The sequence below is a fragment of the Xiphophorus hellerii genome, chromosome 12 (genome assembly GCF_003331165.1).
Source record: "Xiphophorus hellerii strain 12219 chromosome 12, Xiphophorus_hellerii-4.1, whole genome shotgun sequence".
Lineage (NCBI taxonomy): Eukaryota > Metazoa > Chordata > Actinopteri > Cyprinodontiformes > Poeciliidae > Xiphophorus > Xiphophorus hellerii.
Window position 1 is genome coordinate 31,576,104 of NC_045683.1, and position 144,179 is coordinate 31,720,282.

A 144,179-nucleotide genomic window follows, 5' to 3' on the forward strand; every position below is an offset into this window, starting at 1 on the left:
GCATTTAACAGCACATTTGCATACGTGTTTTTTAATGTTCAGGTGCCTGCTGCAACATTAGTGCACATGTATCATATTTCCAAAAACCATGAACAAAGATGTTCCAGTTGCCTTAAAAGCATAAGACTTCCAAAACAACTCCACGTTCCTGTCTGATCATACGATGTCTTACTGAATTGAACATTGTGTTCAATTCAAAATTAAGCAAATGATAAGTAATAACTGGATTATTCATATCTGAGATGTGAGTTTCTCCTTGTAAAAAAGCCCATTTTAATGATTTCAAACTGTTTGCTATTAAACACATCAAACCAACAGAATGGATCAGACTGTGTTATGAAGTACTTTTGTGATATTTTGAAGTATGCCATGTTTAAACAAATAACAGATATAACACGTGTAAATTAAAAGTCAGCCTTTTCATTGAGTGCCCGGTTATGTTTAAATGACGCAGAGAGTTGGGCTCAGCAACAAAATACTCCTCTGAAAACCTTCTGGTACGACGATTTGGAAAATGTGAGTAAAGCAGCTGGAGAACTGGCAGCACTATTGTTTTTGTTTTAAAAAAGGCAAAATGTCCAAGTCCATGAAAGTAAAATGTTAACATCCAAAGGTTAAAAACTAGCACACATTTACTCTTAAACCATCAGATTCCCTTTTCCCCAACGATGTAAAACAATAACCTGGCCAAATTCTTCAAATTCAACAGGTGGGCTTTTTAAACTCAGGTTGTGCTTTACATCTGCTCAAAACAAATGTGAGGGAACAAAACCACAAACCAGCGACCGCGTCGTTTATCCTGAAAACACAGAAATATATCTTTAAACACCCGCTCACAATACAGGACCATTTTCTGTTCATCTTTTCTGATGTTTTAACGCTTTGCGACGTTGCAGGAGACGCTGTTACAAATTCCACCATTGTCTAGTGAATGTAACAGAAACTGACAGGCAGGAATCACTTTGTTTAGCAGTGATTGTTTTACGCATCTAAAACATCTGTCCACTTTGAAAACAGAAGTAAAAAGTTGCTGCTTTCAGCAAGCTGTTCTTGACGTCAGCCAGTGTTTGCTGAGAGACGCACTGGCCACATGTGATGGATGACGCAAAATGAAAAAAAATACAACAACAACAAAAAAAAAAAAAAAAAAAAAAAAAAAGGGAAGAAGTGTAATCAGGTTCATGGAGTTCCAGTAGTTGCTAGCTGTGATCATGGTGCTGTCGGTCTGGAGCAGAGAATGAAAGGAAGCAGAGATGCAAATCCTCAGGGTTCTGCTCCTGTCTTTGAACTACGATGGTCGCTGCTTTCAGATGTGCTTTCAGAGGAGCTGAGCAAAAGGGCAAATCTCCATAATTAAAATGTGGTTACAATATAGATCATGATCAGAAGAATGGAAACAAGTGACTGAAAAGGCCTACCTCAGTACTAGAGAAGTAAAGATGCTGCTCCAACAGGGATTTCTTTTTTCATCTAACCTTTAATTACACAGTTGTAAAGTTGTTACAGTTACACAGAAAACAACAGCACAAGTGCTTATTAAGGATTCTTCTGGTTTCTTTCCTTCAGGTAGAAGCTGCACTGTTTTGCTCCCCAGGGCCTACATCCTCCCAGTTTGGGAAACACTTTAGGAAGGAATGAGCCGGACAGTTTCCCAGGAAAGAAAGAAGCCTAGTCACCTCGAAGAGCTGCTTTCGGTAGACAACGCTTCTTTAAATGTAAAGAAAAGAAGCGAAAGCTCTAGAAACAGGTTCTCGACTCTGATACTTGTCTGTTTGGACAGAATCCTCTCCAGCAGGAAGTGACCTTCTGTAAACTCCTCCAACACATAAACATAGAAACTGATGTTCTTACACTGCAAATGCAAACATTGAAAATAGTAGACTTAAATCAGTTTTCATCAAATTTCTATCGACACTCACTTTTAGTAAGTTACATGGAATTTGTGGTTAAAAAGTCTCTCCAACTCACTCTATTTGAGCTGGATTAATTCAGAAAAAGTCAGTTTTTGATAATTGTATTTTGATTCAATACTTCATGCATCCAAGTACATATACTTTACTTGGGTGTTTTTTTTCATTTCTGGAGCAAGTATTACATATTTATATAGTATGCATTTCAAATATTTGATGTAATTAGTAATTCTGTGAAGTGGGAGAGGGGGCTGCTTGGTGGAGCAGAGTTAAAGTGCAACCCACATGGAGGCCTTAGTCCTCAACGTGGCTGTCACAGGTTCGAATCCCGGCCTGATGATTGCTGCATGTCTTCCTCCTCTGTCGTTATCCACGTTCTTGTATGACCGCTCTCAAATAAAGGCCACTAGAGCCAAAAAAGCCATACTAACAAAAGATGGACGCATGGCACCGAGTTGGACCTCTACTTCCTGCAGGACTGCCTTAACTCTTTGTGGTGCAGCTGCCAGAAAGACGCCTGAGATTTTGGTTCCTGCTGACACTAGCACTACACAGTAATAGGAGATCTGGTGTCTGCTGCCCTATCATGTTAATCCCACATTGTACCACGGCCCAGGTGCTCTGACAGGTGGAGACTGGAGGCCAGTGGAGTGCAGTGAACTCATTTCCATCTTTATTAAACCTGGATAAGATGATTTGAGACATGGTACCGTTTCCTGCACGTTTCACCTTAAAATTATTTTTATCCTAGCCCTTGTCTCTATGTTATTATTACTCTTTGATTTCTGCAGTGTTGCTAATGTTTGTCGTTTATTGTAATCCTTCCATGTGTTCTTCCCTCCCCTCATTCAGGGAATTCATTCTTAGTAAGTCACCTGGTTAAATAAAGGTTAAATAAAACACCAGCTGAAAGTTGTGGTTGAAATCAAGACTTGACATCTGTTTCCAACCTGTTGCTGTTCAATTATAATAAGCGTTGGAGAAGTGAAAGCTCCACTTCTTGTTCTCCACTCCGTGCAGAGCGTGGTCAGCTGCAGTCCTCTTGATTCAAGGTGCCACATGTTCCCAGTTGGCACTCTGCATCCCACCATCTCAAAACCGGCAACCCCATTCTCATCAGACACCAACAAAGCGTTTTTATTTTCTCCTCCTAATGTCTGCTTACTGGAAATTTCCCGTTTTTCGGCTCATCGTTTGCTGTGAACCACAAATGTTTGTGTATTAATTCCCAGAAGATCAGCAGTTTCTCAGACCAGCCTTTCTGGCAGCAACAACTATTCCACATTCAGGCTTGCAAATTAAAATCTTTCTTCCTCATTCTCATTTTCAGTCAGCATGTCATCCCCAGCAGCACATCTCCGTGGGTAAATTGACGTGCCGACATGCGACTGGCTGATTGGATATTTTGTTTGCAAATAAGCAAAATCACATATTTATATACTAATGTGCGGAGTGAATGTAAATGAGGGATTTAAACTGGAATATTAGGAGAAACACAAGTGAAACAGTTAAACTCATTTTTATTTGAGAGTTGAGCTCTGAGTTTCAGGTCTTATTTACACAGTTTGGATTGTTGCAGTTCTGATTTCTGGGCGCTCTCAGTCCTCCGACCGTCTATGTGGCAAAGTAGGAAATAAAAACAATAGAAAAAGCTGACAGCAACATCACGCCCAGAGAGGGTCAGCGCTTGTTGAGTGACAGTGCACACACAGTATCCTACCTGTACAATAATCGTGCTACTATTCACATTCATCTGTACATTAAGAATTGTATTTACAGTGATCACATTAGGGAGAGAGAGCCGGTACCTGAGGAGTTACTTCCATGATTAGCTTTTTACTCGTTCACCAGAATAAAAAGAAGCGCATCCGGCCAGTGCTGGCCCAAATAACAGCAGGTCCCTCAGATTCCCGACCGGGATCCGGCGGTGACCGCACTGGTTTCACAGCTCACTGCTCCCGCTGATGCAACACGGCTGGAAGTGGTCAGAGGAAGCAGCAGGCTCCATAACAACAGGATCAACACTGGAGTTGTGTTTACGTTTCAAACATTAAATGGCCTTGTCATTTAAGTCACACCACACACCCTCCACATAACTGCGAGCCATTTTTATGAAGGTTTTTCTTTTTTTTTTCAAACCTTTGCTGAGGTAGGCAGCAAAGAGCAGATAAGATTAGAATTTTATGGCATTTTACGCAAGCCCAAGATGTGTCACTACCCCAGCAGTCGCGCAACAAGGGGACTTTATAAAAAAAAAAAGGTGACTGCTGTTTCTTTAAGAGAAACACACCTCTTGCACGCGTTCAAGTGAGCCGACACACTTTAACAAAACACAGGAAGCTATAAAACAAAAAGGTGAGGTCACTTCACTCGGACTTTCTCCAAAAGCGCACAAACTGTACATGGAAACATGTTGGGCGAGTAAAAAACACCGTTCAACAGCACACCGGATAAAAAACACCATTGAGGAACACGTTGGAAATGTGCAGCAATTTCTCCCAAGAATGAAACGTCAACAAATAAATAAGAACAGAATAAAAATAATTCATTAAATAACAATCGTTGTCTCAGTTTAGGATAGTCTAAAAAGTAATCTGAGTTGAACTTAAACTGCCCAGAGTCCATTAAAAAACAAAATAAAATATATATATCTATGAAATGCTAGGCTCCCATAAGTCCTCTCATTGGGTTCAGGAACATCAACTAACAGGTGTATGCTTTGCACCTGTCACAATATTCCAATTTACAGAACAACAGTGACCCCTGCAGGCTCTTGATTGCAATAAATCATATTCTTTTTGGAAGCTTTTTCACTGTTCATCCATTTCACAATCAAAATATATCAAATAGTGCTTTCTCTCTCAGGTGGGAACTTTGTATCCATTTCTCTGATCTCGAACATCGTCTTTGTCCTTTTCTGTCAGTTTGCAAAGAGGTGCCATTTCTCCAGAGGAGCGGGTCAGACGTTAGGGAGCTTTCGATTTGGTTTGTTCCAGCAGCTTCATGTCATCTGTAAATCTAGGAGTCTGATTTGGGGCTGAATGGCGGCGTTAAGCCTTGTAGTTGTTTGCCTGTGTGGTGAGCGCCAGCTGACCGTTGGGTGCCACCTCTGTGGCCTCGTCCTCCAGCAGGCCGGACACGTCGGCGTTGGGGATGCTGTCATGGTAGCTGCTGAAGCTGATGTTGTCCTCCTTCAGCTCGATGGTCCAGAAGGGGGCGTTGAGCTTGCGGTTCTGGTACTCCCGGTAGGTGTACACGCCTCCCACGAAGCCCAGCAGCAGCACCACCACCAGGATGATGACGGCCAGGATGATGACTTTGAACTGCGTCCATGAGACCTCCTTCAGGGCTGCTGTGGTGTTGTCAGTGGGACTGCTCAGGCTGGTCAGCAGGGCCTGTGTGGTGGTGGTGGTGGTGCTGCTGCCCAAGGCGGCGCCGCCGTTGTCGTTGGATCTGTGGACTGGGTTGCCTTTGGTTGCTGTGGAGGTCAAAGTGGTGCTGGTGAAAGGTGACGTTGGGGAAGACCCGCCGGACGTGGGGGTCTTGGTCGTGACCTCTGCTGGTGCTGGTATCACCCGTGCTTCTGAAGAGAGAAAAACATTTTAAACTTCAGCGAATCTTAATTCAAAGTGAGGTGGCCAAGAAACCCACGATCCAGAACAAAGGCCGGGATTCCCCCCCGGAAAACTTGCTAAACCAAGAACACTGTCCAAACAGAACATTTCGAGAGAAAGGTGGTGCGTCGGTTCTGCACAGGTGCACAACAGGGAGCTGCAAGAGCGTGTGAAGATGAACGTGATTGGTCGGTGCGCTCCCCCTCCCCCCAGCCTTGTTCCTAGTTTAATGCTTTAACTATAAACCCATCTTTGGTATCATTGTTTCTGGTGTATAAAAACCCCTTGAAATAACAAGGAACACTTAGCTTGGTAGGTGGGGGGCAAGTAAAGCTCAGTGACCACTTGGGAAAAACCTGAAAGAGTGCTGGGTCTTTTTTGTTGTTAATAAATCTGAAGATTCCCTTGACATTGTGTTTTTGTTGTTACCTCTTTCAGCCGTTAAGTGTTCTTTTTTCCTATTCTATAACCTCCCAACCTTTAATGTGTGGGATGAAAATCTCTTTTCAATCCCTCAGGTGTTTGGGTTTTTTAAAAAAAAATACAAATACAATACATTAAATTGTCCAAGCAAGTTTTGTCAAACACCCCAAGGTCAAGGCTAAAATATTGAATGGCCCTTCTCTGTGGCAGCAGCCCTAATTTGGAGTAACCTTCCCCTGGATCTTTGTTCTATTACTGATCCGGGTATTTTTAAGTCTAAACTTAAGACTTTTAATACTATGTAGGATTGTGTGTGGATATTGTATTGTTTTTTGTCATGTCATATTTTTAATATAAAGTGCTTTGGTCTTCCTGGCTGGTTGTTGTTAAGAGCTAAATAAACAAATCAATCAATCTTTAAGTTGAAGTCTTAAAGATCACGCTATTGACAGAAGCGATGCTGCTGCTGCTGCTGATGATGAACGCTGAGAGACTATTTTTCTCCAGAATGCCTGGGTATCCTCTGTGGGATGCCTGGGGCTTTCACATATTTTCTAAAATACTGATAATTTTATTCATTAGTTGCAAAAGAGAATCCTGTGGAGGAACTTGAATCCAATCCTGCTTGTCCAACAACAGTGTGGTTCTGACTTATGAAAGGATTTTAACATCCAGTCCTAGAAGCTATACTGCAAAGTTGCAGCTACATGAACCACAGAACTTGTGGTATTATCTTTGTTGCCAAATGAGGCTAAAGGAAAGATGCTTGGAGAAAACAAAAAAGTCCAGGCCAAAGAACCTGGGCACCTTATAGATCATTGAGTTGAGCTTGAGCTCACGATGAGACCATTCATCAGACACAAAGACAATGTCATCAACAAGACAATGATCCCAAACAAAGTAACAAATCTACAATAAATGAGATAGTCGAGTTGTTACAATGAGTCAGTCAAACTCCAGACTTCCATCTGACTCACATACTTAAAGGAGCTGTGCAGAAACACAGTGAACGGTGATGTAACAAAGAGCGTGCCTAACTTCATTCAAATAGCACCAGAGTGATTTTCTCTGAAGTTGGCTCTATGTGATGCTGAGTCAATGGTTGAATTTTTTTTTTCCACTCACAACTTTTTAACATTGATTTTGTGTTTGCTCATTAAAAGTAATAGTGTTAAATCTTGATTTTGTACACTTGAGATTAGGTTAAAAAAAATTAGAAGACTGTAACAAAAGCATGTCCTGAGGTTCTGGCCTTACTTGGACGGGTGCAGTTGTGTGCTCTAGCGTCCCCTACGAACCCAGAGGCGCACTCATGGCACCGGGACCCGGAGGTGTTGTTGATGCATCTCAGGCAGCTGCCGGTTTTAGGGTCGCAGAGCTGGGCGGGGCCCAGAGGGTCCGCGTTGCCGCTGCAGTTGCACGGTGCACAGGCCCCGGACGTGTTGTAGAAGCCAGGGCTGCACTGGTCACAGTGCGGGCCGCTGTAGTGGGAAAGGCACCGCTCACACACGGCAGAGCCGCTGGAATCTGAACAAGGAAAGAGAGGTTACCACGTCAGCTGCTGATCACTGCTTGAACCAGGAAGGCTTTCACTGATGATGCTCAAGAGTCCCAAAATAAAAGGGATGGCTGTTGATTAATTAACAGAGAAAATTCTAAGCAATACTTCATGAATTCATACAGATTCCTAAATGTGTATGAACATTAAAAAAAGAAGATGTAGAAAAATACAGCAATAAGACACAATTGTGGTACTAAACCTCAACCTGAAAAACCCTTAGATCAATGCAGTGTTTCAATGAACTCTTAAAATGTGCCTTTTGCCACTAGGGGGCCCAAGATGACTAGATGTGAATGTGGAAGCCATGTTGTGTCTTAGCTGGTTGTTTTCTCTCAGGTATGATCATGGAAACATGGACTGCTGCTGAGTCTCCTGAGGTCAGGTCACACCCTGCCTCTTCATTTTAATATTCTCCACTAGGCAGGCTGACTGACCCAAACTTTAATAGATAGACATGTGGCAAATTAAAGGGGAAAAAAATGTTTGTTTCACAAAACTATGAGAGTAACAAAATAAATACAATCTGAAATATAAATTTATTAAAAATGAGAAGATTAAAAGACCTAGAGAAGTGGTATGTCTGAAATCATCCTCCATCATTATCCATAAAAACATCAACACACCCAATGAGGGAAGGCTTTTTGGAATCACACACACACACACACAAACACACGAGGAGCAGTTCTGGAAGCCTCCACATAAAACAGATTCATTTGTCATTAGTTTGTGTTATTATGATTTAAAATCAAAATGGCCCCTGCTGTGTTATGAGGCAGAACTCTGTAACAAAGCATAATGGGCAGATTTGATGTAAATTCTGATTTTATTAGGAACTGATCTCCTTTCAACACAAGAACCATCACTGCTTATTGGAACCAAGTGTTCTTTGTTTCCAAGAGTCGGCTTTCTCTCTCTGTAACATGACACTACCGCCCCTTCTAGCATGTCGGCCTGGAGATGCAGTATTAACGGCGCTCCCTGAGGGGGAACCTTTTCACCAAACATCGTCTTACTGACAATCAACAAGTGTCCAACAGGCCTGCCTGGACCTCTGAAGGTGGTCTTGGTGGTCCTGCGGAACAAAGGGAACAGGCAGCAGGGAAACATCAATTCATCACCCAGTTAGTCAAACGTGGGATCTAAGCCATGATTGGAACAGGTGCTGTCTGGATTCAGCCTTCACAAGTAAACACAACCAAAGTGGAGATGTTTACATCCATTCATCTTCAGCATGAAGCTCACAATAAGTCTGGCTTTTTCTGTGGTGGGCTGTGAATACAGCGAACACCTTCAACGAGTTTTAAAAGCAAGAATCAGGTGCGGCAGTAGGAATTTGTTGTGGATTTTCTCTAAACCCCACTGGTTTAAAGTGACACATACAAGCTCAATTATGTGAATAGAACTTCAGCTGTTTTGTTTCTAAGAAGCTTAAAATTGGTAGATGACCAAAAGTAAAAGCACTCGGGATGTGAATGAATCCCCGGGCGAGATGGGATTTGGATTTCCTCTAGCATGTTTGTCCAAGAGTTCCCCCCCCAAGAGGCAACGCTGTACCTCCAGACTGTGGCATTGGGGATGTAGGGATTTAATCTTTCTCCTTTTATAACAAACAGCCACATGCACCTTCTAAATACAGCTTTCAGTCTTGTTCTAGAAGATATTTTGTAAAGAGCAGTGGGGACAATTAGAGGTAGCTAACAAACTTACTTGAGCTCAACTGGCTCGTAGCTTCAGTGATTAACTCAAAACTTACACCGATTCCATTATAGGTCTTTCAGCTACAGATCATGTACAGAGTACGTAAAGGGCACTTATGAGGACTTAACCTGGCTATTGCTTTCCTATTCCACTCATTCAAATCTCACTCCACAGACAGCCTGAGATTTCTCCCATTCACATGGATTTCTCAGGTAGAATTCTTCCAGCCCAGTCAGCAAACAGAAGGAGAAGTTGTGAACAATGATGTTGATTTTCTGTGCTGTTTTAGAACTGTAGCCTGCCTGTAGTTTTAACAGCAGCAGCAGAGGAAGTGAACGTCTGTGTTGGTCAAGCTTCCCAAAATGAAATTAACATTAACAATCGCCGCATTCAGATCTGCTCTTCTCTCTTTGCAGTGGAGGCATTTTCCAGTAAGCTTCTTACAGTCTAACAGCCACATTATGTATATCATGGGCAAATATTAGTGACTGGGTAAAATTTAAAACTTCAACAGAGTCCATGACTGCAGGAAACAATCGTTTCTCAGTAGCCGGAGCCCAGGCCCTCTGGATGAAGTAAAGTTTAAAATAAGGGGGTCGTTTTTACCAGGCTAATGAGGACTGGGCTGTCTTATACATTTTTACATTTAACCTGTAAATACTGACTAATTATCATACAAACAGGGTATCCATAACAACATATTAAGGCTTCGTTTAAACTGATTCGCATTTTTGTTGCGATTCAGTCGCTTGTTTACTCGTCTCCAGTGATCAGAGTCTCAAACACCGACACTTTTTGAAACCAGGTCTCACACTGAAATCTTTTAGAAACACCCTCCACAGATGTGAAAGCACACATTCACAAAGCGCAAGTGTAGGGTTTATTCTACACTCATACGCTGTTTGGGAATGAAAGGGCAGATGACAAAAACAATGGTATATAGCCTGTTCAGTTTAACGCAACTAAACATACTGAAGTGTTAGGTGAACACTTGGTTCATCAGATTCGGGTTACTATTTTCTAAATGAGGTGGAAGCTAGTTAGGCAGAAATTAAGGCTCAAAAGCAAAAGAACGTTTTGATTACATGCTAAAATTACAGCACCATCTAGGGACCCAGCATGACAACTACAGCAGATTCAACGTGTCTTTGCGGTCTCATCTAAAATGTGGAACTTTTCCCTAATCAGCATCTAAAAAAAATGGCTGTTTCCAGACAGCAGTCTCACCTAAGAATGAGATTCCAGGTCCTAGTTAGGTTACTGCGGAACTGCAGTGTGCGATTAGCTACTGGTAGTACAGAAACATACATGATAAATATCATAATGTCCCAGAGGAACCCTGACTGCACTTTGTCAGTGTACAACTTAGAAGCATTGCACAGGAACCATGTGAGTAAAGGCTTGTATCAAGCTTGGCTAGCTGAAACTGGCTTCCAGTCAACTATTGGACTATTACAACGAAGTCCAACAGCCAACTCCTCTCACCTAAAATATAAAAACCAGTGAGAGTGGAGCTCAACCCTAGGAAAGTACCTCAGATACCAACTGTGAAAAGCAGACTGATCCTCTGCAACAGTGTGGATCCATGATGGAACCAGTCTGCAGTGGAGCTACACACAGAGCTATCTGCGTTGCCCTGGCCTAGTTGTAGGTCTGTCTAGAGTAGTCATGTGACTGCGCTGTATTCCAACAGTGAGCAGTCTGCTCCTCATGATAAGCTTGATTTAACCTCTGCTGGGGGTTCAAAGGCATCAGCCTGTAGGGTTGGGTTACATAAGAGAAAAGAGCTGCTGTGCACAGCACCGCATGGGGCCGCCAGGCCTGACCTGCTCCCTTATCCACCGTCCTCTGCTTTATACGACACACGAACTAAAGGTCTGATAAAGCCTGAGATGCTCTGTTTATGTAAGAGTTCCTCTCCTGTTTAGGAAAGAGGAGAAGAGAGGAGGACAGATTTCTGCTGATGTTCAGGATGAGCTGTCAGAACTGAGCCAAACTATACCACTAGGTGAAGACACAATCATAAATTGATGATTTAGTATGTGTGACCCACATTCTGTACTGGTGCAGTTCTCCACTTCACCTCTCTGAGTGTCTGCAGGGAACTAGTTTCATCCACCTCAACAGGGTACATTAGCACATCTAGGAAGCTCATCCATGTTTTAACGTGAAGTCAGGATTCTCCATGGTGGCGTCTTTTCATTTGTCACCGATGCCGAGGAAACCACTAATATACGACTGCTTCTCTCTGGTGTCAACCACCTTCCACAGTCACGCAACCTACTAACGGGAACCAGGAAGGACATTTTGATCATCTCTTCCCTCACTCAGTTTCTCCTGCAGTGATGCTGTCTAAACAGAGAGCGATGCTAGCCCATCCCCCCTCAGTCTGTTGCTGCCTGTCTCTGAAACGGCCCAGCTGTGCTCACACTGTCCCTGCTCAGCTCAGCCTGGTTTATGTCCCTTCCACTTCCTCCCACGTTGTGCAGTCTCCACTCGGGCCCCGAGCAGGAACCAACGCCGACCGCCCTGGTGCATCTACAGCGTGGTTGTTGTCATGCGGGGAGCCGCCAATGGGGGGCATCAGTAGCTGCCTATGGGAATGACTAGCTGATGCAAAGCTAAATAAAAACTGAATGGTTCACATGGAGTTTGATGCAGATTGGCTGTGATCTAAGTCACAGAGTAGTGCTGCGATGTTTGAGCCTGATGAAGTGAAACCGTGAAAGGCCAGTGACACACAAAACACAACACATGGCTCCACGCCAAGCTGTAATTAGGGGGTCCTGGCAATGGAGATAATCTCTAGTCTCTATTCACCTGCTTACATCATCTCCCCATTATGCTGTGTTGTGTTTAAAAAGGGAAACACTAGCAGCCTGGAGGTGAGTATATGGGGTCATGTGGGCAATGTTAGAGATTCTACATTCCAGACCCAGGCACTAATCAATGGTGATGTGAACAAACTGCTACCTTTTTTAGATAGCTGAGACTTCTTATCCCCTCTATATCCATAGAAACATCTCATCACACTCCGCTACATCAAATAGTCTTTATAAATGACCACTTTACTATTTTTGGTAATAAACTAACAATATCAAAGGCATCTATTAATTTGTGGAGTCTTGTTAGTCACACAGTAAACAGCAAGAGAAAGGAAACATTGAGTAATCAGAACCATTTCCTTTAAGTGTTAGAGTAGTGATGAATTATTTAGATGTCCATGATTGTACTACAGGTCCCTACATGTTGGGAAGACGTAGTAACCAGCCTGGAGCTCTGGCAGTGCGGTGTATTCCTGCAGGGACACGCACCTTTATTCAGGTGTAAAACAAAGCTGCTGTTACATTTTTTTCCACGAGATTCCCACAATACTGGTATATCTAAAAACACATCTAACCTGGGTCAGAAAGTGGTAAAATGAAACACATTTTGTGCATTATCAAAACTTTGAGGTATGTGTTGCTTTAAATAAGCAAAAGTTTTGAATAGTGAATGTATATAGGGATGAAGCGTGTTAAATCCCATTGTTCTACTGCTGCAGGACAAGCTACATTACACATGCCACCATTTCACCAGAAACAAACACTAGGGTTTCTTTCGTCTATATTTAATGAACTGGAAATGTAAATTAAATGCTCAGTACTAGTTGTGGGATCTGATCATAATTTTTATTGAGTTAATTGTAGGGTCTGTAATTAATTAATCAAATATTAATCCAAAACTATCTACAAAATCAGCTATGTTTTCAACTAAAAAAAAATTACCCTTTTTGCTGCTAAATTATTGAATAAATATGAGTTCAACAACAAAGATATTAAACTTTTTAGTTGTTCTTCCGGTTCTTCAACCATCAGGTTTATGCAAAGTTTTGTTCTAGCCACTCGGTTTTCCAGTGTTTCAGGAACTCCTGATCATTCACGGAAATCCTTTAGAAATGTGGCCTGTTCATGCTGACATTAGCGTTGGTGATGTCTGTGCTGCTGCTGCTACATGTTTAGCATTGAGATGCTATTTTAAGCTTGAATAGCTTCGTTGATAGGCTAACTCCTTCTAGCGCAACAAAACAATAGTTTTTTCCAGTGTTCAATCAGATTGTTTCAGAAGCAGAAAAGATGCCCCAGTGGGGCAAGAGAAGCAGCTTTGTTGTCCATCACTGCTTGTGCATCATATTTACAGGCGTACCGTATCAGAAACACGGACAAAGGCTCCGGCTGGAAAAAATTTTAATCATTTGCATTAACATTTGTAATGCGTTAAAATCTACGTAATTAATTAATCGCAATTAAAGTATTCATGTCTCAGCCCTAATCTGCACACAACCCATGAAATGGTGGTAAATTAAGATTATTTTCTTCAGGGGTGCTGTGGTGGCGCAGGGGCAAAGCAGGACCCACGTATTGAGGCCTTAGTCCTCGTGACGGTGGTCACAGGTTCGATTTGCCGCATGTCTTCCCCCTTTCTCATTACCCTGTTTCCTGTCGAACTACTTTCAAATATAGGCCACTAGAGCCAACGAAACCTTTTTTAAAAAAAAAGATTATTTTCTTCTAAAAAAGCCCCAAAGTCATTTAATACAGCATTCAGTTTGAGAAACAGACGGGTCATCCTTAAGAAGCTGCAACTAACATAAACAGATCTCTATAAGTCATGCACTGTACCATTAATTATCTGCACTGTACTCCTTTGTGTTGAGTGGTGTATAAAGCTGGACTCTGAAACAGCAGCAGCCAACAGAAAACCAACGAGTATGCAGGAACTAAGTTAGACTGAGTCTGCCTAATGCTAACAACCAACCATAGGATTAGAAGGAGAGCGGGGACTGACCGGTGACACAGGTGCCGGTGGAGGTGGAGTTGGAGCAGGGGCACGGTGCACAGACTTCGGTCGGGGCGGCACCAGGACGGCGGAAGAAACCCACCTTGCACTCCTCACAGTTGGACCCCTGGGTGTTCCCCTCACAGTTCAGGCACACTCCTACGGGACACAGCAGACTTTATGTGAATAACTGACATTTTTATGATTTGTGTTATGAAAATCAAATCAGCATGTAATAAAAGTTTTCATACAAATTCCTCAATATTTTCCTGTCAACAACAGGTCTGGTGCTCCTAAAAGCAGAATGCATTTACATGAATGTATCTTCAAGGAAAAACATAAATACATGATTTCACGAAGGCAGTTCATGTTTTGCAACATCAAACTTTGCTGTGGGAAGATATCTGAGCAGGAGGGGTAATGACTGGGTTGGTGGTGGGTGCTGTGGTTGTGTGTGTGTGTGTGTGTGTGTGTGTGTTTTGAAAATGTGCAGAATTATAAACAGCTACATGAAAATATTATAATGCAATATGAATTCAAAGCATGCTAAGTTGTTTTGTGGGTTTTCTTGTCTAAACATGGGCATTTTAAAATATGTTCTTAAAAACATAATGTCAGCAAATGTATCTTATGCTTCTGAGCTTATGTCTCTCAGTTTGGGAATATTCAGCAGCTGCTGCTGATCAAATAGTGACATGATTGGATTCTAGTGTTGAAAACACTCCAGGTCTTCCTTTAATCACTGTTAAGCATTTCAACTAGTCCATCTCAGAGTTTAAGACAAATCCACTGACAGGTTATTTCGGTCAGTGAGCCCTCTGCAGGAAGGTGCATGTACTTTCTCTAAGCTCTTAAATAGATTCCACAGGAACATCTGAAAGATCTAATCTTTTGTTCTTTGGAGCATTTATTTGGGTATCTGAAGTCACCAGTGACTTGGATGGGTGAAACATCACAAACCTACAGGCCAGTACAAGAACCGAGAAGCTGTTCTCCATCCCAGGGTTCTGGAGATCTTTACACGTGCTCTGGGAAGAACCTTTTTCTGTTGTGATGTACAACAATAACAATAAATGCATGACTGAAAAAATATTAGGTGATCCAGAGTTTCTCTAATGCACAAAAGCTATTTACAGTATATATGCTGCAGCGGGAAGGCACAATGAAGACATCTCATAAGGGTTTTGAGTTTCCAGTGAAATATGAGATGTTCTGGCCAGTGCAAACTTTGTTCTTGTTTATGACAAAAATCAAACGTGTATATCAGTTCTTGCAAAACAAGAAAACCCTTACAAAGCCAACAGCTCCTCTCACTTCTAATCATGCTATCTTGAATAGACCTCCCAATAAGGAAGCTGTAATTCAACTGGCTGTGCTTTGCTTCCATAGTATTATGAAAAAAAAATAATACTAAGGATGCCCCAATATGGTTATAGAAATTTTATTGGTCCCAGTCATGGTGCTTTGAAAGGATCAATGGTTATAACAGCAAAATACTTTGCTGATCAATTCTGGTCTGTGGCTTGTCTTTACAAAAATGAACAATGGCTGAGAGAAACATGAAAGAAAAGAACAATGACCTGGACAAAAAATGACAGTCGAACTGTGACCTATTGCATTCTTGAAAGTATTGAAGGAAATATCACTGTTGTGTATTTAACAGTGACTGTGAATTATTATGCCTGCATAGTGACAGATGAAGGTTGCAAACATGATTCCACCTAGATCTGGGCATAGCAATTAGACAAAAATGAAGGAAGTTGATTCGCTGGTAACGGAAAACCTAGGAGACGTTAGTTCATGAACCTTTGTTTATTCTGAGAGTCAGAATTAGTACGATTTATGTGAAAACAGTTGATGATAAACTGAACAATCCTGTTTGCAGCTTTAGCTCTTATGCTAGCTGGACACAAAATCCCTGCAGTCCTTTCCTTAAGTCCAGAGTTTTTGGGGAAACGTTTGCACCATGTTCCTGGATGAACCGCCCTGGGGAAAGTCTGGGTCGGGTTTTAGAGGGACCTGAGCTTTGTTAATCCACAGCGCAGTGACCACTGAGCCCAGGAGAAGGCTGCAGCTCTCCATCTGCCCCTGCATTAGAACGGGAGGACATATGGCTTCTTACACTGCCACCCCCACAACACACACTGTCCCCCTCTGCCTCTTCTCTCCATCAAGCCTCTCATTCTCTATCTCTGCTAGTTTCTTTAAGTATCTGAGCCTGACTACTGTAAGGTGAAAATACTTTCTGATGATGACAGGAGTCTGTTTTGTTCTCGAAGTCTGAAGTATACAGAGTGAAAAGGAGGGGTGAGTTTTCTTCGGATTATAATAATAATAATTTTATTTGTAGTGCTCTTTATATCTCTATTTGAAATCTCAAAGGGCTCATTCATATGCTGATGATTTCAAGCTACAGGATTGTAGCTGCAGCTGCCCTGGGGCAGGCTGACAGGAGTGAGGCTACAATTTTTTGCGCCATCAGCCCTTCTGACCAACGCCAGCAGGCAAGGTGGGTGAGGTGTTTCGCCCAGGGAAACAACCGACAAGTGCGGACCGGGAATCTAACTGGCGATCCACCTATTGCACGGAGAACTCCTACCGCCTCAGTCGCCACATGTCTTCCACAGCAACAGAACCTTCTCTTGGGTTAAGCTAAGGTTGAAGAGATGTTGCAGAATCCCACAGATCTGCTCTGCTGCTTCAGGCCTTCAGGACTCTGACACCATCTGGACCTGCAGTCTGGTTCCGGTTCCGTCTCTCCAACTGCCTCTTCACCTGACTTCTAGATACAGAAAAGTGGGAGGAGGAACCACAGGGGGCAGAGCATCATCTCCTGATTTGATTGAAGTCAAGCTTGAAGAAGCAGAAGAGTCCATGACTGAGGTGGAAGATGGAACATCTGAGGTTTGACAGGAAAGCCGAGGGTCAGAGGAGGGTGGGGTGTCTGTTCGGCCTGACTCGATGTCCTTTCAGCGTGGCTCTCAGAGAGCATTCCAGTCTGGAGCCTCAAAACAACCCTGCAGGGCTTCTTCAGCCTCCTGTGACCACTTTCTCACAGTCCTCTTACTTACAGGTCATGTCTGAACACGGTTTGTACTCCGAGCGGAGAAGATTTTGCTTTAGAGGTGTAAAAATCCTTCATATTAGTATAACACAAATCCAATGTCTTGTTTTGTCTGGTAATGTGCAATTCTAGAATATAGAGTTCTACCCTAACCCTTATCTTAAATAACACTGGTCACTGGATGAGGAGATGAGGATATGTTGTCACACCACTCAGTTTTTCTTACACTTACTGACCATGAGGCTTTGCGGTAAAAGACATAACTGAAAATGACATCTTGGTGAAATGTCTTCTATTTATGCTACCTTGATATTGTTTCATATTTAAATAAACAGGTGTGGACCACTAAACACAGTGGTACATGTCAAAGAGAAATGGACAGCAGTATCTGAGGATCTTTGAGGCTTTGATGGCTCAATAAAAAATCCATTAACCAATAATGTTATCACATAATCTGACTTTGTCATAATTTTTAGACAAAAAAAGAAGAAACTTCAGCCTATTTTACTGACTACATAAAACCCAAAACGATGCACTGAAGTTTGTGGCTCTAATGAGAAGAAATGTGCAACGGTCCAAGGGGTGTGAATACTTTTGCAACACCACAACTCTAATGTATATATCTGTCTTGTCCCCCAGTAGTCCCTCCCAAACTCCATTTAAAGCCAGAAACTGGGAAGTAAATCCTGTAATTACCTTGGAGCTGTGGGTTAGCTGCTGGTGGAAAAAACGTCTGTGGCTTTATCTCGGGTGTTGCTGTTCTTATACTTGTTCTAGCTTTAAACATATTTAGGCCAGGGAATATCCATTTTTATGTTCAAAGGTCCAAATTGGATTTCTGGATAAGGTCAAAGGACAATTAGCGAGGAGCAAATCCCATTTAGTTCATTTGTTTCCATCTTACAAGAAGCAGAAATGACATAACTTAGACATTATCAACTTAGTTACTTTTCATGTCTCACGTCTTTCCTTTACACATATGAATAAACAAAATAAACAAACTGAAGCGCTGAGACCAGACCAGCTGAGGTAAACCTGACAGCTAATCTGAGACAGTTAGAATACACAGCACTGCCTGTCTGCAATCAGCTGCCACAGCAAACTCACTATTTTCATGTATTCCTTTTTTTTTTCTTTCCAAAATGCATTTCATTTTTCAAAACTCTTACATTTTACAAAGTCAAGACATTATTTGAACTTATTGATTTGGTAAAAAGTATGAAATCATTAAGTTTAAATAAACAATTTACAGCATTTTTTTAGTTCAAAAATAGAAAAAAATATAACAGAGCAGCAGGATTAATTAAAAATGTTTGCAACTCAGTTTATCTGAATTGAGCAGAAAAGAAAACAGGTATTTGCTACGCTACTTCAATGTACTAACAACACTACCCTTAAAACATATAGCTCTGTCATTTTTTCTCTTACTGGGGACATATAGCTACAGAAAGTCTTGAGTAAGGAGCATCTTGCTCTGAGGAAGATCTTTGCACAGGGAGGAGTTAGCAGGAAAAGCTGACCTATCAGGCTGACCTTTTAACCTCTCTTTGTTGACATGTCCTGCTGCTATTTCTGCTCTGACATTTCTATTTTTGAAAATTGTACGTTTGTGGTATTAAACCCACATATAAGCACATTCTACAACATTCCATGGCTTACATGTGTAATTCAACACACAGCAGACAGATGTCTGATCTGGATGGGGATCAGACTCCCAACAAAGGCTTTGACAGGCTCTGCTGGTGTACTGATCTAATCAGGTGCTGTTAAAATGTTTGTTCAGATTCCTCAGGTTTAGTTTATTTTTAAAGCAGGTCCTGTAGATCTGCATTGTACAGCTCGGTTTTGTTTGATTGTATATTTGATTCTATCCAGAGGTTCTCACACTGATGAAACACACACTGATGTTTCTACACTGAAACCTAAAAAAAAATAAAAATAGCCGTTCTGCCTCATTCACTAGAAAATACAAGCAATCTGGAGAAGCAAAGTCTTTCCCTCCTAACTCACCAGACTGTGGGTGGCAGTAGTTGGTGTGGTTGTTGCATTGGCAGAGCCGGCAGCCAGTGTTGCTGAAGTGGAAGAAACCTGGGTGGCACTCATCACACTTGGGCCCGTACACTCCCGTCTTACACGTGCAGGTCCCTGAGCTGGAAGGAAGAGCCGCAGAAAAACAAACCCGTCAATAAACATGGACAACAGAACCAAAGCAACAACAGCCATCCTGAAGTTTGGGTGTTAGAGCTGCTGCTTCAGAGTCTGAAACACAGCTGAAGCAGACACACATGCCTTCCCTGCTGACTCCAATCCTAAAACTGGCCCAAAGGTCACGTTGTAGCCACCCTGTTGCTGCTTTAAAGTTGCAGTATGTCACTTTTATAAAAACTATATATTTTTTTACATATTTGTTAAAAATGTCATAATATTGTGACAGCATGAATTGAGACAGAAAATGTGTGGAAAACAATAAATCAAGCTCCTCTACTACTCTCCCAGTGTTAGCTAGAAACAACCAATCAGAGCCAGGAGGAGAGTCTTAGCGCTGTCAATCATGCAGTCCATTTGCATGCCGCTGATGCCCCTCCCCCTTCCTCTCTGCTCCCGCTGCGGCTTCTCTCTGTCAGCAGAGCCTGTCATTAATGCTCAGGCTAGTTAGCCTTTGCACTTATGACAACAGATAAACCGTTTTCCTATAAAAGTAAGTTGTTTCTTGACATTAGCACATTGAGCAATGAGTACATGAGATGATTGACAGCACTAAGCTCCTCCTCCTGGCTCTGATTGGTTGTTTTTGGTTGGGAACGGTGCGATGTTTCAGATAAGCAATAAAAGCTCAGGATGGAGGTGGAGGAGATCCATCAGATTATCTGTCTCAAACTGTCACACCAAATATACAAAAAAACATTTTTTATAAAAGTTACATACTGCAGCTTTAAGTATTTATCAGCTGATCACATGCTGATCAGTGGAGCTCTGTGTAGCAGGGAGCAGCCCTGATTGTTATCAGACAGTCATTTCTACGCAGCTGAGAATTCTTCAGGTCTCAGATTGTGCATGTAATTTTATGCCTATGTGGATCTGTGGCGGAGCAGAGGAAATGATGCTGAGTCAGAAAAGTGCAGATATTTTTAGTGTAACCACTGGGAGCGATGGCTACACTAAACACTGACTCTAATGAGGAGAAAGCAATTACTGAAAGAAAAACACGTTCTCACAGCTGACTACAGCCTGCTGCTGCACATTTAAATTCCTGTTGGGATGTTTCCATTTTACAATACAGGAGGAATTCATCTTTTTTTTTTTTTTACCTTCCTTTCTTTATCAGCAATGCAAATTGAGCTGGTGAGGCCAGGAAACTGAGCAAACAGAGGCGTGGTATTTAAATGATACTTCCCAGATTTGTCAACGGCAGACTGAACGGGAGTTGAAGAGTATGAGGATTTCAGCAGCCGTTGATAAATGACACCCACTGTGTGTTTGTTTTTAGATAGCAGTCAGAGCCACAGAGTCCTGCAGGCAAACAGATCCACGCTGCAGCAGCTATGATGACATGCAGCAGGAACTCTTGAGTCAGATGTGGGTCAGATCCGGTCAAACCACTTATGCCACAGCAGGTTCCTTATTTTGTTCTTCCCAACTGGAAACTTGAAAAAGGCAACTTCAGGGCCTAAAGATAAATGCCATCACCTAGGCAACAGGTGTTCTTTCTTGATGACTTTTCATTCCCAATTATGTCATTTTGACTCTTTAATAGACAAACAAAGGATCCTGGGTTGTTTTAGTTGTTTTGGGGTTGGATTTATTGATTCTAGTTTCATTACTGTTCTGTGTTCCTGTGTCTCTTTCTTTAATTAGATCAGATTTGTTTCTGTTTTAGCTCCTACATTTATTTTTTGTGTCTAGTTATTCTTTGTAACTAATTAATTGTAAGTTTAATTATGTTAGACTTATTTCCTAGTCCTCTCTCTCTCTTCAGTGCATCAGTAGTATTATATAATGTTGTAACTGTGTGAAACTGCCCTCCGACGCCAGGTAAGGTAATTTCCTAGGAAGAATGCAAGACGCTACAAGCCCAGACAATGGACTCAGAAACATAACCAGGGCACAATGACTTCCAAACAACTGGGGTAAATCCAAAGTGACAGGGAGCACTTTCCAGAAGCGTGTGTGTGGGTCTTCACATAAGGAGGCCTTTGTTAAAACAACAACACTTAATGCAAATAAGGAGGCCGGGGGCGGAGCTAAATTCAGCGATGCCGGAGACCAGCAGGTCAGCAGTCCTTGTTTTCCTGGCCACACACACACACACACGCTGGAAAAAACTAAATATTCATTTGCTGAATCATGACCCTAATACAGACTCAGAGCATCGAACTGCAACATGAAGGATAAAAACAGATGCACACATGTACTTTTTATATATTTATTTAACATAAATCAAAATCCTAAATACCAAGCAACATAACTAAGAAATAAAAATCAGAAAGTGGAAGAATACAGACATCACCCAGAACCTCAAAGAGAGCCCAGACACAGGCCCTGTTCCCCAGTTAAATCTGCATGTCTTTGTGAACTGTGAACTTTGTAAACGTCTGCAGCTCCAGACGCTGGACCTATCCTCTAACTTAAATTTACCATAACACACCTTCCATGTTCAGTCAAAATATATACATTTTCATTTTGCTCCATCCAGCCTGAACAGAAAAAGGTAGAGATGAACTGAACCAAGGGATGCTGAGCTGCTCTGAACAGGAAGCAGCCTGTCCTTAACAGAAGCTCCACATCTAATCACCATTCAAAAACACAGTCTTTGGTGTGGATGTTGCTTCTGCACTAAGAAGAGTTCGAGTTAGCTGTTTCCAGAATCAAAAAGTCTTTTAAAAATGAATTCAGAGGACGTTCAAAAGTCATGAAACATGTAGAATTTGGAAATGTTGACAGCCTTTAGAAACAGGTGAACACTTTCTACAGAACATACACATAGACTGATATAGTTGTTAATAATAACCATGACAGTCATGCAAGGCACAAATATAAAATGCTAAAGAAAAGTCAACTCAATGATGCTTTTGTCTTTGTTGCCCATGTTTATCACCTGCTCTCTGACTCACGCAGTGTGACATCGCCTTAGCGCCTAAAATAATAATAATATAAAAAAAACAGATTTTTTGGCAACATTATTCTAAAAGAAAAGTTGAAACTGGATGAAACTGGTATTGGTAGGTTTATGTTTTACTAAAACTGAATGCTGGAAAATTGGCCAAAAATCTTGGATTTGTGCAACACACACTGGTCACTAAGCTAACAGACTCCCACAATGGTAATAGATTACAGCTCACACATAATAAAGACAAAATGTAGGTGAGAGCCAACTGGGAGTCGACTGAGAACCACGTTTGACATTCTTTGTTTGGTCTGAATCAATCTAGATGAGCCTTCACACCTTCAGGAATGTTTTTGCTTTTTCTAGTGGTTAGACACATCAGAAGAAGGAGAATGTATTGATCAGTATAGGGAAACCCAACACATGTCACGTGATACTAATAGCCATCCACTTTCTTAAAGTAAAACCCACAGGGGCAGTTCCTTTTAAACATGTCTATAATCATTAAACAAACAGCAGGATGGAGAGATTCAGAAATTCCAATGCAAGATTTGACCAAAACAGTTAAATTAAAGTAAAAAAAAACCAACAAAAAAACAGATAGTGTTTCTGCATTGTGAACTTCCAGATCACCTGAAGTCTCAGGTCAGAAGGGCAGACAGTAGATGGCTCCAATAACTGCACACAATGCTGACACAAAATGAGTTTCCTGGTTTTAGTGACCACTATGCTGGACAAACCCCTTCTGAAAGATTTCGATGTGGACTCTAAATCAATATGATCCAGCTATGTTTGCTGTAAAGAATACAAGTCCCAAATGAATATGTAGTTATACCTAGAGATCAAATCTGTCCATTTCAGTCCACCCTGGTCCTCCACATGCCCTACTTCCCTCTGTCAGGGATCTGCAGCCACACACAATATAAATAATCCCCTCTGAAGAATAAATGGGAATTAAAATCACAGAACAACATCGTCGAACTTTGAGCCCATAAGCCATTCTAAGCAGAGCTGCGTTCTGTGGACGGAGGCCTACGGAAACGTCCCGTAAACAGAATGTGGAAGTTGGTTTGGTCCAAGGTTTAATAGGATGAATCCAGTTAAATCCTGATTTATACCAGTCCACCCAAACCGACTGGAGAGCTGATGGACATTATCTGCCTTTTAGTGGCTGGACTATAGGAGTTTAATAGATTTTGACTCCTAACCAGGCCAGCTGGTTTTAAGGACTTGTTTATTGCTTTCATTGGTTTCATTGGCACATTGTGATTTTTTATGACAGAATGTGGCAATGGAATTTATGACACTTTCTTATGTACTTTTTTTTTTCCAAAGAAAGAGTCTGGGAGTTGATGCATGGACACCATGAACAAAGTCTGCATGTCCTTCATGCAAAAAAGGAAAAGAGACCCTAATTATGATCACATTCACAAAATAATAAATGTTCAAAACCTTGTCTGGACGATTCTAAAGTCAACTCCTAGAAATATTTTTGTGCTTCATGATATTTTCCTCCTGACTCTGTTCTGTTCTGTTCTAATTTGACATTTTTATAGCTTGTGTTGAAGCCTAAAAGCAACCAGGGTAGCAACAGCTGATCTACAAACTACACCAAGACTGGATGGTCATTTCCTTTCTGTGCCAAGCAAAGAGAATCCGAGTGAGTTTTGGAGGCATTCAATAACACCTAGAAAACATTTTCTGATCATTTGATCAATTCAATTCAGATATAATTGATCCCCCACACACAGTATTGTTCGGGGGGAAAGGTGTGAGCAGCACATACTGTACATGAGGACCCGCCTACTGACTCTGATTGGTTGTTACTGACCGGGAGGCGGGAGCAGTGTATTTTTGCAGATGGCAGTAGAACCACTGGGAGCGGCCAGAGGAGTTTGATCATTTCCACACACTATATTTGTCTTATTTTTTACTGTAAGAACATTGTGACAGTTTTAACTAATAAGTAAAATATGTGTTTTTCTTACAGTTATCTAGTGCAACTTTAAGATGTGATGCAGGAAAAGATCCCAGATGGCCAACAGCATCTGATTTCTGAGTTTATAACCAACAATCCTGAATTATCTCTTTTCAACCTCTTATATCAACAACAACAAATAAGAAAAGGATTAAATGAATAAAGGCCTTTTACAAATTACATCATCATTTCTTTCTAATAAGCCTTCACCTTACAAGCAGAAACCATTTCCATTTGGACTCATTAGGAAGTCAGCCTGCCATCAGCCACATGGCTGCAGAAGAAGACTGGGATGAAGCCAGAGGCCCCCAGAGGGCCCGGCAATCCCCCTGATAATTTGTGCCCTCTTGACCGCCAGAAGGGGGGGAAGAGGGGGCGTTATTATTGTTTTGAGTGATTTCACTGTACCGTGTTGGCGCAGCTGCTGCGTGCAAGATCTGCACATTAAGTAGGTCAGTATTACAGGGGCGACAAAGCTTAACCCCATTCTGCTGCTGCTGCTGCTTCCCTGTTGGCTGCTGCATGTGTGGCTCCAGAACATCCAACATCCTCACTGCAGCATTGGGGGAGCAGGGGGGGGGGGGGGGGGGGTCGAGGGAAACCAACCAGTGCACTACCCTGTGCTGTTTCTGATGAATTCATGGGCCAGCAGCTAGATCCTGAAAGGGCGTGTCGGATGAGCCAGTCTCCCAGCAGACTGTCTTGGCTCAGATCAGCCTCATTCTGAGCCAGGACAGCCTGGACACGCTCAACTACCTACACAAAGAGCCAGTTCTGAGGTCAAAGGTCAAGAACGTTCTACGTCAAGCAGTTAAAAAGGAATCCAGATGCTGTACTTTGTTTAACTTACTGGTACTTTGTTTTACTTTGTTTGTGTTGAGAACACAAACAAAGGTGATTGCCAGGTTAATCACAACCTATCTTGTAAAATCAGGTGGAAAAGAAACTTAAATACTGATACTTATATAGAAAATTGAAAGGTTAAAACTCACTGTGTCCTTAAGAACATTGAAGATGAAGATGAAGCCGTGTCAAATCTGAATAAAACTTAACGCATCAAAAATGATTTATACCTTCCTCAATAATCAGTGGTGATCTATTTAACTATGTTACAGCATCAAACCCTTCTAATAATTACCTACCATCTTTTTGTACATCCCTTCTGGTATTTTGATGATTTATCTTTGGCAATGAGCTGCAAGTCTTTGAGGCTGGAAGGCCTGCTTGCCATCACCCTAATCTTGAGCTCCCTCCACAGATTCTCAGTCAGACGGAGGCTGGTACTCTGGCTGAGCCACTCGAAAATGTTCATATTACTCCCAGTGTTAAGACACATGCTGATCAAATGAAAAAATACTTTAACCCTCAGAATAATTCAGGGCTTGAAGCAGCCATTTTCAGACAAGAAATATATTAGTTTGTTTGCTGTGTCAGTCTGCCTTAGTGATGAGCTTCATTCTAATGGAAATGCCAAAACGTCACCAAAATCTTCTTCAATTATCCAGATTATTATAGTATACAAGATGAAACGAGCAGTAACATCATGATGCAGGTCAGAGTTTTCTATCAGAAGCTACAGAGATGAAAACCATTGAACGAACTGAATGAAACCTAGAGACATGTCTAGGCCTACATGTCAGAGATATACACTAGCTGTGTAACCATTGTCCTTATAATTGCACAATTTGACAATTCGAAAATAAATTTGCTTAATGGAAACACTGCAAATTATAAAAAAAACTAACTTTCTACAAAAACTTTGATGCTAGGATGAGATGGTTTTTTGACCATATCAAAATTGGTTTATTTTGCAATACTGCATTGGAACAACTTTTTTCCTCATGATCAACAACCAGATGTTGCCAGTGGTGCAAACCACGAAGAAGACGACAACAGGAAGTATCTGGAGAATTATGGCGCAGCATGTTTTTTAATGATTATTGCGAAAACAAACTTACTCACGTATGATTTTAATTGCATTTCTTATTTAATGAAAATGTTGCAATTGTGAAATTGACAGAAATAGACAGGATTTTGCACACATTGGTAATGAAAGTGTAGCCACTATCTCTGCTGCTCCCAATCTCCCAGTGTTTACTTTTTGCTTTAATTTACCCTTCAATTTCCTTTTTTTTCTTTTCTTTTAAAACTTCATAATCAATAATGTTTTACATCTGAAGCACATCAAGCCTTGAAGATACCAAATAAGGTTGGAGCTCACCAGTCATCTGCAGTCTGATGTCTACATTAAGTTTGCACAATAACTAGTCAGTTCTGTGTCTTATTTGTAATTTCTAGAAATATACAAAAATACTGACAATTACTTGAAAATGAGGAAGCATCTTCTCTCACTTTGTCATATTAATCATATTAGCTTTTCATTAATATCAGTACAAGTTTCCATTGCTTATAAATGGAGTTTTATCAAATTAGGTGACACAGAAAGTGAAAAAGCCACATAGATAATCAATATTCATTCCAGATTCAGATTTTTCCATCCTCTATGATATGACACAGACAGTGCAGCTGACCTCAATAAACAGCTCAAACAACGCTATGACAGATACACATCGACAAAAACATCTAACCACTGTACGTACATCCCATGATCGGCAGACCTTCTGCAGGCAGAGTGTGAGGGAGAGGGGAACATCTCTCAGGGCCTGCTGGGAAAACTGAACGGCATCATAATAAGAAGTGTCACCAGGCGTCTCCAGAGCTGCTAACCCTGAAGGAATGTCTGGGTTCCAGGGAAGTTCAGACCAGAATTCCAGGGTTGGATGGTCGTGTCTGGAAGGATCTGGCAGCAACAAATGAACACTATTTCCAGTGCAGCCAGTGCAGTGCACCATTCCTGACTCTGACAGATTCCACACACCTGGTGGTCCTCTATTTCTGCCTTATACTATAAAATAAGGCAAACATTTAACATCTTTTGTTCCAGGGGAAACCGGACAGAAGGTCAGAAGCATTTACAATCCTTTGCTTTAAAACATAAGTTTATTAAGACATTGGACCAGATATTATCCAACACATGGAAAAGCCACTGGTAGACAACACAAAGAGTTCTATTCGATTATTGGCTGGTTGTGAAGAGTTCGAGTAACTCTTCATAGAACTCACTAATGAGCAGAATAAACAGTTCATTAGTCAAGACATCACTGTGAGCTCACAAGAGTTATACATGTCAAATCCATCCATCCATCCATCCATCCATCCATCCATCCATCCATCCATCCATCCATCCATCCATCCTCCCTCTAGACCTCTAGCAATAGAGAAAGACTCTTATCCTGGAAAAGACCAAGGGTGTCAAACTCCAGTCAATGATTTGTTGGACACCAGGGTTGGTGTCTTGCAACTTTAAGATGTGCCCTTGGACGAGCACACCAGAATCCAATGGCTGAGTTAGTATGCAGTTAAGTTCTTCAATGACCTGATTGTTTTAGTGGGGAATGTTGAAGACGAGACACATCGAAAAGTTGTAGGATGGCAACCCTCAAGGACCGGAGTTGGACACTTGTGCTCTAAAGGGTCTTTATCTGTCCCAGGGTCTCCGCCCAGTGATAAATGCTACGGGGCTTCAAAGGAAGGGGCCTGTGTAAGACCAGTGGCTCGGCATTGTGGCTGGTCTGAAACTCTAAGACTCTTAACCTTTTCCTATCCATTAACACACCTCGATAAAGGTCATGAAGACAACGATGCTCTTCCATGTGAACCTCGTACTGATTGAAGACAACTCAAAGTTAATTATTTAATTTTATTATTTTTATTTATTATTTTTAAAATAATATTTGAAGGTAAAATTTTATTATTTTACCTTCAAATTAAGGTATGCCACAGAGATATGTTAAGGTATACAAAGTATACCATACCATACAGCATTTCCTTCATTGTTCTAGTTCACACCACATAACCAGCTGAGCAAAGGTCGCAGCAGTATGAGTATCACGCTGATGGAAGGTGAGTTAATCTACAACCCTGAGCCTTAAAGAGGACTCGGCACTTTTTCTGTACAGACTGACGTTTGTTTACCAATTTCATGCAGCTGAACACTAACATTCAGTCGTTTCTTATACCAGCTTGTTGTAATGTTATTGGGATGTTATCTACAATGTATGTAGCAAGAAAGTATTGGTAGCAGAAACCAAGAGTTTCCCTTCCTGAGTTTTACAGAAGAGGCTCTGTGAACTCTGGCATTACAATCAGTCTTGTTACATAATGCTGCCTCCCATAAAGGTTGTGTTTGCTTCTTTAAAGAGAAACACAACAAAATAGTTCAGACTTCAAGCTTGTTGATCTTACTTTGCATCTGGTCTTCTTCTGACCAATCCAGATTCTCCAACTGTAGGTTTATTTTAGAAATGTGTCACCATGTGACATTTTGTTCCATGATTGCTGAAGTTCTGCAGATTTTTCTAAATCTTGATTAACCTAGTCCTGCATGGGCATGTATTTTCCGCTACTCTTTTAAACAGAGGGCCCTCCTAATTCAAGGGATTTTCAATATCATATAACTGTGGCTGTTGCTTTTGAGTTGACCTGGTAGGCAAGATATGAAGTTTGAGACACTGCAAACATGAAAACTGAGTGCTTACAAAACAATACATGTGTTATTTTTAAAACATTCCTCATGAACGCAGTATAGTTAGTAAAATTGGCATTATCCAGACCACAATGAGTAGGCCTGAATGTGGCCTGAATGTGGCACTTTAACACCATAGAAAGACAAAACATTAAAAATGGACATTTCAGAGTTTCCACACAAAGCTCATCTTTGTTTTAAATGAAAACCTTTATGTAGTCAAACAACTTTCTCACATTGCCAGCATTTAAAGAGATAACCCTGCTTCACACTAATCGGATTAATTGTGATGACTCAATTATTTAAATAATCAACTAATTTAGTAATTGATTAATCGCTAGCTGAAGACTACAGACTCAAAATATGGCCATATGCTTGAAGAACAACATATTCAGAGAAGTAATTAACCCAAAACTGTACAAAAATAGGTACATTTTGCATTTAGGATTAAAAAAATCCCTTTATGTCTGTAAATATGTTCTGCTCAGAGCTGCTCAACTAGCATAGTTTTACTTTTACCTGGTTCAAATTCAGTGAACAAAACTCCTATTAAGCACCTTTTGGTATCCAGTTATGAATAGGATTCAATGTTACTGTATTTTATGCAATAAGATGTTTATGTTCTTATTTTAAAAAGATGAATTAAATTATTTCTTCATTTGCATCTTTTAATTTGCTTAGAATAGAATAGAATAGAATAGAACATACTTTATTGTCTCCAGAGGGAAATTTGTTATGGACTCAGAAGGGTTTTTATTGGATTGTAGCAGCTGCCCAAACAAACAATAAATACACGTACAGTACATATAAACGTAAACACAAGAGTTTAAAAACAACAACAAAACACCAAAAAGTATTTCTAATAAAATAAGCTTAACAGGTGAAATGAAAAATTTGCAGAATGTGCCAACTTTTTATTTGATTGATTAATCAAGAGACTAACTAATTACTAGCTGCAGTCCTTTTTCATGCTAACCCTCTGTGAGATACAACATATTTAATCTGACCCCCACCAATCTGATCTTTGCTGAGCGGCTTTGGGCTTTGTGTAACTTCACCAATTGCTGCCATGTTGATCCAAAGATTTAGGTGAGCTGTGCCAATCTGAGGTGCTATCATATATTTTTATTTTATAATAGCTGGTACATAGAAGGACATTCAGATTTTGATGTATTGAAGAACTTTTTATTCATATATTCCTTCCTCTTTCTGCATAGCGCTGCCGATTCTGGAGTCGTTGCTAGTAGGTGTGTATATACATCACCACAAAAATACTGTATGTGAAAACTCCAGATATTTCATTCATAATAGATACGCAAGATTAAGGCGCAGACCGATTCCATCACAGCTCATTACTTAATGGGAAAGATTTGTAAAGAAGCAGGCTGGAGGGTGGGGTGTCTGGGGGGCAGCTGGCTAATCTGTGGAGTTTACAGTGGTAAGCTCTAGGATGGGGTAAAGCAGGCTAGCAGGGTTTATCTGAGTCCAGGCCCAGAACATCAGAGTGAGACCACAAGAACCTCCAGAACATCAGAGTGAGACCACAAGAACCTCCAGAACCACAAGAACCCTCTGATGTCTGAACCTAGGAAACCTACACAGCTTCACCCAGATGTCAAACATCTGCTGCGTTTCCAGACAGGATTCATTACACCTTTTAGAGTTATGTACGTATGGATGTGTATGCAGTGACGTGTTTCTATGAGAATGACAGCACACATCCTCCACACTACAGTGGACACTGACTCAGCCTGCTGGAGGGCAGCAGCAGCAGCAGCAGCAGCAGCGTTTCTTTTCCTAGAAACAGGCAGGAGGCATAGAGATTATTTTAACTACTTTTCTAACCACCGCTCCCCCCAACCCACTCCCTACACACACACACGCACACCCCCCCACACACCCCCCCACACACACACAGCTTTCAGTTCTTGTGACTTGTGGGGAAGCTGTATGTAAAATGTGCAGTCTGTGCACCGGCTCTGATTTCAGACAGTAAGCAGGGTGAGCCATTATTCCTCCTGAATGACGGGTTGGATCAATGCTCAGAACCAGGATCAGGCCGGGTTCTGATGTACACAGCATCTGGAGGAGAACTGAGCTGTGGAACACCGCGACCCGGCCCTCCATGCTGGAGGTCATCAGTCTGGTTCAGGACGTTGTGGTGTATTGTGGAGCAAGCGCTGCGTCAGAAGGTTGAAACTACCTCTCACTTGTCAGATCTCAAACTGTGTTGTCAGAGTTTTTACAACATGTCTGCATATCAATAACTAATCAAACATAAACCATACATGACTTACAATACATGACTTATCTAAACCCATTTAAAATTCCACAACAGCTTCTTTCCTCAGGCTGTCAGAGCCCTGAACACACACACACACACACACACCTCCATAACATGCTTTCCCCTCAGCCCAGTACGTAAACTCATTACTGACTATGGACTTTAAGACTTTTGAAAATGCGGCCTTGAAGTCAAATAATCAAACAACAGAAGTATTAGAAATTGAAGAACTTCCAACAGCAATTATTACATGATGTCACTTCCTCTGTCTCATTCATGATGCGTTTCAAAGTTCTGTTTCCTGCTCAAACCATTTTCTGTGAAATATTGTTGTTGGCGCTTTTACTGTTAGTAGTAAAGTTTTTATTATTGCTACTGCTACTTGTTTTAACTGTCCTCTGAAGTCAGCACGCAATGCCATTTTGTTATGCAACATGCCTCGCAGGAAGTTGATGATCACTGCACTATTATGACGTGGTTGTGGTTGCGATACATGGATCCTGACATTTTTATTTTATTAGATTAAGACTATATGATTTTTGCAATTACAGACACTTTAAAGTTCTTTGAGAATAACATTAATATGGTCATTAAATGTAATTATGTAATTATATGAGCATCTCAAACAAATACACACTCAGGTTGATACCAAAACATACCAAGAGGCCAAAAGGTTTGACATTATTCACATACTGACAAGTTTCATGCATTTAACTGTGTGATAGTAAAGGAATAGTTCATGTTTTTAAGCTGGAGCTCTTTAAAAAATAAAAGAATATTCTAACTTATTGAATATGACTGTATGTGGTTGCTCTGATGGATTTTCACTGTCCTTTATGGCCACACCTGATGAAGATCCTAAAGCTCAGTCAGTCATATGTACAATTACACACAAAACATTTCAGCAAAAAAACCCCAAAAACATCTGAAATGAGCGTCAAGACCTGCTGGCTGAACAAAGCCTCTTAGGATAACTCCTCCACCTGTTTGCTGGTGCAGAGCCTGCATACAGCTGTTGCCCTCCTACTAAAAGCAGTTTTTCCAAATAACTGCAGTATTTAATTTGCACAGTGAATTAACTCTGATTTCCAAATTTAATGCAGGCAGGTTGAGGACATCTGAAGTGCTGGATGTGGCCTGTGGGCCCTTCGATGCCCAGGTCTGAGATAGTTACGCTGGTAACATTATACTCAACGTTTCAACTTATATTATGTGCATCCACTATGGAGAGTTCACCAACTGTTAGCTGGAAAGCTAATGTGTAGTTCCTCAAAATACAGGCCAAAAGAAAGTGATTTACTGCAGGTGTGACTATTTACTCCTTGTAGCCTCAAAAACAAAGAGATAAAGCCAGCTTAGTGATTTCTACTGGATGCTTAGATTCAAGGATAGCAGCTGCTAACCGTAAGAAATGATAACAAAGACTGCGACATAAAACTGACAACGATTTTCAGTCACAATAAAATAAAAATCAGGGTCAAGGTTGTTCCCTTTTTATTAGAACCTTTGTTAGAGTGCTCCTGAAACCCCCACCCCAGCCACCTGCAGAACATAAACCTTTGGGGTTGAATAGTAAACAGTCATATTAGCATTCAGTTGCCTATCAAATGGCTCTCTGGTGGTTGTGTGTGAGTGTGCATGTGTGTGGGTGCGTGTGCGGGAGTGTGTGTGTGTGTGTGTGTGTAATGTTTGGGGGGTAGGGGGGTTTATGGGTTGCAGTTTAATAAGCGCTGATGAGAACAAAACACCCTGGTGCACATGTTCATTTTCAGGTGCTGTGTTCAGGTCTGCTGTGGGCTCACAAGTTTACATACCCCAACCCAATGTCCTACATACAGGCTCTGGGATGGACAGCAACAGTTCACCGACAGGAAGAGTCAAAGTAGACACATTGAAAATGAATAAATGTTTAATTTAGTTTTTTTGTGTGCATGTCTCACTTTTTTTTTAAAAAATGATACAGATATGGCTAATATTTTAGTTCAGTCTGTCATTAGATTGTGGTTAACTGTAGCACAAACACTGCTGAGGTCTTGGCAAAAACAAATGTTGCTAAAGTTAAAGTACGCCTTCGGGTTAAAGGAAAGAAAAGCATCCTGACCTGTCACAGTCCGGGCTTACGGCCCCGAAAGAGTCGCAGGAGCAGGGCAGACAGCCGCTGGTGCCGTTAGTGAAATACTCCTCCTCACACTCCTCACACTGCAGGCCCGTGTAGCCCAGCAGGCAGGAACACTGACCCGTGCTCTGGTTGCATACGTCTGGATCCGAAATTCCTTCAGTGCCGCTGCTGCAGTTACACACCCCCTCTGGTTGGCGAGGAGGGTAGAGATCAGCAATGAAAGAAGAAGGACAAAGTATGTAAATATCCTATTTGATGTAAGACAACAGGCAGAAAGTGGTTTATTATAGAGTGCTGCACCATGAGCTGCAGGTATATGAACAGAAATAAGTTCAGACACCCAAACATGGCCTACGGAGGCTGTTTTTAATAAAACAGTGTCTACAGCACCAGTATGGAGAAGATCTGAAACAATGCAACCCAAACATTTTTTAAAGAAGTGAAACACCACACAGTATTCCAAAACAACAAGGCATTTTTGAAACAGTTTTTATGTCACAGATTCACAGAAGAGTCATTCACTAAAGAATACAATGCAGCATTTAACATGGACCGCTTTACTTTATTCTGCTTACTATCATCAGCACATAAATAAGGTTTTTTTTCATGAACATCAGTCTGATTATGGGACATTTGCATGTTTGGTTTCCCACTCAATCAGTCATAGTCTGTCCGGGTTGAACAACTGTCATATTCGACTTTGCAGAGTGAGCTATTTTGTTTTATTTTGCAATAATAAATCATGTGTATTTGCACTGTTCATCACAGCTCCATTATCTGTCTAATTTTATTCAATAAACATGTTCCCCCTGGCTCAGATTATTAAGTATTATCACGTCTCTTGTGATATGCTGACATCATGGAATTTTAGATTTCAAGTCACTGTATGAGCACAGTCCCTTTTAGCTACTAAGTATGTCCACAGTACAAGTGAATGGGTTGGTTAGAATGTTCATCTTAATGCAAACAGGGCAGAAGTCCCTACTTTGAACCGGATCAAATGCTCTTTATCAGGCCTCTGCAGAACATCGACATGGAAAAACACCCCATGAGTGGGGTGAGTCTACTATTTCATTCAGATCAGACTGAAAAAGGAAAGGAGTGGTCTAAAGCAGAATCTAATTATTTGTGAGGTCAAAAGACACAAGCTGAAATGATTTTTCTTCAATATTTTGAACTGTTAAACCTTGCTATAATAACAGCAAGTCAGTGCCCCGCCCTCTTGGTATAATCTTTTTTGTGAGGCTGGTGTAAACAGTGAATAGGGAAGCAGTTAATCCAGCATGCTTCATAAACCTGTACAGTCCAATGTTGGTGTTAACTACCAGGCTTACATTCCTTTTGAGCAATGCTGCTTAATATTTCCACCTTTAGTGACAATGGAACATTGTTTTGGGGAATATCTGCAGGGAAATTGCACACAGCAATGGACTAAACATGAACATGACGGAAATGTTCTGGAGTTGTTGGCAGCCCCAGTGAGAGAGCAAAGTGCAGTATGACTGAGGAAGGAGCAACAACTCATTATTGTTCACAACCTCATGTGCAAAATTAAAAAGTCAAACTTGTTTTGGCACCTTTTCTGAAGTACAGAATAATCTCTAGTCCCATGTAGAGATACGTGTTAGACCAAACCGAGTTGATCGAACCTGAACATATGATGTCAGGCACGTGAATGATAACCCTTTAGAGTACAGAGAGGTAATCTATTATTTATCTGATGTTAAGTTAGGTGTGGCAACTGAAGGCGCCGCTGTTTGTCTTCATTCTGCGCTGAGCAGACAAAGAAGTCAGACAGTTCAGGTGGAAAAAAAACATCTGAATTTTTATTGGAATGTTGCTCAGGCATCCCATTCTGGATTACACTCTGGTTCCACTGCAGCTTGTGTGTTTATGTAACAAAGGCAGTTGTGCTGCTCTGTAGAGTACAGTCTAACGGTCTGTCGCCTGTGATCACCCCTGAAGAAGCGTGACACGCAAAGAATGTGTCTCATTCCGCACAGCCACTACAGTTCCTGCTCGACCTCCAGCTCCTCCAGGTGGATAACGGGAATCCAGAGGTGCTTCTCCAAAGTTACACAACAGGTTTGATGCAGATCAGACTGGATCTGCATCACGTACGTTGCAGTGAGGCAGAGTTCACCTCCTTCCTGTCCTGTAAGCTGACTGTAACACAGCAACCCCCCCACCCCCCCACCCAGCCCCCACAGATAACACTAACCACTCGCCACAAAACCTTCAGCTACTACAGCGAGCATTTTCCATATTTCATATAGAGCAAATCAAATTTGACAGTAAAGTGGGAATAATACATCTAATGGTACATAGAGCCTTGTCTCCACTGAGAGGTATGTCGTGAGTTGGTGTGGTTTAATAAGCTATTTTGTCTGTTTCCATTCCAACCGACCCGTATGAACCTGGGCCCCCTTCAAGTGTAGGTCCATAGGATGATGGGACAGTACGGCTAGAGTGGAGCTTTTGTTGCCACACAACATAGTCCATTAACTGGGGGAACAGGAAAAATGTCACTGGTTGTGACAAGCACAAGATACACACTTGATCACAGTGTGAATGAGAATGACTGATTTCATTGTAAAGAGTCTTTGAGTGTCCTACTAAATCGATATGCAAGTCTGATGTCATTTCTTTTTCATTTCATTGCACTAGTGCAAAGTTTCCTCCAGAAAACCTGCTAAGCACTAGGGCAGTCCACCAGCAGCCCACCATGTTTTTCTATTAAAAAACTTATAATACCTACACTAGCAGGTATCATAAGTTGTAAACAATAGCAAGTGAGGCCAACAGGCAGGAGGAGGGACAGCATAATTGATGAGCACCTCCTTGTGCCCAGTTCAATGTGTCAGCTATAAACCTAGCTTAATCCAAGGGGCAAGTAGAGACTGGTGTTCCACCAGGCTTATGATACACTGCGGGAAACCTGCTAGCATGTCACGTTACTCGTTGCATTACCATGTTAAGCATTTGTGTTGAACACCGTCTGCCCAGTGGTAGTCCAACTGACAGTGGAAACGCTCTCCTGAACGCGACCGACCACTAAGTATTGTGCTGAGCTGCACCGACCCGTTTTTGGTTAGTTTTTTTATCTCGCTTTTTAATAATTATACTGTTGGTTATGTTTATAATTTTGCATAGTAACAAATAAAGTTCTCAAATAAAAAAATGGCTACCTGAGCTACAATACAAAAATAGGGGAGCAGTCATTAGGCATGAAATTACGTTTGGATAACAACAAGCAGTTTTACTGACTATAGGTCAATCCATACCTGCTCTGAGAACCAGTGAGATATCTTAAGAAATTGTCCGTACAGTAAAGAGAGCTGATTTTATAACTGCAATGAAAATATAGCAGGATATCATCTAGTTATTATGGGTCAATCTTTCAGATCTGCTGACAGTCAACAGGCTCCACCTGGGCTCATGACCACAAACAATGGAAACTTGATGTAATATAAGAGCCTCACAAAGATGTACACCTGAATTAAAATACGCAAAATTTGAGCACATTTACGAATATTTATTTCTAAGGTTCGTCAAAGTACTTATTGACTAGGGCTGCAACTAACAATTATTTTAGTAGTTGATTATTAAAATTGCCACATTCCACAGTTTTTTTGTTTAACCACTTAATACAATATTAGAAATAGATTTAAATATCCAAATAAACAAACAATCAATTCCTTTTTTAAATAAGAAAATCAATATTTTATTGCCTAAAAGGCAGTAATGCAACATTGCTTTACTATGCCATTTGAGGACTTCTGGATAAAATATCTTTACAAACTTAAATGCAACATGTATAAATATATTTTTGTAGACTTTTGGATTAATTACTTCTTTGAGATATTGTCTTTCAGCAAATGGCCTTTTTTGAGTCTGTATACCCCAGTTAGCAATTAATTGATTACTAAATTAGTTGAGGGTGGTTTCATATTCATCACTATTAACCCAATTAATTATTACAATTCCATTAATGACCAAGAGAAATAAACTGAAACTCAATGGACGCGTATCTGGGTTCAAACTACAGATTGTTGTTAGGAATGATATGGAAGTAGACCGGAATAAAATGGCAACATGTGGGTACAAAATGGGGGAATGAATGGGCAAACTGACCCCGAGCATTGGTATTCACGCATTAGCTAAGGTCTCCATCTTTTTAGGCCAAACAGTCGATCAGAACAGAGAATGGTTCACAAAAGCACAGTGGAAGAAAACAGACTGCTATTAAAGCACTAACACCATTACAGAAACACGATATGGCTAAATGTGGCTAAAAGGCCTGTTGTTCGGGGCTGAGGTAACTACTTAGCAAAAAGAAATCTCAGGATTAAAATAATGAGATTTAGACCAGCATAAACAAACAAACAAAAAAAAAACCCACTTCTGTATGCTTAAGAGCCTCTTGTAAATTGGAGAAATCTACCATATAGTAAAAAAAGAAAAAAAATAGGTGGGATTTTCTCTAAGAGTCAATCTGGTTCAAAAGCGTTCAGCATCTGTCTGCTGCTGACAGAACAACACATTCACATGGAGGGTGGGATGTGTGCGGGGTGTGAGAGGGGAGGGGCCCCACTGTCATTGCTCATTCATGGCTTCAGCCTGCCTGGCCATTTTGGTTGGATGGCCTTGTTCTGATGCTGAACATGCCATCAAAACAACAATCCAGACAGGGTGAAGCAGCTGATCGCTGCTGCCTTCCTGCTTTCTCTCCAGACGCATTTGGTTTCTGAAGGGACAGAGAGGATTTACCGAGCAGCAGCATCAGAACCGCCATCCACCCCCTCACGGCTCCCCCTCCTCCTGCAGCCCACTGGAGTGTGTGGATCATCTTCTAATAAAAAGGCCTGCAAATTACATCAAAGGCCAAGCAAGAGCACCTGCATTATGCACCCTGTGAATATGGAATGTGTATCATTTAGCGGGCTTTTGTGATGTGAAAGGGTGCAGTGCAGAAACTGGTGGTCTGCCTATTGTTGCCATCTTTTTATGGTCGCTGTCTGCGTCAAAATGACAGACAGCGCGAGCCTCCAGCAGCCTTAGTCAGTGAACACACTGGCGCCGTGTTTGTTACTGTATGCAACACAAACCCAACTGAATAATAAAAAAAAAACAACAAAAAGAAAAACAGCAACTCATCCCAGATCGCTCACCTTGACTGTTCTCTACTGAGGTAACAGACGCATCAGCGTTATCTGCAGCCCAGGCATCGTTGGTGGTGTGCTGGGAAACCATGGACACCATGGTCTGCAGCATCTTCTCCGGGCTAAAAAGTGATGTCTGAGCATCGGTGGAGCGTTTGCGCGACAAGGTCAGCCGGGAACTCGGCGCTGTTATTTGCTCCTTAATGGGGGAGATTATTCCAGCGTCTGGGGTGGCAGTGGTGCGACTGGTGGTGGTTGTCGGGTCCGTTGTTGGAGGCTGGAAGGTGGTCGCCTTTTCAGAGCCAGGGCTGCCGGGGCTTGTCGGGTGGGATGTGATTCCAGCCGGGGGAGCGGACAGGGTTCTGGTCCCGGGTGAAGCAGCGCGAGGCTCGCCGGTGCGAAAGGCGTCCCAGCCGCCTGAGCCGGGCTTCCTGCTGGAGATAGACGACGCATCGCTGGGACTGATGCGAGGGGCAGATTCCGAAAACCCAATATATCCGTAGAGAATGAGTAGCAGGGCTGGGGATATGTACATCATTGAGGACGTTAAGCTCATACTCGCTCTCAGCTCTCCATGTATAAGCCCCGGTAACGGTCTCCCTCAGACCCGGCCCTGAATAAACGCGTACTCCACCATTGATGTCCCCCGGCGGTGTAACGCTGCTGTTTGTTACCGACAATATTCAGCCTCACTGCAACCTAGCTGCTGACAGGGACTGACGGGTTCGACAGCCAATAGGAGCACTGGGGGACTGTCTCTTAGAGCTGTTTTAGTTGCTGATTGGACAATCCTTTAACATGGTTTTAACGTGTAGAGGATTATCAAACGACCCTACTACACTGTCCAACATCTTCATTTAAATATCCTCATTCATAAATTTATCAGTTTATTTTTCTGTATTTTATAATAATAGGCCCGCTAGTTATTGTACTTTGTCTTATACCCGGAACAGATTATGAAGCGTTTTTACCCTGGAGGTTTATTTGTTTTGTCACAAGCTTGTTCGGGTTTTTACTTCCAACAGGCTATGACAGGGGAATGACATGTTCTGGCTTGTTTTATAAATACTTTTTCCAATAGTCATATTTGACAGTTAATTGATATCCTGTTTGTGGTCGTTTTATATTTCATTTTTTAAAAATCAGTTGGATTATGAAATAACTAGAAACTTCCTGTTAACGGTTTGCTTAAATTAAATACTACAAAGGTGTCTGAGAGATGCTTTCCTCCCAGACACCTTACACCTTACACACACCCTCCTACAAAAGACAGTACAATTAATATAACAATTAATTAAATATATAGCCTAATTAATTTTCACTTTCTTAAACATATATGTATGTACTTATATTTGTATGTACATATATATTAAAACGCACATTTGGTGCGTTTTAATGTTTAAGAAAGTGAAAATTAAGTCTTGTTTCTGATAGGAAATTTTACATACTGTTTATATGGCTTCTGTTTCTATAGCCGGATTATATTGCCTCCTGGTGGTCAAAACATGTAAACAGCTGTTATTGCGTCATGATAATTACTATGGATGGATGGATGGATGGATCAAAATCTTCTATTGAAGAGGTAGGACCTAAATTATTGAAGGGCCGAAGCTGTGACACCCACCCACTAGTCAAACCTACAGATAAGGATCTCATGACCTGGTGTGTCAAAGATAAATTGTAAATCTAATAGTACAAGTAATACACATTAATCATAGTCTATTATCAAAAAATAGCATAACAAAATGTCAACAAAGCAAACTGAGTGTTGGGATGAGTTTTAAACTCAGACTTGAGTTTAATGATTATCAAAGAAGAAAAACAGTAAGGAGTTGACAATTTTCCTGTAAGCTCTGACCAATATATTGTCTAGTGGGATCAGAAAATCACTTCTTGAGATGAACTTCTAAAACATATAACCATTCATAATTCTATGGCTGATTACAGTTATTTTACATTGTATCTAAATCTATTGCTGGCATTGATCTCAGTGTCAGATGAAGTAGCTTTAGTTTTATTTTGCATTTGCACAATTACTGATAAATTCAGTTAATCATGAGTTCAACTACTCATTTATTTCTGTTACAGATTGTTTGGTGATGTTATTTTCTGGTTTCAGGATTTAATTTTTCCTGCAGTTGTCATTGGATGTTTCCCAGGTGAAAAGGGATTAGATGGAGGCTAACATTATCAGCATATCAATATACAATCTCACACACTTGAATTCCTTCCCTTCTGATGCTTTGCCTGTTCCAACAATCTATTTGACTATGTATTTAAGTCTTACTTTTGTTCTACAAAGACGTTTCTTGTCATATGCCCTGTTTTTATTTATTTATTCATATTTTTTCCATAACAAAACCAGTACACATGAAATATACATTTGTGAAAACATAGCAAAAAAAAAAAAACCCACACCTAGTAGACACAATGAATCACAACGGCTTATACAAAAACATGCAGTGAGAAAATAAAGTAAGTAAGTAAGGTTTATTTATAAAGCGCTTTTCACAGACATAAAATCACAAAGTTCTGTACAATAGAAATCAGCCTTAAAACCACACAAAACATAAATAAAAGCCTCGGAAAATAAATATGTTTTTAGTTGCTTTTTAAAAACCTCAACAGTGTCAGTAAAACTGAGCTGAAAGGGTAAACTGTTCCACAACTTTGGGGCCACCGAATGACAGGCCGGGTCCGCTTTAGTTTTTAACCGTGTACGTGGAACAACCAGAAGACAATTAAAAGTTTTGAACGTTCTTCAATTAATGTTTTAATAAGTTTAAGAAGGAGAGTTTTGGTCACGTCTATGTGTAAAGAATATGAAGCTTTACATCATAAGACGTTAAGAATCCTATTTGATATACATTAATTGAGCTTAATATAAATGTGCTGATTCCCAAATAAATAATAATGATATAGTTTTGCACAAATGACATTTGTCTCCATCAAATATGAATTGATCATTTTTAAATCTCTTTGAGATAAAGTCTTCATTTGTCCTGTTTTAATCTCCTTCTTTACATTTAGAGGGAATTTGATATGTGAGGTGTTTCTACTTGAACTTTTACTGACGGATTTAAAAACTCATCTAGGTTCCAATTAGTACAAGTTCAGTTTGATCGCGCAGACGGTAGGTGGCGGTAGAGCGCAACAGAAGAGGTGTGTGGAACACCGCTGGAGCGTCGCAGGAAGCGCGCAAGAGTCAACTCTTCGCGGTACAATGGCGCCGCTAGATTTAGATAAATATGCGGAGATTGCCAAACAGTGTAAATACCTCCCAGAAAATGACCTCAAGGTAAATGTGACGTTTGTGAAACGTGTTTTATACAGACGTGTGTTTAAGAATGGCTAGCAGCGCTGTCTCTCTGTTGTAGTAAACAGGAACAGAGTAAGAAGGGGACGTTAGCTTGTTGTAGCTGATGATGCTAGGCTGCTGTTTTGGACAGGAAGTGAATAGTGTGCAGTCAACAGTTTATCTCACTGAAGAATGTTAAAAAACTGGAGCCAGACAGAGCTGGCCCGTTTGCTTCCTCTATCTCTTTTACATTTCAACCTTTTCTATCTATCACGCTCGAGCGGTAATAATAATCTGATCCGTTAGCCCACCTGCCATGATCATATTTTTAGCAGTACAGAACGTCACATACGATGGAAGCAACAACACTGATCAACAGTGCCGTCCAAAGATATTCATTCCTCTTGAAGTTTTCCACATTATTGCCATTAATTTTAATAAAATAGCTCAGGCTTATTGGAATAGAAGTGTGATGGAAAAATTACATCAATACAAAAATTATTAAGGTCACATCTGCTAGTCATGTTATATGAAGTGCTTATGAACTCTCACCAAAAGAACTATTTGGGTTACATGTAGAAGGTTGGAAGTTGTTTTCTACAGCTGCATCAGAACAAGACTGTCTCGCCCCTTGTTGTTAATTCTTTATCCTTGGTATAAAACTCATGTGTTGTCTCTGCCTGACAGAGCTTTTCCCAGGCTTGTTTCATTACTGATTCTCCTATGAGCTCTCTGTATTGTGCGCAATATATGAATAAACCTGATTGAGTGATTTTACCTGAACAGTGCTTGGAAATAATATTTTTTCCACGACAAAGTGTTGGTAAACATAAATATTCCATCCTGGTGGTGGATGCTCAATTAAAGTCCATTAGCTCCGGACTTTGACTGGGCCATTCTAACACACGGATATCTTCTGATCCATTGTAACTCTGGCTATTTGTTTAAGAGTTTTTGTCCTATATTCAAAGGGAAGTTCCTCCCCACTTAAGCTTTGATCAATTTAGTTTGGGTTGCAGTAGAACCATCACTGCTCTATTAACTTTTATTTTTGTTTTTATGTTGTTCATGTATACTGTTTTTTGTATCTTGCATTTAATGATTGGTGGACACACACACTGTCTGATTTGAAAAAATCCAGAATTTGCATGTTATACTGCACAGGTTCAATATCATTATGTGACCTGTGGTCACACTGTACCCAGTAAGGTTTAACTGAAGCCAGAGCGTGAATTATTCTTGTTACTAACATCTGACAGATGTTGTCACTAACATCTGTAAGTAAGTAAAACTTTATCTATAGAGCACCTTTCAAGATAAGAATCACAAAGTCCTTCAAGAAACAAAATAACACATACATAAAACAAAAAAAAAGACAGATTTAAAAAGATACGATTTTAACTGGCCTTTAAAGAAAGCCACTGAGTCCGCTGATCTGAGAGTCAGAGGAAGGGAGTTCCAAAGACTTGGTACTGCTAAAGAAAAGACTCTGTCTCCTTTAGTTTTTCCATTTTGTATGGAGGACAGTCAGCAGGTCTTGATCATAGATCCTGAAGGCCTTGATGGGGATGTGTGGATGTAAACACTCTGAAATATAAAGTGGTGTCTGTTGATGCAGAGCTCACCAAGTCAAAACCAAAATCTTGAAATCCACCCAATGATCAACCGGGAGCCAATAAAGTTGCTTTAGAAGTGGAATTACATGACAACATTTTGAAGATCCAGTTTGGAGTCTAACAGCAGTATTCATTTCATTCATTCAGTCACATGATTCAGGTGTGTTAAAATGGGGACAGAAGTCAAACATGAAGGATAACGTCCCCTGAGAGTCTGGACACCACTGCCCTTCAGGTGCTTAAGTTGCCTGATTTATTTTAGCCAAAAACAATAAACCTTAACATGGAATTGTGACAAGCAGTTCCTTTTCTCTCTAGAGTGTGTCCATCTGAAGGTGGACATGTTGATCAGCTGCAGGCCCTTCCCTCTTACCGTCTTTCTTTTCCATAGAGGTTATGCGACTATGTGTGTGATCTTCTGCTGGAGGAGTCCAACGTTCAGCCCGTTTCTACACCAGTGACTGTATGTGGAGACATTCACGGACAGGTAAGATACTTTCTGTAAATTCATCAGGATGGGTTTTTGTTTTTGTTCTGCATTGTAAAAAAAACGAATTCTGGTTGTGTTTTGTGCAAATAAAATATAAGGTCCAAACTAATTTCTCCTTTGCTTGTGTCAGTTTTATGACCTGTGTGAGCTGTTCCGAACTGGCGGCCAGGTTCCAGACACCAATTACATCTTCATGGTTTGTTGGTTTCTGTCTGACTGAACGTGAGAGTCGTGGTGTTTGGAGTTTGTGTGACCAGCCTCTGTTGTCTCCAGGGGGATTTTGTTGACCGAGGATATTATAGCTTGGAGACCTTCACCTACCTGTTGGTGCTGAAAGCCAAGTGGCCCGACCGCATCACACTCCTGCGTGGGAACCACGAGAGCAGGCAGATTACGCAAGTCTACGGCTTTTATGGTGAGGCTAGTTTAGTAGAAAATGCCAAGCGCCGGCTGCCCACACCCCTAAACTCTGTTGGAACGTCTCATGTTTCACAGACGAGTGCCAAACCAAATACGGGAATGCAAACGCCTGGCGGTATTGCACTAAAGTATTCGACATGCTAACGGTTGCAGCTGTAAGTATGGAATATGTCATGTTTGTTTTCATGAAAAATGCATTTTGGATAAACCTAAACAGCTTCATCACATCCAGCTGAAAAGGAAGCATGATTGTGTTTGCTGTCCTTGTCTGTCAGCTGATGGACGAGCAGATTCTGTGTGTCCACGGCGGCCTCTCTCCAGACATAAAGACCCTCGATCAAATTCGAACCATCGAGCGAAATCAGGAGATCCCTCATAAAGGAGCTTTTTGTGACCTGGTGTGGTCGGACCCTGAAGATGTAGACACCTGGGCCATCAGCCCCAGAGGAGCCGGCTGGCTCTTTGGTGCTAAAGTTACAAATGAGGTAGGTGGTGGAAAACATTACATGAACTGAATGGGTCAAATGCTTATCAATCTTTAATAAATTATATAGTTAGACAACAAAGACACAACAATAAGAACTGGAAGATAGAAGGCCTATTCAGTCCCATAGTGAGATACAACATAAGACTTGTCCTTATGTTCTTGTCTCAAATCTTAAGAAGATCTCATCAAATCTCTCCCTTTTAAGCTTCAGTATGTGACTTTTACAAAGGAAAGATTTCTTACATACTTGTTAAAACTTTCACAATAATCATGTTTTCACCCATGTTTATTTTATCTGCAAGTATCACAATAGAAATGGTTTATGGATGGAAACAATCAAATTGGAATAACTTCTTCAATTTCGCAAAAAAAGGTTTTGCGCTCACTATAAGTACATTTTCTTTTCTGAAATAGACTTAATGAATTAAATATGAGATAGAAACATTATTCCAGACATTTGTCAGAACAATTTCCAAATGTTCTGATGTAGCCAACATGTTACTGTTATTACAGCCTTGTGTACATCTTTGTCTATCCTGGTTGATTTGCTCTAATCAGTAGATGGAAACACGGCTAATTTGCATTTTCTTTTTTGTGACATTTTTAACATTTTCTCAAAATTTGCATGGCAGTTGGAAAGAAGCGTATGTATGTCTTGACAGTATAACACTCCTCCTCCTCCCAGTATTCATGTTGCCATCTGCAGAAGTAGGCCGCTTCTGTTCAAAAACAACCAAGCAGAGCCAAGAGGAAGGTCTTAGCGCTGTCAATCAAGCTCGGGCATGTGTTGATGGCGGAGAAACAACATACCGTTACAAGAAAAGTGTTTATCCGCCGTCATTGGTGGCCATGTTAACTAGCCTGAGGATTAATGGCAAGCTCCATTGTGGTGAACCACTTGTAGTGTAGCAGAGAGAAAAGGGGAGGGTGTGAGCAGTGCATACATAGGGGGTGACTCACAGTGCTAAGACCCTCCTCCTGGCTCTGATTGATTGTTTCTTACCAAGCTGTTTTTCTACAGGAGTGAAACCACAGGACAGAGGCAGAGGAGCTCTTTTTTTTTTTTTTTTTTTACAAATTTTCTGTGCTATGTTATTGTCATGACATAGCAACATAGCAAAAAACATATTTTTTAAAAGCTAAGATACATATTGTTTATCCATTACCATTGAAGCTAAGGTAGTGGAATTTCTTAATTTAATGGATGGTAATAACCACAGTTCGGAAAACTGAAGAGTTAAAATAGGCTAAAATGTTCTGCAGCGGGGTTACTGAGAGCTGTCTATGCTGCTGTAAAGTGAGTGAAAAAACTCAGTACTGAATCCTTTAGTTATGGAAGACTGAAAAGAAGCCAGCTGCAGTGTTGAAATAGAGAAGAAATATTGTGAAATAATAATTAATAAATGTTGCCTTTACCACATGAACTGTCTTATGTTGTGCTGACAAGATGAAAGCCTTTCAACCCTTATGTGTGTGAATTGTAATCTGTCAAAATGACAGACAGCCTTCGGATTTTTCCATCAGTTTTAAAATATACAGTATATATAGTCCAGGACAGAAACTATTCAGCTAACAATTCCTGCTTTTTTTTATCTCTCTCTCTGTCTCTCTCTCTCGCTGCAGTTTGTTCATATCAACAGCCTGAAGCTCATCTGCAGGGCACATCAACTCGTCCACGAAGGCTACAAGTTCATGTTTGACGAGAAACTGGTCACTGTGTGGTCGGCTCCCAATTACTGCTACCGCTGCGGCAACATCGCATCCATCATGGTCTTCAAAGACGTTAACACAAGGGAGCCAAAGCTGTTCAGAGCAGTGCCTGACTCCGAAAGAGTCATCCCTCCCCGAACAACGACCCCTTACTTCCTGTAGACGCCCTTCAGATGAAGCAGCTTGTTCAGTAGGCAGAGGCGCAGCACTCGTGAACCCATGTAAACGTTGGTGTATTTAAGGGAGCACTTCTTGGTGCCAGCTGTCAGTTTTTATTCCCACTCTGTGATGCATTTGATGCCGTTATTCTGCAGCTTAAGTTACACCTAGAAACCACAGCAAAGGAGGGTCGCTGAGCATCACTGCTGTATTAGAGGAAGGACTCCAATCAACTGACAATGTAAAATCATATTTATAAAGCTTCATTCTTTTACATTAAAAAGAAGCAGATTGCACATGCAGCAATGTATAGATTGTTTTGATGTTATTTTGTTATGGTGATGTATTTAGCTGGATGTATAAAAGCACTGCACACAATTCAAAGCTCTGTATCCTGACACGTCTCACTTCCAGGTTGTCATCATATAACCCCATGAATAAACTGTATACCTGAGAGTTGATATGTAAAATAAAAAATGCTCATCTCCTTTACGTTTTGTTTAAGCTGTGGTAACAGTCTGCAATTTCAAAATGTAAAGTCAGTTCTTTGTGGATATTATTTCTGTCTATATTTAAATAAATCCTATTGAAAAGTATTACACCATAAAATGTTGTTAAAGGGTTCTAAATAACAGATATTATCTCATGATGTCATCCTGAATCGTCCTTCCCATTCAGAATATTACCAAAGGTGTGCATTTATACAGGCCTGGGGTAAAGCTGGCCTTTTTAAGGTCATTTCTCGGCATGTCGGATTTGAACCTGGATTATTACCCCAGAACCATAACTTTTTCTTTTTTTGATTCAGATGTTGACTTTGTGTATAACCAGAGATTTCCCCTTGATATCCAGCTAATAAGCAAAATTCACTTTTCCATCATTTATTAGAAGTCAGCCAGATCCTGAAGGAACAAAGAGGTTCCAGACTGTTACAAGTCCTCTGCCATGCTGTGATTAGCAGCTAGAATGTTAGCTTTAGAGATGCTGCCTTCATTTTATTGTCAGATTTAACAATGCCACACCTGCTTTGGTTTCAGTCCACTGAATATTTTCCTTAGAGTCTTGGAAATTCAAGATTTTTTATATATATATATATAAGTGGTGGACCTTTGTGTTCTATATGGTGAACATGTACTCTCTTCCATGGATGCACAAAATAAAATGGCATATTCTGATCATGCAGATTGGTAATAAACTAGGACTGAGGCGTCAGAGGTACACTGACATGTGCAGGAGAGGAAACGAATCAAATCCATAACTTTTCTGATTACAAGAGAACTATTTTTTCCACTTGCCATGTGTGGATAATGAAACTCTCACTGTGGTTCTCTGCAGTCACAATCCCAAGAAAATGCCTCTGTGGCCATTTTCAAAGTTCTAGATAATATATAGCTATAATTATTATTATGGGATGTGATTCTCTACTACTCCATAGCACTATATAGGATTCCAGAAAGTCGGTGGGGTTTAATCTAGGGGATAGAATATAAGTTCCTGTTATAAGTTGTCGGAGTTGAATATGTATTATTTTGTATTCTCTATGGTCTATACCGTGCTATTATCAAATGCTGCCTTTACCTCGATTGTTCACCATAGCTGTTACTATCTACGTTGCCACGCCTACAAACTCTGCTAGCCAATCAGCAGAGGCCTCGCCATGACGTATTCAGTCAGCTGGTGGTTGGTTGATTACGTGTAGCTAGCTCCCCAGCAGTAGCTAGCTTGTCAGACGAGTCAGTTTCACCGACTTTTTTTTATTACCGTTTTATTTACCTGCTTCTCTTGGAGTTGTTTTTAAGTGTATAACGAAAAGGACAATATGTAAAGCCACCGATAACGTGGAAACGCAACGAGTGGACTTTTAGTCGGAATTACTAAGGTAAGAGAGTGGAGAAGCAGTAAGCTAGCGAGAGCTAACATTTATTCTCATTGTTAAAAACAGCAGAGCTAGTAGGCTGTCAAAACATTATGTGGCAGTTTGCCTGGACGGTCCTAATTGGATAAACCCTCGTAAGACAGCAGTGTGTCAGCTAAATGATGTACGCAGATTTAGTCAGAATAAACAGAAGCTCATCCATGGCAACATATTTAGCTATGCAACTTATAGAAAGCAAGATAAGATTTGATGAACTGACACATATCTTCTAAACTGATCGACTGATGTAAGATCCAACTTTCTGAGCTTTTACAAAGAGTCCCCGCCTTGCTGTCTCCCCAAGATTTAAATGCCTGCTGTAGGAGGATCTATCAAACCGAGGTGTTCAGGTTGCTGTCACCTACCTGAAGTGAACAGTGCACTTCAGGTAGGTGCACAGTGCCTCTGTTGGAAACAATGTATCTCCAGTTGTACGTGGAAAATTACCATAAAGGCATAGAGCAAATTTTATTAATGCCAAACTCAATGACTTCAGGTTTTGCAGTTGGAATACAGGTTCAACAGCCTCTTTTGTTGGTATATACATTATGTTATATGTCCTTTTTATTCTTCTAGATGTAGCAGAATGAAAACACCACAAGCCTGTTTTGAAGTGGGAACAGAAAAGACAGGACGATTTTCTTGAGCCCTCTGAACAGCAGGCATTAACATCCATACACATGGTCACAAATTCTCCAGAAGTTGTAAAGTGCACTCAAAACGAGACGCTAAAGGGAGGAACATGTTTGCCAAGCTGAAGAAGAAGATTGCAGAGGAGGTGGCCACAGCCCCCAGAAGTGGTGTTCGGATCCCCCGCACTATTAGCAAGGAATCTATCACCTCAGTGGGAGCTGACTCTGGGGATGACTTTGTAAGTACTTTGAAGCTTCACATCTTGGTCTGTAGCCCAATCCTGCATCACTTTCTTTTTACCCTTTCCCGACGACCGACTGGAGACTTTTTAAATTTATTATATGATGTGCAAAATAAGGAACAACTAAAATTTAAATTAGGTTCATGTTTTCTCAATAGCTTTTGCAGAAACCTGAACTGTTTGACTCAGATCAGGTGTGCTGAGGCAGGTACATGTTTCAAACGTACAGAGCGGTCCTCCTGAGGACCAGGATTGGGATCCTCTGCTCTAGTCAACACCTCAGATATGTCTGGGATTATCCCAGTTGTTCTGATAGAAACAGTCTCCTTAAACCTAAAAATTATAAACAGAACCATGAAGATGCTTTTGAGTGTCCTGGATTCAGTGGTTTGGTAAAGTTGTGTTTCAGTACAGTTGTGTTCCAGCTCCAACACTGACAGTAACCCAGATTGGATAAAAGTTTTTAAGAGCTCCAGGACTTTGCTCCGGTGGATTTTATACATTTTATACATTATTTAATTTTTTTCTTGATAACGCTCACAAATTGGAGAGTAATGACATAATTCGTTTGTTCTAAAGTACTGCAGCAAGTAATATAACATTGCCAGAAAACTTACTGAAACACAAGAGAAGAAATAACCAGTTAAAATTAACTTAAAGGTTTTAGAGGTCATCAGATTTTCTGCTGAATAATGACCTCTAAATTTTATTTTGGTGTCTCTGCCTAAATGTCAGCCATGTTCAGAGTTCAGGTAGAGTTTATGTATCATATTGTGATGTAATAATGAACACCTTCTTCTGTACTGCAAAGTGTCCCAGGCTGTTCAGATCGGTGCATGCTCAGGAACTCTGGTCTTGTTTTAAATGGTTGCCAGTCAGGCAGGTCCAAGCAGCCGGACTAGGGTGGGACTGACGTCGTGCAGGAACAATGATTTCTCACTGGGTTGGTCTCTCTTGCACATGCCATTTTTAAGCTATTGTTCCTGGCCTTTAAAGTAAACCAGAATAAGTCCTCCATGTTTATTTAAGTGATTTGATAATCTATTTTTTTAAAAATCACAAAACTCTAACAGTTTTTTTAATCTGTTGTTTTAATCTGTGTGTCTTGCGTTTCAGTCTGCTGTTTACTCTATAAAACAAATGGAGGCGTGTTAAACTCTCAGGATGGTGTCATCTCTCACTAGCAAAGGAAAACTGTAGAGGTTGAACTCAGCTAAATAATTCAATGAGCAGCAGTGTCTCGGTTTTACTTTTGGTACAGCCCAGGTAGTCTGTGCAGGTTGTCCTTTTTACACTTTTAGAGCATTAATTTCTGCTAACTGTCTATTGAAAATAGACATATATATATATATATATAAAGGAAAAAAAATATTTATTTGCATCTTTAATGTATTTCTAAGATTGTATAAAAAGGCTTAATAAATGTGCCATTTTTTATCTGATTAATTGTCAGAATAACCAATAGATTAATTTATTTCTAAAATAATCACTATTTGAAACCCTAGTCCAGATGTCTTTCTGATGGATAAAATATTGTAAGAGCAGGAAAATGGTTCGCTTTGAAAACTTTATCTGTCAACTGCTAGATGTTAGGAGGGCTGTAACTAACCACTGCTCACCACTTGGACTGATCATGATATGATTTATTACTGGATCATGTGTTTCTGCCCTTTGAACGTCCAACATCCCAATTTGAATACAGTCGTCTAATACAGAGAAAGTTTCAAAATAAATGATGGTATGTGTTGAGAAAAAAACCCCGTTTTTTCTATGAATTTAAACACTTCAAAAAGTTCAGCAGTACTGAGTGCTTAAATAGGAAAGGAAGAAGTAATGTTTCTATGCCTTCATTTGCTCATCACATGATGCGTTTCTAGTGAAGAATATTTAAGCAATATTAAATTAAAAACATTTTTTTTGGAAAGATGTTTAAACATATGCTGTGGCAAGGTCTCAAGATAAACCTTGTATTTTACCTTTTTTGTTTTATTTGTGACTCATATTGTAGCTATCTTAAAATGTCTGTCTTTTAATGCTTTCTCTGATGAAGGTTCTAATTGCTGTTTGTCTTTATGTAGGCATCTGACGGCAGCAGCTCCAGGGACGACTTGTCAGCCCAGCTTCTTAGAAGAAACGATCAGATCCGAAAGCTGGAGGCCAAGCTGTCAGGTAGGATGTGGGACTGAGCTCAAGCATTTTTCAGTCTGATGCAGTACAGATCAAAGTCATTTAATGTTTGCAGTAAGCAGAAAACTTTGTGCTGATAAACAATAAAACCTGAGGGTCAATGAAAAAAGGAAGCTACTTCATTGATGGAAGCCAAATATTCCCATTTTTGCCAAAGATGCACCAATTAGAATTCCTTAGTTGATTAGTGAACTCTGTTTTTGTAGAGCTGCCTCTACAGATATGAAACAATTTCAGCATTCATTACTAAAGCATGTGTTTTCACTAAGTCTTTGACTTAAGTCAGATTACCAAATAGCTGAAACTGTTCATGGCTGCCAGAGGTTCTGTCCTTCACCTGATTTCACATTAAACGCATCTCTGCCACTGGTCATGGCCAACTTCTTGTCTTCAATCCCGAAGAAGAACATCAGACTCTTTAGTTTGGGCTGATCTGCCTGAAAATCATGTGTGGTCACTGAATCATCCATCATTGACCATCTCTAATTTTGAACCTCAAACCTTGTTGTGTGGCTTATCGATTGACAATCGGGGTCTTTATAAAGCATGGGTAACCATTTAGAGGATTTTAAACATCATGTGTCCTCCATCTTGGATTTCCTAAACACTACCTACATACAACCTCTCAGGAAAGTAGCCAGATGATAACTGCAAGTATAAAATGGCTTTTTACAGCTTTGTTAGGTGACAAATATCTGAACAGTTTGAGCTCAACAAAGTTCATGTTATAATCCCAGATCATAATATTTTATAAACTGTGTGAAAAATGTATCAGTTTTTTATGTTTGAATGCAAACATCCATGATATCTAGAAAAATAATAATCCAAGGTGTACTGCAGTCTGCAGCAGTAATGCACAGAGGTATAAATATACACAACCATGTCCATGTTGGAAGTCTGTAGTGATTTCACTTCTGTGATTCCAGTAGAAAACAAGTTGAAACCTTTCCTCAAGTCTTAATACTCCTATTTTTCACAGCTTAAGTACTAATTGTTTTCTATATGATGTGTTTTTTGTTTTTGATAGAAAGATTAAGTGGTTTTTATGAATCCTGCTCATTGTTTTGCTTTCGGTTCTGTTTTCTGTGAATTTTCCACAGACTTCTCTAATCTGGAGAAATTTGACAATGAAATACTCCCTTAATAAAATGGTAGCCTTAACTAACTGTAGAATATTTTTGTACTAACGGTAAATTTGTGAAGTCTAAATTATTTTATATTTACATTTTAGTTGTGTGTTTCATAACTGAAGGCAGAGCAGCTGATTTTGACTGGAATCTAACGAGCCGCCAGCCGGTGTAAGTTTCAGTTATTTAGTTGAGTTTTTCCAGCTGAGATCAGGTTGGGATCAGTGAACGTGTCTGTGGTTGTTTAATTGTGTGTGTACTCTTTATCCATTGTGAAAAGTTGCTGTTTTTATTTTCTAGCCCTACACTCTCCTTTTCTTCCCTTTAGTTGCTGTAATGATGTTCACCCATAGAAAAGGTTAAAGGTCATACATTCTCATGAAGCCTTTAAACCTGTATGGTTTTCTCAGATGTGAAAATCATTAGAAACTTTACCTTCCATTGTTTCTCAATCATATTTTCCCTTTTGTTTTCTCCCTGTCCTTTTGTTTATATCCTCCCCTGCCTGTCTCTTACCTGGTCTGTGCCTCTGTTTTGTGTGTGTGTGTGTGTGTCTATGTGTGTGTTGTCGATACCCCATCCCAAAACTCTACTTCTCGACACTAGACTACGCTGAGCAGCTACGAATTATGCAGAAGACCAAGGAGAAGCTTGAAATTGCTTTAGAAAAGCATCAGGATTGTACGTACCTCTCCTCCCAAACAGCTTTCTCTCTCTTGCTTATCTTTCCACTTTCCTCAGCATCACCAAGCCCCTCTACACTTCTGTATGGATTAGTTTTAAATCTTTGCTTTGTGGACACTTGGCTGCTGCTTTTTCTTTCAATCTAAAAATCCACCCTCAGTTTTTTCTTGTATTTAACCAGAGATTTTTGTGTCCTTCTTTATTGATGGAATAGTACTTAGCCTTCTGCAGAGGACAGTGAGTGCAGCCACACCTATGACCCACTTGTAAATAGTAGAGGTCAGCATAGCTGGTTTCTGGTCTGTTGACTTTGTTGCCAGTGGTGAAACTTCTCAACAAATTCTTAAATTACTTCCAGCTCATCTTGTTGACCTTTCAAACCTGAGGGCTTCTCAGTTCTAGGTCGTCTTTCAAATAATGTCACCTGCCTCCCTTTTTGGTGTTTAGGGGGTTATTTGCTGTTTAGCTAGTTGCAGCAGCCTCAGAAATATTCCTGCCCTTCATCACCTATTGTCATGTTATAACCACAAAGTGTGTTTGGTTTGTTCCCTAATATCTGCTGTATAAATGAAATGGAAAATTAATATTGTCTTTGTTTTAAAAATGAGTGAATAAAGATTTTTGTTGAGAAGTGAAAGAATTAAAGATGTTAAGATTCTCCTGTGATAATATTATTGTTTTCTTAAAAATGTAGAGTGTTTTAATCCTGTCGGAAACTCTTGGTAACTTCTGACTCTTGAGTGTTAGACCAGCAAAAAAGCCTCTTTATCTTTTTGTAGAACTGCATACAACAGCATCTGGTTAGGTTTAATACCACAGTCCTTCACTCTGACCATCAGGTCAATGTGTGGACACCCCTGTGTGGTGGGGGGTCTTAGGGAATTAGTTTAGGTTTAACCAGGGTGGATTTGTTTACCCTGCACAGATTCTTTAACAATAGCCTTTCTGCCCTTTTTTCTCTGTCGCCATGCATCGCTCCTCTTTGCTTGTTTTTTCTTATTTTTCGTTTTTGCTTCCAGGAAGAACACCTAATCTCCCCTCACAGCTACTAACAAAGCCACTTTTTAATTTATTGGCTGTGTCATTTACATATGAACCTTTGTATGGTTTCTTCCTTTTTTTTCCTGCTGTCACTGTCACTGCACAGCATCCATTAAGAAACTCCAAGAGCAGAATGAGTGTCATCAGAGCAGCAGGGCCAAAATGGCTGAGGGAATGGCTTTAGCTCTGGAAAAAAAGGATCAGGTAAATCCCTCTGTGTCTGTCAAATCTCACAGCAACTGTTAGTTTGTGAGTTTAGCTTGTTTGCTTATTTCTTTCTCCCTTTTCCTGCAGGAATGGATGGAGAAGATGGCTGATGTAGAAAACGCAAGTACCTCAAATTGTTTCTGATGTTTTTTCTGGAGGTTTTGATATAGTTTGGATTCCCTGAAAGTTTTCTTGGCGCTGAAATGTGCAGTGGAATCATGTTGGTGTTGTGGTAACATACATGCATGTTCTTTACCATTTCATCGTAAAGTGGTGTAAAGCTGGGCTGTTTTGTTTGATTTAAAAAAAATTTTTTTGTACTTCGTCTTTTGTGGGTAGCACCATTACATACTGTCAAGCCCAAAATTAGTCACATCGCTGGCAGATTTAGGCTTAAAGTAATCTTTTAATTTTACCGTCTTTCTTTTGACTGGAAGTAACAGTAATATTTTCAAATGGCCCAGCCAGTCCTGATTGAACCTGGAAGAGAATCTCAGAAGGAAGCTAAAACTTAGGATCATGGCAAGAAGTAAATCATCAAAAGGAAAGGAAAGATGCAGAAGTCCAATCAGTATATATATAAGAAGATACAAGATTGCTTTGATGCCAGTATAGGATTTAGTTTTTCATTGAATTGAAATTTTTCACTGAAAAGGATGTAAACAATTTTTGATGCACCTTTTTTTTCAGATAAAGCATAAATAAAATAAAATTTCATATTTAGAACTGGTACTCATTTTAAATGATATTTTAACAGAAGCCTGTCTATCGTCGCTTTACTGTGGTTGGGGACGGTTGGGGTTCAGGTGGGATGTTAAGATCTACCACATTATAGTCATGAATCTGAAACTGGCATAATTGAAAATGATCCACTATCTAATAACAATCACATACTTATTAAAACAAGCAAAAAAACAAAGAGAGAGACGGTAAATATTGCTGGGCCTTATTAAAACAAACCAAACATTGTAAACATAATGATTAAAATGCTCCTCCATCAACAAGTGGCCACGATTAATAATATAACATTTTATTTGCTCTATTAAAAGAACTGAACAGTTGGAATGAAGTTTTTTATCAACCTGCTACCATGCTTGTATTATTGTCTGTTTAGGTAGAATTAATGTTTTTAGATGAAAACCAAAATTGAAAGACATTTCAAAACGTATAATCTCACATATCTATCGCAATCATATTTTCTTGTAGTTTAAGCTTAAAGTATCTTAAATTGCATCTCTTTCATTTTATGTGGAAGTGGAACTGAAATATAATGGCTCTGAATCCTTTAGTACTGCCACCTGCTGGTATGTTTTACCCTTCAGATCAATGTCCTGGAGAATTTGGAGAACCCTAAAGTCTGCTAGCTGTCTGCATGTCCAGTTGTTACGGAAACTAGTTTGTTAGTATAAATCCAAGTCTCATGCATAGATTTACAGGTTATCATGCTGCACATGTTAACAAGATAACGTGGCTCGAACATGTGGACAGGTGGAAATACTCTGAGAATATTTAAGGATATCAAGAGCTGAGTGTCATCCAACCTTATGATTTAATGTTCCATGGCACCACATACTCCCTTTATTTTGACTTTGGTCAGAGTGAAATGCCTACTCTAGTGCTCCCTGTGGTGTGAACAAAAACTGAACAGCTTGATTTTACCCCTGGAGCTCTAGTCAACACCATACATATTCTTGAAAAGTTGAAGAGAGAAACAGAATGGCAACGGCTCGTTTCAGCTGCTGGACTGAGCATTGTTGAACAATCCATTTGGTTTGTTAAAGGGGCGGTGTTATGTAAAATCAACTTTTGTGAGCTTTACATCATGTTATAATGTTATTCCGGCATCAAAAATATACTTGTTTGTGTGATTCTTTCATGTATGTTTGAGAAATCCTGTAGTCTCTGTTGGCAACCAATCAGCTGTGCAAAACGTCTGGCTGGGGCCTGGCTCCACCGTCAAGTATGAAGCTCCTCCTCAGAGCCTCAGCCTCCCCCATGACTCTCCCACTCTGCTCCTTCAGACTAGTCAGCAGGAATTACTATACACCTGGCAGAACTGCGCATCTGCTGAGCTAATAATAGGAGCTACTTCTCAGAGCAATGCTGATCTGAATTGTTGTTAAAGGGTTAATAGAGGAGACATGTGATGACTTCCTGAAGGTGGAGTTTCAAAAAGATCACTCCTTTCTTAAAGAGACAAAGGCCCAATTTCAAAGAGTTAAATTACAAAGTCCAATTTCCTATAGGTCATATTTGATATATAGCATTTTTATAACAATGGAAGGTAACATACTTACTTGATTGAGCTACAAAATGATAAAACACATAATTCTGCTCCTTTAAGAATGCTCTCTGCACTGCTAGTTTGGACCTACACTGCCATCACTGAACACACAGACTGTAGAAGTGCTGTTGGAACCCCACAGGGAGTCTCAGAGAGTGCGCTGCCACCCAATATATCTAGAAAGGCGAATGTGTGGGATCTCTGGTATAAATAGTTATTCTGTATGTTTAGGAAAAAGCTGCCCTGTCAGTTCGGCTTGAGGAGATGATGGAACAAAGCTTAGCACTCTTCCAGAAAAGGGATGACCTGGATGAACTGGAAGGCTTTCAGCAGCAAGAGCTTGCTAAAGTTAAGCACATGGTGCGTACATGTGAAGGTTCTCAACATCTCTTTTTCAAGCACAGTTTGAGATTAAATAGAGAAGTTAGAATAGAGAAGAGCGGACCTACAGCCTTAATTAAAGAGCTACACTGTAACTTAGTGCAGTCTCTTTATATCAGTGCAGGACCCAAAGGAATTGTTTAATATGTTCTCAGCTACACATCTCTCATCCATGTTTACTTTCTTAAAGTGGTATTTTTTTAATCTTTCTGTCTATCAGTTGCTGAGAAAGGAGGAGATGCTGAGCCAACGGGAGCGGGAGCTCCAGCAGAAGGAGGCTGAGGTTCAGTCAGCGAGGCGGGGCCTGTCCGAGGCTCGGGGGAAACTCCAGTCTCTGCAGCAGCAGCATGAGGACAGCAGCAGACTCAACTCAGAGCTGGAAATAGAGCGGTGAGATGTTCAGCTATGAATCCAAGGAATCATTTAGCTTTGTGTTAGAATTAATTTCAATGTCTCTGCATTGATGTTCAGGACTTTTTATAGACGAGCCCTAAAGTCAAGTTTATTTGTATAAACCTGACTTTGGGTTTCAGCAACAAGGCCGTTGAAACTGCTTTACATTATAAAACATCATAGTCATGAATTATGAAACAAGCAATAAATATTACATTTTGTCAAATGTCATCAAAATTATACATAAGATATGTTGATCAATGTTCCACTTAATGGTAATCAGACAACTCTAAACAATAAAGTGGGTTATTGTGTTGTTATGGCCGTACACATAGACTAAAATCCATGTCAGTACCCCAATATGTGAAAACAAAGTTTGCAAATGATGAAGCTGGGTGGTCAAGTAGTGATGGAACATTTTGGCTGCCTGCTTCTTTCTCTGCTCATGGTGAAACTTTGTTTTGATCAGCATGGGAACCATCTGTCCCCCTCTCTGACACCTGTAAGAGAAGTAGCATCTGGCTGAAGATTAAAGAGATCAGATAATAATAAATTGTTACTATGGGTCTGTTCCGTAGATTTGTTTTTAGCATTTTGTTCATTTGTTTTTGTTAAAAATTAAAAGTTTGATTAAAATATTACCAAGTAAGAATGTCTGCTTTCATAACAGAAAATATACATAAACTTAAGCAAGTATATACAGGGAACATTTAATGCGAAAGAATTTATCGTGCATAACATTCCCATTTGTAAGTTATGTTAACATATGGGCCAGCAAATAATAATAAATTAGGAGCCATTTGGAAGCTGAAAGAGCCAGCTCTTCTTTGGGAAAATTCTTGAAGTCTGCCCTATCGGAGCTGTGGATGAGAATGCAGAGGAGGTGTTTAGAGCAGGAAGCTAATGCTATCTTGCTTCTACTCTGTTTTGTTATGACCTGCTAATAATTTAGCTTTGAATGTATGTCAGTTCACTCCTCTTGAATGGATGTTGGGTACCCCAACATTCAGTCCTAGAACCCCTCTTATTCAATATCTATATGCTTCCACTGACTCAGGTTCGAACAGGAAATAAGACTAGATATTGTAACTATGGAGATGATATACAGCTTTACATTATGATGTCACCAGGTGGCTCTGAATCCATCCAAGCACTAAACAGATGCTTTGAACAAATCAATGTATGGAGGTGCCACAACTTTCTCCAGCAGAACTGAAACAAAACTGAAGCTATTATCTTTGGACATAAAAAGGAATGATCTAAAGTCATCTTCAGTTAATACAGCTGGAAACTAGAGATCAGGCCCCAGACCTGGGTGTAGTGATGGACTCTCACCTGGAGAGTCCATCACTCTCCAGGTGATAGAGAGTGGACAACAAAAGCCTTTTCATGGTGTCTGTTTGATGCTTTGATGGGATTTTTAGCTTCTGCTTCAGCTGTAAATTTTCTTCTGTTTCCAAAGAATTTTTTTCAGCGGTTTAACCATGCATTATGAAAGTTTATATATTCACTTTCCAAATGTTTAAAAAGATCAAATCTGTCCTCAACACCTAAATTAAAAAAATTATTTATTTTTAACATCCACTTTATTATTTTTCAAACTCCAAGCCACAATCTGGAACCAAACTGATTGTGAGGACAGGGTTGTCCAGATGCATGGTGGGACGTCTGATCAATCCTGACATCTTGCTCCAGCTGTTAATGACTACATTTCTCCATTGGTGAATGCCGGGTGCATAAGAGATGTGGCCGTTGTGTTTTATCTGGCTTAAAAGACGACACAGGTGTAACTCACCCAGCAGCTCTGTAGGGCAGGTAGTGTCTCAGGAGCCCTTTGAACAGTATTTTCTCTGAAAACCCCTGTTGTGGACTGTGGAACGTCAACCTGTTGTTTGTACTTGTGCAGAGAAGAACTGCTGCTGCTCCGAGAGGAAGCCGACAAGAAGATCTGTGAACTAGAAACACGATGCCAGGAGCTGCAGGCGGTCATCCAGCGGGTTTCAGAAGACTTCCAAACGGTCAGCTCAGAACGCTGCGACTTCTGCACTGAACACGTTCTGATCCGTTCATAATAACATTATCTTTTTATTTCTTTCAGTCCCACAACATGGCGTCATCTCTAGAGAAATCCCTCCATGATTTGCAGGCTGAAAATGAATCCCTGAAATTACAACTACAGAAGGTGAGAACAAAGGTGGCAGAAATAATTCTTAGCCAAAGTCAAGATTTGGCCTTTCATTATAAAACTGTTAAGCTGGACAATAAATTGTGCCAGAAGTTATTGTGGTAAACAACAATATTATTTTGAGACCATTTTCAAGTAACATATTGATAATGGCATAGAAATGCAAGCACACCTTCTCAAAGATCAACGAATTTTAATTTCTAACAAACATTTAACACTGGAACTGGAAGACATTTTAAATATCCAAAACAACCAAAATAAAATAGCAGTCTATAACAGTCTATAAACAAAGTTGTCCTTCAAAAAAAGGTCTTGTTGAGACCAGTGCACCAGACTGAAGTTCTTGTCATCCAGTGTTTGGTAGAAAAAGAGAGAAAAAGAAACAATCATCCAAATGGAAATTATCAAGCTGGTTTTTATTTATCATGCGATTCAGGACTTACATGAACCAGAAGTTCATCAGTATGTATCAGGCTTCAAGTTCATAACTACAGAGTGTGAACTTGTCATGACTATTTGGTCAGGCTGCAGTGACGGAGGAGGAGAAGGCGAGGCTGCTGGTGGAGCTTCAGAGGAAGGCTTCGTCCCTGGAGAGACGGCTGCAGGGGAATCTGAGCCAGGACGAGCATCTGCAGGAGTTCCTTCAGGAGGTGGGCTTCTCCCAACAAGATTCCTCTAGTCCCTTCACAGATTTTCTGTCCAAAGCTTAGAAATAATTCTTCCTCATTGCAGGCATTCACACTTCATAATATACAGTTGAAACCAGATATTTACATACACCAAATGAAAAAAGACACGTACACATTTCTTTCTCACTGTGTGAAGTTATATCTGACCAAACGTCTCTTGTTTTTTAGGTCAGTTAGTTACCCAAATTATTTGCTTGAATTCAAAAGTTTATATACATTTTGAAAGACAAGTTATCACTGGACACTAACCAAATGTATTTAAACTTTTGTATTCCTGGAAAGTTACAAAACGAGTCTCTAAAAAAAATATTGTCGCCATGTTTTCTGGCATTCAGAAAATAGAAATAATCTGAATAATTCTAACCGACTTAAAGCAAGAGAGGTTTGGTCAGATTTAATTTAGACAAAGAGTCTAAATTATAAATATGAGAAGGGAAGTAGAAGAATAATTCTGATTACCTTTGCTGCTGTTTTTGTTCTAGAAAAGTGACCTTGAGCTAAACCTGGAAGAGACGAGAGCAGAACTGTTGGCTGTCAGGACCAACCACTCCGACACCGTCAGCTCTCTGGAGGCACAGGTGAACCAATGCATCTGCTCACTTTACATCTCCATCTAAAAATAAGTACGCCCTCCTTCACTTCTAAGGCTGGATGTAAATGATGCAAGTAGAACACAACAATTTGAATTATGTAATTTATTCAGCAAAAAACAGGAACATGTTTTTTTATCTGTTGGTCCCTCTGGTTGCATCTCAGCTATGACTGAAATAGATGAGGAGGTTCATTGTGTTCTCTTCTCTTTATGAAGAGGCTGAAACAGACAAACACCAAGTCAATGCATTAGGGCTGCAACTAACAGTTATTTTAGAAATCAAGGTTTCTAGCAATTGTTCTGAGGATTAATTAATTAATCTGATAAAAAAAATTGTCACATTCTGCAAATTTTTCATTTAGCCACTTACACCCTTTTAATACAATATTAGAAACACATTCCAAGATACAAATAAGCAATTAAATTCTTTTTGAAATAAAAATAAACATTTTATCACCAAAATACAGTTGCTGTGTCTCTATAGTGAACTCTTGATCATTTGTAACAAGTGATGTATCTGCAGCTAAAATCCTTCTAACACCAACATGTGGAAAAGCTGAGTCCTTTCTGCTTGACTTCACATCAGTACAATGTAGGACTGATCTATTGATTACTTTTTGGATTTGCCAATTAATAATTAGCTAGCAAATATGCTAATTCTTTTGTAATAGAATTTTGGGACATGATTTGAACCAGGTGAAGCCAAAGCTGCCACTTCAGATCTTGAGAACTGGACCTTCTAGACAAATGACTAAAGCAGACTAAACAGAGCTGTTGTGAATGTGTCCTAAATGAACAGAATAAATAAATCTTTAGGTCCATCTTCCTGATTTCTGGGTCTGTCCTCCTGTCTGAACTCAGGTGTCTAAGATGAGTGGCAGTATCAGTGAGCTGCAGACTCTTCTTCGTCACAAAGAGGACTCCTCTAAGGCTTACAGAGAGAGAACAGATGCTCAGGTAAGCTGCTTCACTCATTCACACTTACTGGTAATGGTCACAGGACTTCTCTTACTGATCATTTAGTATTGTTTATAATATATAGTAGGTCTACATTATGATGACTAGGGTTAGTCTGATTATGGTCATGATGGTTTTCTTTTAGGACATGTTTATATTCTCTGAGATTCTTACATTTTCCACAACACACAGAGGACAGCTCAGCTCCAATTCAAGTTTTGCCACTTATATTTGCTTAAAGCTTTTAAATAATTTTAGAATAAATATTTCTTAAAAATATTTTAAAGAAATACTTTTGATAAGCCTCAAAGTCCAGCCAAGCTGCAAATAGGAACGTTAGAACTCGAATAATGTTAATGAGGATGGAGATAAAAACAGCTCTCCTGTGGTAGGCTGCATCTCCTCTAGATTTGTGTGTTGAGCAAGAGTTTTGAAAAGTATCAACCTCATCTGCTGCGTTTAATTACTCACAATGAGTGACATCATGGGGCTGTATATTCCAGGAGATGCTTGTTGGTATGCTCCTCTGTGCTCATGTTCCCAAAAAACATGAAAGAAACACCCTCCCTTACCAGAAATATATTTCTGCTCTTCCTCTTTACCTTTCTGTAATCCTTTCTTACTTTTACTTTTCTCCTCTTTCCTTAATCAGTAGTTTTCCTCTAATATTAATTCTAAATTTCATTTACCACTTAGTATGGATTCTGATCAATACTGAGTGCTGAGTGGCTTCTTATGTTGACAAGTAGTTTAGTTTCCACTGCAGATCTGAAGCCAGATGTCTTGTTGTGCTTTAAAGGAAAGCTTCTGCACGTTGATTGAACAGCATTGCATTTAGTCCAGGGCATGTTTTATCCGCTATATTATTTTAGAAAAAAAACTCAACAGATAAGGAGTTGAACAAAACTCCCTAAATAAATCAGCATGATGAATTTGTATTCCACCTAGGTTCAGGCATCTCTTAACTTTCCTCACCGGCAGCTCAATCATTTATTGCATATTTACTGTAACATGTTCTTGTTTCAGATTGCCAGTCTGGAGCAGCAGGTTGTGCAGAGTACAGAGAAGATGAAGAGTGCAGAGCAGCAGGTCACAGAGAAACAGCAGCATATGGAGAAACTGGTAGACATCACAACACTGCCTTCTCCTCTTTCACTTCAAAGCTTGCAGTTTTCCCTTTGAACTTTTAAGTATTGGGCAAAGGCAGATAGCTATGTGCCCCGGGAGTTTAACATTAAAAATCTTGATGGGCTATTTAATTTTAAGGTAACCTGCTTTACGTTCGGTATGTATAACTTCTGCTGAGGACCTTGTTTTACTAGGAAAGGTGCATTGTCAGTACAGTAACAGAAATGTATTTTTAAAAAGATCAGTATCTTCCAAAAGTGTATTTGAACTCCTTTGCTTTTGGAAATAGTGTCATTATAGGTTTGGTTAAAATGTTCCAGTTTTTTTTAAGTACATTAAGGCCAGTTTTCTTCCAGCAGGGGGAGTGGAGTGCTGAGAAGGCCTTTCTGGAGCAGCAGTTGTGTTTGTTGGAGCAGCAGAGTGTGGAGAGGGCCAGCCGGCTGGAGGAGAACAACTCCTCTCTGCAGACAGACAAACAGTCTCTCCTGGACAGGGTGGTATGGTTCTTCTTCTCTCTTTGTTTACGTGAAAACGGTAGCAGCGTTTCCATTACAAATGTGTAAAACTTTGCCGATATTCTTCCAATACCAAACAAACCACAATTTTGCAGTTGCTGTGCTTCCATTAAAAAGGAACATCACATGTGAATAAGTTTATTCATGTGATAAGTCATTAAAAAACATGCTGCGCCATCATCCTCCAGCTACTTCCTGTCGTCTTCTTTGTGGTTTGCACCAGTGGTAAACAAAAAATATAAAAATAAAAATGTATTTGTTGTGTGTTGTCACACCATGGAGAGCCTGTTTTCTGTCTGGCAGGCTGACCTGGATAAACAGGTTGTTGAGGCCAACACCATGTTAAAGCAGCAAGCAGAAGAGCTGGAGAACTGTAAGGTAAACTGCTTATTTACTTAGTTCAAACTAATAATAATAAAAATGTGTAAAACTTGGAGACAATCAACTGTGGTGCTGACAGCAAACGTGACTTTTACGCTAAGAACTGTTTTGTCACAATGAGTTTGACTTTTTATAGTATTGTGGGTAAAAATATCTAATATTTCCAGAACCATTTATATTTACTCTGAACATGTAGAATTAACTTCCTCAGTTCAATCAGCACTTTTTCAAGTTGATGCAGAGCTTTGATGAAACAGGCAAATCCGTCCACATTCTGTGAAAAATTGAGGCCTGTCTAATGGCAAAGCTTTTGTTGAGTATTTGATTTGAGTTTTTTTTCCACTACGCTGTTCATTTCTAGGGAAGCAGAGTAAATGTGTGTTGTTTGTTTCCTCAGGCGGAGCTGAGCAGCCGGCTGACGGTGAGCACAGAAATCGCCAAATCTCTGGAAGAAACTAGACAGCAGAAGCAGGAGCTGCAGACACAGGTCTGTTTGGGTGTAGAAACTACACAGCAGTATCATGTAAAATCAACTTTTTTAAGCTTTACATCATGTTATGATGTCATTCCCTCTACAAAAACATACCTGCAGTGTTGCTTTGATACTTTCATGTATATTTGAGAAATCCTCTAATATCCTGAACAACCATTCAGTTGTTCAAAACACCTGGGTGGACTCAGTCACGCCTTCGAGGACTCCCCCACTCAGCTCCTTCAGACTAGCCAGCAGCAATTAGCAAACACCTGCTGGAACTGTTCATCATCTGATCTCATTATACAAGTTACTTCTCAGAGTAATGCTGGTAAAAATGTTGATGTCATGATGACTTTCTGAAGTCGGAGTTTCAGAAACAGCAGGAGCTTCTTAAAGAGACAGATTTCAATTTCAAGGCATTAAATATTGAAATATTGATCAGTGTGGAGTGACGGTCATCTGCTTTTGCTTGATGTCAGATTGGTGAGCTGACTGTGGGCCTACAGAACTCTCAACAGGAGTTATCTACCTCTGCTAAGAAACTTCGACTGAGAGATGAGGATGTCCAGACACTTCAGAATGGTACACACACACACACACACACACACACACACCATTAGTCCTTCAAAGCAGATAGCAATCTGTTTTTGGTTTATATGTTTGTGATTTCTGTCACTTTGACGTATCATGTGTGTTGTCATGTGTCGTCTGTGTGTGTGGGGGTGTGTGTGTGTGCTGCAGAGCTGCAGAATCGGCAGGACTCTTTGGCTCAGCTGCAAGAGGAGACGGAGCGGCTGCATGCCCAGCTGCAACAGGCAGAGCTGGACAAAACCTCCCAGCTGACGAGTCTGCAGGGGGCACTGCAGAGCCAGACACAGCAGCTGGACAGCTGCCAGGCGCGGGTCAGCTCACACTAACAAGCTTTCAACATGGAACACAGGCTAGCTGTATGGAGAGTGAAGAGTTCCAAATTACTGTACATAAAAGAAGTTACAAAATAATTATTTAAGTCTCATTCATTTTTTTAAAACTGGAAATATTTTTTTTTATTTAGAATTACTTAATAGGTGTCTCAATTAAATGTATTTATTTCATTTTGAAAACTAGATTTAATATTTTTTTTTTCATATTCCTCTGCCGTAGCACATCATGATTTAATTTAAACTGTCAACTTCCCACGTCAAACCCAGTGGGCTTCAGTAGAGACCCCGACATCTGATTGGCTGCTTCAAGCATCAAATCAAAACAACATTTTCCCTGAAAATTTCAGAAATAACTTGTTATTCAAATAAATTATTTCAAGTTACACCAACTTGACTTGAAGCAGCCAATCAGCCGATCTCTACAAAAGCTGTTCTAATCCCACCCACTGAGTTTAATGGCTGAAGTTAATTGTTTGAATTCAAGTGTGCTTCAACACAGGAGCAAGAAATAATTTAAGTCATGAAAGATTTTTTACAATAAATCTAGTTTTTACAATACAAAAGTCAATGCATTTAATACATTTAATCAAGGCACATATAATGAATTTTATATTTAATCTGTTATGTCTGTATTTCCAGTTTAATAAATTAACGACACATTTAAATAATTTTTGCATGTTATTATAATTTGTCAGTCCTTGCTCTCCATATGCCTTATTAGACATACATAATTATTAGTGGTTGAATCGGATGGTTACGTTGGGGTGGATTAATGATGTGAAGCATGAAATGACAGCGCTGCTTGGCGTGTGTCGTTTAGATCTCGTACCTGGAGGTGGAAGTGGAAACGCTAACAGAGCAGCTTCAGAGTCCGGAGGTGTGTGAGGAGGACCAGAACGGCTGTGTCACCGTGGACGACCTAGATCACATCCACCGGGTCAACAGAGAGCTGGAGCAGCAGCTCAGCGATAAGAACCGGGTCAGACATCTTATCTCCTCTACAGTCTGTTGGATGGCCCACCTTTTAATATGCATTTAAACACACTCTGCTGTCTCCCATCATAAAACACATGTTGTTTTCAGACCATCAAGCAGCTGCAGCAGAGGCTGGCAGAGTTAAAGAGAACTCTACAGAAAGAACTGGTAATACCTGGAGCATCTATCTGAAAGCACATGTGTGCACACTAAAAAAAAAAATAGGTTAAACAGTCTACTGATTAATTCCTGGACTGTTCTAAAATCCCTGTTTCTGTGTTTGCTCAAGAAATTAAAGCCTGAACCCGAAGCTGAAGGGAAGGAGAAGTGTTTGGAAAACCGAGCAGAAAAACAGGAGCGTGTTCATTTGGATCCACTGCTGTCAGCTGCCCCGAGCCCTCCCACTTCCAACACCACCGTGACCAACACCGCTGACCTCAACGACTCACGGGAAATCAACTTTGAGTATCTCAAGCACGTCGTCCTCAAGTTCATGTCCTCGAGGGAGGCGGAGGTGAGTCATCACCACTTGGATTCTTCCAGGTCGATCCGACCAGCACGCACTAAACTACTGGTGTCTCCTCTGTTAGGCATACCAGCTGATCAGAGCTGTGTCTGTGCTGCTCAACTTTACTCGGGAGGAAGAGGACATGCTGAAGCAAACTCTGGAGTACAAGGTTGGGGCTGTTTTTAACTTTCACGTGTTCTAAGGTACACTTTAGTTTTGGGAGTTTTTGGTGACAAATGTAATTGTGGTCTCATATTTTACTGAGTTCCTGCTTAAATTAAGCTGCTCCTGAACAACTGGAAGCATTCCCAGTGCTTTAGCAGGAGGATCGGGGTACTACCGCACTTTTCTATGTTTGAAAGTACACTTAGTCTTGTTACAGCCACAGGCATTGATTAATTTTAGTGGAATTTTATACAACAGTGCATAATTGTGATGTGAATGGAAATGCATGTTTTTCAGGCTCCAACCTGCATTTTATTTTATTTACAAATTATGGACATTTTGTTGTTGTTTCATCACAGGAAATTACAAAAAATGCATGCTGATATTTGTATAGGGATGTAAATATGTATACCTTGGCATCCTCTGAATTAGATAAAGCACTATAAGGGATATTTGCCACTTACCATTTTTCAGGTCCAGTAATAATGAATATAAAGTTATTACCACAGTTTCACACAGAGACCCTAAATGCAAATGTCATCCTTGTGGTGGGTTGTTAATCACACATTGACATCATTGGTAAGGAAGAACCTGCTGAGGTTTCCTTTGTTAGACGAGCTGCATTACACAGTGAAATGTTGCAGAGGACAGTCTTACTACAGTCTGTAGTGCGTCTCATTGAGATTCACCAATAGTGAATTCAATTTAGATTTTAAGAGCAGAACAACTTCCTGTTGTACGAACATTCTGGAGTTTTCTTTCCGCAGGTTAATGATAAAGCCAGCTGTGTCTCCTCTCTGTTCTAGATGTCCTGGTTTGGATCCAAACCTTCTCCTAAAGGAATCATCCGGCCTTCCATCTCAGGCTCTTCCACTCACTGGAGCTGATGAGCATCAAAGTGAACTGCAGTGGTGAAACTGAAGGAAATAAAGGACCAGACTAGCCAGGAAGAGGACCTCTTTGAGTTGTGGCTCCTGTTATTGACCTTTGAACCGCCTCCTACAGCTTCCCCCTGCTCTCTGTTACCAGTTATCTGTGTGTTCCTGGTAAAAAAGGATCTACACAGTATCATCAAGGCACAACCACCTTGCATTTGGTCATTGATTTTTAAAAGGAACTGACAGTCTCGTTAGTATCTGCTGCAGGTATCTCAATTTACCTCTGACATTTGACACAAATTGAATGTTTTCCCCTCTGTGATGCTGTAAGAGACAGGCAGACTGATTGTTCTGTTCGAAAAAGCATTACCATGCTAACGCTGTCCTCACCAGACAGCGTTGGCTTGTTATTCAGTGCTTCTCATGTTTTAAATCCAGAATGCTTTCATCAATGTTAGTCTGTACAAAAGACTAAACTTGCATTGGCTTCAGTTCTAATAAGTAAAATGGACATAATTATTGACACTGGTGTCTCTGGATCCAGACTGTCTTTACTTAAAACAAACATCTCCTCAGACTGAGTTAGTTTTACTTCAAAACGTTCTGTGGATGATTCTAAATTTTGACTGCTGTGTTTTCTAAAATGAGTTTTAATCAAAACATTTTACTGGGTGAAATTGACTTGTACTAGTTTTTTGGTACTTAAAGGCAACATTTTACCGGCCACTGTGTGGTGAGCTAAAAACAGAATGACCTTAATTCAAACTGTTTTAATCGTAGTGTGACTGTCATTAAAAAAAGCTCGCTCGTTATGCTTTTGTTCCAGCTTATCGTGCATCATATACAGTAACAGTGGCCCCAACCGGAGTGCCGGTCAGATGTCTCTCTAACTTCTAAAGCTGGTCTACTGTTTTTAGCCCCAGTGCTAACAATAAAATAAATTAAATAAAATAAGTCTAAGTCTAAAACCTGGATCTGCTCAACAGGAATAACTGGAAAAGAAAAAAAAACAATAGAAGGATACTATGTATATGATCTGTACCTGCCTTTCCTGTAAATGAATTTACATTCCAACATGTCTATTTATGTATAGAGATATGTACATACTGTATGCATTGAGATCTTTCTAAATCAATGGATGTAAATAATTTGATTTGATGAGTTTACAATATTTATCATTAGCATCGTCCAGGACTTGATGTATCTGTGCTGCCGCCTGTCAATCAGTCCACCTGCCTCATGTTTTCCCTCAGTTCTCAGTTTGATGAATGAACTTTCAGACTTTATAATTAGGGGCGCACTTATAAATCGGCCCGCTGATGAACTGGCCCTGATGTCCTTAATATTGGGGGATCAGAGATCAGCTGATAGCAGATCTTCATATGTATGTACTCCAATCATTGACCGAGTCCCCATTAGCCACTGTCTTCTATTTAGAAGCATTTCAGACAAAAAAGACTGCTTTCACCTAAATTTGGAATTGGCAGCTCAGACTTTAAAGATCGGCGATCAGCCAGAAAATTGCAATCGGTGCACCCCTAATTATTACTCTGGAATTTTAAGTTGCTTGTATGGTTTTTCTTTGATATTCTGGGGTGCAGGAAAACAGTTTTGAATGCAGTTTTGTTGTACTGTTTTACTAATGACTGGTAGCCAACTGCAGTCATTTTGTTTGCTTGGGTGGAATGAACCGTCTCCAAGGAAATTAACAGTGGGAGCACTTTGTAATCTTATCAGTTAAGCTGTGTTATGTCTTTCACACTATTCTTCCATCACTACAACTTTGTGTCTAGCTTTTCTATGATTTAATGACTGCCTTGAGCACAGTTGATTGCTTTCCAATGATGATTACAAATAAACCCAGAAAGGTCATGAAACCTGATCTCTGAATCCAAACCCTGCTTATTTATTCAGTGTCATTTTGCCATTTTTTCCTCTTCTATATTTGCACACAGTACATGGAGATGGCAGTATTCAGTACCTGAAAACAAAATATTGATTTCTTTAATTTACAAAGATTTTACCAGATTGCAGTCATTGTAGAAAGAAAGTACACCACAGACTCATGTGGTTAACACAACCTATTCCACACTGTCGTTATTTATTAAAGACAAAGTTAAAATGTGTGAGGGGGGATAATTTAATTTCATGTTCTAGAGAAATTGTGACAAAGAACAACACGAAACTCCTCTAAAAATACACTGCTCAAAAAAATAAAGGGAACACTTAAACAGGTGTTTAACACTTAAAGTGTTCCCTTTATTTTTTTGAGCAGTATATATATTTTAATTTACATTTCCTTGAAAATGTTAAAAATGTTGCTTTGTCATTGCGCGCGTCATGGTGGTTGAGTCCTTGTTGTAAACACTCCGTCCGTCAGGGGCGCTGTTCGAACATTTCGGATAACAGTCTTGATTCGCTTTTTTCCGGAAGCTACTTTTTCTGAGCACGCGGTGTGTCCGGCCTTTCCAACAGGGCAGCGACGACGAGTATGGTGAGGAGTTGACTCTCCGGGATAAATTTTTATTTTTTTTTTACGTTTAGCAGACTGTTTAACCAGAGTTATTCAAGCTGTAGTGGTATATAAGGTTCTTATGTACCTCTCGGTACATGTATTGAAGGTTCGGTTACTAAAGTTTTGGAAGAAATAGTTAATTATGAAGCGCTCCTACCGAGCGGAGCTACTCCACTTAGAAGCTAACAGCTAACTTGAGAAACACGGTGGGACTAGCGATGACTCGTGTAGTGTTTTGTTTATAGAACACTTATTGGTACATTTACTTAAAATTAAACACAGTAGGTTTGCCGATGGAACTAAATTATCTAACGGATAGTTTAACGGTGGAAGCTGTGCCTTAAAGGAGTAGGAGGTCTGGGGCTGGCCTGTGTGTAGAACTAGCAGCGTTCTCTAACACGTATTTTCTCCGTCCGACTTCAGGCCAAGATCAAGGCAAGAGATTTGCGGGGCAAGAAGAAGGAGGAGCTGCTCAAACAGCTGGATGACCTGAAGAACGAGCTGTCCCAGCTCCGGGTGGCCAAAGTGACCGGCGGAGCCGCTTCCAAGCTCTCCAAGATGTGAGTGTGAGCCCGCTGGTGCGGCTTCTGTTGATCGACATCTACACAGACGAACTGCTTCCTCTTCTCCGCAGCTAGTTGTGAGAAATGTGTCCATATAAAGATTTAAATCACTGTTAGGGCAGGAAGATCTTTCTGAAGGTTCATTTTCTAGACTCTTTCGCTCTTAATTTTATGACCAGTGTATGGTGATGCAAACATAATTATAATTCACCAACTTTTAAAGGCAAATGTATCATATGGGTTAAAAATATTCTCTGTATAAATGTGGAGTTTGTAAGAAATTTTCGTTAAGTTTTATTATTTGTGGGACTAAATGTGTCCAGCGTGGTCACAGACCTGCGAAGGGATCCAGAACAAAACAACCAAAGTGGACGATACCATTACTGCAAATTTCTGCTGAACGGCTGAGCTTAGTTCTGGGAACATGATGCTGTTGAGCAGTTTTTCATTCAAAAGGAGTACATCAAGGTGATGTTGGAAACATCATGATTTGACATGACAGTGATCCAAAATGCACAACCAGGTGGACAACAAACTCTTATTGGTTTGAAGTTCAGACTTGTTTCTCATAGAGAGTCTGTGTAGAGTTCAGAGAGGTCTTCCAGCCAAAAGCCCTGCTGCTCCTTACAGAAGCTCAGTGGAGACGTGCAATAAGTCTGTCAGCAGCTAGAAGAAGCATTTGGTTGCTGCAACAGTTAATGAAGTCTTTACCATTACTGATATCTCTACATAATCTTGGGACATGAAGTTTTTGTTCATATTCAAGTAAAAAGATTTATTTCCACAGTAGTGCACCTTGTATAAGATCTCTTGGGTTATGTTTGTCATTTCCTGTCAGAAATGATTAAAAATAAAGATCTAAATCTGGATTAACTGCAGGCACATTAACTTGTCTCTGTGGAAATTATGAACGATTTAAATGTTGTTTTTCTGTATTGGTTCCCATCTGCAGCCCACTGGACCTGAGCTCAGCTAGTTTCCTGTGGGCAGCACTGTGAGGGATAAGTGAAGAGTTTGACTGGAACAAGCTGGAGTGTCTATTGGTGAAATCAGTTAAAGTGACTAAATGAGCTCAGTGGATCCCAGCTGGGACTCTGATGGAGGGTAGAGGTGTGTGCTTCTGTTCCAGGCATTAACCACCTCACACACCAAACCCTCCTGTTCTCTCCCCAGTCTTTGCAGCGCCTCCTGCTGTCCAGTTTGTCAAATGTGGGGCTCTCCTGCAGCTGGCTGAAGAACTTACTGTCTTGAAAGCTGAACTATAGTAGCAAACAGTCATTTAAAATCTTAACTACATATTTGCAATATTTTGCAAATCAGCCCTGCTCTGGTCCACTTCTTGTTCAATCTTAGGATGCCTCTGCATTTCCTGCATCTTTGGGTGAAAGTTGGAAACATTTCACTACTTGTTGAAGTTTCTGCCAGAACTGAAACTGAACTCTGTTTCTCTAGAATTAGAGAAGATTAGTATCTAGAGATGCTCATTGGATGAAAGCAAAACTAGAACTTTTTACAAATTCACTTGCTCATTGAAGCAGTTAACTTAAACATCCTCAAACCCAGATTAAAAATAATTAGCATTCTAATTGCTGAGTTTCAACCAGTGTGATGTTGATTTAAAGAAAATTTTCTGAGCCACACAGTGAGTTGAAGTGTTGTGGGAGTCCTCCAGTTTATTGTGTTGATGTTGGAATCCTGCTTGTGTAGCTGACATTTATAAGCCACGCTGGTCAGAACATGTTCAGAGGAGGAAGCGCCCAGCGGCATGGGGGAGATGGAACCAACTCATTAGGAAGCTGTTTTCATCCAGTCAGGATGTAAATCCCTGAGCTCTTGTGTTCATCAGTGGGTTGATCAGCTGTCTGACTCTGTTGTTTTACAGCCGTGTCGTTCGCAAATCCATCGCCCGAGTCCTGACTGTCATCAACCAGACACAGAAGGAGAACCTGAGGAAGTTCTACAAGGTGAGAGCCACATCCTTAGTCTCTGCTCACTGAATACACACACACACAGCCGTTGGCTTGGGACTTTCAGTTTCTCTAGTCTGAGATGATATTTGTTGAGCTGATGTTTCGCTGACTGTCAACAATTGCTTACCAAAAGACTGAGACTTGAGATTACTGTACCTAAACCCTGGTCACAATGGCTGCTCTGATATCTGGTTATTGTTGCTGCTGCATCAGAACATTTTTAACCATCTAATTCTAAATGACTGTTTTTGGCATGGGAGTGGAGCGTTTGTGGTTGATGTGGGATGCACAGCTTTTTTTTTTTTCTTACACACTTTATTCAAATATTTCTAAACAAGTTTAGTGTCAGATGAACCATTCAGCAGGCGGTATGACCAAATCTCCTGACCCCAACATTGTTGTTTCAGGGCAAGAAGTACAAGCCCCTGGATCTGAGACCCAAGAAGACCAGGGCAATGCGCCGCCAGCTCAACAAGCACGAAGAGAGTCTGCGCACAAAGAAACAGCAGAGGAAAGACCTCCTCTACTCCATGCGCAAATTTGCTGTCAAAGCTTAAAGGCTGTTTGTTATTGATAAAATAAAATCTGTTTAAAAAACTTTTTGTTTTCTTGAATATCTCACTTAAGTGATCTTGCATGCTTCACCCAAAAGTTACTTGCTTATTCAAATGACATTTTTGATTTCATATCACTAAGAAGGTTATTACTATTAAGTAGATAATTTAAACGTTGGAAAAAGTCGACATCCTCAATCAGGAAATTTTTTAATTCCAAATTTTACATTCTGCCAATCTGACATAATCATATTCTATTTATAGGAATGTTAACTAGGCAAAACATTCTATACTGAAAAACACTAAAACCTTTTACAGTGAAGCTGGAAATGCTAATGAATAATCTCTCATTACGGCTTGACTGTAATATGGATAATATGGCCAGCAGGTGGTGCTGAATGCAACTATGAAGACTTGTAGAACACAGGCTGGAAGTTTGAACTATTCAGAGCCAGTGGGTTGAACTGAAGTACAAGAACTGGAACAAGTAACTTTTATAAAAAAAATAAATGTCTAAATCAGTTTTTATTTAAAACCAATAGGTTATGTATGTTTTGTAATGTCACCCATTCATCCCATTTGTTAATTTAGTGTATAAAGCCCCTATATTTTTACCACATTATATATTCTAGATTACTTCTACATTTGAATAGCAAAGTGTTGATGCTTTGTTTGGAGTCATGCTGGTACAACATGTGACAAAGACAGCCATGCTGTTGGAAAGGCGGTGAGCTGAACGCCTAGAATGCCTGTCACCTTTCCACTAATTACTTTCCTACAGTGACGATGCAGTCAGCCTCCTGTGGACGGCCTCGGCAGCATGAAGCCTCCAGCAGGCCTTCTCTCTCTGTCTGTGTGTGTTAGCATGCTTTCTTCTTCTCCTCTACCCCATCTGAACCCTGCTGGTGATCCAGGCTGCTTCAAGGTCAACAGCTGCAAATGCATCATGAAGGACGGCAGTGGAGTGATAAACCTGAGAGGCATGGGAGACACAGACGGTTTCTTGGGGCGTTTGAGGGCCGTCCCAGTGGACAACACTTCCATGGACACGGAGAGCCTGTTTTCCTTCAGTCCCTGCCAGGTCTTCTCCCAGCCAGAGGACCTGAACCTGCCAGGAGGCGCCTGCTCCGGTGTTGCTGCCTGCCTCATCGTCAGGTAGAACAAGACAGGGAAAAAATATAGGGTTTTTTTTCCCTCATTGACATTTAAGTTATATTTATTTGTTTAAACTTTGGTTCTGTTGATTCAAATGACATATTTGGTGTGATTGTGAATTTTATAATGCATTTACATTTTATTTTTTTAAACTTTTATGCATTTTTCAACCAAATAAAGTTCTTTTTGTACCTTTTATTTTGCCACTGGATCTCATCGCTGCATACTTTGTTGACTAAACTAAGACAGAGTTTTCCTTTTGTTTCTCCTGGTGTTGACATCCCTTTAACAACTTAAGTTTTATTGCTTCCCAAACTGTAATTTCACAAAATTTGACAAGTTTTCATAACTTTGCACGGCACATGAAATTACTGCCAAGTTTTTGTCACTCCCAGGTTTGGATGGAAAAAACAAACAAACATCTAGATCATTTTTTAAGACAGAAAGAAGGGAATGGTTAGATTAATAAAAACTGTTATTAAGTTACAAATTCAGAATATTTATGAATACTTCTTGTGAATGTTGATGACTGAAGTTGGAGCAGAAAAGGCTCACAGTTATATTCAATAAATCATATATATGTCCTGAATGGTCTTGTCAGATTAAAATCAGTTTTTGAAAATAACAACCTTTAAACATGTACTAAACATACTTTTCATTAAGCCCACACTTCCAAAAAAAAACATTGGTTTGATGTAATAATCTAATTTTAAATGTCATGTTTTTATTAGCTGTAAGTAGAAAATCAAAAGTAACGGATATAAAGGCTTTTTTGAACATCCGTCTGGGTAGTTAATCTATATATTGTTTCATTTACTGATGAAGTTTAAAATAAATGGGTTTTTTCAATAATATTCTGATTTATTTAATGGGTGTGGAAAGCAGGATGCATCAAAAGTGAATGTGACTCAAGATCCTACATGTCATAAATGTTGAGCTATATTATTTTATTTTTTGAGTCTAATCAGAAAAGCCTAATTTAGCCCTTGGTTCATTGCTTGACGTTTATAATTTTAAAAATCTGAAACTCGTTGATCAAAGCAAATATCTGGATCTTGTGAGTTTGTGGGATTGTTTCCAGCTGTTGCTGGGATATTCACCACTAGGGGGACCCCTAACACACAAAAGAAAGGATATCTGCCCTCATTCAAACAATATTGTGTAGATGTATTTGCTGAAATGACTGCAGCTTAATAAAATTCATATTTTATTCAGTTATATGTTGAACTTACTGTGGTTCATCAGATCTTTGCAGAACTTTGATGGTGCTGTGGGATTCTGATAGGATTGTTGTGTTTAAAGTGTTAAATATTCATTCTTATGTATCAGGTGAAATCAAACACGTTTCAGTTATGTGCTGTTTTTCTTGCTTGGTGAGGTCCCCGGGGGCCAGGGGCCACATCAGCCGCTATGTGAACTATGGGATGCACGAGGGCAATGAGTTCCACTACAACCAGACTCTGAAGACGCTGACCGTGTTTTACTTTGGTGAGCAGAAACACATTTTCCTACGTTGAATTTTTGCTTTCATCATGACATCACAGCAGTCTCTGTGTCCAGTTCACAGGGAACAGCCAATGACTGCAGCCCATTACCACTGCAGTCCCAACCAGTCCATGTCCTCCTTCCGAGTCCAGGGCCTCAGTAGCCAGGGCCCCCTGCACATCTGGGTGGAGAGCCCCTGTGCTTGTCCAAACGCCTGCGCTGTGGGGGACCTGGGTCTGGGCACCATCTTCCTCATCATCCTCTCACTCAGCGCAGCTGCATACTTCATCCTTGGTAGCGTTTTGTCTCCTGAAGGAGCGAGACGATCTTACTTTATGCCATGAAATGTGGGGCTTAGTTCGACTTTAAAACTGGAGCAAGTAACTTTTATGAAAACATAAATGTTTGCATATATGTTGAAACTGACTACGTTGTGACAGTTTGGTATGAGACAGATCATCTGTGAAAAAAATCGAGCTCCTCTGCCTTTTCCCAGTGCCAACTAGAAACAACCAATCAGAGTCAGGAGGCGGGTCTTAGCGCTGTGCTTCCCCCTCATTTCTCTACTAAGCTGCAGCTTCTTCCTGATAGCATAGCCTGTTGTGAAAGCTCAGTTTAGTTTTTCTTTCACGTTAAGTTGTTTCTCCTCCATCAGCACATTGAGCTGTGGGCACATGAGGTTGATTGACAGTCCTAAGCCCCTCCTCATGGCTCTGATTGGTTGTTTTTGGTCGGGAGCGGTGCATTTCTACAGACGGCAACAGTAGCACAGAGAGAAAATCAATCTTTTCACAAATTATCTGCCTCATACTGTCATGACGTGGTGACAGTTTTAACAAATATGTATGTGCCTAATAAATACAACGGTATGTCACACTTTTCTGATTTTTATTTGTAAAAGATTTTGATTATCTCTTTGTACGATTCACAATTATGCTGCATCTTGTCTTGGTCCCAGTAAAATACATCCGTTCGGGGTTTGCATGTCTGCTTTGGGTTTTCTCTGGAGACTCTGGTCCAAACATGTTCAATTGCAGACTGTTTTTATGTGCTTGTTTGCTTCTATGTCTCTGAGTTCACTGTGGACTGGATTCTTGTAAGGACTTTTACTGCTGCTCATCCAGTGACAGCTGGGATCGATTCCAGCTGTCACTGAACAACCTAACAACCTAACTCTCAGCAGAATTAGGTTGTTTAGATGTCTAAATTCCCAGGGAACCAAATACAACCCAAAAACACCATGACGTAGTACTGAGCTCCTCCTCTGTGTCTACAGGCTCCTGCGCTCTCCGACCGTTCCAGAGCAGCAGTGGGATGCAGATCTCTCCAGAGCGCAGCTTGTGGTGCATGATCTGCTACTTCTGCAGCGAGACGCGACCAACACCACGCTCTCAGTCGACTCTGGGCCTGGGCTGAAGAGGATCAGAAGAGTCAGCAGAGTTTAGGTTGTTTTGTAAAAGGCATCTGAGTCGATGATTATCAGTGGTGATGATGTTTGACTTGTGCATTATGCAATAAAACGAGATTTTAAAACGTAACCAAAGCAGAAACTGTTAAAATGCCGGGATTCTGGGATGAGAAAAAACTCGTTGGGGGTTGGGGGGTGGAGGACTACACTCAGCAGGAGCCACCCCTCAACCCCCACACACTTTTTGGTTGCTCTGTTGGTTGTAGTTGTGGGGATTGGTCAGCTGCGTGTGTGTGTGTGTGTGTGTTGTTTCAGTCCCTTTTGGGGTGGGCAGTTGTGGGGGGTTGAGGGTTTGGGTGCACCTGCTAGACTGGTCCTGTATGGGTCTGTGGCCCTGTTTCCAGAACTTGGACTGGTCTTCACTGGGGGAGGAGACAGTGGGTTGGATTTGGGGGGATCTGATTGGACCGCAGGTTTCTGCCCCCATGTCCCGCTGTTGGAGGCATGGCCGCCCTATGAGGGGTTCCGGTGTCTGTCCGATTGGCACTGCCACATTTCTTTTCCTCCTAACAAATTAGTTTGTTTCTCAGTTGAATTGCTTTTTTAAAATATTACACATGAAAAAAACTTTGAAATTATAAATCATTTTATCACAAAATCCTGGTATTTAATAGAGTTGAGCAGATTTTTGAAAACCACCATAACCTGAAAATCTGTATTAAACACTAAAGAGAAAATTATTTCTTTGGCTTGTTTTAATTTGACCTCAGATAATGTAAGAAAACAAAGCTGAGCAGAAAACAAACAACTTTCTGATTGGTTTAATTAGTAGCGGGCTTTGGGCCAGCCTCCTGCTCCCCCGGCGTCTCATTCTTTGGGACTAATTAGTGGTTAGAATATTACCTCCATCTCTTCTCTCTGTGTGGTCCCAACTTGCCTTTGCAGCTGTCTTTTATTATGAAATAAATACAGAACATTATACAGAACTTAAGAAGTCATTTGTGTGGCATTAGTGCATGGCTCGTTCCAAACGTCCTTATCATGTTGGCCTTTTGGTAGAGGAACATTTCTTCTGCTGGGGCTGTTGGGCCTTCTTCACCAGAAGCGTACTGGTTGGAGTCTCGCTGATCAGTGTGGAGGCTGTTTGGAACCAGCAGCAGTGTCGAGTCATGTGGAGGTATTTCGAAGGTGAACCGGCTCAATCTGTTATCTGCCCTGTGCCTTGTTGTTTCTGCTGTGATGTCAGAGGGGCCCACGCCTGGCCTCTGCTGGTATGTGAAGCCTGAACGTTGTTTGGTTTCGACCTCGCATTCTTCAGGTCTGCGAAGACAGGAGCACACGGAACAGTAGCATCTAGCTGCGATGAGGTCAACTCATTAAATGCATCTCAGCTGTTTCCTTCCAGTGCTGACACTGAGCACTGCCTTGTTTAAAGGGGCGGGATCATGTAAAATCAACTTTTTTGAGCTTTAATCATGTCATAATGTTCTTCCCTCAACAAAGACATACCTGGAGTGTTGCCTTGATTCTGTCATGCATGTTTGAGAAATCTGTGAGTCTCCATGACAACCATTCAGCTGTGCAAAACACCTGGGTGGACCTAGCCCCGCCTTCACGGTCACAGCTCCTCCTCAGAGCTGCTGTTTCCAAGCACCCCTCCCTTCATGGCTCCACCACTCAGCTCCTTCAGACTAGCAGCAACTAGCAAACACCTGGTGGAACTGTGCATCTGCTGGGCTCCTTATTGGATGACTTAAAAAAGAAGCTCCTATACATAGCTGAAAAGTTATTTGTAAGTTACTTTCTTCTTATTTAAAGTGCATTAAGATATTTAACTTGGTAAGATTTGTGTTTTTGAAGTGTAAAAGCTTGAGTCTTTTGTGATATGAAGTAAACTCCAAGGCCAACAAGCTTTTGTTTTGGGTCTGATTTATTGGTTTTCTGCATGCTAAATACATGACCTGGTTTTATTTCATAAATCACCTGAAAACTACATTTTTAGGTCATATGAACAGCATGTTTCACCTTCCAGGGACTTTATGTCTAAGTTTTTCTTTTTTTGACTGTGTAGTTTTAGCCTAAGCCCCCATGCATGTCCAGAGTCCCCCACCCCTTATCTCCATCCTTAGCTGTTTCTGCTCAGATATTTCACTGAATTCTTTTGCACAGAACACGGTGTAACTTCATCCTCCTGGACCTTTGTGTTACACGCCGTGATTCCATGGATATACAATAACATATCCCTGTTAGACCCAGTGGGCATGCTTTCCCATGCGCTGCAGTTGTTCTAATTGCTTGGGAAAATAGCTTTTGTCTCTCCACCCTCCAACTGGGATCATTCTGTGCAGGATAGGAGGGTAAAACACATCAAATCTGTCAAAGAAACATTTAATAAAAGTGATGCAGGATGGCTATGTTTGCATGACTTGCAGCAGCGCCTACACATTTCTAACACCATTCATGACCCTCGCCTCACGTCCTCAGCATTCCGCTCATTCTCCTCACAAACTGCTGACGGGAGATACAGATCCAGTCTTGAAACCTGTGCGGAGCCATAATGTTCTAAACTAAACTCGCTTCTTGTCACCACAGGGAATTATGGGTATTTCTGAAGGCAGAATGAATTTAGTCAAATTCATTACCGAGAAGTAATTTAGGATTTGCCAACAATCATTACTAGCCAGAACTGGATGATGGAATGAAAACAAATAATCTGAACAACTGATTACAGCTTATCACCAAAGTTGTAATCACACAAAACTGCTACAAGGGAGAAAAAAAAAATGTCAGCAACGCCAATTTGCGTAATAAGCAAAGAATGCAAAACAAAGAAATGTTCATATCAACTGGAAGTGAAATTTAGTTTGAATCATCACAAACAAGCACAGCTGTTCCCACCCAAAGCCAGAAGAAATCTCAAATGTGCACATTGTCTGGACCCAATTACAGAGACTTGCTGGCACTTGGAAGCTGTTATGTTTGCGTGCATGCTGATTCAAATTCCCTTTCAAGTGGTTAGCAGTGAGAATAAACTGTCACATTTCAGCACCACACAGAAATTTCTGTGGTGGCTCCGTTTCAGATGATCCCTAACTGAGGTTTCTGACCGTTCCTCATGTTGGTCAAAGCAGTCTCAGGTTCTTTAGTCAATACTACGGGTCTCAGAGTAGAGACAAGAGAGGAGTCAGTTATTTGGGCATCTGATTAAATGCTTCCTTTAGGAGATTTTACAGACATGTCAGCCTGGGAGGACAATCTGGGTGTAGTGATGGACTCTGATCTGAACCTTCAGACACATAGAGACAGTACAAAGTCGGCCTTTGATCACCTGAAGAACATTTCCAGGATTAAAGGACTAATGTCCCAGCAAGATCTAGAGAAACTCATCCATGCGTTTATCTTCAGTGGCATTGATTATTGCAACAGTGTTTTCACAGGTCTGCCTAAAAAAAAATCAATCAAACAGCTGCAGCTGATCCAAAACGCTGCTGCTGGCGTTCTCACTAAAACCAGGAAGGTAGAAGCACATCACCCAGTTCTAAAGTCCTTCACTGAGAGAATAGACTTTAAAATACTGCTGACAGTTTATAAATCAGTGAATGACTTAGCACCACAATACAGAAAGCTCTGCTGTTGTATCAACATCCCAGACCTCTCTGGTCTTCTGGCTCTGGGATGCAGACCAGAAATAGAACCAAACATGGAGAAGCAGCATTCAGCTTCTATTCACCACAAACCTGGAACAAACTTTCAGAAAACTGAAAACGGCTGAAACCCTGAGTTCCTTTAAATCCAGAATATGAACACACCTGATCGGAGCTGCTTTTGATTCCTAGTAACTGGATCATTGATCAGAGAATTTGATGTATATTTGCTTGATGATGGCTTTGGACAAAATCTAATGTTTATTGCTTGTTTCATAAGTAGTTACTGTATTATGTTTCGAACTGCCTTGTTGCTGAATGTGCAGAACTAGTAAACTTGACTACGTCTCCCTTCAGATCTGGGGAAGCCTTGGAATGCCAGAGGGAGGAGAAGACGGAGGGAGGGATGAAAGAACGGTGGGTCGGTTGGTTTCACAGAACTCTGCCCTAGAACTTAGCAGAGCTGCACAGGTTTGATTTGAACATGCTTTTTCAATTACTCACTTGCTGTGTGACTGACTGGATCTCTCCAGTTTCTCCCAAGTGCAGCCCCACCTTCATGGGCCTTTTCAACTTTGTTCCCCACACTGCACCAGAGAGTAGAGGAGCTCTGCTTTCCAGCCTTTCTCTGTTGCACCTTCGCAGCAGAGGGCAGCAGAATCCCTGCTCTGTAACACACTTTTTTCATCTTAGGGGAAAAATATTACATTTTCATTGAGATTAATGACTAAATTTAACTTAAAGTAAGGTAACAAACACCTGATTAAACTTTTAAAATTCTATAGCTTTATGTTATTAAAGCTAAAGTTTAATCAGTAATACTTTTATAACAGATTTATGTCCGATCATGATTTCTTGTTAATGTCAAGTTGTCATAACGAAGACATTTTGAATGTCAACTTTGTATTAAAAATGTCATGATTTACTGACATTTTGACAACAGTCATAAATGTTCATGAAGACTTACTCATGTTCATGACAGGTGTTATGTCATGTTTATGACGGTCATGACGGTCTTATTCACAACCCGTCTGATAAAGTGTTACCGACAACTGCTTATGTTGCGTCATTGACTTTACAGCAATCCCTCATACTCATCATGCATGTAGCGACAGTGGAGAGGAAAAACTTCCCTTTAACAGGAACCAGATCTGGGCTCAGTACAAGCGGCCATCTGCCATGACAGACCGGGGGTTTGAGAATAAAGAGCAGGATGCACAAAATAAAGAAACACAGAAGATCCAGGAGTTTATTCTATGTTAAAGGAATAGTATTTTGTATTTTCCAGGGACATAGTTTTAGTTTTATAGTCAAGTAACTGTTAATTTCAGTTGTTATAAAAACACTGTATGTATCAGATATAGCTTAAAAGAACAACTTTGTAATTTAAAGTTGAAATTGGGCCTCTGAAGCTCGGAACCAGCAGCTCAGAGGAGGAGCTGTGTCCTTGAAGGTGGAGCTGTAGGTCCATCCAGGTGTTTTACAAGGCTGAATGGTTGCCATAGAGATTATAGGATTTCTCAAACATGCCTGAAAGAAGCAAGGCAACACTCCAGGTATGTTTTTGATGATGAAATAACATTATGACAAGATTTAAAGATAAAAAAAAAGTCAACTTCACTTAATTCTGTCCTTTGAAAGAAAAACGTCTAGGAGAAAGGAGAGGTTAAATAAAAAGTCTGAATCAAGTCTATCATCTCTTAAGGGAACATGCTGTTCTCTGCTGTTGCACGAATGGAGTTTGCAGTGAAATTAGCCGAATATGGTCCTTTTGAAAACTGAAGAAATAAAATATGACAGCAATCTGTGCCAGTGTTTACCTTGTAGGCTCAGAGATCCGGGGTCTCTGGAGGAAGGAACGGTCTGAGTTCGTCCCAGACGGTTTGAGGCTGAACGCTCCTTCAGACAGACACACTTTCATCTTCTGCACACTTCATTTTGGTCTTCCTCCTGCCCTGTATTACGCATGATCATTTATATGGACATATTAGGAGTAAATCACTCACATATCCAACATGTTTGTGTTGCACAGCTGAGAGGCAGCACATAAACAACTTTATGGGCCTTTATAGACTTTTCAAAGCCTCAGAAAATAACACTGCATTCATATAATGTATTGTCTGTGTTTTGTGGCATGGAATGAATACAGTACACAGAGGAAAAATAAATCAAAGCATCTGCTCAGAATCTGTATTTTATTATATGTATTGCATTTATACTTTAGGAGCTGAGACATTCCAGAAAAATCTGTTTGTGCTTCTAATAAGTGGAACCAGGATGCTACAACTCAATGTGTCAGCCACACGATGTGTCAGCCACATGGGCCGGCCTCAGTATTTTTAGTCCACATAGAGAGAACACATTTTGGGAAATGTTAAGAAATATATCTGTGTCATTACATGCTGTTGTCCCATCCTGACTGTTTCTTTCAGGGCTTTATTACTACAGAATAGAGGGGAAAACACTAGAGAGAGAGAGAGAGAGAGATCTGCTGCAGACTTCATCTTCTTACATGTTATACCTGTTGAACAATGCTGATCCTAAAGTCTGTATTAATGTATTTAGTGATGGTAAGAATGGCCTGTTCCTTTAGTTTGTGTAACACAGACAGTATCTGTTGGAGTTGGTTTCTGAGGTTTAGTCCCAGATTAGTGCAGCGTTAATATCTAGACGCCATTTCTCTTCCTGCTTTAGGTGAATCGTTAATCATTAATCAGGTTCTGTTTGTTAATACACACTGCTTATTTAGTTTTAGCAAAAGATTGTTATAACTTCAATGAGCCTCCCTGCATTCATCTGTCGAGAGTGAAAATGCTGTTTCTCTCTGGCGGTTTGATGGGTTAAATCTGTTTTAACAGGACGTGTCTCTGGGTTTCATCCTTTTACATGTGGCGTTCCACAAAGCTCTAGGTTAGGCCCTTTCCAGTTTAACACTGTATGATCTCTGACTGGTGCAATAAAGAAAAACCTCATCAGCTTTGATCAATATACGGATGATATGCAGTTATATTCATCTTTATTTGTAGATATTAACAATAAGGTGTTTGATTATTTGCCTTTATGATATAAACACACGTTTAATGTTTGCTGAACTGCTAGAAGTTCTTAAATTCTAGGTTGTTGGAAATGGAGACATGAAGAATAATGTCGTTATGAACATAAAGTTCACGAAAAGATAGAAAAGCCGTAAGAAATGTTTCTTGTCAGTCATTCCAGCTCACAATCACTTTTACTACATCAATTATGTTCAGAAAAAGCTCATCTACTGCAATTCTTCATCAAATTGACCAAATTCATCCATTCTGAAACCTGCTGAAGAATAAGAGTTACACATTACTCTAAAATTGAAATTCATCCACTGGTTTATGAACTTCCAATGTTTGTGAACTTCCGTTGTTACGGTTACTGTAAGTATAATTTTATGCCTTTACAGTTCAATTCTATTTTGTCTTTTGTTCCTTTGCTTTCATCTTTTTTTTTTTTGCAAATATATTTCTTGTTTTTTGAAAAGCACATTGAGAGTACTGGTGACAATTACCACTATTACAAGAATGGTAATTCTATTTTTTTAAGCTTAATTAAATTTATTTCTGCCTAGCAGTGGAGATTGTTGCTACTTAGTGATTATAAAATCATTTTTAAATACAAACCAGTAGAAAGAAGCAAACAGACTGACTTAGATTTCATTCCTTTAGCCAACAGATTATTGACTGACTGTGAAATCTGTCATCTCCTCACAGCAGACCACTCAGTTTTAAACCAGTTAGTGAACAAATGAATGTTTAAAGAAAAGCAGAATGTTCAAAGCACTCCATTTGGAGTGCTTTGAACAAGCAGGGTTATCAGCAGCATTTTAACACAAAGCATGTGTGTTCTCATGGTTACAGTTTACTTCCAGAAACTTCCCAGCATTGTTCAGAGTTCTGCTCCAGCTCTCACCTGCTCCCATCCCCCGGCCTGAGCGCTGAGGAACGACACAGTTCCTGTTCTGTAATGTTCCTCTGATTGTGCCTTCACACCCTGCTGCTGATTTTACCAAGGCGCCTGTCACCGTATGTCCTCTCCGCTGCTGTTCAGGGGACGGCGAGTTCATTCTGTGGGTTTGTTAGTGGTTGACGGGGTGCTGGGCAGAGTGGGCCGCCATGGCTTTCTCCCCTCATCGTTACAGGCCTGTGGGTTTTTGTGTAACAATGACATAACAGCAAATATTTTAACGATGCGTTTTCCCTCCCTGATTACCTGTGAACCACTCTGTGAATCACATGTGCTCCGTAGTTTTCTGTGGGAACTGGACTGTTAGAATGTAGCAGCAGCTTTAAATGCCAAATGAGCTGCGGTGAGCTTTGTTAAAGGGTCCAAATGAAACTCAACCAATAGCTGTAAACCATCCTGGACTGGCGAGGCTTTTCTGCTAATAAGGAGAAAGTGTTAATAAAATCAGACAGTTGGAATCAAGTGTAAACAGGATTCTCGTTTTCTGTTCCTTCATGTCCTTCTAACAACTGGGAAGGTGCAAAATGAATAAGAAGCTCAACATTCACTAAATGATTGTCAATGTTTAGGTTCTATCCAGAACCTTCTGTGCTAAAAAGAAAAAAAAAAGTTGAACAAAGCAAACTTTGAGTTGACATGATAATAATGTGTTAATGTAGCACTTGTGAGGAGTAAGTACCTGAGTTTGTTATTCTCTCTGAGGGCTAAAGCCAGATTGGGTTCGGCTGCTTATGAACATGTGTGGCTGGAAACAGCAGCTTTGGGAGGAGGAGGGGTGTTCGATGGATGGATAGATAGATAGACAGACAGACAGACAGACAGACAGACAGACAGACAGACAGACAGACAGAGACAGACAGACAGACAGACAGACAGACAGACAGACAGACAGACAGACAGACAGACAGACAGACAGATAGATAGAGCTAAGCAAAGCTGCTACCACAATTCAATCCTGGACTCTGATAGGCTGGTGTCGACTCTAACAAGCTGTGATTTGATTGTCATAAAAGAATGAAACCATTTAGTAAGAGGTGGATTGAAATTCATCGGCTGTAATTTCTTGAAGAGCAGGTGAGCCTGGAGGGCTTTTAATCAAAAGCAGAACTGAAATCTACAAGGTTTTGGTTTTTCAAGAGGTTAAAGTGTTAGGCGTGTGATGGCCGTCCATGTCTGTATGGAAACTGGAAAGGATCAAAACCAGGATTTATCCCCGATTTCAAGAGGGACACTTCATTCCCACTGATGTTGAGGCCACTGGCCCATAGTCATTGTTATCAACCGCACACACACTCTGACCTATGGGATTTTTCAAGGTGCCAGAGACAGAAGAAAAGCCTGGAAAGAAAACATCTGGAGAAAATACAAACCTAAAACAGAAAGCAGCAGGGATTTTTACCCAGGACTCTCTTACTGCGAACAACATGGTGTCCTTCTGCCAAGAGCTATTATCTCTGATTACATGATTATTATTGTACTGTTAAAACAGGTACTGGCTCAAAGTTGAAGAATGAACCACTGAACCACAGAATGTTCTTGTGGTATCTAAACGTGTAAATAGAACACCAAGCTCTCAGCAACCGGCAGGTTTAAACTCTGTGGTTGTAAATGACATACAATAATACTTTCTGTCTGGAGCTGCTGTGGATATCTGTGTTTTAATGGCTGTTTAGAACTGCAATATAACCTTTATTTTGTACATTTTGTACGTAGTTGTTGAAACTGTCACCTTGTCATCTCTCAGTGTGTTTATCTGCGTCCTGCGCTGGGAGAAGGTAGACGAGCTCTACTGTTTCACATAATATCTGCATTTGCACACTGTCACCACATGGTGACAGTTTCAACAAATAGGTAAAAAACATATTTCTTTTTTTATTTTTTAGTAGAAGTTGCAAACTGTTTTAAAGTCAAACTTCATTCTAAATACATTTAAAAACACCAAAAAGTTCTACAGTCATTAAAAAAAATTCTGCATTGGGACGAAATATAAATTGTTCGAAAATTCTTTAAATTTAGCAATAAATGTACAAAGCTAAATATTTTATACCTCTTCCATTAAACAGAGACAAAGCAAAACTCTTTGACCTGTAATTAAATTTGCTACAAACAATCTAGATTTAACTGGAAACCTCCCTCTACTGTATTCACATGTTTGAACCAGGCCTGATTTACTCTATTTACTGTTGGCTGTATTGAACAGACCACACGGCACAGAGCTATGGCTTGGTCGTATTCATATTCATATAAAAGATGCGCTTTTTTGCGTCTTGTCACGTTACAACCAGAAACAAAAATCCAGTCTGATGTTGCTTGGAAAACAAACCTCCTGCTCACTGAGGCAACGCAGGACAAGCATGGATTTCATCACAATGTCGAGAACCGATTTGTTAATTACGAGGTGCTGATCAGCTGAACGCACCGCAACAACGATGCAAGACGTTTTTAAAACAGAACTTGAATGTTTTGGAGTCTAGATGAGTAATAACATATTGGGAATGTTTAGATCTGGCAAATTAATCCAAAAGATAAGTTCATATAGCCATAAACTGGCAGGATCACATTATGGGAACATGAAAATATTTTGATCCTCCTCCAGAATAAACACCTGATTCTAGTCACAATAAAGCCTTTCATATGTATTTCTTTACAGTGTCTTGCAAAGTCTTTGTCATCCAGCCTTAAATAATTTTTTGACATGTTGTCATATTTCAGCCAAGAACAGTATGATAGAGCAGCACAAAGCAGTGGATGCATGTGAAGCAGAATGATTCATGATTATCTGAACGTTTTCTTCATATGGTTCTGGAAAGCGTCTATGATTGTACTTTATGCTACAAAGCCGCCACAATCATCATGGTTCTTATAAACCCACAGTAACAACTTTGAATGACTGTGGACCCAGCAGCATTTACACCCAAGATCATGAAATGCTGGTCAAAGGTCACATCATCTCCATCCTTCCCTCTTCACTTCATTTCAATTTGCATATCGCCCTGACACACGCCATATCCACTGAAACACCTGGAAAATAAGAACGCTTCAGTCCGGATTCTGTTTATGGGTTTTAGTGCTACAATCCCACAGCATCGGATCAACAGAATGTCCATGTCCTGTGAGAACTGAGGACAAACTCTCCTCAGGGATGTGTCCTCAGCCCCCTACTTTACACCATGATGACCAGCGATTGTTGTGCCAAACGTACAGTACAAATTATTACATCATAAAGTATGTTGATGAAACAGCAGTGGTTGGTCTCATCCAGGACTGTGAGGAGTAGTTAGTACTACACAGAGGAGATGAAACTTTTTGCAGACTGGGGCAACAACAACAACCTGCTTCTGCATGTGGAGATCGTCCCACACATAGCAAACACGCCAACCAGGTCGCTGCACACCGACTCCACTGTCAAATGCACTGAATTGCATTTTGGGATGTCAGAGTAAAGGGGTCTGAATGCAAACAAAAACATGTTGTGCCTTATCTTTTGCACTGACTGACAAATGTGTTTCTAATGTCTGAATATTTGTTCAATTGAATCCGTTTGAAGAGCGGCTGTTGGAGACTTGGGCATTACGCACAAATTACATTAAATTTAAAGCGATTTAAATGAATGGCTTTATTGTGGCTTTTAATAGTTTCGATGAGAAAAAAAAAATGTTTCAAAGAAAAGCTTGTATGCTAGTGATGTCAAAGGTGGTGACCTCCAGGATCAGCTTCAGTAGACCTCGCTGTTTTCTGAGCACTGTTTGTAGGAACCAAACCTCTGGTGGAACGTCACGCCGCACTGTTCACGGCGCCAGCTGTTCCAGGAACATCCATGAAATAACTACAGGGAGAGGAATCCATCCACATGTTCCTGATCCCAGCCTGGACAGTTCAAAGAGGCCGTGCCACAAACCCGGATGAGGAGAGCCACTGGAGCTGGAAGATCATGTGTGTTCACTCAGCTTAACATTTCTCTGTGGATTAAAGGGGCTTTTATTCCCATGTCACACAGATTTAACATAAAAACAGGACAGGTGCAGATAGGAATTCATAGCAGGTTTTTTTCTGCCTCTGACTCCCCTTTCACCCAGACTTGGAACTGAATACTTCAGAGAAAGATTTGTAGCTGGTGCCTGTTTTCATTTATGCACCATCTTTTCTATGAAGTGATGAGGAATACAGAAGCATGTCTGAAAGCACCAGGTCCAGAATCATTGTGATGTGGTTCTTTGTGGAGACCTGACAGAACAGAAATCAGTAAGTCTGATTTGACACCTGATGGTCCAATAGGCTCAGTTTCAATGGGGACCAAAATTGCCACATTTGCTACATTTCCAGTTGCTGTGGTTGGTTTTCACTCTGTATTTGGTAAAAGACCATTTGTCTTTCTAGAGTTAGACACACATGCTTGGGCTGATTGTATTTACCCAGAATGCCTTGCGCCGTAGTGTGCTTCCTGCCTTTAGAGCGTTCGCATTCAAACCAGAGTCCACTTCAACCGAACCGAGACCGAGGTCGGTAGGAGGAACTGAGTTCGCTTTCTTGGTCTGCATTAGAGTTTGACTACACATTCACCCCCCCGACCCCCACGCCCCCAAATAAACCAGACTTTCTGGCCAGCTGGACTGGAGTTCAGATGAAGCAGCTTCCTTTCAGTTGAAGTTTACATCAGTTTACTGCTTTTCTCGTTTCTGACTCACCTTAAAAGGGATTTCAACAGCTGCCTCTGAATGCTGGTGGTAAACTCACTCACTCAGCCACTACAGTGATCCTGAACATAAAAAGAACATTAATTTATTCTGACAGCTGGGGTTATGGTGTTGGGACAGATGCTGGCTGGTTTTAACCAAACATTGCGCCAGAAACTGTGAGCCAGTTTATTAGATTGAGGAAGGAGCTGGATTCTCAGACAGCTGTTCTGAAGGATCTGCTCACACTTTACTGAACTTCCCCCACAGGATGAAATAAGGAACATGATTTTCTCTAGTGCTCTTGTCGGTGTTCATGACTGCAGTCAGAGCAAGTTTATTCCCTTATCACAACTACAGCCTTTTATTTAGTATTGAGATCAACTTGAAGCAAGTACGCAGGACCTGGTACTCTGATGAGGTTCTTTCCAAACTGCATTTTGAACATACAGTAGGTGAAAAACATGAGTAGTAATTGAGGTCATGCTCAGTTTATGATTTTGTTAATGTGTGACATTAGTTACTTTATCCCGTTCCCTGCTAACCCAGTCTGCCGGGTCAAACCTGTAACCATCCCTGAGTTGATAACTCCAATAGCAGGGGTTGTTCTTACTGCATATCTGACCGCAAAATGGATCAAATCTAACTTCCCACATTTAATGCTTTTGTTTCTGTGAAATGATCCAAACTTGACCTAATGTTTTAAAACCAACTTCTTCCTGGATCTCTTGAATTTTGTCCCTTTATGGTAGTTTAGATCAGTCAGGGCTCGGCTCTGTGTGCAGTAATGTGCAGTGAGCTGTTTTGCTGCAGTCTCATGAACTTCTGCACCTTACTTTGTTTCTTTCCTCGACAAAATAAATGACTTATTTAGACTGGAATAAACACAACTTTACATTTGGTCTTGTCTGTTCTGTATGTACTGTAGGCTTATTAAGCCACAGAAATCTGAGCCCGACCCAACCCGACCCAACCCGACCTGACGCGACCCGACCCGACGCGATCATCAAGCTAATAATTCTGGGTGTTTGCTTCAGGCTTGGTCCATATAGATCTGAGCTCTACTTTATAGCAACATTCCAGACAACACACAACTTAGCTCAAATGCTGCCATTTAGAGTCGTCCCACAAGCACAATGAACTGACACTGACACATGGCTGTGTATGTTCACTTTGGTAATGTTGTGTGAATTAAACATTGTGGTTTTATGGTGAATATATTTAGACCGATGTTTTGGTATAGCTTTGGAAGTGACTCAATAAGGATGTTTATGTTTATAAAGGGAGCTTGGAGACATTAATAGAGAGCATGTGTGAGCTTCACACAGGCCTTTGGGGGGGGGGGGTCAGCGCTTCACATGATCTTTCACCACCTCTGCCAAAAACAGAGCGATGTGCTATCAACCAGCTCATGTAGGGCTGAGCATCGAGCAGGGCCGCGGTGACACTTTTATCTGTTGCTCTAAGAGGAGACTAATTACTCCTGTGGGAGAAATCATGTTGCAAAAACAATAAATATTATCTCTCACAGGCCCTGGCTGGCAGCCTCCTCGTCTCATTACAACCTCTCCTCTCTTTATTTGCCTTGTAAATTTCCTCATCACTAAATAATGCATATTAAGCCCTGAAGTCACAACCAAATCCCCTTGTAGTCAATGCCATTCTTGTGAAAGCAGCGTGTCATATTGATAAAATACATTTTCATCTTTGCTTACATGAAGTTGCTTTTCTTTTTTTTTCATTGTTTTTCTCCAAAGAGTTTTTGCGGCGCTAGGGGCTCGTATTTTTTTGTACAGAAGGCTGACAGGAAAGAGGGTGAGGAGAGAAGACATGCAGTAAAGGTCATCGGGACCGGGAGTCGAACCCACGACGTCCGCGTCAAGGACTAAGGCCTCCAAACGTGGGGCGTGCTAACCCCCTGCGCCACCACAGCACGCCCCACTTTTCTGTTGAGCTCGAGAAAGAAATGAAATCTGGTCTGTAGAAAAGCGTCTGTTGGTTTTGGGTGATTTGAAGAATTAAGTTACAGACAGGTCCTTAGTGGTACATTCTGCTGTATCTGTGATGAGTAGTGTTCGGGGGAGAGGAATTGTTTTGTGCTTCCTCTAAATGCTGACCAGTTCAACATCATCAACTTCAGTCCTGCTCAGAAAGCAGAAATATTCACCTGCACTGGCTCCTCCTCTCTGTCCTGTAGCATGTTGAAGAAACAGGACTCTTAAAAAAACAAAAAAACAAAACTGAACAACAATAGTTTGTACTATTTGTCATCACTGTCATAATTTTCCTATCATAATAACAATTTGGGTTTATCATGACAATACATTCCAATTTTGTCATGTTTGGTGTGTTTGGAGCAGGACCAAAATGCAGACAGGAGACATGAGACGTGTTCTAATAAAGAAAAGGAAGGACTAATAAAACCAGGCAACAGGAACATGAAACGGAACCAAGAGTTGCAGAATCGAATGAGTCCGAGAGGAAGATACACAGAGGACAGACTGCAGCTGACAAAGGAACTCGTGAGGCTGGATGAGGTAAAGGACCAGCAGTTGGAAAGAGGAGCAAACAGCAAAAACAAAGAGGGAACTAGAAATAACCAAATCTAACAGAAATGAATCCAACATCTAAAAGAAGAAACTAAGCTAACAAAAGAAAGTTAGAATGAGAAGTTAACTCTAAATGCAAAGGGAATCCCAAACTGAAAGAATAAACAAGCCTGGGGAAATAATAGTCAAAATAAGAAATCTAGCCAAAGAAACAACAAAAGCAGAACTCCACTACTGGAAAAGATATAACAAATTTAAGATGTATTAAAAACCCCAAACCTGGCATAAATATAATAAAGTCAAATAAAACAGACCGTCCTCGAAACTTTTTCAGGTAAGGAGAGGTTATGACTTGCTGAGAAAAAGAGATGGGTTGCAGGGAGAAAACAGGGTTTAGACTATTGCTGTCAATTTATTAAACATTAAATCAGATTAATCACAGTAGTGCTGTGGTCGCTATGTCTGACCTGAAATATAAATATGCACACAGTTCTGGTTCTCGCAGGATCAAGAAAGTTAAAAATGTTCAGCTTGTGTCGTTGTCTGCTGCCGCGGAAAACTTTCACCTTCCTCTGTGGTTCCTGGCTCACTGTGTGTTGAGGCGATAACTCGCTGCTGTGAACTAGGTAACACTCTGCTGGAGAGGCTTTTAGGTCAAATCAGGTCATTCAATTAATCTGCATCATGAGATGTTAACGAGTTAACATTTTCAGATTATTCACCTGTTAACAGCCCAGGTAGACATTTCAGGATTATTCTCACTCACAACCCAAAATATTTTTCTCTGTATTATTTGGCTGCATGTAACTTATTTCTCACACATCACTGTCTGATTTTGCATTTAAAGAAACATTTTTCAGATATTGGAAACATTAGTTTCTACAACATATGAAGGTAGCTAAAGGTTACACTAATCTAAGCATAATTGCTCCGTATTTCTTTAATGTCATTGTTTATGTCATTAGTGTTTGTTTTGTATAAATAGATAATATGGTTACATCAATTCATGTGTTTTTGTATTTATGTGAATTAAAAAGACCATTTACTGACCCCCCCTCTCCCTCCCCCCGCGCTTCTGGTGGGATTTCCTGAGTGAGTCTCTCTCGTCTGTAAGAAAAGGCCAAATCCTAAATGTGGACTCCCCTAAACTTTCCCTTTTCCAAGGGAATCTTTTCCTGGCGAATAGAATCCCAATACGGGCCGATGGCAGAGAGTGTGGAATGTTTCCCTCACACTGCCACACTTGTCCAATTTATCTTCGTGTTGTCTCCTCTGCAGCATAATGCAGGGGGCTTTCCTGCTCTGAATCCTGACGTCAGTGGGCTGTTTGTGGGTGGAGGCCAGCGGAGCTTCAGTGGGTCACTACTTCCACCCTTCCCTTTTGGCTGCACACACCGATGAGACCTTCAACTGCAGATCTGGTTGTGTAACTTTAGTGGGAAGAAGAAGTATTTCACTGTTACACCCTTTCAACTATGACAGGCTTTTGAGAGCCAAGCAGCTCTCCAAAACCATGTTGGAGAGCTGCTTGACCTGGAGCAGTGTGTGTTAGTGTGATCATGATGGTTAAACATAGTGAAACCTACAGGCAGTGGCAGAAACACGTTAAAGATTAATAGAGACAAGATGTAAACAGAAATCATTTTATTATTAAAAATGCCACTGCCATTTTTTTCCCCAAAATGTAAGTATGCTCTGAAGCCACCATTTATGTAACATTAAAAGTTTATTAGCCAGGGTGAGACAATTAACTCCAGTATAATTAATCAGTTTAAGTTACAGCTGTATAGGAAAGACACATATGTTTACATATTCAGCATCTGGAATCAGTTCAAAGTGTTTTGAAGGTGAAAATTTATCAAAGGTTGAGTAAAAACCTATTTTGTGAAAGAGATCTTTCTTCTACTTTATTTTGTCTCAAACTTTGTTGAAAAACTTAATCTTAAATTGTATTGTATTAATCAAAAGCACTAGCAATGCGGAAACATAGTATTAAATCCCCCTCTCTCCTTTTACATGAACCGTTAAATAGCAGCCAAATGCTGCTACTTAAATGCACTGATTAATTATGGTCAGTAAGAAACTAGTCCATTGAAAATAAAAATCTACTTGCTTCACTTGCTCTGCAGCATTCAGACCATCATAACAGCAATTACCTGGCAGAAGAAACTGCTCTACCAATAACCTGAGAAGAGTTATAAGACAACTCTTTCAGAGTCCCTCATTCAACAGTGAGAAAAATTGTCTATGGTGGAAAACAACAGAACTTGTTGCTCCAGGAAGTTTCATCTGAGTTAGCATGCATGTAGAGTTCAGTGTTTGGTTAAAAGGAGGATGAAACAGAACCAACAGCCCTTATGCTACAAACACACTAGGGAGGGTCTGGGCTTGTTCTGCAGCTAGCGAACCACAGACTGTTCTTGCATTTAGAGATAAGCTACATCTGCTTAACCCTGGTCTGGGGCTGGACCGTGTTGTAGCTGTTGCCAGGCAACAGGCAGTGTATATCTGGAAAAGGTCATCAGGTCATCACAGGACCAACACAGAGATGAAGAAGATAACCAACAAACCAACCAACCACCCAGGCTCACATTCTCACCCAGCGTCAGGTTAGAGAGATCGCTAAGCTAACGTTAGCTGCGTTTCCATTGACCATATAATTGTGCAACATGACATTTCAAACATAAATTTGTTTTTCAATAAAAATGATGAGGAGGATGATGGCACAGAATGTTTTATAACGAATTATCATGTGAAGAAACTTATTCATACAGATTTTCTTTTTTAATGAACCCCGCAATTATGAAACTGTGTTTTTCGACTTTTGTTTTTTTTTTTTGAATAAAGGCAGTTTTGAAGTCTTGGCAGAGTGAGAGGCAGCTGGAGGGCCTGCATGAAGAAAGACCAGCATGCAGAAAGTTCATCAGATTTATCACTCAGTCTGGATTTTCTCTCCACATGATCACAAAAACAACAAAGCAACATTTATTTTCATCTCTCATACTCCACTTTTTAAGCATGATACATTCTAAACAGCAAACATGGCAGGGCACTTCCTGTGATGTCAGCTTATGTTTGGCTGATTGTGACTTTCATCGTGATCAACCTGATCATGATTCAAATGTTTCTTGATCAAGCAGAACACATCCAGAAGATGAGAGCTGATGTGAAGGGGTGTGTGTGTGTGTGAGTGTGTGTGAGGCATGCCTGTTAACCACAGCGCTGCCATTCAGCTCCCATTTGGTCGAGTTTTAGTAATATAAATATTAATGGTAACTGGTGGAATTGGTTCCTGATGACATGGAACATTGTTATGTCCAGGCCTGTAGGAACTGAATAATAATGTAATATATTCTAACTTAGGGCTGAATACCAAACGGTCCAGATTCTGGGGAAGCAACAGCAAACTATCGATTCATCTAGAAGGGATGTGTCGAAAACTTGCGCTCCTGTTGACGGACGTTTTGTGAAATTGAGATTATTCAACTTGTCTGTATGTTTCTTAAATTTGTTAGAGATGTTTTTCCCGGTGGAGATTGACAGTCCTCCGGGGAGCAGCGTTCAAGCGAGGATTTCCACATCCTCTTGGCAGTTTGACTGTTTGAGTTTTTCATGAGGATTCTGATGCGCTCTGATGCCAGAACGAAGTGTTTTTGTGCGGTGCCTTTCAAGGGGGAAATGATTTTGCACATGAATCTTGAATCCTGAGAAAATATCCTTTTTGCAGAATCAGAATTTACTTTAGAGTCTTGATTTGTTTCTCATGTTGAGGTCAGCTCTGCGGGGAGAGCCGGGGCCAGACTTCCTGACAATAAGCCAAGTGACATACGGTGATCCCAACAAACGACTTGGTGTTTGTGTGTGAAACTTCACTGGGATCCAGAGTAAACTGCAAAGAAATTTTGCTGGCAACTATCTGTATTTTCAAACACGGAACAAATGATGTAAGGGTGTATGTAGAGATGTCAAACTTCCACCTCTGCTCATCGTTTTATGTTTCTGAGCTGCAGCAGTTTCATTGATGCAGCAGCAGGTAGTAGTTTACAGAACCCACTGTGTACGTCCCACTAACCTGGCCCACTCTGAACCTTCCAGTGTCTGCTGGAGCTGTTCCCATGGTGATGGATGCTGCCAGTGCCAGTCATGGTAATCAAACACAACTGGCCCCACCAGCTCAGCATGAAGGGATGGACCATTTACATTCTGATGAAATGTTAAAGTGGTGATTGTCACACATGTGGAGAGAAACCAGGTGTGCCTGGACTAGACTCATTCTAACAGTAAACAGTCATAAATGTGGAAGGAAGCTGATGAGAAGAGCCTGATTGGCTCCTTTTAGATCATTTCCAGTGAAACAGGATATTTAATTCAAATCACCTGGCTGTTTTTCATCATCTCACTGACTTGTGTTTCGAGTCATTAATATAGAAATTGAGGTTTTTGTGAGGAAGACCAACGTTTAACTTGTCACGGTTAAGCACATGCAGTTTGGTGTTCCTTGTAAATTTCAGCACCAATTAAATGACTGATTTGTCCCTGTTATAGTTAGGTCAGTGATGGCACCACAGCAATGATGAAACAAAGCTTCACCATTAAAGCTTTGTTTCAACAATGTTTCTGGGTTTGTATTGAACCCAGAAACATGGAGCCTTTGTATTAAAAAAGGCTCCAAATGCTCCTTACTGTCAATGTGACCCGAAGTTTATTTTAATGTAGTTCAACTGATGAGATTTTATTGTGGCACACTCAAATATTATTTTAAATTTTGAATGTATTCTTGAATCCAACTTATAATATATTTGAAATGTATTTCAGAAAGATGCAGCCTATTTAAAAAAATACTTAAGTAGATTATTTTTCATCTGGGTATTGATGTCATGACTTATAGTTTTGGTTCAACACTGTTTTTTTTCTGCCATTCTTCCATAAAAGGCCACATTTACTGTTTCTCTCTCAATTTATCCATGAGAAGTTGTGGCTCCTCCAGATTTACCATATAACTTCTACCGTTCGAGGTTGATGGATTGAACAGAGTCTTTTCTGTTCCTCCACTTCCGCCTCCCTGACCCGTCTGATGTGTTCCTTGGTCTTCATCGGACTGGTCCCTCACCAACTGTGTGTAGATGAAACAAACTCTTCTGCTCACTCTGATCACTCAAAGCACTTTTATACGATAGCAGAAACTTCACTCATCCATGCAAACCCAACCATTCCCTTCATTATTGGGAAGGTTTAGTGCCTTGCCCATGGACGTGTCCACATGCGGTCGGGGGAACCTGGAATAGAACTCATGACCTTCTAATTGACAACTCCTCTTCCCACTGAGCCGCAGCTGCACCACAAAGACCTTGAAGGCATTTTTCCGTCACAGTGCAGCTGTCTTCATGGCTGCAACTCAAACACACACAGGTGGACTGTGTTTACTATTTGGCCGACTTATTCTCAGCACCTTAAATGAGGTCCAGTGCAGCCAACCTTATTCATAAATCTTCCATATTGTTCTTTCTGGTGCACGTCTTCTCAAACACTTTCCTTCCACGGGAGAGTAACGGTGGTCCTGCTTGATATGCGGCCATACAGACACAAAGATAAGTTCATTGGTTCCTATTCTCTCTTTTTCCAGAGACGATCAATTATATTTTTGATTCTGACTTCTGCTTTACTCACTGCCATGTGCTTGTTCTGATCTCCTGAGCAGCTTTTCGTGTAAGCTGATGGAGGAGGGCTTTGGAGCCTTCAGGAACTCTGGGATCTTTACACAAAAAAATGACGTCTTTTTTTTCAACCCTAAATGCTTCTTCTCTTACATCAACCCATCAGGTTTTATTTTCTCTGGTTTTCATTGTCCCATATGTGCTTGTAGTGTTTCATATGCATTCTTCACTCATTTGATTAACCACAATATGATTTCAAGCATAAAGCGTATCTTACCATGCAACATTATGCCAGAACAGCATTATGAATGTCATTCTTGAAGGCATGACTCACTATGGCAGTATAAACCTCGTCTCATCGTGCCAACATGGTTATGGTTTGCTGAGCTGTTCCTTCTCAGTGTCCCACCCTCAGCGCTGCCTGGGAATTCCCTGTGTGGGAAAGGCAGCGTGAGGTGTTGGATGTCTGACACATCCCCATGGAGCTGGAGGCTTTAAGGGCTTTAAAGATGTGAGCCTCTTCACATCCACTAGCGAAACTGATCTGCAGACATTGATGCATGTCTCTGTGATTTAGCCAGAAAGGCATGTTGTTAAAGGAAAGTATTTTGTTTTAATATTGGTCATTGTCAGATCTTCAAGTATCAGCAAGTTGGTTGATTAGGAGAAGGTTCAAACAGTAACAGACACGTTCCAGATAAACCTGGGGTCAAACCGGGCGTGGACCTCCATCTCTGGACATGGAGTCCACAGACAGAGCAACACAGTCACACTGCAGTCACCTTGATGCAGACTCCTTGACACTGGGCCGGGACTCAAACCCACCACAGTCTTGCTGCACCCCAGTGCAGGCCCCAGCTGCCAGCAACCGCTGGTTAAAGAAGGATGTAATGAAGAACATGACGGACTACACTGACCATCGTCTTCATCGGATACGATACAGCAGAGTGTTTTCCATCAGAGGCTTCTTCAGATTCACTGTAATACTGACTACTACAGGGCAGAGGAGGACACAACATCTCTGATTGGATACGAGTTATGAAAATATTTAATTTCTTCTGAAATTAATCAAGACTTTTAATCTGAATTGAAGTCGCGCATCACAGAATATATGGGACAACTGATCTGAGTTTGTCTTGGGAATATAAGTAAAATATTTAGTCCATCTAAATGAGAGAGGTCGCAGCTGATGGAATTCTACTGCTGGTCTCCACTGACCTTGACCTTTTAATGACTCACATTTTCTCGTTGCTCCATTAGACTTTTGATGGACTCAATACATTTTTTGTTCCCAAAATAATTAAATAAAAAACAAGACATGTTTCCAGGTGAAAGTACTGCAAGTGTTGTATGCTACAAGGTAAAATGCTAATACTAAAAAAATCAAATGAAGCTGGTAAATAAAATGTCTTCTGTAAGCTACTTTGATCTAGCAATAGATTTAAGCCCTCTTTGATAAGATCCCAAAGCTTTGTTGCCTTAGCAACAAGATTACGTCATGTCCTTATCTTTTTTAGTGATCCAGAAGTTGCTTCCAAACTTTCCTGTTGGCTCAATACAATGTGAGTGTTTTTACTCTGGAGAAATATGTGTCATGTCCCTTTAGTTTGCAGACAGCAGCTGTCTGTGCCGACGCTGAACGATCCCAGCATCACTACAATGCTCACATTCTTTATTAACCTAGATTTTAGCTGTAACCAAGCCAGCATGCCTCATGGCTGGGGGGAAGTAGGAGACTCGCTTTGTAGCTGAATGTCAAGTATGTCTGGATTTTAGAATTAAAAAGAGAAAGAAAAAGGAAAAGTTTGATCAAAGTCAGAGAGTAATGGATTTCTGCTTCTACAAATCTGAATTTGGACTCCTTGTGTATTTAGTCTGAACTAAATACACAAGGAGTCCAGTTGTCCTGTGGTGGAGTGGAGGAGATAGGTCTTTTGTGCACTTCAACACAGTTGAACATGTAGAACTGTTTATATTTATGGTGCAATACAAAAAAAAGCCACCTATGGATTTTTTTCAGTTTCAGTTTTTTTTTTGTTTGTTTGTTTTTTGGCCAAACTGAAAACTTTCATCTAACTTAAGTAAATTCAAAATGCAGTTTTCAAATGTCAATTTCATTTGTGAAAAGAAAAGAAAAAATGATCTGAACCAACTTTAAATCTGTCTTTAAGTGTTTGGAAGAACTGACACAGTCTTTATATGACAGTGTATGAATATTGGTCAAATCTTCTGGATGGGATTGTTTTAATTCTGCCACAGTGGGGGGTTTTAAAGCATGAATGATCTGTTCATGCAAGGTTAAAGTGCAGAACCTCAATTGGTTCTCAATTGGCCTAATCAAAGTCCAGACTTTGATTAGGCCACTCCAAAGCCTTCAGGTTCATCATGCTAAAGTCAGATTCAGCAGTTTACTTGCTGGTCTATTTTGGTTCATTGTATTCATGCTTAACCCAAGAGTTCTTAAGGTCACAAACAAACTAAAACTATTTCCTGACTCAGCAGTCCACAGAATATTTTCCTGACAGTCTTGGAGACCATCAGAATGTTTTTAGGGTAATGTACCAAGGAAGAACCAGCTGAACACCTTCCTGTTCTTTTTTGCCTGGAGTAGTTTCTGCCTTAGAACTTTTTGCCCTTTCTTGCAGCTTCTTCTTTGACCTTTTGGGTAAGTCACTGATGCACTCATGGAGTCATTTTGGTGGGCGACCCACTCCAGGGTCAGCACTGTTCCAAGCTTTCTCCATGTGTGGATCATGTCCCCCAGTGTTGTTCACTGGACACCCCCTTTCCAGACTGGTAGTCTGTCCAGACTGTCAGTGACTCTGTTTCACATCTGTCTTACATTTTCTTTAGACTGGTCCAGGATGATGTGTGTTTGGAGATCTCTTACCCTACTTCATGCTGTCAGACAGGTTCAACTCAAGAAATTTATGAATTCAGAAACTCTGTCAAAACTCTGAGTCCAGCTACAGAAATTGAACTCAGCTTTCAAAATAAAATATGGCTAACAAGAATAAACAGTGGTTTAACAAGCTGATATTTGAATAGGTTTTTTTCTTTTCATTTTACTGAATCAATTATTGTGTTTAGTCTAAATCTATTTGATCAGTTATCAAAAAAATAGGAGAAATCTGTGTAGATTTGACGCTTCATTGTACTCAGATTATTCAAAGACAGATTTGAATGCAGCAAAGTTAAAAAATACAAAACATTGTATTTTTTAACTTTGCTGCCCTTGGGACAGTTTAGGGAACTCCTCAGGGTTTAGCCCACCTCTGACCCGCTGACTGCTGGGATCGGCTCCAGGAGGATTAAACAGGATTTAGTTTTACAGCAAAATAATAAAACATTTAGCAAGAAGCGCTCATGTGTTCTTATTGTTGCTAAAAACAACAACAACAACAACAACAACAACAAAACATGTTTAGCTTGCATAGCAACTTTTAAGTGCAGTGAGATACAAAGCCTCTCAGAAGTATTCAGTCACTGAACTTTCCAAACATTGTTTTTTTTAAAGTTCATTAATCTTGAATTCTGAGTTTTAACTTAATGCTGCAATTTAAACCAAATAATAATTTCACAATATGGAAGAAAAAAACTTCCCTCATCTAGCTAGAGAGCCACATTTCTCTGTTATTTTCACTCACAATATCAAGTTAAAATAACTACTTATTTTACTTTAGAATGAATTAAATTCTTGTTTCAAATTTCATGAACAAAATTTCTGATCTGATAAGGAATTTTATTAAACATCACAATGAATTCTGCTCTGAAACATTTAGTGTGAACAGAACATTATCCTCAAGCTTTGCAAACTGACAGTTGCATTAAAATTAACATTTGCCTTAATAATGCACAAGAGTCAGATCAATGTAACACACTTCCGTCTCGCTCACGTTGCATTACAGGATACAAAAACATGCTGCTAAGCACTCGGAAATAGTTCCCACTTCTGACTTTTTCAGTCTTAATTTTTTTAGTGTTAACTTAAAAATTCTAATTCATTCAATTCTTGGAGATTTGACAAAATTAATATGTTAACACAACTTACTGCTGCTAGTTTATCTTTCACAAACTCACCCATTTAGGTTCAAAATCTAAAACTCCTTAATTTATTTGACTTAAAGAGTAGAAGATGGCTAGCACAACTAAATGCAGCTCAAATGTTTTACAGTTCAGTCCTATTTAGAAACAGCCAATCAGAACCAGGAGGTGTGCCTTAGTGCTGTTAATCATGCGCAACGCAGTGCTGCCCAGCCCTTTTCTCCCTCCCCCCCTTACTCTCTGCTATACTGAGGCTAGCAGGTCCTTTTGTGAACGCTCAGACTAGTTAGCATAGCCACTGATGATGGCACATAAGCGGTTATCTTGTAATGGTAAGTTATTTTTCTGCCATTAGCACATTGAACAGTGAATACATGAGTTTGATTGACAGCGGTAGACCCCCCTCCTGGCTCTGATTGGTCTTTTTTGGTCAGAAGAGGTGCATTTGTTCAACAGGAGCTCTGGGAGGAGGTGGAGGAGACCAATCTTTTCACAGAACAACTTTAACAAATATGTAAAAATCATTTACTTTAATTAAAATGTACATATCGCACCTTTAAAAGGAAACAACCCCCACAACACTGCAGACAGGAAACGGATGGATAGTGGAGGGAACTGAGAAAAACTTGGTTCTGGCCCATAATCAAGTTTTTCTCAGTTCCCTCCACTATCCCAGAACTTCTGGGATACATCCCCCCTCCTGCCCTCAACCCCTCGCTGCACTGGAAGCGATGTCTGGCTCTGGGTGGGGCAGTGTGACTGATGGCTGACTGACTTTAAGGCTGTTCTGGCTCCATTAGTGCCAGTTGGGGCAGCTGTTGGACGGCACTGGCAGGCTGTCGTTTTCATTAAGCCAAATATTGAGTTAACCCCACATAACTTTGTTCATAGCCAAAAATTCAGGATGGATGTGTGTCCTTTTGTCAGGAGTCCCTTGTCAAGGTCTTTAGGAAAAATGAGTCAACTTTTCTACAGTCTAATCTGCAGAGGAGTCCTTACTGGGAAGCAAAGTACGATTAGCTAAGCTAAACAAGATGTGTGATTTAAAAATAACATTTAAAAATCATGTTATGTAAAGATATGGCTTATATTTCAACACTAAGAAAAACAAACTCAACAGAAATGACTTGGACAGTAATCTTCAGTCAGACCATTTAAGCATGTGCACCAGGCTCATGTGTTCTTTCATTCTAAGCAATTTCTTAAATATATTTGTTGCCTTGAAATAATTTTCAAGTTATTCCCACAGTGCTATCACAAATATTTGCCCTCCCTGAAATTTTTTCTCTGTTTTTGCTTGCTTTATGTCTCAGAGTTTCACATCATCAAACCAATTTTAAAATCAAACAAATTGATCCCGAGTTTTAGGCGCGTTCTCTCTAAGGAAACCCAGCGTTGACCTGCAGCGTTCACTTCTCCTACATCGGCAAGCATCGACATAGCGACAGCAGAGAATTACTTGGATTGTGTTGACTTTACAGCAATCCCTCATACCGAGCAGGCATGTAGCAACAGTGGAGGGGGAAAACTCATCTTTAACAGGAAGAAACCTCCAGCAGAATTAGAACCTGGTTCAGTACAAGCGGCCGTCTGCCACGACCGCCTGGAGGTTTGAGAAGCCAGAGCAGAGACATAAAAAAAGAAGAGCTGACGTAGGAGTTCCTTCTGTGTTAGTGAAAAGTAAAAAGTTAATAGCAGGAGAAAAAGAATGCTTATTTGATGGCAGCATCATCTCAGCTGGTGCCCTCCTCCAGGAAGCACCTGGCTCTCTGTGAAAGCATATCAGCCCCTGTTGTTAAATTGTAACTTGTCAGTTTACAATTCCTTCAGTCCAAGGACATTTGGGCTACGCAGCTGGACAATGGTCCAAAGCACTTCTTCAACCGGGTATTTGAAAATAATCTCACTTTTCATTTTTATACGAAGGCAGCATCCTCAAGAACATTGTAAAAACATGGTTGGAAAAAAGTGATGGAATTATTTATATAAAAATGTTCACAGAAATAGTGACATATTTAGTGATTCAGTACTAAGAGCAAATGTGCTTACAGAAGTGCAGCTGCTTCTGTTACCATGTAGTTACCATCAGCTGGATGCCTCTGTAAGGACAGTGTTTACTGTGAGGGGCTTTCACATGAAATATTTGTGCTAGTAGATTATTTTTCACTGGATTGCCAACAATGCGCCCACAAACCAGAGAGGAGAGAGACTGCCCAGTAATTTGACAAATATAAATCAACAGGGTTGATATGGGTTTGTCTGTGAGATGCTGCTGTCAGGTTTTCAAAGATAACATTAAAATCAGGAAATGTCTGGTTACACAGTGTGGCTGACTTAATGAAATTCAAACTGTCAACTATAATAACAGAACACAGTTCATTTCTGCAACATTCAGTGTTTTATGTGTGCAGCATCCATATTGAATTGGAAGAGGCTGTAATGTATTTTTCCAGGCATATAGTGCCATTTTACAGCACAATCAAATAACAATGTTACCTTCAGTTGTTATAAAAAGCTATATCTATATATGAGACAACTTAAAAGAAATTAGACTTTGCATCACAACCTGGTGCTTTGGAATTATCTTTGTCTTTAAGAAGCTCCTGCTCTTTTAAACACTCTGCCTTCAGCACTTCAGCACTTCAGCACTTCAGTACTTCTCCATGTCTTTTGATGCGCTGGATTGAGAAGTAGTTCGTATGATGAGGTAAGTAGGTGTGCAGTTCCACCAGGCTTTTGCTAATTGCTGCTGCTGCTAGTCTGGAGGAGCTATGTGGGGGATGTGTGGGGCTGGGGTGTTCAATGGGGTGGAAACGCAACTGAAGACTGAAGCTCCAAGGCAGAGCTTCGGGTAAGTATGAGGTGCAATCTATGAACAGGCGTTCCTAAAACATGCATAAATGGGTCAAAGCAACACTGCAGGTATTTGTTTGATGAGGGAATAACATTATAACACAGTATAAAGCTGACAAAAGTCAATTTTACATCAAATTTTCCTTGAAGGTTGTTGCTGGTGCTGAAATCTGACTTTCCACCTCGGGACTACAAAAATTATATAAAATGGAGTACACTGAAGTTTTGTTTTACTTGTGCTTTTCTCTAGTTTACACAGTGACTGTGAGAGGACTGGAGGAAACTATTGGCTGTTTTCAGAGGTCAGTGTGTGGGATACGGGGAACACCCTGGACACATTACTAGTCCCTTCCAGGGTCAAACCAGGGACAGGACAAAAACAACCGTTGACATGCACACTCATGCCTGTGGGTAATGCAGAATCTCCAGTTGAGATGACGAGTTACTTGGTGTACAGGAGGAAAGAAACATGAAAAAGCCACACAGAAAGGCCCTGGCCCAGGACCATGCTGTGACATCACTGGACTAATCAGGCTGTGCCGTATTCACCACCAGCAAAGACCCAAAAACACTAAATTCATTCAGCATTTCATTAGTGAGGAGTTGGAGAGTTTGGTGCATTTGTGTTAGTTTTAAAGCACTGTAATATGAAATGCTGCATGATGTAATTCCTGAGAGACTTGCTAATTTGCAATTTTTGACTTAAAACTTTCATATTTTAGATTTTGAATTTGATATGATTGATTGAGATAAGTCACATCTTTTAGATTAGTTTCTAAAATGTAGCTTTAAGCTGCAGTATGTCGCTTTTATTAAAAAAACATGTTATTTACATATTTGTTAAAACTATCGCCATGTTATGGCGATAGTTTTAACAAGCAGTTTGTTATCAGTTTGTGAAAAGATGGCTATCCTCCACCTCCTCTCTAAGCTTCTATTGCTGTCTGAAGAAATGCACCGCTCCCAGTCAAAAACAACCAATCAGATCCAGAAGGAGGGGCTTAGAGCTGTCAATCATTCTCATGTACTCACTTCTCAATGCAATTCACCTTTACAGGAAAACTGTTTATGCGCTGTCATCAGTGGCCATGCTAACTATCTTTAGCATTCACAACAGGTTGGGGAACAACAGTCAGGATGGAGAGACGCAGTATCATAGCAGAGAGGCATGCTGGGAGGAGGGAGCCCTGCACATGGACAAGACTGACAGCGCTAAGCCCCGCCTCCTGGCTCTGATTGGTTGTTTCTTGTTAGCACTGAGAGAAGGCAGTGGCATTTTTTTCACAGATTATTTATCTCATAATATACTGTCACAACATAGTGACAGTTTCAACAAATATGTAATAAATATATGTTTTTATAAAAGTTCCACACTGCAGCTTTAAGCTCACCTCAACATAAATCTGTTGGCAAAGGAAAGCTGGGACTGGATGTCATTTATGGCTGATTGAAGCAGTGAAGAACCCCGACCCGGGTCAGAACCATGTTCTGGCTGTGTAGCATGGTGAACTAATACAGATGCTTAGTTTGCTTTAATGCATGGATGAGTTGAATCATTTCAGATAAGGTCCAGATGCTGTACAGCTTGATTTGATCTTATTATTGACAGATGTATTTCCTGTCCCCATTGTTAACACATGGGGATTTTAACCCAACTTTAATCTATTTGGGAAAAGCCTTGGCAAGCTATTTACCTGCTATCTTTCATCTACAGTCTCCTCCCATCCATATTTGATATGGCTTGGCAATCGTCAAGTCAACCCAAGGCTCATGTGAAAAAATGATTTCATGTCCATAAATAATCTGTGTTGAGTTTTGTTTATGCCCTGCAGTCTGTTGGCTCAGCAACAAGGCAAAAACCTGTGGGTGGTTTTGGAAGATATTTATCTCCACCTCTGCTCCAAAATATTGATGTGAGGTCCTGACACGGCCACTCCGCCTCGCTCCTCTCTGAAAGCCACCATTGTATCCCACACAATGGTCTTCTTCAGGGTCCTCTTTGGACACTTCCCTGGACTTTATGCAGGAAAGCCCCCTCTTAGAGAACAAGCTTCATTATTCAGTGTCTGCAGGTTTCTCTGGACAAGCCCAAACAAAAGCCCTTTTAATTGGAGTTTTATTGGGGATTAAACCTTCAGGCCTTATTTTACACATGAGATTTCACAAAGCTTAAGGGAGAGACAGAAGACTGACCCAGCAGACATTTACATGCACATTTAGAAAAAGATTTGGTGTTCTTGTTCTGCCTAACAGCAACATTTTCCTGGCTGCCACAGGAAATAACCCTTAATTAAAGCCACACTGAAGCTTCAGTTTACAGTTTTCATTGTGTCCTGTGATGTGAGTGAAACGTGTTCTGTCAGGATCAGGAAGACCAAAGCTCTCATAGAGTTAAAGAGCCGCCAGGCAGCCTTCCTTTCATGCCTTCAGATTATAAAATTGAAATTCAAAGCAGTATTTCAATTTCAATGTTTACCAGCAGAGTTGAAACCCACTGTTATCTTAATGGTCTTATTGTCTGAGGGAGAAAACTGGACTGCACTGCGTGTTCGAACAGACCAGCAACCAGAAGTATAGAAGAGACAGAAAGAAACAAAAACAAAAAATCATTTTTCAACACGCAAGCTAGTATTTATTAGAGGTGAGATGGTGTGCATTCCTCTGACATTGTGTGGCCATGTTTGGTTTCCTGTTTTTAGTTTCTTATGCCTGGTATGTTGGGAGCAGTAATTGAAAGAAGGTGACAAATTTCACAAAACATCTCCGACAATTTCACAGGTTTGGAAAATGAGGGACTTATTATCCAAGCTATTGTTCTGCCTTCATAAAGGAAATGGGTATTTGGAAATATTTTTCTAGCGGAAGATGCTAGTTGCCTCATGCTCCACTTTAGAATATTTCATGCTCCATCAGAACATCAGAGTCTCCTTGCAGATCAAACCCAGGTTAAAACAAGCAGTGCTGGTTGCTGCTCTGCCCCGAGCCCTGATGCTGTCTGGTGGTGAACTGATCTTCAGTGCCAACTAAAACTTTGTTTTGCAATAAATAAATATTCATTTAAACAATCCAGACTAGTTGGTCCCTGAGGCTAAAGCTAAATGCTAGTTGGAGAGGGGCCACAACATCTTAACCCTCTATGATATGCAATATGCCTCAAACTATCCTATGCTAACAAGCCATAGCATTTGTGGCAGACTATGTTGAGGTGAACCAGCTGTAGTGTAGCAGAGAGAAAGGAAGAGAATCTGAGCGGCATATACACAAGGATGATTGACACCACTTAGCCCCTCCCCCTGGCTCTGATTGGTTGTTTTTGACCGGGAGCGGTGCATTTCTGCAGATGCCAGTAGTAGCTCAGGGAAGAGGTGTAGATTGATATTTTCACAGATGATCTGTTTCATAACATTCTGTCATTACATAGTAGCAGTTTTAACAAATATGTGACATTTTTTTTTTGTTTGTTTGTTTTTCTTTAGAAAAGTTACGTACTTTTAAGCAGATTCACTCTTAGATGTGACTGAGTGATCCAGGTCCAGGAATGTCCCACGGGGACAAAGGCTTCACATCCCGGCCGCTGGGAGGACATGATGGTGCGTGATGCATACAGTATGTGCTGCTGATGAACAGGAGGCCCTGCTGATGTGAACAGGGTCAAGGCTTTGTGCTGACCCCGGGCTTCTGGGGCCGAAGCGGCACAGGTCATGTGAATTGTCAGCACTCATCAACACAGTCGGTGAGAGTGTGATTGTTCCATCGCCACATCATGCCAACATTTCATGACAGAGTTCATGATTGGCCGCACCGTCAGTGGTGCGCTCATCAGACCTTAGCGGGGCCAAGACTGACATCATTACTGAACTGAACCGGCCCGTTACTGGTATTCAGAACAACACAGAGAAACAAGGCTTTTTTTTTTCTTCTTGGTGTCAAATGAGAAACCACATGTGTTAAAACACCACACCCACAATTCACCTCATGATTAATTTCTGTCTTCTTCCAGAGTTACATGACTTGGAGACTAAGTATTACATTTTGAAATCTATCCAAAATACATACGATAATGGCTGTATTATTATGACTCAGGTCATATTATGACTATGTTATGTATGTTTTGTATACCTGGACTAAGATTAAGCAACATTGTTACTTTTACTTTAAACCAAACGGAACCCCAGAAACCTCTGTTATCCGGAAATCGGAAAGTTTGACTAACTTGTCTTCCTCCCTTTGAAACAAGGAGGGTGAGGCTGTTATCCTGTGGCATTTATTGGTCACGGTGGATTTATGTACAGAGCTCACAACAGGATTTCAGAGTGAACATTTTATTTCATGACACAAGCACATGCTCAACTTGTTTCAACACAATATTATGTTTCTGTTTCTATGTGTAGACTTAAACAAATGACTTTATTGATACTGACATGATTTCAGTAATAAGCTTTTTTAAAAAAACATTGTGGTTATGAATCATTGTTGCAGGAACGCCCCCCCCCCCCAAAAGAAACATTCTAGATTTGTGTAAGCGTTACATCATGGGTGGTAAAACATGTAAATCTGAAACAAAATAACATGGCTACATTGGACTTTTGTTAGAACATGATGAACCCGGTTTGAAGTGCAAACATTCAAATGCTCATTTACAATATATACAGTGGCTATGAAAGGTTATTGGCATGGTAAAAACTGGATCTTTTTATGAAGAAACAATAACAGATTCATTACATCGTCAAATCATATTGTGAACAAATATAAAAGTAAAGTGTAAATTTTGTCATACAGTTTAATCAGCACACTCCTCGACATTTCTCTGGTGAAGAAACAGGATGCATGGATAATAATAAAGCAAATTCCTGAACAAATGTTTGGTCACAGGATGGGAAAACGATGACATGACTGATACTTAGGCCCTGGGAACCTTTCTCAGCAGCCTGTCTGTTAGAACAGGCTGAAGTAATGTCACCAGCTGAGTTAAATGCCAAAAAGAGAAAACATTTTTCAAAAATTATTAAAACAAAAACACTCCAGAATGCATCTGAACAGCCATTGGAAAGTCTGATATCTTAGGTAAATGACAAATACAACCTCTGATGAAAAATATGGAATCAGTACTCCTGGTGGTTGCTTGATGAGTTGTTTTACTGAGCATTATTTTCCTAACGTTCAGAGATAGCTGCTTATTAATTCATAATTTCATTATCTGTTAGCATAACACTTTGGGGTGATCAACTCAGTTCCATTTATGGACTCCAGTTGTTTAAATTGATCCAGTTTCCTGGAGACACTTGAGTCAGTTTTGTTGCCAAAAAAGCTGTTGTGGCCTGAGAGGATGATTGTGTGATGGGTTGAACACATGAAGAAGAAGAAGAAAAGTATTGAAAATTTGTTGAACTGAATCATCAACACAGTGGTGATTTCCACAAATCACTGTCTGCCTACTCCAGACAGAATCCTCTCAGTCTGCGGTGTTTGAAGTGAGTCTGCCGCCGCTCAGTGATTTCGCTAATTCTGCTTGTGCATCTACTACAGCAGCAGTGAGCATGAGCTCTGGGTTAATGGAGAGCTCAGACTCCTGACACGCACATTACTAACATTTCTTATTCCATCAATCCAAAGAAAGCTTAATAATGAAATCAAGATTTGTCAGAATAATAATGCAACTTTACACCAAGCAAAGAGCGTTCAAACTTTTCTTCAGGAAAGGCAGATCAGCTCAGTGACCTGTCCAGACGTAGTCTGGATTTCAAACAAACTGAAAGTATATGGTGGAAACTGAAAAACAAGGTAAATGAAAAGGCTCTGCCTTTTTGGTCATTTCCTCAACACCAAATGATTACATTTCTTTTCAATGCATAATGTGAAAAAATGATACACCAATGAGGCAACTTTGTTTTGTATATACCTGTATATCTTGAGATGTTTGACAAAGATTGAACGTTCAGCTAGAATCAGAATCAGCTTTTTTTCACTAAGTTTGTGCACCCAAACAAAAACTTTGACTTCGGCTCCACTTTGCTCCTGGTGAAGACAGTGAAAGTGACCACAGAATGGTGGTAGCTGATGAACCTGTCGCAATAAGCAATGAATCAATCACTTTTATGAGGCAACATGAAATTGATTGCTTCTGATGATTCTGATGATTAATATTTATTGAAGGGCAATTTTGTTTAGAGACTAAATAATTCAATTTATTAAAGGTTTTGAGTTTTTATTGTGGAGTTTATTTCCTTTTTTATTTATAGATTTTGGTTGTTGTGAGTTTCTTTTGTAAAGAACACAATTTCTTTGAAATTTTGCATTGAGTTCATCCTCAATAATGCAATGGTGAACTTGTATTATTATGCCATTATCATTATATAGTTGAAAATGGTTTCAAAACCATAATGTTATTGTTTATCTCAATAATTTTTGGGGCAATTTATCATCCATAAAAATGTACTAGAGTGACAGGCATACTATCTACTAAATAGACCAGCTTTGGGTCATATCTGTTTTTTTGTTGGTTTTTTGTCTTGTTTTAGGGTTTTTTTGACAACAAAATAGAAAAACTGATCAAATATATTCTAAGAAAGATATTTTCTGCCCCAGGTTGTATTCAGTAGTCAGCTGATTGGTAATATAGCAGGAAAATAATATTGTTTTCAGTTTGCCATTATAATTTATTATCCAAAGCTGTGCAAAAAAAATTTAAGGATTGGAAAATTGTATAACAACATACTTTAGAAGATGACAGGAAAGGCTGTAAAGCCTGACTGAGGCCCAAAAACAGATCTACGTCCAATGATAGGTTCTACATGAGTTCTTACAGATAAATACTGAGAATCCTCTAACTGGTTGCCATCCTGGCAAGCCTGGATACAAATTACCTGTGTTCATTCCTCAATGAAGTTCACCTGATATGTGACCTGATTGCCATTGTCCCATGCATACAGAAGCTTATCCTTTGGGTTGTAGTCTATCTGGGTGGTGAAGGAGTACTCGTTGGTGAATGGCAAACGTGGGATTGCCTCCGTGTTTGTGTGGGTGTCATAAGCATAATTCACCTCAGCTTCTTTCTGGTTGTACACATCGACAGCATACAGGACACCGCAGATGATGAAGCAGTTTCCATAAGAGTTCCGCTTGAGGCCTGTTCGGTAGGTCGTTTCCTTTTTCAGGGACAGGTCTCCGGGATCCAGTTTACTAATCACAATCAACTCTTGCTGGTTGTAGTCATAGTCCAGAGATGGGTAGATTACCCACAGACCACTTTCGTCAACTGCAAAGTCAATATCCGAGTGTCCCCTCCACTTCCAGCGGTTGGTGTCCTCGTAGACGACATCGTGCAGCAGAGTCCACGCTGCCATATATCGCATCCTCAGATCATACTTAATGATGTTCTTAGTGAAGGCCCTGTTGTAGTAGAACGCTCCGTTATAAACTACATGGCCAGTCCCGATCCAGTTATAGGGCAGTTTGTAAAGATTACTCCAACGCCCTAGAACAAATGACAGGACAGGATTAGCTTTTGCTCCTTCATTACGACACTCAAGTCTCATTTGCCAATGAACACATTCTACTTTAACATCGTATCATCACTGATGCAATCTGCCTGCGTGACAACCAATAATGTCAATGTTTATGTTATCCCATGACTGGGATACTGTGATCCAAGAAAAACCAGGCTGTGCTTTGGCCTTCGGAGAGAATATTTCTTTAATCTTTAGTCATCTTCCCAGCCCCAGGCATGCTCCCTCCCTTATCGTAATGCATCTCTTGAGACTGCATGGCCTGGGCTCAGCTATGAACACTTGATCCAAAAGTCTTATCTGCCAACAAAAACACACACTACCACAGTCAAATATCTGCACATGCCCACTTAGATAAAATAAAAAGACTGTCTTCAAACAGGTGGTAAGTATCTTCACAGATACTTTATTGAGCGTCTAACTCTAACCGTTCATTTAGCATCTGCAGCTACATCATGAATTCTGATAGCTTATTGAGAAAAGAGGCCTCTCCCTCTGATTCTGCTTCTGGACATAAAGGGTCTCTACAGGTAAAGGCACTGATGTGTCCCAACAAGTTAACACATTTGTGTTTAATTTAGATAAAAGACAGAAGACAGAGATGTTGATAGAGTTGTTATTTTATCCATGCTAGCTCCCATAAACGGAGCCATCAAATTAAGGGCCACTCTTTATGGCTGTTGCTTGGCTTCCATCACTTTCTGTAGGGAGTTGCATCTGCCAAAAAAAATAAAATCTGACTGTGTGAATTTATTCCCTCTGTTTGACTGAAACTGAACAAATCAGGCCCACTTATGGTGCATCAAAGTTCAAAGACAATTTAACTCCACAATATATTTGAGAAGTGTTGTAACTTGTTAACACCTGAATCAGTAAAAAAAAAGTGCATTTTGCAAAACATAGAGAGGTCTTGATCTCAGCCATGTAAACTGAGAACAATAACATAAAATATAATTTCTACAGGTCTAAAGCAGTCTGCAAAAAACAGACAGTTTGGTCAGTTGTTCATTACTACAAAGGAAATAGCAGCCACACAGACAATACTGGATAAGAGATGCATTATGCTTTACTTACTGTGAGTTGCAAACATGAAGCTTCCCTTGCTAAGCTGATTTTTTTCACAGTACCAGACTGTATGTGCACAGGCTTAGCGTAACAGTGATCCTGTTTGTGTAGGATTTCCCCCCTGAACTAACACACTTTGTACTATAGGTGTCACTTTCTAATCACATCCTATTTCCCATTCTAACCCTCCAATCTCAGGAAGTCCGATGTAGATAAACTGAAGCCTGTGAAGAACAAAAACAATGTGGAGCAGAACCCCCCCACCCCCACTCTTAACCCCACTCTCTCTGGTCCTACCCCTGAGGCCAACCGGCTCTCTTAATCCTCTTCTGCTGGATTTAGTTCAAAAAGAAAGGCCAAAGCACATGTCAAGGAACAGCAGGAAGCGCCGCTACTCACAGAGATACCTAGTCATCCGCACACAGCTGTGAGCTCACCACACCACAGGATGCCTCACATGTAAGTGCATTTAGTAAACCTAATGTCTAAACATATCTAAATCAACAAGTCAAATCCAACATGTGCAGATCTTCTCCACGCTCCCAGAAAGAATGTTACAAGTCTGCAGTTCATTCGGAGATAGGAAGGGTAAACTGTCTCATCTGTGTACTCATCATGTTGCATATTGGTGTCTGTTCATACTTTTATTAAGTCAAACAGGAATTATAGCAAATACTACATGTTTTTCTAAACCAAAGCTTTGGAAAAATACTGTGTGGAAGGTAAAGACAAAAGTGTTTGGAATGTGTTTAGGTCTGGCATTAAAGGGTTTAGGACTTGATGAAAAAGATCTCCATGTCAGCAGTCAAACATGGTGGATGTAATGCGATGTTCTTGGTTCTCTTCCATGTCTTGAAATGGCAAGGCTTGTTGTCACTGATGGACCATAAATTCTACTCTCTACCAGAAGATACTGAAGGAAAACTTACATCCATCCTGAGTTATACAGCGGGACATTGCTCCAAAGCACACCAACAAATCCACCACTGAAAAACTCGTTAAAAAAGATTTTGCAACTTAAATCTAGATAAAACACTTATAAAACAATAAAACAATGATCTTAAGCTGGCCATTCCTTAAAAACCCTTCAGTGTGGTTGCATGACAAAATATGCAAAAACACTGCAAATCTGTTAGGGGTTTTTATCTTCCATGTCACTGTATATTACCAGCGTTACCAGGTTAACATTCATAAAGAGCAGTCATTGGTCTACTCTTTATGCATGTTATGCTTTCCTGCTTGGTCAATAATGCTGTCAATCACAGTCCACTTGCTCAGTCTTTGGGTAAATTGTGCAAAAATAACCATCTTACAAATACATGGCTATTGAAATGAATTGATAGAACATAATGACATCAGCCACTGAAATGCCTTAACTTTAAATATTCCCACAAACTCAAATGTCTGGAATAAAACTAAAACAAAGCTTGAAGTCCAAACACAGGGATGAACTATATCTTGTAGACTATATGCATTTTCTCAAAAACACCAGAATGGTGCGTACCTTGTTTGAAGTTGTCCAGGTTACGGAACTCCACCAGGTTGTTGCCATAGTAGTAATTAGTCACGTAGATCTTGGAGTCCTTAGCCAAAGGATCCTTCATCCAGGCTCCCTCATTGCGCCCATAACTGTGTTGTTTCTCCGGTTGCTCAATGGATGCCAGAGTTCCTTCACAGTTGAGAATCTTCCCTGGAAGTAACAAGCAGAAAATTCAACCTGCATGTCCGGGAGAGAATGATTCGCATTAACATGAGCTTAAATTGATTCCATGCTTCTACATGTCTTGGCAGCTCAAGACTGCACGATCTTCTGCTGCTCAGTTGGGCGGCCTCACTGTCGTGACAGCATGCAGCAAAATACTGATCTTATCACAGCACAGAGTTCAACACATACCTTCTCTGTGGAGGCTGGGCCGACTGTTGTTGTTGGAGTTGTCCAGCACCAGCACAATAGTAGGAGCTGGTCTTTCAGACCGGGGCGTGCTTTGGATAGTGGTAGTAGTGGGCTCTGTGGTGGTGGACGTTGTGGTGGTGGTGGCGGTAGTAGTGGTGGTGGTGGTAATGGTAGCAGTGGGAGCTGTAGTGGGGTCAAAGGTCTCAGCCACAGTTCCCTCAACAGGCTCTAGGATAGTTTCAGTCCCTCCATCCTCAGGCTCATTTTCTGTTAGATGATGGACCGGGTGTGTTTTCACAGAGTGGTCTGAGATGAAAGAGCAGACGATAAGGGGAATCAGAATAAGAGAGACATTACCTGGAGGATGACTGCTGTTAGAACGGATAAACACTGCTTTCTTCTTCTAACCTCATGAGCCATCATTGCATCATTGAGCCATTATGACCAAAGCATCAAGGTCATCGGTCCAACACAGGTTTTTGCTTTATTATCAAAAATATGTAAAACAAAAATGTTAACATTTGGGTGTGTACTTGTAAGCGTATTTATTCCCTCTCAGCACAGCTCGATGGATACGTCAGCCGGCCGACATTTTGTGTTAATATTTGTGTTCACTTCTTGTATTGACATCGGCCAATGCGTGCATTTGCTTGCCAGTTCATTAGAGCAGCAGCTATGCCTTGAGATCACATGACCTCATACATTGCTTCTCCATCCAGGCAGAAAGCAGCTGGTAATGTTGTAAGACTGAGTGCCGACAACAACCAGCATAAGTTTTAACATTTTAATACATATTTATCTATCTAATTTAGCTGCATCTTTGAAAGTCTTTGTCTCACTGTGAGCGGTGGAACAGCGGTGTTAAATGTTCTACGTTGTTTGTTACCCATTGTTAGTATGTTTTCCTTGTTTTGTTAATAAATGTTTCCTTTTTGTTTAAATTGAGGCTTTTAACATTTGTCATCATTGTGTCATTTTTATCATATAAGTGGAGGAAGAAAAAAAAAATCAGCTTCAAGAGTTGGCCAGAAAAAATCGGCCACACATGTTGGGGATCGGTTAGACTGATGTCAAAATCATCAGTATCGACACCATCCTTAAAAAGCCTGTATCAGTCGATTTCTGCCTCTTAATTACCAAGTGTGCAACTGAAAAGTATCTGCTTCTAAGGGCCGCTGCACCACAGAAAGATATTTGATATATGGAGTTTTTTCTAAAGCAAGAAATTGAGGACCGACCTTTTATATATAGTAACCATCTATTAAGTGGTGGATATCTTTCCACTGCACGCATTTGGAAATGTTCATATGCAAAACATAAAATATCTCAAAACAAAACAATGGTCAGTAAGCAATTGGATAAATCCCAGGTCAGAATGGCAAAAGAAAAATAATAAAAAAAGAGACTTGTACTTGGCTTGTTGAGGAGAAGAGCAGGAGTTGTGGAACAGAACAGCCAGATGGGAAACAACTGGAGCATTACACGAAAAATATCAGATTAAAAATACAGCATTATTACTATTTGTCAACATTAAAAAGCAACTCTGGCCAAGCAAAAAGGGCAACAAAATTTGGTTGGAAACAAGAAAACTGTAAGAGTGGAAATACAGTACAAAAAAGCCTTTGACTGTCTAAATGTCGACTGAAGTTTAGGATCAATTTTATTAAAAACTTTGAGGACTGAGAAGTTCTCATGGAAGAACTGTTTAAATGTTTTATCAGTCGACTCCAGTCTCAATTGCAATTTCTCCTGCTAAAAAGTTGACAGTCTGATGGTAGGGCAGCCTTCCACTGGTCCTGAAACTGCTGCATTCCAAGCTGGCTGACAGATGTGTGGGGAAAGTCTTCCTGACACGCATGCTGACACCACATGGACCTGAGGACAGCGAGAAGAAGTTGCTTCTTCTGCAAAGATGTCAAGCAATTAAGCGTTCTTGGTATCAGGAGGTCCTTCGCAGAGGTTTGGATTGTTCCAGAGATTAGCGGCAGCAGGGCCACAGCAGAAATAAACATGTTTTATGGCTCTTGTTAAAGCCGATCAGTTTAAACTGTATGGATGTCTGACGGTCACCAATTCACTTGGATGTGTTGCACAAACTACCAGCCCAGAGAAAGTAAAGTGTCCTTAGCAGCAGACTGCTTTGAGGTTACATAACAGATAACATCATTTCATTGTTGATTGATGGGACAGATATCTGTGCTTAATAAAGCACACACAAGGGACATAAAAAATATGCTGTGTTAGAAAAGATCAAACACTCTTAAATGAAGCTTGATATTATAATGAGGTACTGTAAGCATTTATAATTGAGTCATTTTTTGCACGATTTATACCACATGTGCAACATTCTAGTTGCATGACAATATTGAATTGTAAAAGTACAATGAAGTATTGCATTTATTAAACATGAAGAGCAGTAATGCAGTGATATTGTCTCTGAAACCGCATGTTGTGTTGTTAGAACGCCCACTTCAAAATAGAAAAGAAATACAGATTTTTCATTTTGATCTCTTTTGTTTAAGACAGATTTCGGAGGATTTTCAGGTCAACATGTACAGGGCTTCTAAAAAAATTATTCACCCCTTGAATGTTTTACCCTTTTATTGATTTTACAAATCAATCAGGATCAATAAAATGAGCCATTTTACAAAAAAACCCTTCAATGTCAAAGTGAATACTGATTTCTACAAAATGCCAATTTTCCTTTTTTGCATAAAGTAAGTGATTTTATTTTTAATCATTAAAAATAACTGGCCTAATTCAACACAGGTCCAGCCAGTTGATAATTTCTCAGTGAGTTGAATGGAGATCAGAGTTTAGATTTGTTCTCTGAGCCCGACCTGAACCAGACTCAAAAATCGGGCTGGGTCAAAATGATTTGGGTCGGTATTGATCTGGGTTTTTCTATCCCTTTCTTTCTGTAACATTGCTTCTTTTTGGATTCCATAAAAAGCTACAGCCTGACATGTAGACGACTGTTCTGTGCTGACAGACATTAAAAATGAAGAGAGAATTCCCTAGAACAAGATGATATTTGGCTATAGACACTTCTCAGTTTTTCATGTTTTTATATCCATGAAGGCTTATTGTCATGATTCCAGCCCTTCAGCTCTGCCTTGGCTGTGCTGATTGCTTATTGCCCTCACCTGCACTGAGCTGGTTCCTATTTAAACAGCTGCTCGTCACCAGCTCAGTGCGAGATCGTCTGTTGCCACTGTCACAGCTTTCAAGCATTGTTGTCCCATGTTCCAAAGAGTTTTCTGGTTTCTGATCCTGCCTGTTTTTGACCACAGAGTTTTGCCTAATCCTTCTGCTGTTGAAAGTCCTGTTGCTGAACCCTGCCTGTCTCTGACCCTGCCTCCTGCCTTCTGGATTCTGGATTTTCATTGCCTGAGACCCTCCCGTGCATGACCCTGGACCGTTTCAAGACTCAGCTTCTGGTTGGTGGATTTTGTCCCTGTTGTCTGCTTGTCCCCTGAGCCCCCCCAGATCTCCCCTTGTCCATTTACCCTACCTGCCCCTGGCTGGACTCCTGACCTCTGTGGATCCCCCATCCCTGACTCCACCAGTGAGGCCACACCCTTCCACACCAATTACTTTTGTAATAAAACCTTTGGTGAAACATCCTCTTGTTGTGGCTGCGTTTTGGGTTCTGGCTGATTCTGCTTTTAACATTACACTTATTGTTCGTTTAGAAACGTCCCACTCCATTCATTCCCCCTGGAACTTGTGCGATGAGGCGACAGTCCCTTGTTCTCATCCAGCTGAGCGACCGCCATAATTAAAAAGCAAATAAAAAGTTTAAAATGTTCAACTTTTGTTTCTGTCTGCAGTCACAGAGAACTTTGACCTTTCTCTGTCGTTTGTCGCTCACCGTCTGTCGAGCTGATGAACTACACAACCATCCACAGGAGAGAAGCTTTTGATTAATCTATATGATGTAATATTATCGCTTTAACATTTTCAGATTAACTACATGCATTAACGTGTTAATTTTGACAGCCCTATTACAGTATATATAGGCAGACAGGGACACAGGAAAGGTGACCCTTCTCCTCCTTTTTAAAAAGGTGTCACTCCCTGCCCCCGTATTTGAAATGGGATTTTTGGCCCTAACTATATGTGATGAATGTCTGGATTTGTAACTGCCTTTTCTGGCTGATTTAAGGGTCTCAGCAGAAGCAACAGGTGCAGATGTTTGACAAAAGTGCTTGGGCTCTGTCAGATTCACATACATGGCAGAACATAGCTTCTGACAGCTCTATGCTGTGAAAACGCAGCAGCCCTAATCACCCCTCTACAGACCTGAAGAGGATTCAGGAAACGCTTTCTCTTCAATGTCAGGGTCCTTCTGCCTCACTGAGAGGAGCAGAGCTGAGGCTCATCATGAACATGGCAGCTCTGCATTCAGACTGTCCTCAATGACTTCCATCTCTACCGCTGATGTAGAAAAGCTTTGATTTCCTGCTAATAGAAACCCCAAGGCCAGAGCAGATAAAGAGCTGCACAGGGTCATTTTCTATAATCGTTCCTTTCGCTTCAAATTTTAAAAAATGAGCGAAACAATGAGAGCCTTGTCCTGCAGTTATTTAAAGGCTGTTCTGGGAACACTCCTACTGTCCCAGTAAATACTGACCCTACTTGCCTGTTGCTTTCTGATTCAGAGTCATGAGGGCTCAGAGACTAATGGATCGTTTTCAACACCCACAGTGGATCAGACCCAGACGACCACACTCACTGCAGATTGTTGAACATATTTACCTCACATTGACCTGCTCTTCATGAATGTTGACTGGAGAGTATACAGGTTGTTTAGATCAAAGTTAAAACTCGTACCTCCTCTTTGGTCATCTTGGTTGGTCTTAGAGGCCTTGTAGTATGTGATGCTCCTCACCACACCAGGCTGCTGGCCAACCACCTTTGATTTTGGAGTCGGGTCGGGCTTAATCGGTTTCCCAGGCTTTATGACCTCTTTCTTGGGCTTGACTGGTTTTTCTTTGGGTGCCTTTGGAGGTGTTTTGGCAACAGGGGTCTTTTTGTTTGCTACCTTTCCTGGAGGCTTGACTTTCTCATCATGAGTGTCCTGTGAAGACACGAGAGAGTTGGAAATAGGCTAAAGTGCTTCTTATGGAGTTACATGATTTGTGGTGTATTTTTAAGGTGTGGGATAACTTCTATAAAAATAACATAAAATGTCTTTGTTCATGATGTAGAAAACTATTACAGGTAAAAAAAAAGTGAATATTTGAAAAATTATATTTTTGGTCACGGATTTCAGAAAAGTGAATTCATATAGGTTCTTTACACACAAAGTCAAAAATGAATAAAAATGTCATGATTATGGCTTGCAGAGAATGAAAACCCGACAATCTGTCTTAGAAAATTACAATATTACTCGTTACATTTTGAGCCCTAATTTTAAACATAAATCTCAGACTTTTATTTCTATGCACTCAGTACTTGTTTAGGGCTCTTGTAGCATAAATCACTGCATCTCGCTATTCTGGCTTTTACCAAATTAAATTACGGTAATTAGAAATTTAAACTGACCTAAAAAGCTCACTGTGTGTTTTCAAAGGGACATATCTTGCAAAATCCACTATTTTCTATACGGTACTTTCAGAGTCTTTTACATTCATATTCTCTCCAGGTGCTGGATACCTTTATATTCTTTTTGGACTATATTTTTCAGTCTGTTCATTTCTCTCTATTCGCTATGACGTTTTCTTGGCTATGATGTCATCACATTTGCTGTGGAACTGCTAAACAAGGTCATGACTTCCAGCAAATTGGTTTTGTGAAGCCGCCATTTTTTTCCCCCTCGCAAGTAACTGAAATTGTCTACTTGCAATTTCAGTTATGCCAAAATTGCAAGTAGACAAGTCAAAATGTTTGGTTCTAGTTTGTGTTAATGCACAGCAGTCCTTACATCAGAGCCTCTTCAAACTGTCTGATTAAATGAGATTATTCTCAGGCATGTACCACATCAGTTTTTGGAGCACTGCTTCAGCAGCCTCAGTCCCTTTTCTCTCTTTTGAAACGAGGGAAAACGACATGCTCCAAATAATAATGATTTACATGTGAAAAAGGATTTAAAAGTACGATATATCTACACTGTAAAAAAAAGTATGAAAGAAAAAAAGAGAAAAAATTGCCTGTAAAATACTGGCAACCACAGAATTTTATTGTATAATTATGGATTTCAACGTATTTATACGGTAAAATTTCAGTAACCACAGCTGCCGGTATTTTATGGTGAATTAGAGACTTTTATTTACAGTGCACTTTTAATATCACAGTAAGAGTTTTTTGGTACGGTAAATGTACCAAAAAAAGGAACCATAACTGATTTAATGAGCCATTCGCAGTTTCACTTAGTTGGAACAATCTGGTTCCAACTAATCACAACCTAACTGCATCACAGCCATTTCTAATATATTAGTGCTGATTACTTTTCATTAAACTCACATTTGTATTAAAAATGTTTTTATTGGTGTGATGTAGCATGTAACTTAAATGTCAATTTTTCATTAGCTGCAAGCAAAAAGAACATCATAATTTGCATAAATAAAGGCTTGAAAAGTCTGTGTGAAATTAATCTGGGATATATCACAGATAAATGAACTTTTTCAATATGATTCTAGTTCATTGATTACTACTGCAACTTTGCCGTTTGCTATTGTGAGATAATGTAGTTGTTTTATTTAAAATAAATTATTAAAATTGTGTTTTACAGTCTCTACTCTCTCACTCACACAGTGTGACATCATCTGCACTCCTATAAAAAGAATTGACATAGCTGTCGATTGCAGTTCTTAGAGATCATTTGAAATCAGATTAAATTTACCCTGATCCTTTCAGCGGTGTGTCACACTCTTCTTTGGTGTTTCAGGAAAACCAACTTACCAAGTAGTCCAGATATTAGTTTTTATCAGCTTCCTTGTAAATTAATTCAAGTTTGCAGCACTGCACAAAGTTCACTGTTCCATTTTATGTTGTTAGCTCTAAGTGGTCCTTTCTTCCTGATCTGGAGCTTATGGTCTCTGTTTCTTATTGATCCTCCCAACAACAAACCCAGATGTCTCAGAGCTCTGAGAAGTTGATACTGAGTTTAGAAAAAGCTACCTTCAGCCATGTTTTATGAAAAATAAAGCTCACTGTGACCCGTCAGAACGCACTCACTGGGTTCTGATGACCATCAACGGCTCCTAAACCTTCACTTGTCTCAGGGGAACTACTTCAGTACCAAATCTAGGTTTAGGGTGCAGTACTGCCTCATGTTTGAAAACCACAAAAATGACTTTATCCCAGATTTCTGGAATGTGTCAAAGGACTTAAATGTCAAAAAATTATGTGAATAAACTAAATGTCTGATGACTGAAATGGATTTACAATGCAGTCTGAAGCTTGTGTTTTTACTCTGGTAGGGCCCTTAGATTTCAGTGATGTGGAAAACACGTGTGGAATTTAATAAACAAAATAGACTCCACAATAAAATGTGGAATTTCACAGAATTTGCTGATATCAGTGAGAAGTGATATCAGCAAAATATCACTTCTCTGTTGCTGTTACTTGGTTAGGCCGGGCTCAGCTCTCCCCTCCACACAGACGGAATGACCCGGTCAGCCATGGAAAAAAACTCTTCCCTAAAAAATAAATACATAACTCAAAGCTTAGAGCAAGGTTCCAGGCCAGAAAGTTTTCTGAATACAAGTAAACCTTTCTCTACGTTTTGTCGGCACCCGGTTGACTGGAGGTGCAACGAAATCACAATTATTAAGAAACACAGAAGAGAAGAAACTAACTTCAGCCAGTCACGTCTGCCAACTGTTGAACATTTAAATAAATGAGTGGAAGCGAAAGTTGGAGGTGATTATTTCTCCATCTCCCAAATCCTGATCACTAGGGAAGTGAGCACAAACTTTTACTTTTTAGTTTGCTTTTTTTGTGTGTGTTCAGTTCAATTTTAAAGCATTTTTAAAGAGAGATTTTCTGTCAGCTTCAAAATGAGAGTTTTAGTTTAGCTCATAAAGTTTGAGTTCATAAAAAATGAGGGGAAACACTTCTTGACTCCTTGTAAAGCCAATGTTCAGTCTTTTGTGTTTGTGAAAAAGAAAACAAATTAAATGTGTACCTCTGGTTATTGACTTGTTGTAATGTTTTCATTCACACCATACTTCTGTGCGTTTTGGGGTTAATAAATTTGACTAAAACTGAAAAAATGGAATTCAGAATAATAAAAACAGAATAAGCGGAATGTGGGAGAACGTCTGGCCTGCACTAACAAATGTGTGTCAGAACTGATAATGGACACATTATTGTTTTTGTATTATCACCTAATATTTAGACACATTCAGTCTACTTCCTGTGTTACCAACCTGTGCTTTGCTCTCAGACGCGTCTTTCTGCAGCAGCTGCAGGCTGAGCGAGGAGATCTCCTTCTTGATGCTCATCATGATGTTGGAGTAGTTCTCATATTTTTTAAACTGGTTGGTCAGGCTGGTCATGCTGTCCCGTACATATTCATTCTCTCGCGTAAGGTTTGATTTGATGGTCTGTAAGACAATCGTGAGTGAATGGACATGCAATAACATAATCCTGCACAGTGTGTGAGTGTGTCTAGTTCCCAACCTCTTCGAGGGTGTTCATCTGAGAGACCACCTTGTTGATATAGGAGTGGACCTTCAGTAGATCCATACTGTACAGGGTTCCCTCCAGGAGGTCCACCATAGACTGGAGCTGCACATTCAAACCAGAAAAACAGAAGACCGTCTGTCATTCACCATAAGCTAAACCCAGGACTGGCAGCTCTATGTGCCTGGAAGTCTTCATTTGCTGCCTAAATTCAGATCAATGCATTAAAATAGAGAAAACCTGCAGCAGAAGAGCAAAAGATGTTTTTTTTCTATGTTGATGCTTGTTGACTGTCCATCTGTCTTCATTCAATTTCATGTCTGAAAAAATTCTATCAGTAGCAACAGGAAACAATCACATTCCTTCCAGTTCTGTAAAAATGATCTGCCACCTTCCGCATTTCCTCTCTGTTTGCTCTTTTTTCACTGATCAAAACAAATTGTACTCAGCTTCACTGATAAAACCTTTCAATAGAATCCTTGGACTTTAACGGTGCATATTCATACAGGACTGTAATATTACCATAGATCATTCTATGGATTTCATGTTTTATACCCTGCAGGTTATTCTGGTTTGCTGTGTGAAGAAGACACAGAATATTTTGGTTCAAACAAACTTGAATTAGTTAAAACTAATTAACATACATCAAAATACCCCAGAGCTAAATCTGGATATTTAATATTCGTAATTCATATTGAACATTGACATCATTTTATTGGCTCTATTTTTACTGTTTTTACTTCATGTGCAGAAAGTTTTAGTTTTAGTTTCATAATTGTATCTTTTCCTCAATAGCTTTAGCTTTGTGTTACTAGCATTGCGAGTTTGTTGAATAAAATGTTTTAACTATAAAGTTGAATTTTTCCATTAATAAAACTTTTATATTTGAGAGAAGTTGTTTGTGTTCAGCCCTGTGACAGACTGGCGACCTGTCCAGGGGGACCCTGCCTCTCGCCCAGAACGTTAGCTGGAGATAGACACCATCACCTCCCCACCCCACTAGAGATCAGAAGTGTTAGAAAATGGATGGATGGATGTTTGTGTTCATTTCATAGATGTGTAGCATCCTGCTGTTCAGATAACGCCAGTGCTGGAATTATGCATCTAGGCATAGGTTTTATAATAATCATCCGTTATTATAAAACCTAGCCTCTCATCAGGCGGGTTATAAGTTTACTATTTCGAGAGAAAGTTACCCTGACTCAGTATTTTTTTTAATCTACATTACTTGTTTATTAACAATTTCCTTGAACAATTATTATAATTAATCATAGCCAAACTTGACACCTTTCTAAAATGTTTTAATGTAATTAAAAGCAAAAACAGAAGGAATGGGTAAGAGGGTATCACCACAGTATCTCCAGATTAAATCTTGATACTTTCTCATTTGTAGGATTTTATTTGCATTCAACAAGCATCCTATAGTAATCTCTTTCTTTGCTTTTTCTTAACTTTTCCCAACTCTATCCTTCCTTGTTTTGTCTTCCAGCAAATACTTTCCCCCGACCTTGGCTGGGTAACCTGTTGATAGTGAAACCAAGTGATGCAAGACAACACACTAAACATTCCTCTGTGTGTAGAGACATTATTGCTCTGTGTCCAACAGGTAATTTATGGGCCTTGACTATCTTCCTCTAGATACTAGTTTTTCTTTAAAAGCGCAGATTTTCAACCCTTTATGAAAAACATAAAGCAATAACAATCTCCATCCTCTCAAGCTTTAAAAGTCCAACAACAAAATGTAGAAGAAAAATGATGTCCCATCAGTAGGTTGTTAGATATGCTATTATCCATAGCATTTTAGAACAACTGAAGGTAGCATAGTCACTTGATTGTGCTATAAAAAGTTAATATATGCCTGATTATCAACATACTGCCCCTTTAACGAAGCATTTTGTCCACACATGTGGACCTCCTCTTTCTTTACATCCTTTGTAAACCCAGCAGATCTTCTGAAATACTCAGCTGAGCCCATCTCACACAATCAGTCATCCTTCATTCATGGTCACTTGAATCTCCTTAGTTCAGCATTCTCAGTTTGAACTCTCCAGATACCTAAACTGGTTGATTTGCTCATAAAAAGGACATTCAGAAAAACACAACCTATAAAAGAACATTTTGAAAAATCTAGATGAAACTGAGCCATGTTGACAGATTAACATATTTCTAAATCTCTCAATACAGCACAAAAAATCTGACTAAAGAGTATGATCAGTAATAGGAAGATCAATTTAACACATCTTCATGTGAATAGGCATGTCTTGATAAGAAAATGATAATATGGTTGTCTTGAGACCATTTTCAAGTAATAAACTGATAACGGCATAATAATGCAAGTTTGCTCCCTCAAAGACCAATCAACTTTAATTTTGAAAGGAACACCAAGCACTGGGAAACATTTTAAATACCCCAAATAAAATACGACAACTGAAAACAATCAATGAAAAGAAAAGAAAACAACACAGATTCAAAATAAAATGGATTGGCCTCTGTCAACAAAATCTCCCTTCAAAAAAGATCAACCATCAGAATGGTTGAATGATCACAATCATTTGAATTTATTGTGTGATTAGTTGATTAGCTGCCAATGGGTCAGGCTTAAGAAGAACACAAGAAGCAATTCATTATCAGGTCAACTTGGTGAGTGTGAGAAAAGCAAGTAGAAGTGCATCATGTTCAGGGCTGGACAATGTGACTGAAAAATGTATCATGATATACTATAAGTCTTTCATATTGGTTGATATAGAAAATTATTGATTGATTTTTTGTTTTAAATATCTGAGATACTGAAACCTGAAACTGCTGCTGTGCACATTACTCAATAGGCTGTTGCTAGGCAACCAATAAGTGAGTGAGTTAGTTGATGCTAGTTTAATTGGCTGTGAGAGGTTGAGTGGCTTTATCAGCACCTTTCCTGTGCCTACATCTCCCAGAATGCTGTGCAGTTCTAGATCAGAGTTCAATTAAATTATTGAATATTTTATCAGATGTATAATCTATGGATATTGATCATGTGCCTATCATGTTTATTGTTATTGATTCATTGTCCAGCCTGACTCCGCCGTCCTCACCTTTAATAACTCCGGGGCCTGTTTCTTCAGCTTCTCCATCTTCCACTCGTTCTCACAGGGGTTGAGTGAGGACGGCGGAGCCGTGCAGGAGCACTTACAGTCTGATCCCGAGCTGACCGTCTCTACTGTGTAGAAGTCCTCCACGCGCACGCTGCCGCTGCGCAGCCGCAGGCAGGCGTCCTTACTCAGAGGCCGCATGATGCACTTACAGCGGCAGTCGGAGCCCTCTGATGTCATCCTGACAGGCTCAGTGTCCCCAAAGATCTGAAAGACACAATGTCAAGCAACATTTTATTTTAGGGCTGTACCCATCGCAGTTTTCTGGCTGATCGCCGGTGACCGATCTTTAAAAAGCCTAGCCTGCCAATACCAATTTTTTTGTGTGAAATGTTTCTACATATGGCAATACAGTTGCTGAGTTGGCAACAGTGGGGTGACTATTGTTGATAATATCTGCAAACGTACAGATATGAGCTGGTGGGCCGGTCTGCCAGTCAAATCTCTCTCACTGCAAAGCAGAAGAGGGCAGTGGCTGATGTTTAGATCTTTGCTGACATAGATCGCATCGGTGGAAAAGATCAACTTCACATGTAAGCATCGGCCAATCACTGATCTCTCAAAATTAAGGTAATCTATTTTGAGAGATCAGAAAATCCAAACTATCAATTTGGATTTTATTCATCTTCACCATTTAATCATGGTGTGGAAAAGTCTCTTCACAGCTTAAATAGTTCTGTTTACTGAGGGTACAAATTAAAGTGTTCTGTTCCTTCCTGCAAGGAAGACCTGAGGTGCCTTTTCCAGTCATCTGAAACAGAGGAAGGAAAGTGATTCTGAAAAATAAACTCAGGCTTCCTTTCTTTTGAATGTAAGCTGGTGTGACTCAGACGAAATCCTCTGAGAAATACATAATTCAGTCAGCCGCCTCAACAGCTGGCCTTTGCCTGCCATGGTTGATGGCAGACTCCTTGGTTCACCTAATAAACAGGAGGCAAGGCATGGCCGTCTGAACAGGGCATTCCACACATTTCCTATGTCAGGCACGCCGCCTTACATAAAGTGAAGATCACTCTCACACAAGAATTCAGCCAGACAGATTTATTGTAAAGTCTAAAAAAGTGCTCATGCTGGGTTGGTCATCTGGGATAGTTCTGCTGAAAAATTCTCCAACTGATCTAAAACCATCCTGAATGACTATACAGACCTTCCAGCTTCGACTTTAATGTGTTCTGATCTGAACCTTAAGGGAGTTCGGTGTGGCAACGTGATGCTGAAATCAAGACGAAGTGAAGTCATGTATCCACTGCGTTAAGAAATATTTACTCACTATTTGATGTCTCATCTAGACATGACAGAAAAATGTTGAGTTTCAGTTAATGCCATCTAGCTTCCAACTGATAAACCCAACATCAAAACATTTGTTTTTCTTTTTTTGTCATGAAGTGCGGGTGGTGAGAGTGGTGAGGCAGAATGCAGCGGACCCAGGTAAGATGAATAATGATGATTTAATTAAGAAAATCACAGTCCAAACAACGAGCGGCAGGAACATGGACACACTGACGATGAATAAGACTAAACATTGACGACGACAATGACGAGGACCCGACGAGGAACAAGGAACACAGGTGGAGTTAAATACACGGGAGGGTAATCACAAAACGAGACACACCTGGGAACAATCAAGGGGAGGACAGGACAACGAAGAGACGCAAGGACACAAAAAACTCTAAATGAACACAGAAAACACAGATCCTGACAGTACCCCCCCTCAAGGGCGGCTACCAGACGCCCAAAAAAAAAAACCATAACAAGGGTGGGCGGAGGGGCGCTGGACGGGGGGCCAGAGTCCAGAAAAACAAAAAACTACCCACCATCGTGGGCGGAAACACAAGAAGGGCCAAGAGTCCATAAACAAACAAAAAACTACCCACAGGGTGGGCGGAGGCAAAGGAGGCAGGAACCACGGAGGTGGTCCGGCGGTCGTCCGCGGCGGCGGGAACCACGGAGGCGGTCCGGCGGCCGTCGGCGGCGCTGGAGGCGGGAACCACGGAGGCGGTCCGGCGGCCGTCCGCGGCGCTGGAGGCGGGAACCACGGAGGCGGTCCGGCGGCCGTCCGCGGCGCTGGAGGCGGGAACCACGGAGGCGGTCCGGCGGCCGTCCGCGGCGCTGGAGGCGGGAAACACGGAGGCGGTCCGGCGGCCGTCCGCGGCGCTGGAGGCGGGAACCACGGAGGCCGTCCGGCGGCCTTCCGCGGCGCTGGAGGCGGGAACCACGGAGGCCGTCCGGCGGCCGTCCGCGGCGCTGGAGGTGGCGATGAGTCCCGGGGGCCGCCCACAGACGGCGACGACGAGCCCCCCGAGGCAGGGTCTCTGGTGGAGCACAGGGGGTCTCAGTCTCGGGTGGAACGCAGGGAGTCTCGGTCTCGGGTGGAACGCAGGGAGTCTCGGTCTCGGGTGGAACGCAGGGAGTCTCGGTCTCGGGTGGAACGCAGGAGGTCAGGGTCTCAGGAGGAACGCAGGAGGTCAGGGTCTCAGGAGGAACGCAGGAGGTCAGGGTCTCAGGAGGAACGCAGGAGGTCAGGGTCTCAGGAGGAACGCAGAGGGTCTCGGGAGTCGGGGTCTCGGAGGGAACGTAGAGGGTCTGGGTCTCGGTAGGAACACAGGGAGTCTCTGGAGGAACACAGGGAGTCTGAGTCGGAGCGCTGGGGGTCTGGGTCTCGGAAGGAACACTGGGAGTCTCGGAAGGAACGCCGGCTGGAACGCCGGCTGATTCGGCCTCGGGTGCGCCGGCTGGAACGCCGGCTGATTCGGCCTCGGGTGCGCCGGCTGGAACGCCGGCTGACTCGGCCTCGGGTGCGCCGGAGCGAAGCCTTGGAACCGGCCGCGTGGGCGAGCCGCAGCGAAGCCTTGGAACCGGCCGCGTAGGCGAGCCGCAGCGAAGCCTTGGAACCGGCCGCGGGGGCGAGCCGCAGCGAAGCCTTGGAACCGGCCGCGGGGGCGAGCCGCAGCGAAGCCTTGGAACCGGCCGCGGAGGCGAGCCGCAGCGAAGCCTTGGAACCGGCCGCGGGGGCGAGCCGCAGCGAAGCCTTGGAACCGGCCGCGGGGGCGAGCCGCAGCGAAGCCTTGGAACCGGCCGCGGGGGCGAGCCGCAGCGAAGCCTTGGAACCGGCCGCGGGGGCGAGCCGCAGCGAAGCCTTGGAACCGGCCGCGGGGGCGAGCCGCAGCGAAGCCTTGGAACCGGCCGCGGGGGGTGACAGCTCCGGAAGGCGACGAGGGGCCGGGTCCACCGGCGGCTCACGTCGCTGTCTCCGGGCTGACCGTGGAGGTGGCGGCTCCGGAAAGCGACGAGGGGCCGGGTCTGCCGGCGGCTCACGTCGCTGTCTCCGGGCTGACCGTGGAGGTGGCGGCTCCGGAAAGCGACGAGGGGCCGGGTCTGCCGGCGGCTCACGTCGCTGTCTCCGGGCTGACCGTGGAGGTGGCGGCTCCGGAAAGCGACGAGGGGCCGGGTCTGCCGGCGGCTCACGTCGCTGTCTCCGGGCAGACAGCGGAGGAAGTGGCTCCGGAAGGCGACGAGGGGCCGGCTCCACCGGCGGCTCAGGTCGCTGGCTTCCCGGACGGAGGTATCGACGGGGGCCGTATCCGGGGGGTGCCAACACCAGTCTTGTCCCCCGGAATAGCTCCCGCTGCAGGTCGGCGAGGGCTTCAGCTAGCTCCCTCTCCTCCCTGCCAGATCTCCGCCGCCCTCCGCTCTGCCTTTTTGGAGGGAACCTCGCTCCAGCTGGGTCCATTTCTTTTAGCAGCCTCACCGTTCAGTCTGGTCGGGTCCTTCTGTCATGAAGTGGTGCGGGTGAGGTGGTGAGGCAGAGGCAGCGGACCCAGGTTAGATGAATGATGAATTTAATGAAGAAAACTTAGTCCAAAACAACGAGCAGCAGGCACATGGAAACACTGACGACACAGAAGCTAACATTGACGAGGACCCGACGAGGAACAAGGAACACAGGTGGAGTTAAATACATGGGAGGGTAATGACAGAACGAGACACACCTGGGAACAATCAAGGGGAGGACAGGACAACGAAGAGACGCAAGGACACAAAAAACTCTAAATGAACACAGAAAACACAGATCCTGACATTTTTAATTTTATAAAAATTGTTTTTTTTTATGTTTTAAGTCAGAAATACAATTTTTGACCCAAAAAAATTTGTTATGATTTCATGATAAACCATCCGACTCTAATACAGTAGGAAATGGCATGATGCCGTGATCCTACTGCAGGTGCAACACTAGGATACTGTAAATGTCCTGAATCTCTATTGTGGCTTATTAAGGCTGCAGTTTGTAACTTTTACAAAAAGTATTTTTTTTACATGTTATACAACAATATATTTGTTGAAACTGTCACCATGTTGTGACAGGATCTATTATGAGACAGATAATCTGTGAAAAAGCTACGTTGCTCCATCTTCTCCCACTGCCAGCTAGAAATAACCAATCAGAGCCAGGAGGAGGCACTGTCAATCACAATCTCGTGTGAGTTTTCTTGGAACGGTAAGTTGTTTCTACGCCATCAGCACATTTAACAGCAACAGCGAGTACATGAATTTGATTAACAGCGCTAAGAACCTCCTCCTTGGTTGTTCTTCAGATGACAATAGTAGCTCAGAGAGGAGGTGTAGGAGATCCATTTTTCACAGTTTATCTGTCTCATATTAGCCTGTCACAACATAGTGATAGTTTTATGTAAGAAAAACATTATATTCCTTATAAAAGCTACTTGCAGCCTTAAGTCTGAGATCCAAAAGCGATGTACACAACATTTAGTCATTCACAAGCTGATGGTGGTGACCTAGTGGATTGTAGCCACAGCTGCCCTGGGACATTCTGACAGAAACAAGGCTGCCACCAGGTCTTCTGGTCACCAGCATTCAAGGCGGCTGAAGTGTCCTGAAGTGCCCGAGGACGCAAAGACTGAGACGAACAGAGCAGGGGTTCGAACCATCAACCCACCGGCTACATGTACTCCTACCTCCTGAGCCAGTTCAGCCCACAATAGGGGCATAACATAACATTTGATAGTCTAATTTTGATCTGACTGGAAATGATCCTTCTGGTGTTCATTACTGTGTGACTGAGAAGATTTGGCTGCAGAGTAACGGCTCATGGAACCCCAGCTGGCTGAGACGGTCATCCCACTCGGAGAGATTTATGGTCCCGGATCAACTGCAGGACAGATGTTCACGTGCCATGAACTCACAGATCATTTTTATTAATGAGCTGTGCTCTTTCAACTGTCTTCCTTAAAAAAACACACAACATAAGAAGATATATTGGACATTCCAGTAATTGCATGGTTCAAATTTAAGCCTAATGTGATAACTGCAAACAATTTCTAAATGACTTTTCTTAAGATGCGGGAAAATAGCATTCAGTCATAATTTGACTGGATAGTTTCATCTGCAAATTTATAAAACAAGATAAGCTTGGTTATTTGTCATATTGTTTATCACTTATTGTGATACGTTTCATATCTAAATAAGATTTTGATTTAATGTTGTCATGACAAAGTCCAACTAATGATGGTTTAAAACCCTGTAAGCCGTCCATATTGTTGAGGTTTTTACAATTTTTGTCCACAGGTTGTTCAATAGAGGTGTATCAATAAATACACTTTTACATCTTCATAATTAGAAAATATGATTGAATGCACTTATTGTGTGCATTTTAGTGACACAAATCATGCTCCTTTATGTGGCTGCTGTCCTAGAGAAGCGTACTATAAATGGGAATGTTTTTCCAAGATGAGTGTTTGTGTTTGTGGGGCTGCTATATAATGAAGCCACAGGCATAGAGTTATCTAAAAAAAGTAATAAATAGCATCACTTTTATTATTATCACAATAGTACTACAAAGTTTAATGATAAAACTTTAAGTCCATGTCACCCAACTCTACAAGATTAGTTGTTTTGGAAACTGAAAGGAAACCTTTATTGGAGAATTCAGCTCACACGGCATGTGGGGAGCTTTTGTTAAACTGAGAAAAAAGCAGATTCCATTAGAGCCTCTACAATTATAGTGTTGTCTATTTCTGATAAATGAAGCTGACAAACAGGAAGCGTGTCATAAAGTGTTGATGGCACGGCAATCTTCCCACCATCGTGGAAAGTAAATACAGACTGTTATAGTCGAGGACAAGAAGACATATATTACGGCTAATGAGAGGCAATGAGACTGTCGGATGTGGGAATGTCAGAGCAGTTAAGAACTGATCAGCTGCCAGATTTTCGACCTTTTCCAAGCTTTTAGGGTTTTTTGGGTGGAAAGGCTGCAGGCTTAGTAAAAACAGAGGCATGAGTCATAAAAGAGGTGGAAGAGGTGTGGGGGGTCTCATTAGTGCAGGAATGTGGGCCAACTGATGGGGAAGATGCAGAGGGTGAAGTGTGTGTTCACCCCTCTGTTAGTGCAGACATTCTGGGATGGGGGGGCTGAGCAGATCCTGACCCACGTTGAGCAAAAAGCAGCAGGTTGACAAACACAACAACCACAAGAAAATAAGGTGGATCTGCATGACGCTGTGGCTTCATTCTGCTGGCTGCACTGCTCAGACGCTGTAGTCATTTTCCAGCAAGTTTGACTTTGCAGCCTTTAAATTGGTGTTCTTTCCCAGGAGACAGCAGCAGGTTATCAGAATGAATCAAAATGATCCTTCAGACCAGCTAGTTCCTCATTCTGTCAAGTCACATGTACCAGTAAGCGTATCTAATTATCCCAAATCTCATGCCAAGCTGACCTACCAGCATGAGAATGGGCAACACACTTAAGATTGGCAATAATTAAGAATGCAGAGTATTTAACGCATGCTTTGAGCTTTGACCTCTAAAGTGCAGTCAAGTTTTAGGTCAGAAAGCACACAGCTCAACCTGCACAGTGAGAGGAGCAGAGCAAGCATGCTGCAGAGAGCCATATTAGATCAGCCGCAGAAACTTTTTACAGCTAACACGCCCTGACAAGCTACAAGGTGAAACCCAGAATTGTTCAAAACACACTGCATGACAGGAGTTTCTGTAAGATGCAGCCTGTTCACGTACCCTGTGATGACGTCTCTCGGCCTGCTGAGATCTGTCTGTCCGTCGATAGAGCAGTAATTTGATTGCACAATAATGACAAAGAACAAAGCCAGTTCTAAATCAAATCCAGATGAAACAAATTTAAAGAGTCTTAGAGTGCATAGTAACCACTACTCAACGCTAGCACTTTAGTAAAAGTGTTAATGCTCATGGTCAAAAAAAAAAAAGTCAAACTAAACAACTGGAATTAGCACCAGGCTGTTAAATAGCCAAAGACAAAGTTTATCAAGCTCTTATTGCTTTTGAAAGCAAACATCTACATTCCAGCGGAGTCTGTTTATGTCTCCAGATAGTCTGAAGCAGAACGGCTCTAAAACATAATGACCTCGCTCTGACATGTAGCGGCCTAAAGATTTGTCAAGGTTCAACTTAAAGGGACAGTTCAGAGTTTTTGAGGTGAGCTCCTGTAACAGTGTCTTTGACTCTAGGAGACGGATGTCATAATGCAGTGATGAGTTTGTTGAAAAGTTAAAACAGCTAAAATGAAAAATGTTAATAAGATTAATCAGCTGATTGATACTCAACATGCATAACTTTGGTTATTAACATCCATCCATCCATCCATCTTCTTCCGCTTATCCGAGGTCGGGTCGCGGGGGTAGCAGCTTCAGAAGGGAGGCCCAGACTTCCCTAACAGACAATTCCAAATAACACATCATTTTCGGTTTGACTTGTCTTCAGGAACTAAAATCAGAAGCTTTGTCTGACCAGTTAACTTTCTACCACTCTCAGTGGATTTTACAATATCCCATCTTTCTATTACAGCTAACAGAATGATTACTATGAACACCACAGAATCTCAGATCAATAAAACACCAACCTATCTTCTTGAGTCTCATTGAAGATCTTGGCAAAAACCTTTAAACCAAACTACAGGTCTGTTTTAAACATGAAAATCTTGTGCAATGCAGAGATACATATAAATCAGTCAGCATGACTCCTTCATAAAATCCACACACTGTAATAATCCTAGCATAAGCAAAAAAAGGGACAGTCCCCTAATTAATAGTGTGTGTTTGGTGACCTCAATTATGAGAGGAATGACTGATGCTGCCAATGCCTTTTCCCCAGATGATGTCTTCAAAAGGATGTTTATTAGCTCTGGCACAAAGCTGTGCAGCTCTCTGCTGCTACGGATACACACGCTATAATCCACTCCTAAAGTGGAAATACAATATTTCATTTATACCATCAAATAAACACATCAAGCAACCTAATGAGTAATTTAGTTTCCTCAAAATTGTGTGTGTATGATTCTGTCTGTCCCACTGGTGGTACATCTATAAAGTGCTTTGGGGAAAGCTCCACAGTTACCTCAACCCATGAACTTCAGTTTGTCAGGTGCTTTTTCTCGTCAATAAATTTTATCAGTGGGAGAAGAAGTTGATCATAAAAATTAGCAAAGTTTGCAGATATAACCTTTACCTTATGAACAGCTTGGTCAGAAAAGCATAAAAATAAAATTAAATAAATAAATAAAAATAAACAAAAGAAAAACAAATGCAACAAATTGAAGACAGCTATGGATTTCCAAACTAACCACCTGAAATTTGAATTTTATTAAATAGACACCAGACAAGGTAGGGGATAGTAGTGAAGCAAAAGAAAAATTATACATGTTTACACTGACATGTAGACATCTAGAGACTGAAATGTTGCCCATTTGGTTATTAACAAAAGCAATGGAGGCATGCTGTTTATTTAGACATGCCTTGGTGTTTGTATTATTATTCCTGCAAACTGTGTTTTAATATCATCAGCCTAGTCAATAAAATGAAACAAAAGTTGGTGTCAGTGGACAGACTCTGTTAAACCTGCTATGACTTCGGACCACTAATGACCATTTATGAAGACATGGTTTACACAATACAACTTTTAAATTCATTTTTCTATATTCAGACAAGCTAGAGGTTTTTGTGTTTAGACCGGTCTATTGTAGGAACTCAGCCCTGACCTATTTGTTTGCTCTGGAGGACATTTCTTTGGCCTCCACACCTACACAGTGGTAGTTTGGAGTTATATCTGGCTAGCACATGTAGATTTACATTTCAGACAGAGTAGACTTCCTTTCAACCTGTGCGACACCCTAAAATTAGGAAGATCCCTGCCTAAAGTAATGCAGACAAACTAGCTAACGGATCAGGTCGTCCACAGGGCTCATTACCTATTTTCCATAGCTATGGTACATAAGTAATGAGAGGGTGGATTAGCAAAAATGTTCTTTGCATTATGTTTCAGTGATTTTCAATCATGTAAACCTCCAACACATCTCATAATTTCAGAAAACCGAAATTATGAGACGTGGTGTTTTAGCAGTGTTTGCTAAAACAAACAGTGGTGGTGTTCGCTAAAATAACACACTCATAAGGAAAACCACTTCGGACTCAGTGGAAATGTGCGGCCGTAACAGGTAATCAATCAATCACAGCTGTTCAACGTTAACCTCCGGGGCACTCTCATCATACTGTTGATGTCAGAATGGTTTACAGTGTTTAAGTTTCAAGACACAAACAACATCAACCAAAACCCGAAAGAATGTGCATCACAGACAAATTGTAAGCATGAGGGAACTGAGACACTGTGTGTGTTCACACATGGCTGTTATTATATTTTATGGAGATATACAGTGGCAGCCATCTTAATAACAAATGGGATAGTGGTACATGTTTCCCTGCACTTTGGACTGGGTCAATGCAGCTCTTGGTATTGGCCATGTAAACAGGAGAGGGCGCTGCTGCAAGAACTCAGCTAATAAAGTATAGATTATAGTGTAGAGTAAATGCTAATCTTTCTAAAATTTTCTTGAAGTTATACATTAGCTACATAATTTTAGCAGGTGGGTTCTGTTATCTTTACAAGTTTAGCTTCTGATGAGCTTTTTAACTTATTTCCTTGTAGAATTGTTTTAAATCCATCCATCCATCCAAACTTAATCACCGGTGGGATTGTGGGACCGTGAGGGGTGCTAGTCAAAGTTCGAGAGGTGAGGTCACCCTGGACAGGTCACCAGTCCATCGCATGGCAACACAGAGACAGACAGGACAAACAGTCATGCACGCACACACACACCCACACACACACACACACATAAGCAGAATTTAGAGAGACCAATCAACCTGGCAGTCTTTTTTTTCTGGACTGTGGGAGGAAGCCAGAGTACCCAGAGAGAACACACACATGCACAGGGAGAACATGCAAACTTCACGCAGAGAATCGAACCCAGGATCTTCTTGCTGCAAGTGAAGTGCTACCAACTGCACCACAGTCCGTAGATTTTAACTCAGGAGTGTCAAACTCATTTTCATTTTGGGTCGTATCAAGATCACCAATGTCCTCAAAGGGCCGTTAGTGGCAGATTGTATTGGTAAAACTACCCATTAAACTGTTGAAATATTAATAAATAGTGTTCTCTGAATTTGATGATTACAAACTATAAAGTTAAATAACATTAAAGATCTTTTCTCATGGATGTAATTTGACCAGATACAAATAAAAAGTGCTTTGATTTGATTGATAGAATAATATTTAACAAAACAACTGTTATCACCCGTCCCAACCCCAGTAGGGACAAGAGTGTAAAGAAAATGAATGGATGGATTGATGGATGGACAACTGTTATCTTGAAGGTTATATTTATGTGGCCCTCTATAGCCTACACTGTAAACCCAAATTAGTAGTCATTACTAAAGCTGTGCATGGTAAGCGATTGCCCTGGGATGGTCTAGTTTTTACAAAATCAAAACCAAAAACATCCAGCTCTGTTTCCATAAAATCTTGTGTCCAAAATAATCCATTACTAAAGAACTCAAGGTTTCAAAACTTTAATTGACTCAACCATTACTTATGTTTATCAGTAATTACAACTCATGTTTGTTAGAATTACTCAATGCAAATTATAGTCACAATCAAGTGGTTTTTTTATACAATAGTAACATTTTAAACAGTTGAGTAAAGCTTTAAACATTAATACAAAACAATTAATAGGAGGGTGTTTCTATGAGCCTAAAAATGAGACTCAGCTTCTGGCAGGTCATCAGCTATTCCTCAACAACTTCCCTCTCAGTAACACTTTACGGGCTGGCCGGGTGAAGATCTGACGTTGGGGAGAGAAACATTCATGATTCACGAACAAGATCTCAAAGTCCAATTGGACAAAGGACTCAAGACAATATACAACTTTTGCAAGGGAATGCAAATGAGAAAAAAAATCCCATGAACCCTTGAGGTTCTCCACCAAATCAAATAAGGTGGCTAGAAAAAGAAACAGAACTGAGCAAACTAACAAAGCTGACATCCATAGCTACAGCGCCAGGAGCCATTGTAATGCTACAGAACCAACACGATCAGCAGGCGACCCATGCAGCCAACACAGTCAGAACAAACATGCATTGGGCCAGTCTTCTTCTTTTTCTTTGTGTTGGCAAACTACTTAAAGGTGCATTACTGCCACCTACTGACTCACCAGTCAGGTGTTCACCAACAAGGCCCCTCCAAAACTGGTACAAACGTAGAAATGAGAATTGTCTCAGTTCAGAGCCATTAGTACTTTAAATACTCGTTTTGAGTAGTTTACATTTAACATTTTGTTTAGTTATAGTCCCACCTTTTGTAAAGTAATGAAAAGATTAGTAATAATAGTTTGACCTGAAAACTTAAAAACCCATGGTGGGCTAGATTTGGACCCCAGGCCTCGAGCTTAACACATATACACTGGCAAAAACTGACATGTGTGTGATGTTTCCCACTAATACAGATGTGAAATGATGCTAGAACAGTCTTATGTGAACTTACTTGCTGCATAGTTGTTGGACAGTATATCCTTTGTGAATGGGTCAATGAGAGACCGTATCTTGTCGATTTGTTTTACAAATCTTAGAACTATCTTTCAACCTTATATCAGGCCCATTTTTATTTACAGTTTGCTTTCTTTTGATGAGCAAAAAGCCACAGCTTTCTATCATTTGAGCTTTTGTTCATGTGAACTTCAGGTGTGAACAGAATGTTCAGAATCTTCTACATCTATATGGTGAAGGTCAGCTACAGTTCTGTGCAGAGGGTCTTTATTAGACTAAGTTAAAATCAAGCAAATTTACCTAATGATAATCACGTAGCTACTACATAACTATAACTGCAGGTCCTGTAAAGTGGCTAAACAGTTCATGTTTTCTAAATAATGTGAATTGAAGGTTCTACACAGCTTCCTATTTTTCCATCCATAAAATCGGAGCTACAGTGGAATGATTTACATCAATCGGAGAAGACAATTGTAAAAAATTCAGACTCTATGTGTATAAAGCTGATGGAGATACTTTATCCCAAAGACTTCCATTTACAATTGAATTAAAAGGTGGTTCTACAGAGGACAGACCAAGAGGGCCTGAACACCAATGAACGTCCCACTTTTCAGAAATGTATTTGTGGAAGAAAATTAAAACCATACATTTCCTCCATGTTGTTTTAGCTTTATTTTTTTTTTATACATAAAATCACAACAAAATACATTGAAGCTGTTTGACAATTTATAAAAAAAAATTGTTTAAAGGTTATGAATACGTTTGTAAAGCATGTCTGACATTTTTTCCAAGGTGTTTAGTTTTTTCTACCAAACACCTTGTGTCTAAAATGCACTTGCTCCTATATAATTACAACCTCTAAATGTTTGCTGAGAGATTTTAATGTTTGCTTTACTGGACCCAATTAGATTAGCTCCACAATAACTTTCCAAAATGGTTTATTTTGAATGTTTAAAACTCCTTCCAGGTTGAATTGGATGGTACAGGCATTTCAGGGAGACATAATCCTGGATTATTAGTGGTCTTAAGATTCTCTGCAAATTTTGGCACATACCTCATTAGGACTATGTTTATTATATTGCTTATATTAGCACTGAAGCCAGTGCTGAATTCCCTTTGCAAAGCACAAAGTCCACATCCACTTCCACAGGTCAGGTATACTGAGCATGCTTCCTGTCTCCACCTGTCTGATTTCAGGCTTTAGATCAGACGCAGAGAAGTGAGTGCGTCGCCATGGAGGTTTCCATCCATCCCTGGCTTAGACATTAATGACCAGCGCTCACTCAGAGGCAGTCATGTTTATCCACAACAAAGTGGGAAAATCATTTTATGCTGCAGGGGAAAAGGACAAACAAGCTGATGACAAGCAGTTTAAACCTCAGGATTCAAACTGCTCAGCACTACAGCTGCGACTCCTGCTACTGCCTTTCTGAGGATCAAAGTTTTTGCTGAACTGCATTGAAGCTTAACCTCCATGATTAGTCCTAAAGCAGACATCTGCTGACAGCCACTCCATTCAATATACACTCCATGTTTTCTCCCTTCTGGCTGTGTGTTTTTGGAGCTGAATCAGGTTGAGGGAGAGTGAGGGGTTACTGCAGTCCAGCAGCTGAACAAACACGGCCAGCCTGATATTGCACTAACCCCACTGAGTGCCATCTCTGCTGGCAATGGGCCTGCGCACAGTGGAGGTGCGATTATGTTTATCTGTGTGACACAAAATCTCTCACGGAGGGAGTTTCTCGAAACACAAGAAATTACACAAACAAAAAACATCTGCTGGGCTTAAGCAGAAAATGTACAGGAGATGCTCAGTCACTTTGACACTGAGGTGGAGGCGGTTAAAGAAGCCCGTGTTCAGTTTCTGATTGGAAACATGCAATCAGGCGTGCTGGCTCTAAAATAAAAGCGCCCTCTTACCTTGTTTTGTGAGGACGCGTCCTTACACAACACCAGCAGACAGGCCAACAAGTTGGTGAGTCTCCACATTTTCACAGGGCAACTAAACATGAAGTGCAGAAATCCAGAGCGGAAGTCGCAGCGATCAGTCCCAGGGCTGGAGCGGCGCGTCTATCTGAACTCCATCTCCGCTTCATGCAGGTGACGGGCTTCAGGAGCGCACAGCGCGGATCTCTGCATGCCACTGGGCCGCGATCTGAGGTCTGCCTTCATCCGAGCGCACCATCCATCATCCGGTGTCCTCCACAGATGGGAGGGCTCTGACACACACACACACTCAACGCACACCCGCACACACCCCTACACACGCACTCACACCGTACGCTCAGAGTACGCTCAACAGGCAAAGTTAGGCAGTCAAGACAAAACGGTGTTAATGTGGTTTGAATTAGTTAGGGGTATGTAGGCAATACACACGATGCCGCGCTGTAGCCACAGCTAATTAATTTATTATTGATAAAGTTTTAAAAAATCCTAATGCATTAAGACTCCAGCTAAAAAGATATTTGGCGCCATCGCCTGGCCAGTTCATAGAATAACAAGACCTGTTCAACCAGCAGAAACTTTTATTAAGTTTCTGCTACATGTTAGGAAGGAAAACTGACAGATTATAAAGCTTCACCAACAGATATGCTTTCATTTTGTCATGGTGTCTAGCTAATGAAAACTTCAAACTCTGTTTTTGTTTTCCCCATAAAATGTAAATATTACATTACAATATTACAGTATTATAAATACAGACATGTTTTCTTATGGCCATATTACAGTCTAATCTTGGGAAGCCTGCAGACTTAAGCAGACCGTCACTGACACCGACCATGAAGAAAAAAACATTCACAGTATACCATTAGATATTCATTTTTATAGCAAGAAATATTCACTGTTATTATTACTGCTAATATTATCATAATCATGCTAAACAAAAATCAAGTCCCTACGTCAATTTGATATAGACAAATTTATTTGTCTATATCCAATGCGGTCTAAAGAACTAGTTATTCCAACCAGCACTAGAATGTACAAACAAAGCCCTGAAAGTAAAGGGAGGCACTGTCATAAATCTGAGCAATTAATATGCATCCACCCATCCGTCCGTCCGTCCATCCATTCATCCACCCATCCGTCCATCCATCCTTCCATCCATTTTGCCTATCTCCAGCCATCAATGGACAAGAGGAAGGGTGCAATCATGGCAATATCTATAAATGGAAACATTAAAATAATAAACACTCACATTCAATTAAAATTCTTTTTTTTAAAAACATAACTATGACAAAAATAAATTATTTCTTTCCAAACACTGCAATAAACTGACAAACAATATCCGATCATGCCACACCCTCCCCTTCATCTGTTCTCTGTCAATCAGAGGGGTGGCGCACCAGCAGGTACCACTGGTCAGAATTATTCTATGAATACAAAAATATGTGTTTTCTAAAGTTCAGATGAGCTGAAGTCTACTTAATCACTATGATTCTACACATCATGCTGCACTGGCGCAGTAATTCATGCCTCTCTTTCAATGACGTGACACAAAGATGTTCTTAACAGAAAGTAACTATAACAAACAGCTTTGAACTCTGATAGGAATCTAAACTGGCCATCAGAGAACGAGCAGCATCCAAATGGTACAAATTCATTTATCAGACAAAGACAATGTCAACATAAAAAGAGTCATGTGGGGGCCAAAGAAGTGCAGAACTCCATCCTTTTATCCATTCTTTCTAAGTTGCTGCAGTGGGTCTTGACCATTCCATAGTACAAAATCTGCTCTGAGAGTTTCCACTAATGGATTCTGGTGATACTGCGCTCTGGCTCCGGATTCAACAGTAGCTTTTGATACCACTGATCAACTCAAGGCTGGAGCATGTGGGTGGAAATCTCTAGTGGTTTCAGTCATACCTCACTGAGAAGTTTTAGTGGTCCTCTCTGTTATCTGAGTACAGACTCTGCTGCACTATCCTGGGGTGTACCACAGGGCTCCATTCTTGGATATGCTATTTGGAGTAATTTATAAAAAAAAATACAGAATCTCTTTTTGAGATGATTGCCAGGTCTATTTACTCTTGAAAAACAGGAGACACTTCTAAAACCCTCACTAAATGTCTGGCAAAGTTTTCTGAATTTTCATGAAAATAAGTCAAAGGACATTTGGTTTGGGCTAAATGGCTGTCCATAGGACACCAAATTTTAACCTTTTATCTTTGGCACCCAGTGGGAAAACCCCGATAACAAATCTAGAAGTAAAAATGAACCCTCCCCTGAAAATGAACAGCCAAGTGAACTCAGGTGTGAAGTCTTGTTTTTAGCAGTTGAGGCAGCAAAGCTTAAATTTGTTGTTATCTCACAGGAGAATGGAGACAGTAATCCATGCTTTTATCACGTCTCGGCTTGTTAACTGTAATAGACTTCTTCCTAGTGTTTCCCAGGCTGCTGTTGCTCACTTACATCTGGTTCTGACATGTTTTTGACAGGTACCAGATAGCGAGAGCACATTATGCCAATTCTAGCTGAACTTCATTGATGTCCAGTTGATATTAGGGTTCTATTTAAAATTCTCTTATTTGTTTTTTAATAAATTGGCTCCATTTTTTCCTCACTGAATTATTGCAGCCCTGTGTTCCAACTCACACTCCAAGGTCAGCAGGTCAGATGCTTTTAAAAGTGGCTAAGGTTCACTGTAAATCCAGAAGTTATCCAGAGATGAGCTTTTGCAGTGGTGGCTCTGACACTGTGGAATGGTTTGCCTCTACAAATTAGGCAGGATCCATCATGATTTTAAATCCTTTTTTTTGTATTTCTGTGTTGGTTTTTAAGTTTGTTTATTTTAATTTCTGCTATTTGCAATATTTTACTTTGTTTGCTGTTGAGCACTTTGATCAAGCTCATTATTTTCAGGTTCTTTATAAATAAATTTGCCTGACAGAATTTGAAAAAAAATTGCTCTAAGTCTAAGAATATGAGAGAGAATATGTTTCATGGAGCATGAAGGATGCAAGTAAACTCTAACCACTCTCAAAAGATTTAAAAGTAAATGGAAGCAGCCATCTGCTGCTGTTCAAATGCAATGCATTCAATAATGTAAAAAACAATGTTGGGAGAAAAC

The 144,179-nt window shown here is 40.6% G+C and overlaps 6 protein-coding genes and 1 long non-coding RNA gene across 9 annotated transcripts; 4 read left to right on the forward strand and 3 right to left on the reverse strand.

Annotated features, from left to right (window-relative positions):
- Positions 1-3,413: 3,413 nt before the first annotated feature.
- Positions 3,414-39,020, reverse strand: LOC116729581 (multiple epidermal growth factor-like domains protein 9). Its single transcript, XM_032578225.1, has 6 exons — positions 38,330-39,020; positions 33,141-33,345; positions 19,099-19,238; positions 14,034-14,183; positions 7,205-7,474; positions 3,414-5,493 (listed from the first exon to the last, which is right to left on the reverse strand). The coding sequence occupies exons 1-6, from the start codon at positions 38,874-38,876 to the stop codon at positions 4,961-4,963; spliced, it is 1,845 nt and encodes a 614-aa protein (XP_032434116.1). The 5' UTR covers positions 38,877-39,020; the 3' UTR covers positions 3,414-4,960.
- A 2,449-nt stretch (positions 39,021-41,469) lies between these two features.
- LOC116730281 (serine/threonine-protein phosphatase 6 catalytic subunit) lies at positions 41,470-47,096 on the forward strand. The gene is made up of 7 exons (XM_032579369.1): positions 41,470-41,618; positions 43,626-43,721; positions 43,855-43,920; positions 43,998-44,139; positions 44,220-44,299; positions 44,420-44,629; positions 46,255-47,096. Exons 1-7 carry the CDS (start codon positions 41,544-41,546, stop codon positions 46,501-46,503), a joined length of 918 nt encoding a protein of 305 aa, XP_032435260.1. The 5' UTR covers positions 41,470-41,543; the 3' UTR covers positions 46,504-47,096.
- A 1,087-nt stretch (positions 47,097-48,183) lies between these two features.
- On the forward strand, positions 48,184-69,860 carry golga1 (golgin A1). Of its 3 annotated transcripts, XM_032578300.1 has the most exons (24): positions 48,184-48,379; positions 48,992-49,286; positions 51,368-51,458; positions 53,210-53,284; positions 54,435-54,532; positions 54,623-54,655; positions 57,051-57,179; positions 57,421-57,590; positions 59,500-59,611; positions 59,692-59,775; positions 60,303-60,428; positions 60,950-61,045; positions 61,921-62,016; positions 63,043-63,138; positions 63,501-63,641; positions 63,963-64,037; positions 64,438-64,527; positions 64,995-65,097; positions 65,257-65,417; positions 66,259-66,417; positions 66,522-66,581; positions 66,703-66,927; positions 67,004-67,090; positions 67,893-69,860. In XM_032578300.1, the coding sequence occupies exons 2-24, from the start codon at positions 49,158-49,160 to the stop codon at positions 67,971-67,973; spliced, it is 2,517 nt and encodes an 838-aa protein (XP_032434191.1). In that variant the 5' UTR covers positions 48,184-48,379; positions 48,992-49,157; the 3' UTR covers positions 67,974-69,860. The 3 variants fall into 3 exon arrangements, with proteins under 3 accessions (XP_032434191.1, XP_032434192.1, XP_032434194.1); XM_032578301.1 differs by lacking the exon at positions 53,210-53,284; XM_032578303.1 differs by lacking the exon at positions 57,051-57,179 and having other exon boundaries at positions 48,185-48,379.
- A 495-nt stretch (positions 69,861-70,355) lies between these two features.
- Positions 70,356-73,610, forward strand: rpl35 (ribosomal protein L35). Its single transcript, XM_032578304.1, has 4 exons — positions 70,356-70,458; positions 70,903-71,039; positions 72,925-73,006; positions 73,420-73,610. The coding sequence occupies exons 1-4, from the start codon at positions 70,456-70,458 to the stop codon at positions 73,567-73,569; spliced, it is 372 nt and encodes a 123-aa protein (XP_032434195.1). The 5' UTR covers positions 70,356-70,455; the 3' UTR covers positions 73,570-73,610.
- Positions 73,611-74,045: 435 nt separating this feature from the next.
- On the forward strand, positions 74,046-77,622 carry LOC116729693 (uncharacterized). The gene is made up of 4 exons (XM_032578370.1): positions 74,046-74,721; positions 76,100-76,209; positions 76,282-76,500; positions 77,483-77,622. The coding sequence occupies exons 1-4, from the start codon at positions 74,387-74,389 to the stop codon at positions 77,620-77,622; spliced, it is 804 nt and encodes a 267-aa protein (XP_032434261.1). The 5' UTR covers positions 74,046-74,386.
- Positions 77,623-80,633: 3,011 nt separating this feature from the next.
- Positions 80,634-103,800, reverse strand: LOC116729634 (uncharacterized). Its single transcript, XR_004341183.1, has 4 exons — positions 103,712-103,800; positions 92,746-92,752; positions 87,571-87,577; positions 80,634-80,646 (listed from the first exon to the last, which is right to left on the reverse strand). It is a non-coding gene; the product is annotated as an uncharacterized LOC116729634 (long non-coding RNA).
- Positions 103,801-109,330: 5,530 nt separating this feature from the next.
- LOC116729750 (olfactomedin-like 2A) lies at positions 109,331-141,318 on the reverse strand. The gene is made up of 8 exons (XM_032578481.1): positions 141,035-141,318; positions 127,194-127,457; positions 124,120-124,227; positions 123,867-124,043; positions 120,325-120,571; positions 115,489-115,794; positions 115,099-115,284; positions 109,331-112,498 (listed from the first exon to the last, which is right to left on the reverse strand). Exons 1-8 carry the CDS (start codon positions 141,122-141,124, stop codon positions 111,894-111,896), a joined length of 1,983 nt encoding a protein of 660 aa, XP_032434372.1. The 5' UTR covers positions 141,125-141,318; the 3' UTR covers positions 109,331-111,893.
- Positions 141,319-144,179: the final 2,861 nt, after the last annotated feature.

Bases quoted from the DNA above. Each gene is read 5' to 3' on its own strand.
- LOC116729581 (XM_032578225.1), bottom strand. From the start codon at position 38,876: ATGAGCTTAACGTCCTCAATGATGTACATATCCCCAGCCCTGCTACTC. The intron at 33,346-38,329 runs GTGAGCGATCTG...CTCGCCAACCAG, and splicing joins CTCAGTAGAGAACAGTCAAG to AGGGGGTGTGTAACTGCAGC. The intron at 19,239-33,140 runs GTCAGGATGCTT...TCTTCCTTCCAG, and splicing joins GTAAGCCCGGACTGTGACAG to CTCAGGGACCTGCACGTGTA.
- LOC116730281 (XM_032579369.1), top strand. From the start codon at position 41,544: ATGGCGCCGCTAGATTTAGATAAATATGCGGAGATTGCCAAACAGTGT. The intron at 43,921-43,997 runs GTTTGTTGGTTT...TGTTGTCTCCAG, and splicing joins ACACCAATTACATCTTCATG to GGGGATTTTGTTGACCGAGG. The intron at 44,300-44,419 runs GTAAGTATGGAA...CTTGTCTGTCAG, and splicing joins ACATGCTAACGGTTGCAGCT to CTGATGGACGAGCAGATTCT.
- golga1 (XM_032578300.1), top strand. From the start codon at position 49,158: ATGTTTGCCAAGCTGAAGAAGAAGATTGCAGAGGAGGTGGCCACAGCC. The intron at 57,180-57,420 runs GTGCGTACATGT...TCTGTCTATCAG, and splicing joins TTGCTAAAGTTAAGCACATG to TTGCTGAGAAAGGAGGAGAT. The intron at 65,418-66,258 runs GTCAGCTCACAC...TGTGTCGTTTAG, and splicing joins TGGACAGCTGCCAGGCGCGG to ATCTCGTACCTGGAGGTGGA.
- rpl35 (XM_032578304.1), top strand. The intron at 71,040-72,924 runs GTGAGTGTGAGC...GTTGTTTTACAG, and splicing joins GCTTCCAAGCTCTCCAAGAT to CCGTGTCGTTCGCAAATCCA. The intron at 73,007-73,419 runs GTGAGAGCCACA...TTGTTGTTTCAG, and splicing joins ACCTGAGGAAGTTCTACAAG to GGCAAGAAGTACAAGCCCCT.
- LOC116729693 (XM_032578370.1), top strand. From the start codon at position 74,387: ATGAAGCCTCCAGCAGGCCTTCTCTCTCTGTCTGTGTGTGTTAGCATG. The intron at 74,722-76,099 runs GTAGAACAAGAC...TTGCTTGGTGAG, and splicing joins GCTGCCTGCCTCATCGTCAG to GTCCCCGGGGGCCAGGGGCC. The intron at 76,501-77,482 runs GTAGCGTTTTGT...CTGTGTCTACAG, and splicing joins AGCTGCATACTTCATCCTTG to GCTCCTGCGCTCTCCGACCG.
- LOC116729750 (XM_032578481.1), bottom strand. From the start codon at position 141,124: ATGTTTAGTTGCCCTGTGAAAATGTGGAGACTCACCAACTTGTTGGCC. The intron at 124,228-127,193 runs GTGAGGACGGCG...TTGAATGTGCAG, and splicing joins AGGCCCCGGAGTTATTAAAG to CTCCAGTCTATGGTGGACCT. The intron at 120,572-123,866 runs GTTGGTAACACA...GTGTCTTCACAG, and splicing joins CGTCTGAGAGCAAAGCACAG to GACACTCATGATGAGAAAGT.